The sequence below is a fragment of the Callorhinchus milii genome, unplaced genomic scaffold, assembly GCF_018977255.1.
Source record: "Callorhinchus milii isolate IMCB2004 unplaced genomic scaffold, IMCB_Cmil_1.0 Scaffold5, whole genome shotgun sequence".
Classification (NCBI taxonomy): domain Eukaryota; kingdom Metazoa; phylum Chordata; class Chondrichthyes; order Chimaeriformes; family Callorhinchidae; genus Callorhinchus; species Callorhinchus milii.
In genome coordinates, this window is record NW_024704746.1 from 5,379,756 (window position 1) to 5,491,906 (window position 112,151).

The 112,151-nt window shown below is 47.7% G+C and overlaps 1 protein-coding gene across 2 annotated transcripts; it reads right to left on the reverse strand.

The window, feature by feature from the left end:
• Positions 1-2,138: 2,138 nt before the first annotated feature.
• Positions 2,139-68,311, reverse strand: LOC103184778 (retinoic acid receptor RXR-gamma-B). 2 transcript variants are annotated; one of them, XM_007902961.2, is made up of 10 exons: positions 68,272-68,311; positions 22,506-22,765; positions 15,689-15,836; positions 13,976-14,155; positions 11,690-11,850; positions 6,544-6,673; positions 5,668-5,800; positions 5,160-5,251; positions 4,335-4,440; positions 2,139-3,405 (listed from the first exon to the last, which is right to left on the reverse strand). In XM_007902961.2, the coding sequence occupies exons 2-10, from the start codon at positions 22,734-22,736 to the stop codon at positions 3,258-3,260; spliced, it is 1,329 nt and encodes a 442-aa protein (XP_007901152.1). In that variant the 5' UTR covers positions 22,737-22,765; positions 68,272-68,311; the 3' UTR covers positions 2,139-3,257. The 2 variants fall into 2 exon arrangements, with proteins under 2 accessions (XP_007901152.1, XP_007901150.1); XM_007902959.2 differs by lacking the exon at positions 68,272-68,311 and adding an exon at positions 51,757-51,886.
• Between the last annotated feature and the right edge of the window lie 43,840 nt (positions 68,312-112,151).

The window sequence follows — 112,151 nt, forward strand, 5'->3', positions numbered from 1 at the left end:
AGAGCGTGCGTTGGGGTGACTGCTGTAGTCTAACCAGCTAAAACCGCATAGCTTGCCATTGATTTAACTAGCAGCATAAGGTAATGAGGACTGAAGGAGTCAGAGTGAGATGGAGAGGAAATACTGGGGTGAACCCCCATCTCTTTAAGCAGGAAGGTCTTTTTCTACTGCTCTACTCTGAGCTGTTTGAAAAGCAGCAAGGATTGAATCACACATATATAAACATACATGAGACTCTCCTCAGGTTGCAACTGTGCAACCGTGTGGGGCGAGAATACCATAACAATGTAACGCTCAGCTAACATCGCTGTGTGCAAACTGGCTGCCATGTTTGGCTAACAAATACACAGTCACTACACTTCACAGCAAATTCCGAAAGTGCTTTGAGACCTCCTCCGGAAGTGGAAAGCGCTGTATCAAATGTAGGGATTATTATTATTAATAATATTAATATCTTTTATTTAACAATATTATTCGGTGGGTCTGTTAATAAGATGGGTGAGTTTTCCAAAGGCCAGTCTGGGCATTAGAAGCTGCACTAAGTGGAGTTGGGGATGTTTCTCAGAGGGGGGAAAGAGGAAGGTCTTGAGACGGGATTTGAAGGAGGCGAGGGAGGGGGCGAGGTGGAGGGGCTCTGGGCTGACGTTCCAGAGGGTGGCGGCAGAAAGCCTGACCACCAATGGTAAGGAGGGCAGGGTGGGGGACGTGAAGCAAGCCAGTGCCTGTGGAGGGAGCGACTTAGGCAGGGATTCCACCCTTACAGCATCAACCAAATCTCATCCTACCCTCAACAATGTAAACGCACACAGACACCTTTTGAAGCAGGTTTCACTGAATGATGATCAGAGGCAGGAATTGGTTGTTTTGTCCACTCCCTGGCTCAGGGGCTCTGAGGCCAACGCCACCAGCCCTCCTGTCAGCCAGCTAAGACGAGTACTGATTCTGAGAACGTTCAGGTGTGGATGGCTCAGTTTTATTTCAATCCAGGGGCTCATTCGGAGAGATATAAAGACCTCTGTCCTTTGAAAGTCAATGTCTGCCCCATAGTCATTGAGGTAAAATGTGTCTGAAGCCTCCCTGAGGCTTGAGTGATCCTCATCACATCACTGAGACAGGGTTATGGTGGCCTCTGACCCTGCTGACAAACAGCCCGCACTCCCACTGGGATTCCCAACAGTTTGTGATCTCCTGGGTATGCACTTGTGAGAATTCCTAAAATCAACTCGAATGGTACAATCCCAATGCGTCTGCATCTCTATAACGTCCCAACTGATATGTCTCTGTTCAAGGGTGAAGAGCCCCGGCTTGTCTTTACTATTGCTCACAGCTCATTCCTCTAACACTGAATTTAGCCTCACTACTCTCCTCTGCACAGCCTCTAGAGCCTGGGCAGCCCCCTTATATCACTGTGACCAGAGCTATGTGCAGTACTCAAGCTTTGACCAGAGCACTATACAGCCTGAGTATGGTGTCTGGGGATCTAAACTCAACCAATTTAGCAATCTAGCCCAGCATCCTGTTTGCCTTGTTTATTGCTGCCTCACACTGTTTGACACAGTGAGCGACAAGTCAACTGACACTCCTAGATCTCTCTCAGATTCCCCCTCGGTGCGTTCTATCCCATCCATGGAGGACTTGTGTTTCCTAGTATTGGATCCTATATAATTGAACCTTATTTGCCAGTTATCAACCCATGTACATACCCTATCAAGCTCTCTATGTCGGGCCTTTGCTACCACCTGATTCCAGTTTCCCCAACTTGGCAAATATGACTCTTACACTGGGTCTGCAAATCCAGATCATTAACATATACCAGCCAGGCAGGTATTAAGCGGAAAGCCGCAGGTCATTCATATATATATATATGAAATATCTCCAAAGGCACCCCTCCTGTTCCTTGTATATATTAATGACCCCAGACACCCTGCTTCATGCCTCCCTGGCTTGTCTCCCCAAAATCTTCCATCATCCTCAAACACACAATAGTTTACTTTTGTTCTGATCATTTTACAAACTTTCTGAATTCAGTGTGGAAAGTTATTTAGTGCTGAGGTACAGGCGGTGGGGAACAGCAACTGAGGTACAGGCGGTGGGGAACAGGAACTGAGGTACAGGCGGTGGGGAACGGGAACTGAGGTACAGGCGGTGGGGAACAGGGGCTGAGGTACAGGGGTTGACTCCGGCTGGGGGATGGTTCCCACACTGGGAATTTGCTCAAATTTTGCTTGTAAACCACGCGATGTGGGCGAGAGGGGGGAGAGAGAGAGTCTTTCTATCAGGCACTCATCACTAAAACCACTGCCGCTTTAATACTTGCTTATTAACGAGAATGAAAAGATCCTCCTATTTAGCGACTGTCACATGATTTTTCATCTCTGGCCGGCAAACCAGACGCTGTATCATATGACACTTTCGAGCGGGGTGGGGAGGGAATGGGGGAGGGACACCGGATAGCAAACATGAGCCTGTTTCTCTTTCCGCAGAGCTGACAGTAATGGCCCAGCTTAGTTTGAAACCTGGCACTGCCCTGCTCAGTACGGCCCAGTTCCCTTTGCCTCCTTTCCTCCCTGTCCTCTGGCCATGGCTTTACCTAGTATACCTGCTTATCTGCTCTTTACACCTCTCTTCCCGTCAACGCAAAGGCGACACTCCTAAGTTGAATGGGCAAATGGAGGGAAAGGAAGAAAAATAAGTTGAACAGTCAGAGCGAACAAGGATTTCAACTCCTCAGTGCTGCAATATTCCATTTTCAGGCTGATCTAACGCAGAATTCTCAATCTCACCGCTGTGTCTGGGGTTTGTGAACAAAGGGAGATAACTAAAGACAGAGGAGGTCCCTTTCCTTAACACAGGCTCTCGACACTGAGGGATCCTCAGAGCTACTCGCTTTCACAAGACAAAATGCAACAGTGACCTGTTGTGACGTGAGCAGATGATTGATAAGGATTTTGTGTGAGATCGTTATATATATATATATCTAGTGAATTTATAAACCTGAATTATTCTTCGCTGAATAGAATTTTAATCTAAAACTCTCCCGATAAGTGTTTTGTTTTTTTTTGTTTAAAACTCCCTGTACAGATGCTAAACAAATAAGCTTGCTTGCTTGTGCTTGTTCGAGATACAAAATATGTGTAGTTTACAAGTTAGAGACGGGGGTGACATTATATCAATTCTATTCACACAATCGGCAAAAAAGTATTTACAGATTGACATTTGGAGCCGGGGTGAGCGAGTGGGTGCTCGCTGAGGGCCCATCACGTCATTTGATGAGGAGCCTCGAGCATCTCCATCAGGAAGGTGTCAATGGGCGTGTCGCCGATCAGCTTGAAGAAGAAAAGGTGCTCCAGGCATTTGAGTCCAATTGATCGCAGTGCCGGCAGGCGCAGGAGCAGCTTAGCGAACCTGGAGAGAGAGAGAGAGAGAGAGAGAGGAGAGTGCCGCGGAGATCAGCGTTTCACAAGGTCACAACATGGAACAGGGTGTAGCAACTCCAGCGCCTGTGGGCAGGGCTAGCACTCGCCAGAAACACTTGCTCCGCCCCAAAGGACACACCAAGTGCCGATCCCCAATTCCCATCCAAAGTAATTCAAGTCTGTTCCGCAAAGGACACCAATCCAGAGAGAATCATTCGCTGCCAACTTTAGAAAATTGAAACATTGAACATCGAAACGTAGGGATGTGTAGCGCAGAAGGAAGCCATTCGGCCCATCGAGTTCTGCACCGAGCAAGGAGATGACTTCAATCCCACCGCCCCATCTTATTCCCAAACTGCTTCAAGCCAACTGTGGACCACTCTCTGGGGGTAAAAATTCATTCCCAACGTAGAGAATCCCAATGGACCAACTCCCCTTCTCTAACTTCTTTGCTGCTGGTCTATTACACTGGAATAACATGCAGCAAAGGATCCATCAGGTCTTGTTCAAATGCGGTCAAATGGTGATATATTGGAACTAAAACCAAGGTGTGGAGTGGCATTGACAGGGAGCGTCCTATAGAACAGGGAGGGGCGGAGGGAAAATTAATCATTCCATCACTCTGGCTCTCTCCAGACCCCCAGTGTGCACAGCAGTGAGAGAGGGAGATGACAGATGATTTGCTTAGTAATTGAATACATTTAATGTTATGGTTATGATGTTGAGAATGTCTCGAAGAGCTTCACACAAGATACTTTGAAGCGATGTGACTGCATTAATGGGGGCAGGTACATTAACTAATCTACATGAAGAGCACTGAGACGGATGACTGATTATTATTGATTTGCTTTGGAGGGTGAGTGCACAGCCGTGCACAGCTACAAACAGAAACAGACACAAACTGTCCGCAGTCCTTACCGGCCGGGCTGTTCGGGGTACTTGTGTTTTGTGTAGGCTTCTAGCGACGCGTAGACCTTTTCCCTCAGAGATTCCACCTCTCCTGGGTTTGTCAATCCTTTAGCATCTGAAGAATGAGTTAAAATATTAACATTCAATGGATCAAAACCTTAAACCCTTCCCATTCACTCCCATTGTAGAGAATCCTGGCCAACAATCCCCCAAATAAAATTGGTCGCACTTTCCATGGCTGTTTGTGGGACATTGCTGTGCGCAAATGTGCTGCTGTGTTTGCCTACAAAATGAGCAATCACCCCGTTTCACAGTAATTCCTATGAAGTGCTTTGAGACATCCTTCCGACGTGATAAAATGCTATACCAAATGTTCCATTGGGATTATATATATATATAATCCCAATGGAACAAACCCCCTCCCATTCATTCCTGTTGCAAAGAAACCCAATGCACCAAACTCCTTGCTATTACATACAATCCTAATAATAATACTCCTTGCATTTGACATAGTGCCTTATCATGGCATTCAGATGTCTCAAAGAGCTTCACAGAATGTATTGTAAAGTGAATTGACTATATATTCTGGGAGAAACACAGCAGCCAATTACGTACAGCAGTGTCTCAATCCTGATCCAGCAATAAAGTATCTCCAGAATTACCCAGGGTTATTGCTGCTCTACAAACCTCAATCAATTTGCAGGTAAGAATGGACTTGGTGCTCCTGTCACTGATCTGCTCATATTAATGGTTAGTTATTAACAACTTCCCAAACCTTCCCATGGGCTGGCCAGAGTGGTGAGCCCGTGCTGGTGGGTATAACAGAGCACTCACCGGGATTGAAGAGAACGATGGCTCTCAGGCAGCCCAGCTCAGTCTTGTCCATCTGCATGTCCTTCATCTTGGAAACCAACTCTGTCAGAACTCTGCCCGGAAACAGAAGGAGGCAGTGACTCGCGATCACCTACACAGGCAGCCGAGGGGCTGAGTAACACAGTGAGCAACTGAATGGCTGGTCATTGGCGGGCTGAAGCCAAAAATAATCCACAAGGGACTTTCGTTAGACCCTGACACCATGTTGGGGAGAGTCCAGGGACCTTTACACTATATATAACCTGTAGCTGATCTGGGAGTGTGGACAAACAGTGTAGAGAGAGCTTTACTATGTCTGTAACCTGTGCTGTGGCTGACCCAGGAGTGTGGACGGACAGCGTAGAAGGAGCTTTACTCTGTCTCTGACCCTTTAGTGGCTGACCCGGGAGTGGGGACAGGACACTGGATTCCAAAAATTGAAAAGTTGACTGGGAGTGGCAGCTGAGGCTGAGGGGATGTGGAGCTGTACCTGTCAAATATGGAGCCCACGCCTGCACTGTGGGCGCTACTGCGGTGGACGTGGAGACCTGTGGCCAGGAGGATACCGTCCTTCACTGAGATAGACCGATGGGAGAACGAGGCGATCAGCAGTTCGTTCCAACCTACAGAGAGAATCCAGTCAATCACTCTGTCCCTGTGTCCCTCCCCGCCCCACACCCCAACCCCTGCCACTGCCCATTAAACCCCAATGGCCGAAACCACCTCCCAATTATTATAATAATAATCATAATAATCCTTGCATTTGATATAGCACCTTATCACATCATTGAGAAGTCTCCCAGCGCTTCACAGAACATACTGTAAAGTGTAGTCACTGTGTATTTTGTGGGCGAAACATGGCAGCCAATTGCGCACAGCAATGTCCCCAAACAATCGTGGATTGAGTGACATTATTATTATTATTATTATTTTAGATGGATTATTACCCCCGGAAAGTGATCAGGCAAACAACTAACAACCGGCTTACTGCAAGGTAAGGGGTGTGAAGTAAGGAAATTGGCCTAGGGTTTTGCCCTGCTTGGGAATCGAACCTGGGTCACCTTGCTTGTGAGGCAAGCGCCCTAACCACTACGCTACTCGACTCCACAAAATAGAGTCAAGAGAGAACCATTGTTGCAGTCAGTGATCTAAATGGAGCTAATTGTTGACAGGGAAGGACTTTTGGTTGGAAGAGTTGTATTAAGAGCGAATACACTGTGCTGCTGGGCTGCTGGAATGGGCCCAGCAGAGTGCTGAGGCTGCTGGAACGTTTTAAAGCACAGGTCCACATGAGATTTTTGTTTTTAGAGTAAATTACCAACATGTTTTCCCCCGAGTTTGCTGATGCTGTGGAACGCTGGCTTACCCGCCCGTAGGAGAATGACCTGGTCGTCCAGTGGGAGGTCGGAGAAGTGCGGGATCCTCTTGGCCCACTCCACCAGCGTGAACAGCTGCTTGTCAGCCGCCTGGCAGATGTTGGTCACGGGATCGTTCGACTTCACAGGATGAAATGAGAGAGAGAGAGATAGAGTGTTGCTCATCACAGATCCAATACGCCCACCGGAATCCGGTAACCGGTAAGACTGTAACACCAAAACATCTCCCATAATAATATTAATAATCCTTGTATTTGATATAGCGCCTTATCATGGCTGCCGCGTTTACAGTCAATTCACTTTACAGTATATTCTGTGCAGGACTTTGAAATGTCTCAATGACGGGATAAGGCACTGTATCAAATGCAACTATTATTATTATTTGGGACCTTGGTGCACATGAGCCTACAGTAGCCGCTATCGTCACTAGATGGCGTCCCAGGCTGGCATGCTCAGTGACTACGTAAGATGGCAGGGCGAAACCTTGGGCAAGTTTCCTTACTCCACACAGAGCCTAATAATAATCCCTCCAAAACCAAAACAATAATAAAATTGGTCATTTTTAATCTACGACTGTTTGTGGGACATTGCTGTGCGCAATTGGCTGCCGCGTTCGCCCACAAATATACAGTCAATTCACTTTACAGTGTGTTCTGTGAAGCGCTTTGGGACGTCCTCCCGACGTGAAAAGCGCTATATCAAATGCAAGGATTATTATAAGGATTATTATTATTAAGATGAAGTAATCAATAACCTTATCCTGATTTTCCAATGCCAGATACAAGCACATTGTTTGGGCGTGATGATTTTAAATGGCTCCAATTCAGTGTAAGATTCCTGCCCAGCTTACTGCCACTTTCGCTCTCCCTGGACACTTGGCCATGTAGAAAAGTGTCTTGCCTTGCGATTTCCTTCCACAATGACACAAGTACCCAGTGCCCATCCCCACTCTGCTCACCTCACTCATTCTCACTTCCCTTACTCCAGTTACTTTGGCCCACCCCACCATCGGCAGTCGGGCTTTCAGCCTTTCTGCCCTACATTCCCCTCGCCTTGCACCCCCCCACCCCTTGCCAACTTCAACGCCCGTGTCAGGACATTCATCTTAGTGCCTTTGGTCACCCTCCTACCCCTATCCTCCCTGCCCTCCACCCCTACTGATCCCAACCTCAGCTCGTGTCCAAATCCTTGACTGACCAACGCCTTGGGACGTCCTCCCGACGTGAAAGGATGCAGTATGAATGTAATTTGTTGAAGGCAGAAAACTTCTGCTAATGTCTCCTATCGTTTGTGGTGTTCAGTCATTCCTGTGTGCCATTTCACTCTCTGCGAATGTTATGACATGCTCACACATTCACTACAGACAGTATGATGCATTCGCTGCAGTGTGGGTAAAATTTCACCCGGGGTTGAGATCAACTCGATTAACATAACATTTCTTAGACCAGGGTTTGGCAAAGTGATTCCAGGCTTCACTTTGAAGTGGGTTTTCTCTTGATAACTTACAGAAAAAGGGTTCAAAATGAAGGCTGCATTGACTGCATTTGCCAAATTCTGGAACCTTTAAAATGCTTCGGGTAAATGTAGACCTGGGTGCACTCTTTGCCCACAGGGGGCAGACAGACACTATGCTGAGGTTACTTATCTCACTGCTCGCAACTGCTGTCCTTTATCCAGTGATCCTTGCTGGAGAGTGTATGTGTGTACCCCAGGGTGGGGGAGACTTGACTTTAAACAAACAAGACCCTACGTCATATAATACTACTACTACTAATAATAATAACAATAATCCTTGTATTTGATAAAGCGCCTTATCATGGCATTAAGCTTCACTGCCTCAAAGAGCTTCACAGAGTATATTGTAAAGTGAATTGACTGTCGATTTTGTTGGAGAAACGTGGCAGCTAATTGCACACAACAATGTCCCACAAACAAATGTGGGCTGATTGACCCAATTTTCTTTGGAGGGAGCATTACCCCTGGAAAGAGACAAACCAATCGACTAACAACCAGGTTCCTACTTATTGCTAGGTAAACAGAAGTTTGTGGAGTAAGGAAACTTGCCTTAGGTTTCTCCCTGCCCATGAATATCCGGATAGCACCCACTAGCTTGGGTCAGACATGAAGGTTAGTCAGAGCCATGTGATTCTTGGGCTCATGACTATCCTTCTTTGGGCGAGGGTAAGCTTTTTTGAGCTGAACTGGTGCCAAGGTGTCATGTTTGACAACGAAATGTCGGAATCGAGCCAGCTCTCAATGACGGTCTCCAGTCCGGTTCCTGAACCAGGTGGGTCCGCAGTTCTCCTGGGCACTGCTGATGATAGCACAGCCCAGCCTGGCTCATTGGCAGGCATTTGAAGGGCAGACCAGTCACTGGGGGCAGGGAGTCATCTCACTCAGCTCTTGTTAACCCTGTAAACCAAAGTCCGAACGGGTAGGGTGTTCCTAGCAGCCCAAAAGCTTGCTAGACAATGACATCTATGGCAAGCTGTGCAGTCTTAGCTGGTTAGACTCCAGCAGTTACCCCAACACACACACTGGAGTCCCCAAGTCTTGGCTCTTGAGGGGTTCCTGTGTGTGTCAGACACCCGGCTGAGAAAACGAAAAGTTTGTGTGTGTGTGTGTGTGGGGAGAATGAACATGTGCAGGTCTGTAGAGCGGGATTAGATGGCTTGCCTGGCAAGTCATGTTGCCCTGGCAACCCAAGGCCGTTAAAGGAACGGTAAACAGGATAAATGTCAGCGCCGTGGTCTCACTGAGCAGACTGGCTGGCTTCCACTGCCCGGGGAGCGAGGAGACGAGCAGGCATTTAATCCACTTTGGATCATCTGTCAAAACGCTTTTTCGTCAGCGGCACTCACCTGTTCACAGCTAATTGAAGACATTGATTGCTGATCAGCGACTGTCCATAAAACAGGCACAATCGATGTCTTCAATTAGCTGTGAAGCCCTGGAGTGGGCAGCCTGTGGGGTGTGGGCAGACCCCAGCCGCAGACTACTACTACTAATAAAAATCCTTGCATTTGATATGATACCTTATCATGTCGTTGAGACGTCTCAAAGTGCTTTACAGAATTACTGTGTATTTTGTGGGTGAAACGCGGCAGCCGATTGCACGCAGTAGTGTCCTACAAACTATTTTGGATTGAGCGACCATGTTATTATTATTATTTTTTTTGAAGGGATTATTCCTCCATGGAAAGCGATCCGCCAAGCGACTAACAACCCGGTTCCTATTTACTGCTAGGTAAACAGAGGCACGTGGAGTAAGGAAACTTGCCTAAGGTTTCGCCCCATCTGGAAATCGAACCCGGGTCGATTTCCAGATGGGGCGAAACCTTAGGCAAGAATACCAAATGCAAGGATTATTATTACCGTTATTATCATTTTGTTAAAGCACTTCACAGGATTTTACTCTAAAGTGTAGTGACTGCATACTTTATCGGTGAACACAGCAGCCAATTTGCTCACAGCAACAACCCACAACAAAAGTCATTTTATCTGGGGCTTGTTGGCCAGGACATCATGAGAGAGAAACTCACTGCTCTTTTCAAATAGCTCTATGGGATCTCTAACGTCCACCTGATCAGGCAGACGGCACCTCCGACAATGCTGCGCAGCCCCCAGAACTGCACTGGAGTGTCAGCCTGGACTATGAGCTCAATGTCCTGATGTGGGGCTTACAACCTTCTGACCCAGGTGACAAGAGAGATACCCACTGAGCCAGGCTGACATCAGGCTCAGACGTTGAGGAACAAATGACGGAAACAGTGACGTTACATCCTCTGTCTCTGTCCTAAACTCAAGTGGAATCAAGCCGACACATGCCATCTATGTGGAAAAAACGGGTGAGCGGGCGAGAGAATGTTCTCGGTTGCCACGGCAACCCCAGGCCCATATTTTCACGCTCCAGCAGCCTTGCTTTAGTTTATCCTGGGCCGATGAGCCATTCCCTATCCTTCAGGTTAAAGATGCGGAGAAAAATCTACTCGCGAGCCAGTGAACCAGTGAAAGCAGCTCTGTGCGGACGGAGTGGGATTGAGCTGAGCTGTGAAATGATTTCACCATGAAATGATTGCTGAAATGGAGCGGTGTGGACAATCGCCGTGAGCGAAGGAACTCGTACATGAGCTTATTACCTAGCACAGCGGGAACACACAAACCTGCCGTTAACTGGTTTTACGTGTAAAACTGAGCCAAGTGTATAATAATAATAGTAATCCTTTCAGAGACGGAGAGGAATAACCCCCTTATTTCCCCTTCAGGTGGGAATTATGGGGGTTATTCCCCCCACAGAACGGGTCAGTAACTGACGGATCGCTTTCCGGGGTAACAATTCCTCCACAAAAAAATGTGATCGCTCAATCCGCAACTGTTTGTGGGACACTGCTGTTCCCAATTTGCTTTTGCGTTTCGTCCACAAAATACACAGTCACTCCACTTTACAACACGCTCTATCAAGAGCTTTGAGACGTCTCCACGACTTGGTAAGGCGCTATATCAAATGCAAGGATTATTATTATTATTTTCATGTGGAATCCACAGACAGATAAAGAGGGGGCGAAGCGGAGCGATTGAGACGGAAAGTTCCAGAACTTCCTGATTAAGAAAGTTTCCAAATGAAAACCATATTTCGGAGCGTTTCACAATTATGCATGGTCTTCCGTTTTAACACAAAGGTCTCCAAGGCAAGAACAGGAGAAACTGTGTTTTGTGGGGAGGGTTTCAGCACAGAGTACACTGTCACTGTGCAATGGACACTGAGGCACAAAGTGTTAGGTTACACAGCAACGACATCTCTCACAACTTCCCAAAAACATAAACAGAGCAATCTTATCGTTCTCTTTTATACAATCTCATCACATTACCCTGAGCTGGTGTCTTTGATGAGAGCTGGAGTGGCTCATTCTCTGAGATCCTTTGGGAGTTGTGGTTGGGGTGGGGGCGAGTGAGTGGGCAGGTCCCACGGGGCGGGGGGCGCGGGGGGGGGGGGAGAGGGTGCAGGGAAACAAGAGCGAACTCGGAATGATGTCCACACCGAGGGAGTAGAGAGAGGAAAAGCGAATTGTAAAAAGTCAAATGAATACTGTTTCTTACTGTAATGAGAAATAGAGGTGGAAGGGAATCTCTACACACCGAATTGCCTAGACTGGCTTCCACGTAGGCCTCTGTCTTTGGTTCCACCGCCAATTCCGCGTCTAGAATCTTCTCCACTGGCATGTCGTCGTTGACGCTGCTGGTGGACTCCACCTCGTTGTCAAGCCTTTCCTTCCCCCGCTGCCGCTCCTCCTGAACAGCTGAAAGACACGCAGTCCGTTACCAATCACCCCTCAAACCTGCTCCACACGCAAGTATAATAACCCTTGTCTTTGATATCGCGCCTTATCACATCATCGAGATGTCTCAAATCGCTTTGCAGGATATACTGTAAAGTGAATTGACTGTATTTTGTGTGTGAAATGGCGCAGCCAATTGTGCACAGCAGTGTCCCGCAAACCAGTGGCCCTCTGGCCTCAACATTGATTTTAACCTCTTCAGACCTTAAACACAGCTCCTATCTTCTCTCAGCCTTGCCTCCCGCATCTCTCTCTTCTATAACCATTCACACATCCACTTGGTTCTCAGACACCTCTTTTCTTTCTCTCATCTCCCACTATTGTCTTCTTTTATCTTGCACCATCAACAGCTCTGTGATCTCATCTTCTTCTGTCCTCCACCTAATTTTTTCCTTTGTTTTTCTTTCCCCGCCCCCTCCTCTGTTAGTCCTTATAAACTCCCTTCCAACATTCCCCAGTTCTGATAAAAGGTCATCGACCTTTCCTCTCTCCATAGATGTTCCCTGACCTGCTGAGTGTTCCCAGCGACTTCTGTTTTCACTTAAGACTTCCAGCATTTGCAGTCTTTTCCTTTTGTTAAAGCTCCCTCCAACTGCTCATCCACACTCCCAGATCAGGGTTACCGACAGAGTAAAGCTCCCTCTACTCTATCTGACCACACTGCCAGGTCAGTGACAGCACAGGTTAGAAACAGAGTAAAGCTAGCTCTCTTTGCCCAGCATCATGTTGGCAGCCAGTGTCGTTCTCTCTCTACAGCTCGTCCAAACCACCCACTCTAAAAGGTCTCTGTTACTCCCTAGTAAAAAGCAGAAATGAATGATTTATATAGGAGCTGGATAGGAGAGGAGTGATCTGAATATTAAATATCTGCTGTCTGAATTATTCACTGCTTTAAATAAAGGAATTTTTCAGGCTGTATAGAGCCTGTCCTAGTCATTGGTTAGTACTGAGTTCAGCTCTAGATGCTCCATGTTAGGAAAAGTGACTGAAACATGCATGTCTTATGGCTAGCCGAGTGTCCGACACACATAACCATGCTTAAGAGTAGTTGGATGGCATTGAGGGTGACTGTCCTCATGGAGGGGGTCAAAGAGCTGAACTGGCTCCAAAGTGACAAGTTTGGCAACAGATGTTGGAATCAAGCCAGCCCTATGTGATGGTCTCTAGTCCAGTTCCTGAGCCAGGAGGATCCACAGAGCACTGCTGATGACAGCACAGCCCAGCCTGGCTCACCAGCAGGACCTGGAAGAGCAGACCAGTCACTGGGGGCAGGGAATCCTTCAACTTACTAGGTGGATGGCAGGTACAAGGAACTCCCTTGCGAGCTTCCTCGTGGGCAACCGAGTTCAGCATGAAATGTTTGAGGGCATTGCCACCATCTTCCTGGCCACAGCTCAAACATACACGCCTTCCCATTGAGCGATGGTTCCACCAGTTGGAGGTGTGGGGTTTAAGCAGCAGCAAAACAAGGTGGATTCCAGGCGCTGGACGTACGAACGTGTGTCACTAACTCGGACTCCAGGTTAACGCCTTCCAGCAGCTGTCGCCACAAGCCTCAGAGTTTCCTCATCAGCTATCTGGCAGGCATCTGCTTTCAGGATGGTGGGAGGACCTTTACAGGACAGTGGGCTCCCACACATCCCTCACTGTGAGCCGCACAGGCCAGGAATAATGGGCAGCTTCTCACACACTGAGATATTCAGTAAGTGAATTCCTGTGAATGTTCCATTCACTGAGAAGGCAACCCCTCCCCCTCCGGAGATCAGGGAACTAGCAAACGCTCCAGCAGTCATGATATCAGTGCCGGAGTGTAACATACAATAAACACAGGGAAACACGCCAAAGGACACATACCGGAGACGCCCCAGCTCCCCCACCACCTCTCTGCCCACGCCTGAGGCTGTCTGAATGCAGTCACTCACACACACGCTCATACACACGTGCACTCACATACTGAAACTCACACACGCTCACACGTGCACACACTCATACACACACGGTCATACACACTCTCACACATACACACGCTCACACACTCATATACACAGCAGTGAAGAGGGCAGAGTGACTTATGAAGGACATATACCTTCCCTCTTCATGCCGGAGGCTAAGCACTTCTGGTAGCGGCAGTACTGACAGCGGTTCCGCTGGCGCTTGTCGATGGTGCAGTCCTTGCTGTCCCGGCACGTGTAGGTCAGGTCCTTCCTCACCGTCCGCTTAAAGAAACCCTTACACCCCTCACAGCTGTACACTCCATAGTGCTTCCCTGTCATATAGAGAGAGAGTGAGTGAGAGCGAGAGAGTCAGAGAGAGAGAATGAATGAGAGCGAGAGAGTCAGAGAGAGAGTGAGTGAGAGCGAGAGAGTCAGAGAGAGACAGTGAGTGAGACACACTCATGCCTCTCACAGCTGTACACCCCATAGTGCTTCCCTGTCACAGAGAAAGGGCACAAGGGAGAGAGGGAAAGAGAGTGAGTGAGAGAGTGAGTGAGTGAGAGAGCAAAAGGTAATAATACACTTATTATTAATCCTTAAAGCGCTTCACAGGATTTACTATAAAGTGTAGCGACTGACCCACTGACACCACTGAACGAGGCTGAGTGAGTGAGGAGAGAAAAAACGAATAGCTTGCCACTGAGAGCACTGTCTGGCAAGCTTTCCCGTTGCTTCGACCACCCTACCCATTAGGGCTTTGGCCTGCAGGGTTAACAGGATCTGAGTGGGAGGATTCCCTGACCCAGTGGTTGGTGTATGCAGCCCCCACCACTTGGCTAAGCTCAGGGAAAATCACAGTAATTCACTGCCCTATTCCAGTGGCCAGCGGAGAGCAACAAAGACCATTGAATGGAGGCATTTGCATAGCAGAAGCTGACGTCTCTGGCTGCAGGGAAAACCGCTTCGTGTCAAGGGTTATAGCTGGGAACTTGTGTTTAATCTTATATGTAGGTTCATAAAATCCTGCCTGCTCTAATCCTCTAGTGCAGTATGGAAAAGTGTCAGCGAAGGGACTGATGAGAGAGTGCGTCTGAGTCACTTACTCCTTCTACGCTGTAATTAACTGAGATTTCCTCTCTCCCCCCACCCGCCTTCAGAATCCGTTGCATTTTTCTGTTCACTTTCTCCGTGAGTAGGTCAGGGGTGTCTCTATCTCTCTGGATGAAGCAATTTCTGGTCAACCTCCCACCTCCCTCTCCATCCGCCCCAATGAGAATGTTAAACCTCACAATGACCCTTTCTACGCGTTAGAAATCTCGGGGCGCCGTTGGAAAAGAGAAGGGAGTTTCAGCTGTACAGAGCCTTGGTCAGACCCCATCTGGAGTACGGGATTCAGTTTTGGGCACCACCTTCAGGAAAGATATATTGGCCCGGGGTGGGGAGCGGTGAGGGGAGGATGGGATTGTGCAGTAACAATGTGAGTAAACGACAACAACAAAATCACATTTACACAGTGCCTTTCATGTCGGGAAGATATCCCAAGGCCACTGGACAGTGAAGGGTTTGTAACCGAGCTGAGGGTAGGGGCATGGGAGGGTGGCTAAAGGCTCGATCAAAGAGGAAGGTCTTCAAATGAGCCTTGAAGGAGGTAAGGGAGGGGGCTAGGCAGAGAGAGTGTGGGATGGAGTTCTAGAGGGTTAGGGCAGAAAGGTTGAAGGCACCACTGCTGAGAGCAGACAGGGTGGGGGAAGTGGAGTAGGCCAGTGCCTGTAGAGTGGAGGGAGCTGACAGGTTGGTTGGTTGGTAAAGCCCTGATGTGTGGAGGTGAGGAAGGATGTGTGTTGAGAAACGGCCATGACTGGTACCTGAGGAGCGATCACCACAGATGGCACAGATGTGTTTGGCCAGCGAGGCAGAGCTGCATTGGTTGTAGCTATTCATGTTGCCCAGGCCTGACAGGCCCATCGGCGGCTTCACATCCTCCGTGCTGCTCACATTGTTCAGCGCGTTCATCTGCGGGACGAAAAATAATAATAATAATAATATTTGATATAGCGCCTTCTCAAGTCATTACGATATCTCAAAGTGCTTCACAGGATATACTGGAAAACCTGTGTTTTGTGAGCGAAACACGGCAGCCAATTGCGCACAGCAGTGTCCCACAAACAGCCACGGATGAATGACCAATTTTATTTTCAGGGATTGTTGGCTAGGACACTGGGAGAGAGAAACTCCCTTCTCTTTTCCAATAATGCCACAGGATCTTTAACATCCACATGAACAGGCAGACTGGACCTCGTTTTAACATCTCATCTGAAGGATGGCACCTCTGACAATGCAAAACACCCCCAGTGCTGCATTGGAGCATCAGCTTAGACTATGTGAGTTCAAAGAGTTTGAATCCAGAACCTTCTCACTCGGAGACAAGAGTGTTACCAACTAAGAGAGGGTAAGACATGCTTAAGCGTATTCAAATCAGACATGTATGCTAGATTCACATAGAAATTTCCCTGGGCCTGAAACAGAATCCACACTCTCTCCCAGGAGGGACACACCCTGCTTACCTAATACTGCAGGTTGGCAAGACCCCAGACTGTGGTTGGGGAAACAGCTGGAGTCTAGCCATTTAAAACTTGCCATTGATAGCTCAGACAAGCTTTCCTGCTGCTTGTCCAGCTACTGCTACCCTACCTGTTAGGGCTTTGACTTGCAGGTTAACAGGAGCTGAGTGCCTACAGTGACTGGACTAGAGACCGCCACAGAAGATGGGCTCCATTCTGACATTTTCTTGCAAAGAAAGTCACCTTGGAGACAGTTCAGCCCCAAGGAGCCCCAGCTTACCTTTCCCCCCCCTCAAGGAGAATGGCTAACACTCATTCGCAGGTATGTCTGTCTATGTCTACACATTGAGTGTGTATTCAGGAGTGACTAAAGAATGACTGAACACTTCACTCTGAGTATACGGCATTAACATCCAACAATCTCACATTGAACATTTCTGGAGAATTTCAGCTGTCAAAACTTCGCAAATTGTCTTGATTAATAATAAAACTTCAGACTTCAGTTACTGATTTACTTATTCCTGTTTCTAAAATGCAGAAGCAGGAGACTGCAAACCTTCTGCTTGCTCCCACCCGTCCACCCACCCTCCCTCTCTCCCTCCCACCCTCCTTCCCTCCGGACTTAATAATAATAATCCTTGTGTTTGGTATAGCGCCTTATCACGTCGTTGAGATATCTCAAAGCACTTCACAGGATATATTATAGAGTGGATTGACTGTACTTTGTGGGCAAAGCGCAACAGCTAATTGCAGTGCCCCACAAACAGTTGTGGATTGAGTGACCAAATCGCTTTTTTTGGAAAGCGATCTGCCAATCAACTAACAACCGGGTTGGGGACAGACTGGGGAATGAGCTGGGAGACATGGGGACTGAGCTGAGAGACATGGGGAATGAGCTGAGAGACATGGGGAATGAGCTGGGAGAGATGAGGACTGAGCTGGGAGACATGGGGAATGAGCTGGGAGACATGGGGAATGAGCTGAGAGACATGGAGAATGAGCTGGGAGACATGGGGAATGAGCTGCGAGGCCTGGGGAATGAGCTGGGAGACATGGGGAATGAGCTGGGGGACATGGGGAATGAGCTGGGGGACATGGGGAATGAGCTGGGGGACATGGGGAATGAGCTGAGAGACATGGGGAATGAGCTGCGAGGCCTGGGGAATGAGCTGGGAGACATGGGGAATGAGCTGGGGGACATGGGGAATGAGCTGGGGGACATGGGGAATGAGCTGGGGGACATGGGGAATGAGCTGGGGGACATGGGGAATCAGTTGGAGGACATGGGGAACCTGCTGGGAGACATGGGGAATCAGCTGGGGGACTGATGGATTTCTGTTTTGAGTAACAGCACAGAGACTATTCTCAGCACCAGGAGCTGAGGCTGACCTTTAGCAGTGATCAGCGATGGGCCGGGCCAGGTTTATTGGTTAGACCTCCCAGATTCAGCGACCATTTGCTGTGCAACACACCCAACACTGACCAGGCTCTGCAGCTCAGTCTGTCCTGTCTCTCCCAATAATGTACCCTGTGGCAACTATTGTACACTGACCCACAAATACATAGCAATGCCGCTTCTAGACTGCTCAATTCTGTACACATTAGGGCTTTACTACAGCAAGGGTTAGAGACAGAGTAAAGATCCCTCTACATTGACCGTGTGAGTGTGGGGGGAAGTGGGGGGGAGGGAGCGAAGTAGATAAGGCCGGTGTAGTTGGCATTAGGACCTGTTACTGTGTGATTTATGTGTTAGGAGGAGCTCATGAACGCTAAAAGCACACATGTCTTATAGTTGGGGCTGAAATCCTGACCCACGATCCATTAAGCACTGAGCCACTTTTACTTTTTCCCCTGAGTGCTGCCTGTCATGCTCCATTACACACACCTCGCCTCCTCAAACCCGCCTGCCTGCACATCGCTGCCCGTCAACCACACAGCACCTCGACCACTCCGTTTAAAAATAGCAGGTGCTAGGCTCCTTCCCACTGACTCCATCTCCATTCTGTACCAACACCAACCCTGACCCTCAACTATCCTTCCTACCCTCATCCGTAACATGGCCCGCTCTTTCTTTCCCTACCTCCGCAACATCGCCCGGCTCTGCCACTGTCTCACACTGCAGGCTGCCCAGACCCTCATTACGCGTTCATAACATCCAGGCTCGACTACATAAACTGCCTGCTGGTCGTCCTCCCCAACTCCTCCCTCCATAGGCTGCAGATCATCCAGAACTCTGCAGCCCGTGTTCTCTCCACACCAGGCTCCGTGACCCTAACTCCCCCATCCTCGCCCAACTCCACTGGCTTCCCATCACACAGAGGATATAGTTCAAGATCCTGGTCCTCACTTTCAAAGCCCTCCACGGCCTTGCTCCCCACTACCTCTGTAACCCCCTAACCCTCTACCATCCTGCCCGCGCTCTCCGCTCAGCAGGTTCCGGTCTGCTTTATGTCCCCACCTCACCCGCCCCACCATTGGTGGGCGGTCCTTCTGCCACTCTGCCCCCACCCTCTGGAACTCCACCCCGCAGTCCCTCCGCCTTGCCCCCTCCGTTGCCCTCCTTCAAGTCCTGTCTCAAGACCTTCCACTTCGACCATGCCTTTAGTCACCCTCCATTCCCCCGCCCTGCCCTGCACCCTCCCCCAGCTCGGATCCGAAACACTGATCATCCAGCACCTTGGGATATCCTCCCGACGTGAATGGCGCTATAAAAATGTAATTGTTGTTGTTGATGTTGATACTCCTGCCAGGCACTACCCAGCCTGTGACTTTCTCTTCCTCTCTGACCGTGCTTACGGCCACCTCCTCCCTCCCACCGACTCAGCGTCAGGCTCCGATACTGTTAAGCGCTCCAAGATGCTGCCCTGCATGAAGGGTGCTATAAAAATGCAGGTTGTTGTTGCGGATTTGCATCTCTCACCAATTTTTAATGTTCTTTGCTCAGCCGGGTGTCTGACACATGCGGAAACTCATCACCGCGCTTAAAGAGTATCCAACCCACGCTGAGAATTCCATGCATCCCACCTACACATGGAAATCCCAGAGACCAGATTGTTGGAATGACATGCAATCTCTCTCCACGGAGGGACGCAACCTGCTTACCTAATCTCGGAAGGTATTAGGTGAAAGTATTACAGAATACTGTACCCCAAATTTCATTTTCTAAAAGAAATAGATTCCATGAGCTCTTTTATGAGCTGAATGCGCTGGCTTTTACTGCACATCATGAAACTGAAGCCTGTCGCTGCCGTCTATTTGCAGAGTGTGGGCTGGCCCCTGTGTATATCCTCCAGCCAGGAGTTGTGAGCTGCTGGAGGAAGGACTGAAGTCACACAGTGACAGCTGCTGGAGTTAAGGCTCAGCTACACACTGTATGTCCTATCCTGGACGTGTTCACAGGGGAGGTGTTATCAGGGCAGCCCATTCACACTAACCTACCCTCTGCTTCTGATACACAATACTGTGATTTAAACAAACCCGGGCTGTCCAAATGCATAAGGTGTCAGTCCGCCTCAGTTGACCACACTCTGGCTTACAAATTCACAGAGCATGTTGAGGCTTCAGTGCAGCGCTGGGCTTTGTGTTACATATTGTCGTCTTTCAGATGCGACATTAAACCATCCTGTCTGCCTGTTCTGGAGGACGTTAAAGATCCCATAAGGAGCTATTTGAAAAGAGAAGGGAGTTTTGGGGGTTCCCTCTCCAGGTATGCTGGCCAACAATCCCCACAGAGTCATTTATTTCATGTCTGTTTGTGGGACATGGCAGTGTGCAAATTGTCTACTGCATTCGTCCACAAAACAGACAGTCATCACACTTGTCAGAAATTACCTGTGAAGTGCTTTGAGATGTTTCGACAGTAGAATAACTTTCATTTAAACAGCGCTGACTCGGTGTGCTTAACGGTGGCATTGCTTGCTGCCCGAGGTGGTGGGAGTGGAGAGTTGACTGCCATCAAAGTTGAAGAGGAAAATCTTCAGGTGTGATCTGATCTGAAGATGGATGAGGAGGGGCAAGGTGGAGGGATTGAGGCAGGGAGTTCCAGAGGTTAGAAGCACAGTGGCTGAAAACACAGCTGCCAATGATGGAGTGGAGGGGTTGAGGGACAGGCAGAAGGCCCAAGCTGGCTTAGCAAAGGGGATGGATAGGGGAGGTGTGAGCAGGTCGGAGAGATTAGGAGGAGCCAGGGCGTGAAGGTATTTGTTTTTGCTCAGCCGGGTGTGTGACACTTGCGGAAACCCATCACCGTGCTTAAGAGTATCCAAACCAAACTGCCAGTTCCATGCATCCCACTGACACATGGAAATCCCAGAGATAGATTGTTGGAATGAAACGCGTATTTTCTCCCTGGAGGGACACATCCTGCTTAACTAATTCTGGAGAGTATGCAACTCTCCAGAATTAGGTAAGTTGTACAAAAATCATTAGGTGCATTTCCACCTCTCGCTAACAATGACTCTTCCTCTCTCTCTCTAACAGGAGTTACTGTTAAACACTGTTTTGTATGTTATGGAACAAATTTGTACGTGGCAGGAGGGAGGGAGGGAGGGTTGAGCCCCTGATAGTACGCTTATTGGTAGCTCTCTATGCTAAGCCTAAGGCTCTCTCTCTCTTTCTCTTTCTCTCTTTCTCTCTCTCGCTGAGTGTCAATCCCACTAGATTAATGACATCAAACCAACCTAAGGAGGCACATTCCAGACAGGAGAGACGGAGGGCAATTCAGCTCCCACCCACCCTCTGCCCATCTGCTCACACCTCCTGCTCTCTTCCTTCCACATGCCAGCCAGGTTGGCTGAATAATACTAATACTACCAGTAATACTAATAATCCTTGCATTTGTTATCGCGCCTTATTATGTCATTCAGATGTCTCAACGCGATCCACAGAATATACTGCAAAGTGAATTGACTGTGCATTTTGTGGGCGAAACCCGGCAGCCATTTGCGCACAGCAGTGTCCCCCAAAAAGTTGTGACCCAATTTTTTTTTGAGGGATTATTACCCATTGTAAAGTGATCTGCCAAACAACAAGACTGTTGGCCAATCCCACGGATAAAATTGGTCACTCACTCATGCCTGTTTGAGAGATATTGTCTGTCGCGTTTTGCCCACAAATAAACAGTCAATTTACTCTACACTATATTCTTTGGAGTGCTTAGAGAGGTATCGATGACATGATAAGGCGCTATATCAAATGCAAGGAATATTATTATTATTATTATTGTGGCTGTGGTTTGCCCGACTACAGAGAGGACAGCTTTTAACTGTATCTGAATAGCACTGCAATGCCTGGCCAAGTGACTAATCAGACATCAGTGACTGGGATCAGTGCCAGCCTCACAACATCCTGGAGGTGAAGAGCAATTATATAATGTGCCCCCCTCGGCAGGGACACAAAAGGGCAGTAACTCATCTTATTTACTTCAAATAAAGAAACGCTAACGAGGCAAGAGAAGCATTTCTGAACGCCTGGCATAATAACTCATCAATGATCCTGCTCTCTAGCCTTACCACTTCTTATAGGATAGCGTCTTGCAGTTATTCCCTACCTCTCTGACCTATTAAAACTTAGCCAACCTTGCCCGCTCCCTCCACTCGGCAGGCACTGGTGTGCTCCACGTCCCGCCGCTCTGCCCCCTCCACTATTGGCAGTCGGGCCTTCACCTTTCTGCCCCCACTCTCTGGAACTTCAATCCGGAGACCCTCTGCCTTACCTCCTTCATGGCCCATCTCAAGACCTTCCTTTTCAACCATGCCTTCAGTCATCTTCCTTCGGAAGATACCCCTGGAATGAGTGATTGTCGGTCAGGACACAGAGAAGGAAGTTGAATCTCCCTTCTCTTTTCCATTAGTGCCATAGGATCTTTAACATCCACAGACAACAGGCACAAGGGACGTTGGGGTAACGTTTCATCCGAAGGACGGCACCTGACAGGACAACCCCCCCGCACTGCATTGGAATGTTATCTTAGACTGTATGAGTTCAAGTGCCGACGTGTGGTTTGAACCCACAAGCTTCTGACTCAGAGGCGAGAGCGCCAGGCTGAGACACGTCTACACAACGTACACAATACACTTCAGCATTGACAGACAAATGTTTTGCGATAAGTTGGGAGTCTTACCTGTGGGGAGTTGAGCGCTCCGAAGCCGATGCCTGGGGTGGAGGGCACAGAAACGGAGGGCGAGCCTATGGAGGAGGTTATGACAGAGTAGGGGGAGCCCAGGCCGTTCATGGCGGAGTTCAGGCTGCCCATTGAGGAGGTCAGGGATCTGGAGAGGTTGAGCGAGGATCCGATGACTGACGGGTGACCAACCATGGAGTTGAGAGTTGAATGTGGTGGTGGCGAGTTCATAGACGTGGAGTTGATCTGTATGGCGGAGTCTGAAGGCAGAAGAGTGGACACACAGCATTAACACCGCTAGTGTGTATCCAGTTACCCGGCACGGCATAAGACATGGAGACGGACTCGACGTCTGAAGCTTCCCGTCTCCTATTTTAACAGCTGCTTTTAGCTTCTGCTGAAAGGCGGGTTTATAAATACTGTGTTTACAGCCTACACAAGCTTCCAACCTGGTCTGAGTCTGGCCTCGATCCTTCTGTCCACAGAAACACCTGACTTAAATTCCATTTTTTTTATTATGAACGTTTGCACGTTGTGTTGTCACCTTCTCTATTGCTTACTGCCGAACACAGCAGCTTTGTGTATATCTCACAACCAAGGCTGACACTCTGGTGCAGTGCTGGAGGGGAGCTCTGATTGTGGGAGGTGTCGTCCTTCAGATGAGACGTTAAACCAAGGTCTGCCTGTTCAGCTGGACGCCAGACGAAAAGTGAAGGGAGTTTCTCTCTCCCGGTATCCTGGCCAACAATCTCCAAGATAAAATTGGTCACTCACTCCATGGCTGTTTATGGAACGTTGCTATGCTCAAATTAGCTGCCGTATTCGCCAATAAAATACAGTAACTACACTTCACAGTGTAGCGCTTTGAGACGTTTAGACATTAAAAAAAAATGTTTGCATTTGATACTTGCATTTGCCTTTCACATGGTGAGAACGTCTCAAAGCGCTTCGCAGGACTCACTATAAAGTTCAGGGCACTGTATGATGGACATTCATACAGTGCCCTTCAAGCGGGGCAGCGTCTCAGAGCGCTTAACAGTTGCGCACCTGACTCCGAGCCGGGGTGGGGAGGTAGGAGGTGAGCGTAAGCATGGTGGAAGGGAAAGGACACTGACATGTATCTTGTTAACCCAATGCCCCTTTTAGTTTTGACATCTGGCTCTAAAATTAACAGGAAAGTGACACCGGTAAATCCCTGTTACGGAACAGTTTGGGTTCTGGCCAGGATTCCTCGCTTTTGCCAAATCCCCGAGATGGATAGAAGCAGATTCCCAGGCTACAGCCTTGGCCTTAGCCTTTAAGATTGAGCTGTACTTTGCAGATTAAAGCCCAACGCAGGATTTCATACCCATGGTCGTCACACGCCAATACGTCGCCGAGTGAGAGGGGCTTTGCCATGAATCCCGCAGTGGTTAGTGAGAGGACCCAGGTTCGATTCTTGGGCGGAGCAAAACCATAGGCATGTTTCCTTACTCCACACATCTCTGTTTACCTAGCAGTAAGTAGGAACCCGGCTGTTAGTCAATTGGCAGATCGTTTTCCAGGAGTAATAATCCTATCAAAATAATAATAATTTAGTCACTCAATCCACGACTATTTGTGGAACACTGCTGTGCACAATTGTCTTATTTTGTGGGTGAAACCCAGTTGCGCACAGCAGTATCCCACAAACAGCATTGGAGTGCGAGACCAATTTTATTTGGGGGATTGTTGGGCAGGACACTGGGAGAGAGAAACTCCCTTTCTCTTCCCCTCAAGGTGGAACCAGCGGCAGAAGGTTTGTGAGCCCCGATCAACCAGTCCCATTGTTGCTGCTGTCACCTCTTGTCGCGGGTCTGTGAGTGCGGAGGGCTTCACTGTGTCTGGGGAAGGAGGAGACGGGACACTACCCTGGACAGTGAACTTGACAAGTGTCCAGCTTCAGCAGTTATCCCAAAACACCCACCCCAAATCTTGGTTCTTGCCAACCTGCAACTAAGCAATATCTCCAGGGAGAGATATTCCATTCCAACAATCTATCTCTGAGATTTCCTGTGTAGGTGAAATGCATATAATTCTCAGTACGGTTTGGATACTCTTAACCATGGTGAAGTGTTTCCAACTGTCAAGACACCTGGCTGCCTCCCCAAAAAAGGGTAGTTTCGAGGAACTAGAGTAGACTTTGAGGACACCTTCATTACTGCAAGGTACAGCTCAATCTTAAAGGCTAAGGCCAGGAACTACAGAACCTCTGGGCGAGTGAGGGGCAAATTTCTGCCAAGGTTCCTTCTCTTGATTTTCCAACAAATACACAATGACTACACGTTTTGACGACGTGATAAGGGGAGGATTAGAATTATTATTATCCAGTGATTTCTGGTTGGGAGTACGAGTGATGTAGGTGTGGGTTTGGGTGAGAACAGGATTGGGCAAAAATAAATCTTGTGAGCACTGATATGAGAGACACTGAATGCCTGGGTACAAGCAACATCAAGCTTTGGGAGTGCACTAGAGAGACTATAAACCACAATCTGATCCAGCTCTCACTGTACACTCTGTTCCTAACTTAGATGTGCTTTGAAGCTACTTTGCAAACCCGCCGGGTTGGATGAGAGTTATTTTTCTCATGGAAAACAGCCTGCCATATTTATTTAATGTGTCTTTCATACGACCTACTTGTCAGTTTAAGGTCAATTTGCTCCGCTCAAACCCAGCCAACCAGCATGCTCCGAGCACTGAGCTAATATACAGCAAGCTGCGCCCAGCGGCTCTGAGCAAGGCTCCTGCAGTAATGTTGCTATGTAATGAGTAATGATGGTGTCTTCAAAGTCCTGGTATGTTTTTATCTACAGTGCACTGACCAACAACTGAAGCACGTGGAAGAATGATAATAATTGTATTTAGAAGTACTTAACAGTATTCAGTATAAGTGTTTAAGTGTATTTAGACGTCTAGAGGATTGGTAGATGTGAGCGCCATCATTTTCATGGCATCCACTAACCCTGAAACTATCCTAGATTCCAGTGGGGGAGCGAGCACCAGCACAGACACAATAGGGAGAGAGCAGGGAATGGGATGAGAGTAGAAAGCCCCAGTGAGGAGTGAGCACCAGCACAGATTTGATGGGGAGAGAACAGGGAAGGGGATTAGAGTAGAGAGCTCCGGTGGGGGAGTGAGCACCAGCAGTGTTTGGCCTCTAGTGTTGGACAACTTAAGGTCTAATCTTTGGGCTCAGACAGGAGTGACCTACAGCTGTGTCCAGGCTGGGTGATCTCCCCATCACCTTCAGCACGCACACACCTCAGTACACTCCCTGACGTTCATTGAGTGTAACACGCCTGCCACCCCAATTCAGTGAGAAGCCTGCCAGATTCAGCCTAATACTTTTTGTCATGTCCCTTTAAACTTCTGTTTCTCCTGCCCAGTCACCTCCAACCTCTACTGCCATGCAGTACTATCTATGGTGGGGTGGGGGTGCTGTGGGGGCAGCCTGGCTCCTATACGCAGCTCATTAGTGCTGTGGGGATGTGAATGATGAACTGACCATTGGGTCACACGTACTGATGGTCACACGTACTGATAAAGGCAAAAGGCAAGGGCGGGGGAGCTTTTATTTGGTCGGATGGTTGTCTGACACATGTGGAAACCCATCACCATGCTTAGAGAGTATCCAACCCAAACTGAGAATTCCAGAGAACCCAAAAGAGAATGGGTGGGGGGCGCGAGGGAATGAGAAAAGCGAATGTGTGAGGGAGGTGAGCGATCGAGGGAGTGAGGCATTGAAGGACGCGAGGATGGGAACGCAGACTGTGCTAATTTTAGCGGCTGTCAGCCTGAAGCCTGACATGCCATGACATTCAGGCCTGAGAATTTACCAGAAATACATCCACAGCAATTCTGTCCTCACTGAGGGAGGGGGGCAGCCAGGCTCCCGGGCGGGGCTGCAGGCATGACCCTCCCCATCAATCATCCCCCACCGCAAGAGGTTAAACATTCCAACTCTCCCTTTCCAATGAAAGTCACTCCTCACTTAACAGTGTTGTGGAGATCCCGCTCCCACCTCTCCCCTCCTTCTCCCTCCCCCCCCACCTACTCTCAGCTCTCAAACTGGAATCACACTGACCGTCCTGGTGGGCTTCACTCTGTACAGACATTTATTCATTACTCACAGAGACCTGTGCTCCCCTCTTGCTCTCCAGGGGGGCTGACACGTGCTACTTCATCTGTGCTCTCTCTGTCTCCCCTTCACCCTCCCGCACTCTCCCCCCCCCGCACACACACACTGCTACAGACTCATCAGACACACCCTGCACTTACAGACCCTTTTACGTAAGACATCATCTCACAGGGTTTCACAAGAGACGTGGGGGAGGGAAATGGTGTCACTGTCAGGGACCCCCAGTTTAGAGGGTTTGACATGATGGGACCCAGTTTAGAGTCTCACATATGTGATTCCCTTATAGAGGGTCTCGCTCGTTCCCTCACTCCCACAGGCAGCTAGCTCCAAGATACATGTAAAAGACTTTTATCTGCAAACACCTGTGTATTGCTCAGAGAGAAACAGAACAGCGGAGCATGGGCTGGGGACGGGGACAGAGAGCGGTTGGGGGGGGTGGGGTGGGAACGGCTGCTGACAGTGGCAGGAATCAGGTGTTCAGGGGAAAGCCACTGGAGAATTGAGCTGACACTCCGCTGGGCTGGGGTTAAGTCTCCAGACACACTTTGACCTGGGACAGTGCTTGTTGTATATATCAACTATTAACCCTGATGAGCCCGAGGCAGACAGGATTCCTGTGGGGAAAACACAAACACTGATAAATGGCCTCTGAAATTAAGAGTAAAATATGGTTTCTGACCCACACCCAGGCTGTCAGGCTGTGTGCTGGAGCGGGCGAGAGCAAGTAGGGAAAGGGCCTGAGAGTATAGTTTAACAGCAACACACACCCTCACTGACTGACGGCCCAAAGCTTATCCCAATCTCAACACATTCCTGTCTATATTATGTGGTGTGTTACTGTATATTGTATCACATTCCAGTGGATGCATTATACATTATATAACACTGTTTATTGCTGGGTATAATAACACACTATGTGTTACTGGCTATAACACTGTATATTATATAATAACCAGTGTGTTACTGGCTATTACACTGTATATTATATAATAAAACACTGTGTGTTATTGGCTATAACACTCCTGTAATACAGTATTATATTTTACAATAACAATTACTGAGTAAAGTTCACCCTGCACTGTTTATCAGCCTCCAAGTTCAGCCACAGGACGGGCTAGATACAAGGTAAAGCTCTGTCTACACACTGGCTAATCGCGTTACAGACAGGAAAAGATGGTTATTGTGAAGGATCGCCAGGTGCTGCTCACAGATTCCATTAAAGCCCGGGCAAAACAGCCAAGTGATTACCCAGTGAGTGCTGAGTGTGCAGCCCAGCGTCTGTCACAGCAGTCAGACACCTGAGCAGCCACGAATTACAAGGCGTACAGTCAAATTACTGTTATTGCTGGGGATTTATGGTGTGATTACCGTGTAGTTATTGGGTAATTAGACAGCCCTGCTCCTCAGTACAATAAACCCTGACCCCTTTCTGTGCCTCGGTTATTGTGGGCCTACAAAGCTTGTTAACATTCAGCCTTTCTCCTTTGCTTCACTGGAGTGCCTGCCTCTGCTTGTGTGAGCGCAACATCCCCCCCAGGACAGCATTAACCTATATTGTGGATTTCTCTCTAGTCCCTTCCCACCCACCCTCCCTCCCTCCCGTCCTCCCTCCTTTCTCTCTCTCTCTCCACAACGGTAATAAAACGTGACATTGTATGGTACATCGCACGCAAACTCTCGGTATTCAAGATGCATGTTTCAGCTGATGCTTCGGAATTCACAATTCTTGAGATTAACAAATTGCCTCCATCCCACACAGCCCATCGGGTCCAATTTTTATTTAATCCCTGTTACCCCTTTGATTCGAGCTTGGGCTAATTTCTTTCCCTGAACCTCAAGACTGCAGTCACTGGGGGCAGGGAGTCATCCCACTCAGCTCCTGCAGGGTACCCCAGGGCTCCATCCTTGGATCTCTTCTTTTTGTTATCTATATACTCCCTCTGGGCGATGTCATCCGCAGACACGGGGTAAACCTCCACATGTATGAGGATGACACACAAATCTACTTTGCCTCCTCCAGTACCAACTCCAGGTCCACTGATGTTCTATCAGCTTGTCTGGCAGACATCAAGGCCTGGGTGAGTGTAAACTTCATGCAGCTGAATATGGACAAGATGGAAGCCATACTCCTTGGCTCCCATCAACGCCTTCACTCCTGTGGATCTAAACTCCTTAACCTCCCTGGGCTCTCCCCCAGACTCACCAAACCAGTGCGCAACCTAGGGTCCGGTTCGACCCCCAGCTGTCCTTCCTCCCCCACATCCGGTCCCCGGCGAGGACCGCCTTCCTCCACCTCCGCCATATTGGCTTCCTCCAACCGTACCTTACCCCAAATGCAGCCAAAAATCCTTGTGAATGCGTTTGTTGATGGGTTTCTGCACGTGTCAGACACCCGGCTGACCAAAAAAACACCCGAGCCACTACACTTTACAGTGAATTATCCCAACGTGAAAAGCTCTGTGTAAATTGTTCTTGTTGTTGACCGATGTGTGTAAAGAAAATTAGGGGAATTGAGAAGCATGGAGAAACGGGACGGTGGGAGGAACAGTCTTAAAATTCGAGTCAGTGACATCAGGAAACGTTTCTTCACCCAGACGGTGCTCACGGCCTCAGGAGCATCAATTGGGACATTGTAATAATAAACTCTGCATTTGATAAAAGGCCTTATCACATCGTCGAGACGTCTCAAAGCGCTTCACGGAATATACTGTGATGTGAATTCAGTGTGTATTTTTGTGGGTGAAACATGGCAGTCAATTCGCACAGCTCAGACGCAGAAAGAGTTGAAGGCAGAGAGAGGCAGAGACGATGGAGAGAGCAGAGAGAGAGAGGCAGAGTTTGAGAAAAAGAGTGCGAAAGGGAGAGGCAGAGTGAGAGAGAATGGGTGGGAGGAGAGAGAGAGAGAGAGAGAGAAAGAGAGCGAGTGAGATAGAGGCAGAATGAGGGAGAGATGATAGGCTCCATTCACTGGGTGACAGAATTAGCCGCGTATCCCGAATGTTTTGCGGGGGCTGTAATATCTCTAAACAAAGCCTGCTCTGTGCCATATTTATCTGAGAGCTTGAGAGGAGACGAGTCTGACAAGAGTTGGTGGAGTTAACATATGTTGATCTGCCGTTGTGGAGCGCACCAAATACTTCATAATCAAATCAATTAAACGTGATTTATGGCTCCAATTAGACACATTACCAGGCAATTTGTTTAACACTTCCAAGGGTTGTCTGGAGAAATTATTCATTCTGTGCTTACAACACAGGCAAGAAAAGCTCTTTCGTAGGTTTTGATAAGTGACTGTGGCAGAATAGCAAGAGGCTTCTCATTGAGGGGAGAAGGGAGGAAAGAGAGACTTTAACAAGGTCAGGGACACCCTGTTGATAAACCTTGCCTTCCACATCAGGAGCACATCTCAAAGAGCTTCACAGGATACACTGTAAAATGGAGTAACTGTGTGTTTTTTAGGCAAACGCAGCAGTTAATTTGCACACAGCAATGTCTCACAAACAGCCTGAAGTGAGCAACTAATTGTATCTGGAGGATTGTTGGCCAGGACAGGAGAGAGAAACTCCCATCTCTTTTTGAGTAGTGACTCGGGATCTTTAACGTCCACCTGAACAGGTACAGACAGGATCTCAGTTTAATGCCTCATTTGAAGGACAGCACCTCCAACAATCCAGCGTTCCCCCAGCGCTCTCTCCCCAAACGCTTTTGTTTCTTCCCTGTCTGAAGGCAGGCTCAGCTACTGATGGAGGGGCAGAGCGTGTGTGCATGCAAGCATCTGTATGGTGTGTGTGGAGAATGTTTGCTCTGGTCCCTATAACATTGTGTGTGAGACCACGCACCTAATTCAAGTCCTCTCCTAATGCGTCACTACGTAAGGTTTTTACTTATTTTTACCTCCACAACAGCAGCTTGCTCGCCCTCCCCTGCTGCTCGTGAGCACTCAGCAGCAGTAAAGCCCACACTGACGGAGATTGCCTTTGACAGACAGACAGATGTTCCCTTCCATCCGCCCGTACACACCATCCTCTGAATTAAGCACCGCGGTAGGTCTGTGCGTAAAAGGGCCGTCACTCCACCCCCCCCTCCCCCGGCCCAGCTCACAGCCCAGCACAGATGTTCATAATAATAATAATAATCATAATCCTTGAGTGCCTTATAACATTGCCGAGACAGTGTGCAGCTTTCCTTTAATCCGAACAGTCAAAATTGATCAAAATTTGCTTTCGCTCCCGCTATCTTTTTGGAAATGTTTAACATTAAATCATCCACACGAGTTTCTCCAAACTAAATATACATTCCAGCTCGTTACCCCTTCATTACACCCAGCCCCAGCCTCAGCCCCCACAACCGCTCCCATCTGTGTAAAATGCAGAGCCCTATATCCCTGGCATTTTGCCCCCTAATACTCAGTCAATTCGCTTGAATGAGATCCAGGCGAGATCTGGGGGAACCTAGAATGAGATGCAGATCGAGATCTGGAGGGCAAGTTAGGGCGAGACTGGGAGTGAGATCTGGGTCAAGATCTGGAGTGACATCCAGAGTAGGAATTGGAGTAAGATCTGGAGCCGGATTCGAAACGTGAGGGCGAGGGAGCTTGGCGACCGTCGCAGGATAACGCATGTGTCGGATGCCACAGGCAAGCTATGGCATTCCAGAGGCTGCATAAAACTATACAGGAGAGCGCTGGGAATTGGTATCTAATAGCATTATTATCAAAGCCTGCTGTGTATCTCCCAGCTCTGGTTAATGAACACCCTGTCGTCTTATTCCAGCAACTCACAATGTAACCGGAAAAGCCATTAGCATCATAGTAATTCACCACTAAAGGGAATCACAGGGCATCACAGGCTCACTCCTCCACACCATCACTTGCCTAATAGCAACTCGCTCACTACAAACCTCCGCTCCTCTCCCTCTGCTGATTATTCACAACTCAGTAAGAGCTGAGCTGCTGCACCGTCTCTGAGAGAACACAGCAAACAAACCCAGCAATTTGCTATTCCTTTACTTTGAGTCAACCGTCCCCACTCCCAGGTCAGCCACAGCACAGGTTAGAGACAGAGTAAAGCTCCCTCGACGCGATCTGTCCACAACAACAACAAAATTATATTTGTATAGCTCCTTTCACGTCCCAAGGCGCTGGACTATCAGTGTTTCAGACCCAATCTGGGGTCGGGATCGGGGAGGGCAGGGGGGATGGAGGGTAACCAAAGGCAGTTGAAGGGTCTTGAGACAGATCTTGAACGAGGAAAAGGAGGGAGCGAGGCGGAGGGACTATAGCATGGAATTTCAGAGGGTGGGGGCAGAGTGGCTGAAGGACTGCCCGCCAATGGTGGGGCAGGCGAGGTGGGGGGACGTGAAGCAGGCCAGAGCCTGCTGAGCGGAGGGAGCGGGCAGGTTGGTATGGAGCTCACAGAGGTAGGGGGGGAGCAAGGCCATGGAGGGCTTTGAAAGTGAAGACCAGGATCTTGAACTGTATCCTCTGTGATGGGAAGCCAGTGGAGCTGGGCGAGGATGGGGATGATAGGGTCGCGGAGCCTGGTGCAGGACAGGGCATGTCTGGATGAATTGCAACCGATAGAGGGCGGAGCTGGGGAGGCCGACAAGCAGCGAGTTTGTGTAGTCGAGCCTGGAGATTATGAATGCGTGTATGAGGGTTTCGGTGGCCTGCGGTGTGAGACAGTGGTGGAGCCAGGCGATGTTGCGGAGGTTGGGGAAGGCAGAGCAGATCACAGCACAGATGTGGTGTAGAAAGGACATCTGAGGGTCAAACAAGAAGCCAAGGTTCCGGACTGGCTCAGTGAGGTCAACAACATCACAGGTTAGAGACAAAGGCTCCCTCTGCATCGTGTGTCCACACTCCCCAGGTCAGTGGCAGCACTGGTTAGAGATAGAGTGTAACATTGATATATGACTGAAACACGACATTCAAGTCTGATCGTTTCCCCAACCTTTGGTCTCTCACATCAAAACACAATCCACCATGTAAGACACTTTCACTGGACAGCAGATGTGGAATTTCACTATCCTGTTAAACTTTAACAAGGTAAACACTGTTCTCACAAACAGGCTGTGTTGTTTTGAATCTAAAGTGACTTGAGTATTGATGTCCATCCACCCGAGGGATCAAACCATCCTTTGCGATCGAAGCATCCGAAATGATAATAATAATCCTTGCGTTTGATACAGCGCCTTATCTTGTCTTTGTAATGTCTCAAAGAACTCCACAGAATATACTGTAATTAACTATATTTTGTGGGCAAAACACGGCAGCCAATTGCACATAGCGGTGTGCCACAAATAGTCGTGGATTGAATGCCCAAATTATTATTATTTTTTGAAGTGGGTCCCTTAACAAGTTTCTTAGGCAGATAGATCTTAAATTAGCGAGGAAAAAGGTCAATGATCTGCAAATAAACAAACTTGTTTTTCATGTAGAATGTTAGATAAGCGCACATGACGGGACGAGGAATAAGATTTATTTTAATTTCTTTTAAGGTGAATTTGCATCTGGCAGAAACATCAGTACTGTATTGGTTAAAGGCCTCGCCTCACAAGCTAGAGGATTCGGGTTCAATTCCTGGGCAGGGTGAAACGTTAGGTAAGTTTTCTTACTCAACGTGCCTCTGTTTACCTAGCAGTAAATAGGAACCAGGTTGTTGGTCAACTGGTGGATCCCTTCAAAAAAGAGTTCTCTTCAAAAAATAAATAAATTTAAAAAAATAATTTGGTCACTCAATCCACAACTGTTTGTGGGACACCGCTGTTCGCAATTGGCTGCCGCCTTTCGCCCACAGAATATACAGTCAATTCACTTCACAGTATATTCTGTGAAGCGCTTTGAGACGTCTCGAAGATGTGATAAAGCGCAATATCAAATGCAAGGATTATTATCATCTGCCAGGATAACACACAGTAACTAGGGAGTGACTGAGATGCTGAGGGCTGTGACATGCGTTGGTCAATCAATACACAGTATAAAGATGTAGAGTGTCTTCGATTTCTATGAAGATAAACAATGAAGTACGTGAAAAATCATCACGACTCCGCTAAGATCTACAGAGCACATCGTGGTGGGAGGAGGGAGAACCTCTGTGATTTCACTCACTGTTTACTTCCCTGGTCCAGATGGTCCATGAATATTAAATAGCACTCAGTGTAATTAACATCTGCAACAGAGGGCAGCAACACGCAGTTTGCATAATGAATGGAGTCCTGTAGCTCAGTGGTTAGAGCACTCGCTTTGCAAGCGAGAGACCTGAGTTCAATTCCAGGTAGGGCGAAACCTTGGGCAAGTTTCCTTACTCCACGCGCCTAATAATAATCCCTCCAAAAAACAAAAACAATAATAAATTGGTCATTTTCAATCTACGACTGTTTGTGGGACATTGCTGTGCGCAATTGGCTGCCGCGTTCGCCCACAAATATACAGTCAATTCACTTTACAGTGTGTTCTGTGAAGCGCTTTGGGACGTCCTCCCGACGTGAAAAGCGCTATATCAAATGCAAGGATTATTATTATTATTATTATAACTAGAGAGAGAGAGCACAGAGGGAGAACGGGCCAGTCATCCCATCAAGCTCCCTCTTCCCGCAGTCACGTGACGCCAACCTGGTACCATTCAGTCAACAGGACAAAATGAGGTCAAAAGGATAGTTGCTGAGAGACAGGAATCTCTCACCTCTGAGTCGGAAAGTTGTGGGTTCAAATCACACGCTGGACATTGAGCTCCCAGTCCTGGCTGACACTCCAATGCAGTGCTGTGGGGGGTGGCTGTTGAAATATCGGAGGTGCCGCCCTTTGGATGAGACTTTAAATCGAGGTCCTGTCTGCCTATTCAGGTGAACGTTTAAAGATGCTGTGGCACTACTCGAAGAGAGAAGGGATTGACCTGGCCAACAACTGTCCAGATTAAAAAAAAATCTGGTCATTCACTCCATGGCTGTTAGTGGGATGTTGCTGTGTGCGAGTTGGCTGCCATATTGACCTATAAATATACAGTCACTACACTGACTGGTTCAGCTGTGAGATGCCTCGATGATGTGATGAGGTGCTATATCAAATGCAATGAATATTATGTTATAATTGTGAGGCAAGCTTCAAATAGGCCCTCAACATGACCTCATAGTTTAGTTAACCTGGAAACCAGAGGCTTGTTAAACAAGGTTATCTCACTACCCTTCAGTGGCTATCTCTGTTCGCAGAACTCCACTGTTACCCTATTCCAAGGTCACATCCATTCTTCTCCCGCTGTGAATAATATATGTCATAACATTACCATACCTTCACCAATCAGGAACAATACTTCAATATGGATCACTCTGTGTCTATTACACCTGATGCATCGAAAAGAGCTCTTTTTGCCTCAGTTGCTTAGAAGGTTGTGGGTTCAAGTCAAAAATTAAATTCACAGCTATCTGAAATTTCAGCCATGCAATAATAATAATAATCCCAGTCTGTAAATGAAAGCTTTCCATCTGCACCATCTGTGCTGACCTGATCTTAAATCGTAAAGCAGAACGGTCTCTCAAATTAAGACTACTACTACTAATAATAATCCTTGCATTTGATATAGCGCCTTATCATGTCATTGAGATGTCTCAAAGTGCTTCATAGAATATACTGTAATGTGGATTGACTGTAAATAATAATAATTCTTGCATTTCATATAATAATAATCCTTGCATTTGATAATCCTTGCGTTTGATATAGCGCTTTTCACGTCGGGAAGACATCCCAAAGCGCTTCACAGAATATACTGTAAAGTGAATTGACTGTACATTTGTGGGCGAACGCAGCAGCCAATTGTGCACAGCAATGTCCCACAAACAGTCGTGGATTGAAAATGACTAATTTGTTATTGTTTTGTTTTTTGGAGGGATTATTATTAGGCTCTGTGTGGAGTAAGGAAACTTGCCCAAGGTTTCGTCTTGGCTGGAATTGAACCCAGGTCTCTCGCTTGCAAGGCGAGTGCTCTAACCACTGAGCTACAGGACTCCACATATATTGTAAAGTGAATTGTCTGTATATTTTATGGGCGAGACACAGTAGCCAATTACGCACAGCAGTGTGCCCAAACAGTCATGGATTGAATAACCAAATTATTCTTTTTTTAAAGCAATTATTAGCCCCGGAAAGCAATCTGCCAATTGACTAACAACTGGGGTCCTACTTACTGCTAGGTAAACAGAGGCGTGTGAAGTAAGGAAACTTGACTTAGGTTTCGCCTTGCCAGGGAATTGAACCCGGGTCCTCTCATTGTCTGCCTGTTTAGGAAGAGGTTAAATATCCTGTGGCACTATTGGAAAAGAGAATGGAGATGTCTTGGTCAACAATCCCCCAGATATATTGGTCAATCACTTTATGGCTGTTCTGGGGACCTTGCTCGCCCCACTCTCTGGAACTTGATCCCAGAGTCACTTCACCTCCATCAAGGTCTGTCTTAAGACCTTCCTCTTTGACTACGCTTTCGGCCATCTTTCCCCACACCTCCCTTCCCCCATCCCACGCAACATCACCCCCATCTCCGATTAAAACCCTGGCCTATCCAGCACCTTGGGATGTCCTTCCGACGTGAAAGGCTGCGCGTAAACTGAAGAGCATAAGAATTGCTGGACGAAAGAAGACCAAGGTCCATCCAGTTCACCTTCCACCATCCTGTCAATTGCAGGCACACTTTGCGTCACAAACTATATACTGTGTGAAGCTTGTATTGCTTTGTAAGCAAATTGGCTGCCTTATTTCCTACAAACATACAGCACTACGAGCAAATACCTGGGAAGCTCTCTGAGATGTTTGGCGATATGCCAAATTTGAGGCTTAATGGAGGAGATCTCAGTCATGTGCTGTGTATTTACCGCTCTCTAGGATGTGTGTGGGTCGTTAGTACTTTTCTGGACTGGGTTAACGTTGCTTAATGTTGGTGGTTTTGACTGGAGGTGATGAAGACATTTCCAGACCACAGGGCTATTGACACAGGCGACAGTTATAATAATCCTTGCGTTTGATATAGTGCCTTATCATGCCGTTGAGACGTCTGAAAGCACTTCATAGAATGTACTGTAAACTGTGTATTTTGTGGGCGAAACATGGCAGCCAATTGCGCACAGCAGTGTCCCACAAACCGTCGTGGATTGAGTGACCAAATTATTATTATTATTTTTTTTTGAAGGGATTATTATCCCCAGAAAGCGATCCGCCAATCGACTAACAACCGTATTCCTACTTATTGCTAGGTAAACAGAGGTGTGTGGAGTAAGGAACCTTGCTTAAGGTTTTGCCCTGTCCGTAATCGAACCTGAATCTTCTCACTTGCAAGGCGATCGCACTAACCACTACGCTACGGGACTCCACGGCTACAGGACACTGTCTCCAGCTGCCCTGACTGACTGACTCCGGGTCTGGCCTTCTTGTCCCCCGAGTCCTCCGCTCCACCCTCGGCGGCCGTGCCTTCAGCCACTACGCCCCGAGGCTCTGGAACTCCCTTCCTCACTCCCTTCGTCTCGTTCCCTCCCTTCCCATTTTCAGGTCTCTGGTGAAGACCTTTCTTTTCAACCTCGCCTTTGGTCACCTTCCCCCCCCTCCCCCTGGCTCGGTCCCGGGATCCGAAACTGTAAAGCCCTCTGAGACACCGTCCAGCGTGGAGGGCGCTATATAAATCCAAGCTGTTGTTGTTGTTGACTGACTGACAGCATCCCCTCCCAAACCAAGAAACCTCTCATGCAAGAGATTTTCCGCACAGATTACGAGAGGGATGGGATCAGGAAACCTATAAACTGTGAATCAACCTGCTCAGTGGCTGGAGCTAAGACATTTATTTAGTAATTTAACCCAAATTATATATGAAGAAAAATACTGAGGGGAAAGTGCATTTTTTGTGTAATAATCTGTGCTGCTGTCACAACTGATCAGTGAGTGACCCTTACTGCTGTGTCGGGAGCTGGGCAGCAGTAACACAGCAGTCAGTTTGCGTACCATACTGTACAATACAAGCTTTCATTGATACAGACCCTTTCATGTTGGGAGGACGCCCAAGTTCATACAGGCAGAAATTCTGCATCCTGACTCCTCACTGAGTCTTCTACTGAGGTAAGGAGTTTTATGAGAGTGGGAAAACTAAGAAAGGGTTTTGTCCATTGAGATTGGGTACAATAATAATCCTTATTTTTGTCAGGAAGCAAACCTCCCACAATTCAAACCCTCCCCCATATTATCTTTGCATTTGATAGAGCATTTGATATTATCACATCGTCGAGATCTCCCAAAGGGCTTCACAGGATATACTGTAAAGTGGATTGATTGTGGACAAGACAAGGCAGCCAGTTTGAAAGGTGAGTGTCTTGCCGTTACCGTTTCTCAGGTTGTGACAATCACCATCACTATCAACAATAACTTGCACTTATACAGAGCTGTTTGCATAGGATAACGTTTCGGAGTGCTGCTCAGCAGCGAGGTGGGTGCCTGGGCCGGTAGGAAAAGGAGTGGGAATGCACGGTTGAAGATGTAGGTTTTAGGCAGGAATTTGAGAGAGGGTCCCACAGTCGTTTCACCTCGTCCCCAACCCTTGCTTCCTTCAAGGGCCATCTCAAGACCCTCCTCTTCAACCGTGCCTTTGGTCACCCTCCTACCCCCACCCTCCCTGCCCTCCATCCCTCCTGATCTCAGCCCCAGCTTGGGTACAAATCCTTGACTCTCCAGCATCTTGGGATATCCTCCTGACGTGAAAGACACTGTACAAAAATTGTTGTTCTGTAATGACTGAAGGCTTGGTCACTGATGGGACATGACCTCACACAGAATAACACAGAGTATTCAGGACACCCTCCATTCACCCTCATTCAGCTCAGCAGCCAGCCTTTTGCACATGCTGTGAGCTGCTGAGATAGCTGATAACAAACAATTCTCCCTGATGTCAATGCTTTCTTCCACAAGGATATTTTATTTACTCCAGCACTTGATAGCAGGAGATAGCCTGCAGTCTTGTAAACCCTTCACTTAGAGTCAGGCTAGCTTTACATGAAGGCGATCATTGCTGAAATCAGCTATTTATTACACGGTATTGGTGCTCACAGCCTGCTCAGGCATCGGCCTCCAGGGCAACAGCAAAGCAGGACGCAGGGTTGCACAGTTGTGGAATGCGTGTCTGAGTGCATGCGGTTTTCATGGCTAGATGCACGTCTGCGTGAGGGTTGTACGTAAGGGCTGCATGGCTGCCTGTTAACGTTTTATGTTGATAATAATACTAACCCTTGCATTTGATACAGCGTTTTATCACGTCGTTGAGAAGTCCCGCTTCACGGGATACCCTGTAAAGTGAATTGACTTTATATTTTGTGCGTGAAACATGGCAGCCAATCGCGAACAGCAATGGCCCACAAATGATCACGTATTGAGTGACCAAATTTTTTGGGGGGATGGATTATTACCCCTGGAAAACAATCCGCCAATCGACTAACAACCTGCCTAGGGTTTCGCCCCAACCGGGAATCAAACCCGGGTCCTCTCGCTTGAGAGGCGAGCATGCTAACTACACTACGGGACTTAAAACATAAAATACTACAAGCAGACCTGCAAATGGACTGGCAGCAGAGAATGCACTGATCCCGTCACTGTGTTCTGTACAACTATAGATCGAGGCAGAAGAGTGGACTTCCCTTTACGTGAGAGAGACTAAGCGTATGATATATATCACAACAGTGCATGCACATGCTGCAGTGAGCAGCGAGTCTCTCCCCAACAAGCTGAGCCCATTAAGTTGACTTGTTCAGTCAGCCCTGGCTCAGCGACAAGAATTTCCACTTATATGGTCTTTCCCAGAGGAGTCAGCGCGGGAGGGAGATCGAGGGGTGTGGAAGGGAGGTGGTCGCAGCAGTGGAAGATATTTTTATGTTTTGATCATTTGAGCATCTCACTGTCACCAAACACCTCGTCTGAGCAAAACACAACAAGAAGAACAACAACTTGCATTTATATAGTGCCCTTCACGAGGGGCAGCGTAACAGTGGCAGAGCCTGACGCCGAGCCGGGTGGAGGCGACCGTAAGCACGGTCGAAGAAGAAGGTTTTCAGGCATGTGAAAATGGGGAAAGGAGGGGGCAAGGGCGAGGGAGAGAGTTCCAAAGGTTCGGGACGTAGTGGCTGTAAGCACAGTCGCCGATGGTGGAGCTGGAGGGCACGAGGGACAAACAGGAGACCAGAGCCAGCCAGGCAGAGGCAGCGGGTAGTGGGTTGGGCAGTAGGTAGGTCTGAGAGATTGAGAGGTGCCAGGGCATGAAAAGATTTGTAAACAAATGTGAGAATCTTGAGGTTGATGTGTTCTGTGATAGGGCGGCAGTGGAGCCTGGCGAGGATTGGGGTGATGGGGGTACGGAGTTTAACGTGGAGTTAAAACACATCATGATGTTCAACCTTTTCCCAATTCCTGCTAATTGATTTCTGAAGATTACTGATGAGGTGACTCAGTTTAAGCTGTGGTTAGGTTACATATTAACCCAATACTGTAGCTCCTGGGTGGAAGTAACCTGTTCAGCATTAAACAACTATCTCCTGATAGTCACACTCAGCCCCCAGTTTGGCACAAGTTAACGTCTGCCCAATTTTCCAGTTCTCTGGAGCCTGGTGCTCTCCGTACATCACCCAGAGCTCAGCTCACACTCACTGTACACTACAGCTCACACTCACTGTACACTACAGGTCACACTCACTATACACTACAGGTCACACTCACTGTCCACTACAGGTCAGCTCACACTCACTGCAATCCTGCTCCCTCATTCCTACATTAATCCTCCTGTTGTTATAAATGCATTAGTAACAATCCATCCGCCTGAAAGGCTTCACTCTGCCTATCCAGGGAGCTCTGTGCTCTGACAAGTCTACAGTAACGGCAGACACTCACTCACAATCACAGACATTCATCCTCACATATACACACACATATATCATTGACAGCCAAACAAACCTACAAATGTTCTCCATTCACAGAAAGCAATCATTGCAGACCAGGCTATACAGATGTGTTTTCTTTGGTCAGCCGGGTACCAAGCGTAAAAGTATCCAAACCAAACTGAGAATTGCATACATCCCACCTACACATGGAAATTCCAGAGACAGATTGTTTGAATGGAATGAGCAGTCTAGTCCTGAAGGGACACCTCCTGCTTACCTACTTCCAGAGAGTATTAGGCACAAGATGGCAAGAGCTTGGGGACCCCAGAGAGTGCATTGGGGTGACTACAGGATTCCGTCCCCAGTGACTGGTCTGCCCTTCCAAGTCCTACCGACGAGCCAGGCAGGCTGTGCGGTCATCAGAAGTGCCCTGTACTGCCTGGCTCAGGAACCGTAACTACCAAGACCACTACAGAGGGGAGAACTTGATTCTGACAAACAAGCCAATTCATCCCCAAGGAGACCTCACTTACCTCCCCACCCCAGGAGGACAGTCACTAGATGGTCATTTGACATCCGACAAGCGCAGGTTTGATCCTCACTAGGTGGATGGTAGGTACTAGGAACTCCCTGCGAGCTTCCCGGTGGCAACACAGCTCAGCATGAAATGCTTCAGAGCATTCATTCCCATTGAGTGATGGTTCCACCAGTTGGAGGTGTAAGATACAGAATTGTACAGGACACAGTGACAGTGAGCGTGTACAGACACGTGTGATGGTGAGCGCTGTACAGGACAGTGCGACAGCGAGTGCTGTGGAAACAGGAGGTGTACAGTACAGTGGAGGCAAACATGCTGGTTTACCCCTCAGATGATTAAACCCACTGCTGTCATCGCTGTGCAGTCCAGGTTGCATCCAGAGCTGGGGAATCCTGAACTGGGCTAACTGTCTGCACGCTCTAACCGCTCGCCAACACACAGCTCAGGGGAGCAGATTATAGCTAAAAGTACTCAATTATCGGGCGTGAGTGAGCCAAACCCTGCAGGCTTCTCTGCCTCTTCCCTCCGTTTGTCAGCACAGTGTGAAAGAGTGTGACGGGGAGGGAGACAGCCACTAACCACTGCCTGTATGTTGTGTGTCCTGGGGGACGGAGAGAGTTGGGAGGGGGGGGGGGGAACACATCGCTTGCGGGAATGTGCGGCAATCGAAATAACATTGAGCAATTGTCAGTAATTTCACGACTGATTTGCAGGACACTGCTGCACGCAACTGGCTGCCGCGTTTCACCCACAAAATCCGCAGTCACTCCACTTTACCGTATATCCCGTGACACGCTTTGTGACGTCTCGAAAACATGATAGGACGCTATATCAAACGCAAGGATTATCATAATTATTATTATTAAAAGGAGAGAAAAGCCAGCTTTCTGAGAGAACGGCCAGGCTGAAAGTTAGTGTTGTCTAGGAGCGCGTGTTAAGACACAGGAGAGAGAGATTGCCAGCGTACTCACTGTTGTAGCTGAGAGGCAGTTTCATGAACTGATGATAATTCCCATACATTTTGCCCGACGTGGCTGGGAGCGTAATCACTCACAACAGCGAAAGCAGGTATTAGAATCACTCGAAGCTCATCCTGTCCGGCAAAGATACACAACTCCGAGCAGAGGGGAAGGAATTTCAGTCCAGTTGCACTGGCTCTCTGCTCCACTGTGATAAATATTTATGCTCTGTGGTGCGCTGCTGAAGGCATGCAGGCAGCATCGCCTCGCTGATAGCCACTAACTTGCCGTTCGGTCAGTGTCCTCTCAGCATCCTGCAGGCAGCATCTGCTAGAGGCGATCAAGCCCTGCTGTTTGATGGAGCCCAGCTTTGGTCCGTCTTACCATGTGTCATTGCCTGTTTGGGAGGCAGACTGACACTGACACACACGTCAGGCCAGGATCATACGCTCACAGCAAAGCAGCACAACTCAACTGAGCTCCAACAGACACACGCTCTTAAAGGCACAGTCCTTGCTGGCTCCTCATACAAAAACCGTGTGTCTGCCCGGGGGTTAACATTTCTTGGGGCCTGGAAAACCCAAATTCACAGACTTTGATCTGTAATTACCTCCACTTACAGCCAATTTCTTTAAGACCTTTGGAGTATTGTATCGAATTCTGGTCTCCACACTACAAGAAGAACAATAATCCTTGCATTTGATATAGCATCTTGTCACATCGTTGAGACGTCTCAAAATGCCTCATAGAATATACTGTATAATGGATTGACTGTATTTTGTGGAGCAAACATGGCAACCAATTGCGAACAATAATATCCCACAAATAGACTTGAATTTGTATTATTACCCCCAAAACTGCACTATAGCAGCAATGGAAAGAGTACAGAGTAGGTTTACAAGATTATCAGGATAGACTGGATATTGGACCGTTTTTTCGCTAGAGACAGGAGTAATTGTACTTGATCAACCGTGCATGTAAGTGGCACGTGCCCCAATGCATGCGTTTGCTCATTTTACGTGGTGACTGCGTATTTTGTAGATGAAACATGGCTGCCAATTTGCGCACAGCAACGTCCCACAAACAAGCACAAAGCAAGAGACCGATTTTATAATAATAATCCTTTCATTTGAGATGTCATTGAGAACTTTCAGCCCGGGAGTTCTCACAGACAGCTGACTTTTCTCTCTAATAATAATAATAATAATCCTTACATTTGATATAGAGTCTTATCACATCTTTGGAATGTCTCAAAGTGCTTTACAGAATATACTATAAAGTGAATTGACTGTATATTTTGTGAGCAGAACATGGCAGTCAATTGCGCACAGAAGTGTCCCACAAACAGATTGTGGATTGAGTGACCAAATTATTTTTATTTATTTTGAAGGAACTATTACCCCGGAAAAGCGATCCGACAATTGACTAACAATTGGATTCCTAATTACTGCTAAGTAAACATAGGCGTGTGGAGTAAGGAAACTTGCCCAATGTTTTGCCCTGCAAATTAGGACTAATATCATTATTATTCGGGAATTGAATCCTGGCCTTCTCGCTTGCGAGGCGAGCACGCTAACCACTATGCTATGGGATCGGGACGGTTGGTGGTCAGAACGTGAGGAGAGAGAAACTCCCTTTCTCCCTAACCTCTGAAGACCTGGCTGAGCCTCCGTGAATAACTACGTTGACATGTATAAATGATAATAATTTGTGACGTTTGAATTTCACAACATCATGTCTCTAAATTAAACCTCATTGACACTTGTTCCTAAACGTACAGGGAAGACTATGATTCTTGGTGAAAGGTTCCTAGCTCACAGCAATCCGTCTGCTAAGTGGAGTGCAGGGAGCAGAGTTATTCACAGGCAATTTCCCGGGATACACTGCCCTTTATCCCTCTGTCCACTGCAGTTCCGGGAGAGGGTGTGTGTGTATGTTGTGTGTGTTGAAGAGTGTTGAGTGTATGTCACAGTGATAGCATGAAGGACGAGAGGCAGAGAGGAGGTGAATGGCAGCTTTTTATGTTTGATTTGAGTTACTTTGGAGAGCGCATTCTAAACATTCAGCTCAGGCTTCAGTGTAAGTCCTGACCCAGACAGTGAGTCTAAAACAGAACCCAGACAGTTTAAACCAAGGTCCTATCTGCTTGTTCAGATGGACATTAAAGATCCCGTAGCACTACTTCACAGCTGTTTGTGGGACATTGCTGTGTGCACCTACAAAATACACAGCCACTCCACTTCACAGTAAATACTGTGAAGCACTATGAGATGTCCTTCTGATGTGAAAGGTGACTTATGTACCAAAAGTGCAAGGATTATTATTATCACCATCCCCCCGCAACCCCCACCCCCCACCCTACCCCCTGCTTGACACCATCATTGAGAGATTAGAGTTAATTGGACAAGCATCATGACAGAGCCGTACCTGCGCTGGAGACAGACACAGACAGTGACTGCAGATCTCAGACTTACTTACACACGGTGGGAAACACCTCCCTCAGCACTTTACTTGCTGTGTGCGACCCCAGTAATTGGGGACAAGCTATCACAGGCAAGTCTGTCTGAGCTCCTGTCAGTGCTCCCAGGCCCAGAGACCAGCAACACAATCGCTGAATCTTTACACTACAGGAGCAGGCCATTCAGCCATAGTGGAGCTCTCCACTCTCATCCCACTTCTTGCTCTCTCCCTATCGTGTCTGTGCTGATGCTCAGATGTTTATGGGTTTCCACTGATGGCACTTTGAGCTCACAATCCAGGCTGACCCTCAGTGCAGTGCTGGGGGGAGCTCTGCATTATCAGAGGTGCTTCCTTTTGGATGAGACTTTAAATCTCGGTCCTGCTGTTTAGGCTGTTAAATCTGGCTGTTCAGTTGGATGTTAAAAAACACATGGCACAACTTGAAAAGAGAAGCGAGTTTCTCTCTCCCGGTGTCCTGGCCAACAATCCCCCAAATAAAATTGGTCACTCAATCCATGGCTGTTTGTGGAATATTGCTGTGTGTGCAAATTGGCTGCTGCACTCGTCTACAAAATACACAGTCAGCACACTTTGATACATCGCGACCACATAAGGAGCTAAAAGAAATGCAAAGATTATTGTTATCAAACTGGAAAGCTTGCCATTACGCTGTCTGGCAAGTTTTCCCACTGCTTGTCCTGCGGGGACCACCCTACCCATTAGGACTTTGGCTTGCAAGGTTAACGGGAGCTGAGTGGGAGGATTCCTTGCCCCCAGTGACTGGCGCCTCACTGACAAAGTATTTACAAATGGCTCGTTCTTCAGTTAAGAATGTCATACCAGCGACTCTATATACATATACTATATATATATATGGGTAGGATTAAGAGGAGAGGAGTGGGATGATTCCCTGCTGCCAAGTCCTGCCGATGAGCCAGGTTGTCTGTGCTGTCATCAGCAGTGCCCTGGAATACCCTGGACCTGCCTGGCTCAGGAACCGGTCAGAGTGTTGACTCGATTCTGACATTCCACTACCAAGCACGTAAATTTAGAGCCAGCTCAACTCCAAGGCGTTTTACCTCCCTCAAGGACGGCACAAAATATTCATAAAGGTTAAGGCCGTTGGAGTTTTGGGATCTTCCACTCACAGCCCTATAAATAAAAGCATAAAACACCATAAGCTTGTGTTTATGCTCTTGTTTACTCCATCTCTTGATTTTCCGATTAGGCTGGGGTACCCAGATACGCAGTGGATCACTGACATGTTGCTGTGAAGGCCAGGCCGAAGAACGCAGTACAATACAGTAATAATATTCATCAGGGAAGCCTGCATCCGGTGTCAGCAAACAGCCTCAATATTCAAATCCCACAAGCAGAGCGGGCAGGCAAAAAATAGACTTGTTGTGCTGAGTAAATGGACGTTTCAAATTGATATTTGTGAGATGGAACACTGAGTTCTGCAGTGGCTGTCAGGACAGCTTAACTCAGCACAGGATGAGCACAGGGTATTTCTACACATCCAGTCTCTCTGTAGCTTTCTCTCTCTCGCTAATGCATATCATACACTGTGCATGTGCCTGAAGCTTCCAAAACTGGCTGCATGTGCGTAATCACATAACAAGAGCATTGGTCTCACAAGAACATAAGAATTTGCGAGATGAAGACGACCAAGGTCCATCCGGTTCGCCTTCCATTATCCTGGCAGTCGCATGCACATGTCATGTCCCTATATACTGTATCCCAAGATGTCCTAAACAAAATCTATCAAGGGAGCCTGTTCCGTATGTTTACGACTCGCTAACTGAAGTAAAGTTTTCGCAGATTTGTTCTGAATTTACCCCCCCTTCAATCGCAGGCCGTGTCCTGTGGTTCTACTGTTCACTACAAGATAAAACAGCTTATCATGATCTAGTCCTTTTAGAATCTTAAAAAACGCAATCATATCGTCCCTCAAGCTTCTCTTACAGAGCCCGCCAAACCAGGGCTTTGTGGGGGGTTCTATATAAAATAACCAGTCCCAGGAGTGCGTTATAGGCTGGAATCTAATCCAGGACTGGATTCCTGTAGCGTATTGCAAGCGAGCGGACCCTGGTTTGATTCCCGGGCAGGGCGAAAAGTTAGGAAGGTTTCTTACTCCACACGCCTCTGTTTACCAAGCAGTAAGTAGGAACCCGGTTGTTAGTCGATTGACGGATAGCTTTCAATAACAATTGTTAAAAAAAAGATAATCATTTGATCACTCAGGTTACGATCATTTGGGGGACACTGCTGTGCGCAATTGGCTGCCGCGTTTCGCCCACAAAATGCAGTCTATTCACAGTATATACTGCGAAGCGATTTGAGACGTCTCTAAGACATGATAAGGTGCCATACCAAATGTAAGGATTATTATTATTATAATCAGGGGGTTGGGGGAGGGGTTATATATAGAATAATTGATCCTGGGAGTGAGCTGCAGGCCTGAATCTAATTCAGAGCTGATGAGTGTGCACAGTGAAACAGTGGTGAAATTAAAATTGACCAATAACATAGGAAACTTCATTTCCTGATGAGCTGCTCCTGAGCCAGTGTTGTGTAATCAGTCCTTTCAAAATCATTGACTTTGATTTGTTTCCAAATTGATTTTTTGGTGACGCTTTTGTTTGATGATTGTCACAGGAAAACAGTGCGGAGAATTACACGCAATGCAGTACACAGTACACACATACATATAGCACACGCGGGACAAAGCATCTCAACAAGTTTCCCACAACAACAACAACTACAACTGCTTGCATTTATATACAGCCCTTCACGCTGGATGGCGTCTCGGAGCGCTTAACAGTGGCGGAGCCCGATGCTGAGTTTAGAGGATCATCTATGATAAATTCGAGATTCACTATTTACAAATCTTATAATTGACAGAATAGATATTGAGAGACTGTTTCCTCTGGCGGGTAGGTCGATATCAGAGGATATAGGTTTAAGATAATTGGCAAAAGAACCAGAGGGGAGACAAGGAGAAATATTTTTACCCAGAGAGTTGTTACGATCTGGAATGCACTGCCAGATGGAGTAGGGACTGAGCAGAGCAGGAGATGGGGGAAGGAGGGAAGAGATGGAAAGCACAGGCAAATAATAATTTAATAAAGAGCCTTATCATGTCAGAAGGATGTCTTAAAGCGCTAGTGACTGTATATTTGTCGGGATATGTGGCAGCCAGTTGCACACAGCAATGTCCTACGAACAGCTGTGGAGTGAGTGCCTAATTTTACCTGAGGCATTGTTGGTCAGGTCAGCGGGAGAGAGAAACTCTTTTTCAATAGTGCCATGGGATCTTTAACATCCACCTGAACAGGTAGACGGGACCTCGGTTTAACGTCTCATCTGAAGGATGACATCTCCGACAATGCAACAAACCCCCTCCCCCAATCCTGAATTAAGACTGTGATTCCAGGTTCTGACATGGGGCTTGAACCCACATCGTTCTGACTCAGAGGCAAGAGAGCTACCATCGCGCCAGGTTGGCAGATGTCAGACAAAGCGACTCAAGATCTGAGGTCGATGGATGTCCGTTAGGTAAGGGTATCAAGGAATAAAGGCGGGTAAATGAATTGAGTTACAGATCGGCCGTGATCTAAAAGAGTGGCGGAGCAGGCTTGAGCAGCTGAATGGCCTCCTTCGGTTCCTATGTTCCTATATTCGATGCATTCCAGGGCCCTGATAAAAGCAGTTTGCAAAGATTATAAGATGAACAGCCAAGGCAGAGCTCTGCAGGTTCAACTGTTGAAGGCCTCTTCATAGTTTCAAGCATTCCAAAGCCACAGGCCAGCCAAAAGGCAAATTCTTCCAATTTACAAAGAAAACTGATTCCAGAACAACCATACTGGAGATCTCTCTCTCACTTTCTAACCCAGAGGAGAATGATAATAATAAGTAATTATTATTTATACTGGTAACTAGTTATTATTACTTGTAATAATAATAAGCTTTGCATTTGCTAAAGTACCTTATCATGTCATTGAGATAGCTCAAAGAGCTTCACAGAATATATTGTAAAGTGAATTTACTGTGTATCTTGTGGCCGAAAGTCAGCAGCCAATTGCGCACAACAGTGTCCCACAAACAGTGGTGGATTGAAAGACCAATTTTTTTTAAGATCTTATTACTCCCCAGAAAGCGATTGGCCAATCGACTAACAACCGGTTTCCTACTTACTGCTAGGTAAACAGAGGCGCGTGGAGTAAGAAAACTTGCTTAAGGTTTTGTCCTGGCCAGGAATTGAAACTAAGTCCTCTCGCTTACGAGGTGTGTGCTCTAACCACTGTGCTATAGAACTCCACGGGACTTGTACTTTGCTTGGCATTTGGTAATGCACCTGCCTCATCGACGTCTCAAAGCGCTTCACAGGATTCACCATAAAGCGTAGTGACCGGGTAATTTGTAGGTGAAGGTGCTCAATAAAAAGTCAAGCAGTATTCCAAGTAACCCATGTTACTTGAAATCCCATTTGGAATCTTACTTACTGTTTCATTTAAAATGAAACCGGTTGTTTGCTTAATGGCTGTTTATGTGCAAATTGGCTGGTTTGAATTTGCCAACAACATACACAGACACTGCATGTTACAGTGAAGCACTTTGAGACGTCCTCCTAATGTAATAGGTGCTGTAATAAATGGAAGGATTATTACTGTTACTATATGGGGTGTCTCTCTGTTAACACAGTTTTGCGATGCTCGAGTTTACGCAGCCATGACCAACCTTCGGTGGCTGCCAAAGCCTCCTCTAGCCTGCCCGACATGAGGGGCCGCCAAACTACACAGCCAAAGGTATCTTTAGCTCATTCTCTCTGGCAGCCACTGTTCTGTACGAGGGAGAGGCAGTGGTGGGGGGGGGGGGGGGGAGGGACAGGTTCCAGGCCAGAGGTGACCCAGACCACTAACTATCTCGCCCCACATCCATCCAAGTTCCAATAATCCTTGTATTTGATCCGGTGTCAAACTATCCCCTTGCACTTCACATTAACTACTGTCAAGTACAGTGACTGAATTTTGTAGGCGAACGTATGTGGCATTCAATCTGTACATAGCAATGTTACAGGATTCACTGTGAACTGTAGTGTGTGTGTATTTGTAGGAGAACGCAGCATCCAATATGTGCAGAGAAACCGACAAACAGATATGAAGTCAACGAACAATTTTGCTTGGGGGCTCATGGCCTGCTTTATGTCCCTGCCTCACCATCGGCAGTCGTTCAGCTTTTCTGTGCAATATATAAATACGTATAATGCAATTTCCTTGTTGTTGATTAGTGCCATGGGATCCTGAGGGAGTGGGACGAAAGCCCTATATATCACTAGATAAGGAGAGTGGTGGTGGTGGTTTTGGGGGAAGGGAGGAGAGATTGTGAGACATTTTTTAATGAATGCGCTTGGCTGTGTTTACCTCCTCAACTCCTCTAAAGTGGAAATTTGTTGGAGGGTATGGGATGAGTTGAGCCATTCATTCACACACACCCTTGTGTTTGGTTTCACTGGGAGCCCAGCTCCCTGCAAACACACCTCATTCCACACCACACACATAATAAGTCTTGCATTTGATATAGTGTCTTATCACATCGCTCATACATCTCAAAGCATATCTGTAAAGTGAACTGAGTGTATTTCATGGGCAAAACGCGGTAGCCAATTGTTCACAGCAGTGTCCCACAAACAGTTGTCGATTAAGTGATAATTTATCGGGTGGGGGGAGGGATTATTACCTCCATAAAGTGATCCACCAATCGAATAACAACCAATTACTGCTAGGTACACAGAGGTGTGTGGAGTAAGGAAACTTAATGGTAATGTTTCGCCCCGCCCAAAAATTGAACCCAGGTCCTCTCACTTATGAGGAGAGTGCACTAACCACTACGCTACTGAACGCCACAATCCTTGTATGGACACAACGTGTACATAATCTACACGGGATTCCACACCTATGCACACCACACTCTCACATCCCAATGCATCGCCATTTGCTGCTTGGTGTAACGCTAACCAGCAAAAAAACAAAAGGTTTTTTCAGTCATGGCGAGGGAGCTATCCAGGAGAGGATAGGGGTCTGTCCAGAGAGGGCACTAATTTATCACTTTGAAGTTGGATAGTCTGCGATTGAGATATTAAGAGGAGTGCCCAGGGTTAGGGTTAACTACGTATCAAAAAAAATTTCACCTACACATGGAAATTCCAGAGAGAGATTGTTGGAATGGAATGCACACTGTCTCCCTGGAGGGTCGCATCTTGGTTACCTAATCCCGGAAAGTATTAATCACAGAATGGAAAGAACCAACGATTGGGGACCCCAGTGTGTACTTTGGAGTAACTGCTGGAGTCTAACCAGCTAAAACAGCATAGCTTGCCATTGCTAACATTGGCAAGCAAACTTTCCTGCTGCTTGTCCAGCTAGGACCACCCTACCTGTTCTAGCTTTGGTTTGCAGGGTTAACAGGAGCTGAGTGGGAGGATTCCCTGCTCCGAGTAACTGGTCTGCCCTTCTAAGTGCTGCCAATGAGCCGGGCTGACAGTGCTGTCATCAGCAGTGACCTGGAGCACTGCGTAACTGCCTGACTCAGGAATAGGACTAGAGACAGTCACAGAAGGCTGGCTCAATTACGATATTTCGTTGACAAACATGTCATCTTGGAGCCAGTTCAGCTCCACTGAGACTATACTTACCTCCACTCCCCCACCTCCCAAGGAGGATAGTCACTATCACATCAATAAACAATCCATCAGTTTTCAATAAACAAGAGCAAGCCTCCCTTTCCACTTGTTCATTGGGGGTTCAACAGAGAGAGTCAGAGGTGCTGACCATCTCGCTGCCCGGTTGAGAATATGTTTCCCTGCAGGATGTTAGTGCCCAGTCAGAACACTGAAGCACCAAGAAAATCCACTCACATCAGCCACCACCAACCACAACAACTTGCGTTCATTCAGTGCCCCTCACACAGGGCAGCGTCCCAGAGCACTTGACAGTGGCAGACCACGTCGTTGAGCTGGGGGAAGGGGGCAGGTGACCGTAGTCACAGTCGAAGAAGAAAGTCTTCGGGTTCGACCTGAAGATGGGGAAGGAGGGCACAAGGTGGAGGGATTGAGGAAGGGTGTTCCAGAGTTTCGGGAAGCAGTGGCTGAAAACGCGGCTACCGATGGTGGAGCGGAGGACATGATGGGACAAGCAGGAGGCCATAGCTAGTCCAGCCTGAAAAGATACAAGTTACTGAGAGAGCTCCTACCATACGTGGGACGCAGGGCCCAGAAGTCATCCATTGCTGCCTGCCAAGTTTTACGGGCCCGACCCTGCCATTTACAGCGCTCAGCTGCTCAGGACAGGCCGGAAGACGGGAGGCCAGCGCTTTGGGATCCGTCAGCGTCGATCAGCAATGAGTGTGGGCAGTGTACACACACACACACACACACACTGACCTCGGCGAGAGCGCAGGCGATTGGATGAGGGGAATTGAGCAACCCGCCCTGCGGCAGGGATCAGAATACAACAGCTCCATAAAAAAAACACCACAAACAACACCGATTTGTGCAATAGCTCAAGGGTCATGGGCGTCTATGGAGAAAATCAGATCCACAAACTCCAAACTCCTCTCCACCTTCCTCTTTCGAGTGGACAGAACAACGACTCTTGACGAAAACCATTGGGTCGATTCACACCCTCACTGCTGGCACTTTCAATTAAATCACTCATTAACACTGTCGCCAGATCGTAGCCATCTGAGACCAGCGTTTAGCCCCAATTTAAACCCTAGTCAATCATTAAACTCCCATGTACTTTGTGTACATAAACAGCCCTGTGCTTTTTTTATACACCCATCTCTGCAGTGCAATTTCACTCTTTCTGCCCCCCCCACTCCGCTCCCCTCCCGAATTAGCCCAGAGCTTCACAAGATCAGGTTCAATGGCGCTATATAAATGCAATGTGTTGTTGTTCAAACTGAGAGAGAGTTTCCCCACCAAGATCCGGTTTATAGTCACCGTCAGTCACTACACTTTACAGAAATAAAATCATAAGTCGTTGGGAAGACTCAGCGTTGGGAGTGTTCCCAGCGACTTCTGTTTTTATTTCAGATTTCCAGCATCTCCAGTATTTTGCCTTTTGTTTACTACACTTTACAGGATATTCTGTGAAGTGCTTTTGAGACTTCTCATTGACATGATAAGCCTTTATATCAAATGCAAAGATTATTATAATTGTTGCTGTGGTGAATGTAAATGTTTCATAAGTTATTTATGGTGATGAACAACGCTCAATGTTGTCTATGTTTAGGAATCAGGAATATCGCTCAAGGGAAACCTTGTAAAAATACAAACGATGGCATTCCTACATGGTTTCCTTCCTCAGGGCTTGCATCCTCTCAGTAGACTGCATGCTCAACCTCTGTGCCTTTCTCTTTGAAACATACCTCTCTCAAGGCAATCTGCCATTCGCTTCACCAACGTGTGGTCACTCATTCATCTGATAACCTGCTAGCTCTGCCACCTCACACAAAGCTTTAAACACTTCGAAAAGGACCCCTTTATTCCATGATCCTCAGTTCCCTGCTGAATAATAATAATAATAATATTCTTTGCATTTGATGTAGCACCTTATCACGTTGGGACTTGGAATCACATAGTCTAAGATGACACTCCAATGCAGTGCTGTCAGAGGTGCCGTCCTTCGGATGAGACGTTTAACCAATTGCAAGCAACATCAAAGCCACCAGCGGAAAGGATGATTTAAAGTTCATTTCAGCCACCTCAACAGTAATGCCACCATGATCTGCAGTCAGTGTTCACCTACGGTAGATGGCACATAGGGGAGAGGGAGAGGAGACATGTCAGCCACTGAGCACTTTATCTCTGCGACCTTTTAAAACATCACCAACTTGTCCGCTCCCTTCGCTCTGTAGGTATTGGCCCGCTCCACGCCCCCCACCCTGCGCGCTTCACCCTCTGAAACTCCATCCCAAAGCCCCTTCAACTCGCCCCTTCCCTTGCCTCCTTCAAGGCCCATCTCACTCCTCTGGCCTCATCCCTCACTCCCCCTCCTCCACTCACTCCCAAATTCGACATTTGAAAGAATCTAAACCTTTAAAAGGCACAAATGAAATTTTGAATGAAAAGACTTAGATGAGGACTGAAGATAATCACAATATATTTAGCTTTCTGTTTATTCAATCCCGTCAGTTTGAAGAAAGCTGTCCACACAGCAAAATCCACCTCCTTTAAAGCCCATTGGAGCATTCATTTACTAACATCTAAATCAGGCTGGAAGTCTAATCGCTTCTGTCACTAAATCCTCTTTTCCTTAGCTAAGTATCTTGAATCGTTTGATCCATTGAAAACCCGACCATCTATAAATGAGAGGCTTGTGTATGGAAAAGGACAGCCTGAAGCGGGCTGGATGGAACAAACTGCAAGCGCCCAGATTAAACCATTGCCCTAATCCTTCACATCAACCAAAAAAAAACAAGCTTTTCCTTAATATTGCCCGGTATCGTGTTGTATACAATGGGCTATTTCTGATCCTGAAATCACACACAGAGCACGCTCCCCCATTTTATTTATTTATAGTGGAAAATGTGTGTGCGCGCGTGTCTCTCAGTCTCCAACTTAAGTGTATATTATTTTTTAATTATTTAATTATTATATAATAATCCTTGCATTTGATATAGCGCCTTATCACATCGTTGAGACGTCTCTAAGTGTTTCACAGGATTTACTAGTGAAGTATTCCACAAACAGCTATGGAGTGAGTGACCAATTTTATTTGGGGGGATTGTTAGCCAGGATGTGTGCATATATCTCTACCTGTTTGTGTAGGTGGTCTCTTCTTGTGTGTCTCTGCCGGTCCTTTTAAGGAGCTGGGCTGAGTTGGTGGAAGGGAGCTGGTGAGTGGGTAGGATGTGAATAAAATAGAAATAATAATCATTGAATTTGATTTAGTGCCTTATCATGTCATTGAGACGTCTCAAAGCGCTTTGCAGAATATATTGTGAAGTGAACTGACTGTACATTTCGTGGGTGAAACACGGCAGCCAGTATCCCGCAAACAATTGTGGATTGAGTGAACAAATTATTGGACGATTTTGTTTTTGAAGGGTTTATTTCTCCCGGAAAGCAATCTGCCAATCGACTAACAATCGGGATCCTTCTTGCTGCTAGGTAAACAGAGTTGTGTATGAAGTAAGGAAACTTGCCTAAGGTTTCACTCCACCCAGGAATCGAACCCAGGTTCCTCTCACTTGCGAGACGAGAGAACTAACCAATATGCTGCAGGACTCCACGAAATGTAATATTGTCAGGTTTTGACGGGGGTTATTGACTGGAGAGGGCCTGAGAGCAGGCTCAGCTGAAGCTGGGGTTTCACTGAGCTCTCCTACGGAATCTGATCAAGACCTTTCCTTCAGTGGTTTCGGTTTGCAACATTTTCCAAAGCAGCAATTTGTGGTTTGGGAGAAACATGACATCCCTCTCCTGCTTTTTGCACCCTCTACTGTCCTGCATCCTGACACCTCATTGACAGTCTAGAGGCAAGGACTCTTCCCACTCAGCTCCTGTTAACCCTGAAAACCAAAGCCCTAAGGGACAAGCAGCAAGAAAGCTTGCTCTCAATGGCGAGCTGTTTGTTTTTAGCTGATTAGACTCCAGCAGTTACCCCCTAACGCACACTCTGGGGTCCTCAGCCTAATACTTTCCAGGGTTAAGTAAGCAAGGGGCATGCCTCCAGGGGAAGAGTGTGCATTCCGTTCCAGATACAGGGAAATTTCCATGCTTAGGTAGTTTGGTACGTAGACCTTGAGCAGTATGACAAGCATCTGGCTGACCAAAATACAGTTATAAAGGAAACACAAACTCAGGATTAACAGTGCGCAATTTTACAAACGATCCTTACTTGTTGCCAAGACAACTGCAGCTCATCTATATTGTATTTAGGAATAAAAGATGTTGTGAATTATTACATGCTTTTCTCTTCTCTAGAAGGTCAGAAACAAGCTCTGAGATGTCTTCTTTTGAGGAGCTTCCCCCTCCCCCCCCCCCCACCCCTCCCTCTCAAAACTCAATGATTTAACAGCACAACAATGAAGCCTTGTAACACAACTGATGGTATTGAAAGCAGGAGAGCCTCGCACAGCATTTAAAAAGCCTGGAGCGGAAAATAAGTTTCACGTCTTTGCAATAGAAGGCATTACACACCCGGCCCACAGCGTTGTGTGAAGCCAAGCTTGCCACAATCAGCCTTTCTGTGAGGCTGCAAGGACTCTAGTCCAAGTGATGCCATTCTGTCTCTGGGTCCTTGTAACAAGTGCAAAAGGTCATTGGAAATAATGTCACTGTGGAGGATGTGGAAAATAGACTCGCACAATGGCTTCTTTGAATGCAAGACGCTGGATGCCAAAATCCCCCAGTGATATCTTGGAAATAAGAGCATCACACAGCGCCAAATACACGACCCTTACATTTACTCAGGATTCCCATCTCGGAACATGCTGGCTCCTGGCAGCGGGAAGCCCTCGTTTAAACGCTGGTACTGGGAGCTGGCACGCCCCGAATTGCCTCCCCTTCCATCAGGTTCACTGCCCGCTCTCCCCCCCCACCCCAGTCTCGAGCCTTGTCAGATCATTTTGTCTTGTAATTTAGGATCGTCTTAAGTGTGTGAAAATCCAACCACAATTTGGTAGCCTGGGTTTCAGAATGGCAGGAACACATCGGAGCATAGGATCAGAAGTAGGCTATTCTGCCCCTCGAGCCGTACCTCAACTTAATTTACCCACCTTTGCTCCATAGATACCCTCACCTAAGAAAAATCTATCCCCTCAGTCTTGAAAATTTGATCGATCCAGTATCCACAGCCTTGTGTGGAATCCTGTAGTGTAGTGGCTGGACACTCGCAAGAGGACCCGGTTTTGATTCCCCAGCAGGGCAAAACCTTAGGCAAGTTTCCTTACACCTCTGTTCACCTAGCAGTAAGTAGGAACCTGGTTGTTAGTCGATTGGTTGATCGCTTTCCAGGAGGAATAATATCTCCCAAAAAAAATTGTGGTCACTCAATCCACGTCTTTTTGTGGGACACTGCTGTGCCCACCCGGCTGCTGAGTTTTGCCTACAAATACACAGTCAATCCACTTTACAATAAAATTCTGTGAAGCACTTTGAGGTGTCTCAAGATGAGATAAGACGCTATATGAAATGCAATATTATTATTATTATTAATAATAAAATGATCCGACAGGCTGAGACGAGGTGGAACATCAAACCTTTTGCACAGACAGAGAGAGAGAGATGCGTTCAGAACAAGACATCACATGCTCAACAGCCAGCCAGGGGCTCTCTTCAAATCCTTTAGCAGCAGCTAACGTACGGGAGACAAGGCTTGCGTTAAGCACGGATATTACCGAGGAACAGTTCGCTGCCCTGGCAGTCAGCTAGTGGAAGGATAACTTGACACTGAATAAATCCTGGCCTGCTATCATGCTAATTAACAACAAATCAAATCAGCCTTTCGTTATTTTTAATATATATGTATATGTATATAATCACTCGATCCCAGGGAGGCTCTTTCAAGATATGCCTTCTGGTTTGTGTGTGGAGATTACTGACGTCTCAGTCGTGCATTAAACCCCGTGCTTCGAGATAGAGGGAGGGCTTGACGCCACAGATGGGGGCTTCCTTTATAAACACTGCTTCCACTTACATAAACTGAGCTGCAGAAGAGCTAATTGTGTTCAAACAGAGGCAGCGAGCAGTGGCCACAGAGAGAGATAAGAAGCTCAAAAAATAACCTGGACCCTTCTCAGGAAAGGAGGTATATGCTTTGCTCACTAAACCCTAGAGCTGGTCAGCAAGAGACAAAACTTGGGGGTGTCCAGAGTGTAAGCTGGGGTACTGCTGGAGTATAACCAGCTAAAACCACATTGAGAGCACTGTCTGTCATTCGTCCTTCCCCGCTGCTTGTCCAGCTAGGACCACCCTGTCCGTTAGGGCTTTGGCCCGCAGGGTTAAAAGGAGCTGAGTGCGAGGATTCCCTGCCACCAGTGACTGGTCTCCCCTTCCAGGTCCTGACAGTTCAGCCCTGAGGAGACCCGTTTACCAACCACTGCCCCCACCCCTGCAACTTCAGGGATGATAGTCACTGTAAACTGACTGGTAACTTTATAAACTAATGACATTAATAACTAAACTTGTTACTTTATAACCCAGTGACATCCTCAATTGAACTAGTAACCTTGTAAACTAGTAACAAAGTGAGGGCTAATCCTAATGATTCAACATCTTTCATGTGAAGGTTTCTAAACTGCTCAACGGCTATTGATAAGACTCCAGTCTGTGGATTCCTACTTGAGGAATCAGTGCTGGCTGCAGTATAAAGACCCTATTATTTTGTAGGCAGCAGTGCTTTAAGTTACTGAATATTTGTCATCACAAGGAGCCATGTGGTGTTTGCTGCTGTTTCTGAGTCAGGTTTTCTCGCTTCTTCTTAATGACAGGCTGCGTAACCCAGGCCAAGCTTATCCCGCTGTTTATACAATCCGGAGCTTTAACTAGAATTCCATCAGAAGCATGTAATGCTCGGGCCTGTGCCTGGGTGTGATAATAATAAATAATAATCCTTGTATTTCACATCTTCGAGAAGTCTCAAAGTGCTTCACAGAATATACTGTAAAGTGACTTGACTGTGTATTTAGTGGGCAAAACATTAACAAGATTTACTGTAAAGTTTAGTGTGTTTTGTTGGCGAACTTGGCAGCCAATTTGCTCACAACAATGTCCAAATAGCCATGAAGTGAGTGACCAATTTTATTTGGGGGATTGTTGGCTAGGACACCAGGAGAAGGAAGCTTCTTTCTCTCTTCGAATAGTGCCATGGGATTTTTAACATCCACTTGGAACAGGCGGACGGGACCTCGGTTTAATGTCTCATCCGAAGGACGGCACCTCCGACAGAGCAGCGCAGTGTAACGACAGGATGGGAATGTGTGGCTGTCAGTGTGCAGGCTGTCTGAGTGAGTGTAGCTAGTGGGGAGAATGCTGGAAGCTTTACAAATTAATTGTATTTAATTTAATTTTTTTTTGCAAACTCAATCCTTTTCAAACCCCCATTCACCCCATCACTTCCCTTGTTAAGGCTTTGTGCAGCACAATGCAGTGAGCAATGCCCAGCGTGTTAAAACAGGCCGCCGCTGGCTGCCAGCGATGGTATAATGAGCCTGTCTATGGTGTTCTCACTGCTGCGAAGGGAACCAGCAGTTCACTACAAGCACCCTGTGAACTGACAAGTTTGTGAATGAAACAGAATTTGTAACAGCTGAAAAACACACACACTCCCGTCAGGATCATCGATAGTTCCTGGTGTAGTGACAGACCGAGGTAAAGCCTAGCCCCCAAAAAATAATTGTACTATACTAATATATTAATTAATGGACAAAAATTGCCTTACGTTGACTGTATCTATTGCCCTCCTCCCCACACTGGCTGCTGCGTTTCACCTACAAAGTACACAGTCAATCAATCCACTTTACAGTATATTGCGTGAAGTGCTTTGAGACGTCTCAACGACGTGAAAAGACACTATGGCCAGTGATAGTTCAGAAATTATCACACAATCAGCTCCTGCTATTTAGCTAAAGTAACATCTACACATCCTATATTGGAAAGCCAGGGAAAACCAAGACCTGCAAACAATTAATCTCATTACTGTAAGAACAGTCAATTCACTTTACAGTATTGTCTGTGTAGCGCTTTGAGACGTCTCAACGATGTGGTAAGGCACTATATCAAATGCAAAGATTATTACTATTATAACAACAAAAACAGCCACTGAATATCACACGCTATAGCAATGTCACTATTAGTATCACACACTATAGCTATTAACATGTTGTCAGGATTAAGAACAGGGAGGACTAGGAGATGTTATTAGCTGGAGTGTAATCCTGGAAACCAGTGAACTGTGTCCCGAATGTATTGGATGAGCTGTGGACAGATGTCGCTCTGTCTCATCACAGACCTTCCATTGCTCGGACCGGAACTTGCACTCTAATCTCCAAACATGTCCATCATCACAAGCAGATGGCAGACCCCTTCCCTTCCCTCCCCTCCCCCACCTCCCACCAGTCCCCTTATAAAGGAACAATACTGACACGGCGGTGAGCTTTAAGATCTCTGCGCTGTGTGGCTGTTAACTACAAACTCAATTGGTGGAGTCCCATAGCATAGCGTAAGCAAGAGCGTGATCAATCGGTATTAAGCTATAAATAGGACATGTCTTCCTCCTCGGAGCTTTCCACAGGCTTTGGTTTAGGATAACATTGCTCACCTCCTTCTATTAATCACCTCATTCTATTTCAGCGCCTTGGGACGTCCTCAGCGCCTTGGGACATCCTTCCAACGTGAAAACAAATGTAATCTTGTTGTTAATAATAATAATTATTATTATTATACGCCTAATAATAATCCCTCCAAAAAATCAAAACAATAATAAATTGGCCATTTTCAATCTACGACTGTTTGTGGGACACTGCTGTACGCAATTGGCTGCCGCGTTTCGCCCACAAATATACGGTCAATTCACTTTACAGTCATTCTGTGAAGCGCTTTGAGACGTCGAGAAGACATGAAAAGCGCTATATCAAATGCAAGGATTATTATTATTATATTATAATGTCTCTCCTAACATGGGGTGCAGCAACAGTCTACAAACACCTTCACCCCAACTTCACAGAGGTACAACTAAACAGTGCAAGTTTCACAGAGAACAAAACTTTATCACCTACTAAGCTTTCCCATCTTATCTTACTCTCTAACCCGTGCTGGGAGTGTGGACGGACAGTGCAGAGGGAGCTTTACTCTGTCTTTAACCCATGCTGTCACTGATTGAGGTTTTTAAAATAAAGGGATTCGATAGGGTAGATACAGATCAATTATAAGGGGAATCCAGAACAACGTTGCATAATCTTAAAATTAGAGCTAGACCATTTGGGAGTGAAATTAGGAGGCAATTTTTCATCCAAATAATGGAGATCTGAAACTCTCTCCCCCAAAAGGCTGTGGATGCTGGAACCATTCACATTTTTAAGATGGAGGTAGATATTTGTTAGGTCAGGGTATTAAGGGATATGGGACAAGGGCGGGTAATTGGACTTGAGGTACAGATCAGCCATGATCTTATAAAATGGCGGAACAGGATCGAGGGGCTGAATAGTCTATTCCTGTTTCTATGACCTGGGAGTGTGGACGCACAGTGTAGAGGGAGCTTTACTTGGTCTCTACCCGGTGCTGTGGTGTAATGTGGGCTGACTGAAGGCCATTGCGATGTGGGAAGCCTGTGAGGTTCCTGGTGGCAGCTGCCTATGGCCCCCTGCAGCCCAGAGAGCGATGCTTCGGGAAACCAGCCAAGGCACAGCGGCTTACACTCACAGCTCATTGATGGAAAAGGAACCCATTAATTTGGCTGCTAATTACTATCATGTATATGTTTTGTGCAACTGCTCCCAGTTAATTGCCTTTTGCAGCAAGAGATTGGGATCTCTTATCTCCAAGTAACTCTTTGTCATTTGGAGCCACTCATTCGCGGCTCCTTCCAAACATCCTCAAGGAAACAAGATAGCGCGCTCACCACCGGCACCGGAAATTAACCCTTTCCGCCACACAGGGCTTAGGATTGATGATAATACGATTTGTTCTAAAACATTTTTTTCTTTAGACTGATTTTTCTATCCTGTTCTTCCTCTCCTCTCTCTTTGCAGGACTCCAGCCCTGCAAAAACCCTGGGTGCAGCTAGATACGTAAATAAACTCTCTGGTCAACATGTTGGTATGGCATCCACCATTGGCGCTCACGTTCCCTACTGGGTCTCACTGCCCTCCCCAACATATACGCCAACATCCCCCCAAATACACGCAAATGCCCAGGTCGGAGAGGTAGGCAGGTGCCTGGGCATGAAGAGATTTGCGTACAAGTGTGAGGATCTTGAAGTTGATCCGTTTGGTGGTAGGAAGCCAGTGGAGCCTGGCGAGGACTGGCGTGATGGGGGTACGGAGTTCAGTGTGGGTGAGAATCCAGGAGGCAGAGATCTGAATTAGTTTGTGGGTAGTGGAGCTGGGGAGACCGGCGAGGAGGACATTCGAATAGTCAAGGCAGGAGGTGACAAAGGCATGGATGAGGCTTTGGATTGTGTTGGGGGTGAGTTACGGACGGAGTCAGGTAATGTGACGGAAGTGGAGGATCGTGGTCCCGGTCAGGGACTGGATGTGGAGGAGGAAGGACAGCTTGGGGGTCAAACCTGACGCCTAAGTTACGTACAGGTTCGGTAAGTCTTAGGGCTGGGGAGATTGAGGAGGTCAGAGCCGCAAGACAGAAGACAATGAAACAGAAGACGCAGAGTATGGCTTCCGACTTATCGACGTTCAGCTGCAGGATGTTTGCGTTCACCCAGGCCTCGATGTCTGACAGACAAGCTGACAGAACATCAGCGGACCTGGAGTCACAGCTGGAGAAGTAGATTTGATGGGCACTGCTCTATGCAATTGGCTGCGTGTTTCACCCACAATATATAGTCAATTCACTTTACGATATACTCTGTGAAGCGCTTTGAGACGTCTCGATGATGTGATAAGGAGTTAGCAAGGATTATTATTAATATATCAAACGTAGGAATTACTGGTATTATTATGAAAGCATCGGTGTGCAGAGAGCCTGCTGGTGCAGGCAGCTCAGAGCAGCTGTCAGCAGGAGTTTCAGACTCCCCTCCACCACCCACGGAGCAGTGAGGCTCCGATTAAACCCGCAGATAAGAGAGAGATACAGTAATTAGTTGCTGTGTCAGCCTGAGGGGGGAAGATGCAGCCAGCAGAGCAACAGAGATCAACGCAGTCACAGTGACAAGCTGTCCACAGGTCACCGGGAGATCTCCATTAAAAGGGAGCCGCTGTGTTAAACTGCAGCACTTCTGTTTTCTCTGAGATTATTCCTGTTCATTTGATGCAGCGATTAACTGCAATTGTCACAACAGTTGATTTCCCAGCGTCACTTCCACAACGTAACTCTAGGTGGTGATATCGCTGCATCCTTTTTCCTGTTTGATACCGTTCGGACACAATCCTTGCATTTGATATAGCGCCTTATCACATCGTTGACACGTCTCAAAGCGCTTCACAGGGTATTCTGTAAAGTGGAGTGACTGTGTATTTTGTGGGCGAAATGCAGCAGAAAATTGCAGCAACGTCTCACAAACAGCCGTAGAGTGAGTGGCCAATTTTATTTGGGGGTATGTTAATAATAATAATAATAATCCTTGCATTTGATATAGCGTTTTTCACAACCTCTAGACATCTCAATGCGCTTCACAAAATATACTGTAACGTGAATTGACTGTATGTTGGCCGGGACACTGGGAGAGAAACTTTAACATCCACCTGAACAGGCAGGCGGGATCTCAGTTTAACATCTAATCACTTCCAACAAGTGTCATCTTAGACTATGTGACTCTAAGTCTTGAGAAAGCACTGCTTGCAATTTTGATAGCACCTTGTCACCCCCAAATCATTTCAGGAGTCACACGTCAAGTGTAGTGACTGTTTTTAATAGGGGAATGCAGCAGTCATTTTGCCCACCAAACAGCCATGACGTAAATGACCAATTTTATTTGGGGGATTGTTGGCCAGGACACCAGGAGAGAGAAACTCCCTTCTTGTTTCCCAACAGCACTGTGTGATCTAACGTCCACCTGAGAAAATTATTTCTCATTAGAGTTACTACATTACACTGTATATCCTGTGAAACGCTTTGAGACGATCAATGATGTGAAAGGTGCTATATCAAATGTAAGGATTATTATTATTAGTAGTGTATTATTATTCTCTCAGGCCAAAAGTCCGAGCAAGAGGCAACAGTCTCCAAGAGGAAAGTGAAGAGGAAGTGAGAGCAGATTAATGAGGGAAATGCAGTGTTTGTTAGGACGCACCACTTAAGCACTTAGAAGCAGCAGATTTATGAAGTGCGAGTGACAGAGCTGGAGTGTCACAGAAAATACAATACTGACCCAGTGCCCCCCCCCCACCTCTCCAATCCTCCCACTTTATCTACCTCCTCCCCACAGCCCAGTAAAACCTAAAGAGATTGAATTGCAGTGATAACTGGTGCCACATGAGCCAGCATTAGAGCTCCACTGGAGGTTTCTTAATGGCATCTCCTCTAAACAGGAGATTGATGACTGAAGAAGCATTTACTTATGTGACCAATCTAACACACCACTGTACACAGCATTTTATAGACACAAGAGACAGGGCGGTTTGGAAGAGGTTCTCTGGGAAGTTAATTAAAATGATTGAATTGCCCACACTGGACACATTAAAATGCTTTAAGTGGGTAAAAGCCTTGTCGCTAATTAAAGAGGAATTACTGAGAACATTAGTGATGGCAAATGGATTCAGTTCCGTCGGCCCAGACTCAGCTGCCGCTGCTGGGACGAGAATTTCGCTTAATGGGAATTGGCAGCTTTCCAATATTCACATACACACGTTTAACATGATAATTAATGTGAGCAATACCAGTGGTGGAGACAAAATAAAGCTCCCTCTACACTGTGCGTCCACACTCCCAGGTCAGTGACAGCACAAGTTAGAAACTGAGTAAAGTTCCCTCTGACATCCGAATTTCCTGTTAAGAACCTGGGAATGTCGCAGCAGTGTCCCGCAAACAGTCATACTGTCTGTGGTGCTATCTGCGGGTGCTGGGTCAGGTGTGGCATCACCACGAACCGGATTGTCCCGTTAGGCAAGATACCTCCTTGCTCATTTGAGGGAATGTTTTACTCTGAACCTGCCAGTCAGCCCTGCCTTGCTTGTCAACATAGCATACATCTGTCCTCACCTGGAGAAGGCAGGTCAGTCACTGGGAGCAGGCAATCCACCCACTCAGCTCCTGTTAACCCTGCAAGCCAAAGCCCTAACGGGTAGGGTGGTCCTAGCTGGACAAACAGCGGGAAAGCTCGTCAGACAGTGATCTCAATGGTTGCCCCCAATCCACACCCGACTGAACAAAGAAAGCACATCTGAATAGCCTGGTCTGTGAATGGAGAGCATTTGTAGGTGTGTTTGGCTGACAATTATGCTTATATGTGTGTATGACTGTGTAGAGTATAGTGTGTATGTGTGAGTGTGAGATACACTCATAGGATGTGTCTGTCCTTACCCGTTGCCCACACACACGCACACTATACACTGGTGCCCACACATACTGGCTAATTTCTTCCCCCTACTTATCCCTGGGCCCCACTCCACTGCCCATCCCTTATGCTCAAAGAACAGGGCGCAGGGAGTTCCCAATCCCTGCCTTTGCGACTACCTGTAGAATTTCTCACCTCAATCCCTCCGATTATCTTTGTATCCCACCTTTTCGACCGCACCAGGGGTCACCTCCTCCCTCTTCCTCTCCCTGTGTCCATCCTGACAATGTGCAGCGCCCTGAGACGCTGTTCTACATGAAGGACGTTGTATAAATGCAAGTTGTTGTTGTCATGGCCACAAACAAAAAAAAACTTTTTTGGGTCATTCACTTCCTGGCTGTTTATCTGCTGTTCCGAGTCCTGCCGCTGAGCCAGGCTGGCTGTGCAATCATCAGCAGTGCGCTGGAGTACTGCAGATGCGCGTGGCTCAGGAACTTGACCAGAGATGGTCAAAGAGGATGGATTCGGGTCCTGCATTCCGTTGCCAAACAAACATGGAGCCAGCTCAGCTCGCTCGCACTCCAGCCCCGAACCTTGTGCTTCATCCCCCCACCCAGCCGCTTGCTGCTTACAATAAGCTAGTTTACTCTGTCGTTGATGAACGACCTATTCACCAATTCTGGAAGCTTCCATAAGCTCCGAGCATTCTTGGCCAACAGGAAAATAGATGAACTTCTGATGACCTCCATACTGTTTTTATTTTCTTTCCCCCCCACCTCCCCCTGTCACATCATTCCCCACAGGACATGATACAGAGAGGAGCTGAAGGCAGCCTGGAATCTCCATATCCACTCTGGGACACATAACATATCCCTATGCTGCTCTGTCCTGGAGCTACAAAAGATTCCTTAATAAACAGATTCAGACTTAAGCAAGTTTCCTTACTCCACAAACCTCTGTTTAACTAGCAGTAAGTAGGTACCCGGTTGTTAGTTGATTGGTAGATCGCTTTTCTGGGGGGTAATAATCCCTTCAAAATAAATAAGCAAATAATATGGTCACTCAATCCACCACTGTTTGTGGGACACTGCTGTGCGCAATTGACAGCCGCGTTTCTCCCACAAAATATCCAGTCAATTCACTTTACAGCATATTCTTTGAAGCTCTTTGAGCCGTATCGAAGACATGATAAAGAAGACACTACATCAAATGCAAGGATTATTATTATTATGATCTCAACATTGTGCTTTGTGTGTGGGATCTCAGCCCAGCATACAAGACAACTAAACTGGAGATGACATGTAGAGGGAGCTTTACTCTGTCTCTAACCCATGCTGTCGCTGACCTGGGACTGTGAACAGACAGTGTAGACCTGGGAGTGCTGGATCCTGAAGGTTCAGCCTAAATCCATTTTTTAAATTGTAATACAGTAAAACTCACATAAGTCGTATCAGTCGGGACTATAACGTTCAATATGACTTTACGTGAAGTCCGAGCTGCAGGCAAACCGAGGAGGCCGTAGAAAATCCAATTTAATCAATAATCTACAACGTGCATGCAGAATTTATTACCACTAGTAAGTGCGCGAGTAGTGATGGGTTAAGATTGGTTTCCTGTGATTCAAAGTGTCATTACCGTATGTGCACTTACCAGCCAACGTTGGAATCGCATTGAATGGCGGAAATGCAATTCCTCTGCGCATGTATTGACGGATGAAGACTACATTTCTCGTGATTCACGTAAGTGCACATGCGTCAATGGATCAGGACGTCATTTACCACGATTCAACTCAGCCGGTAAGCGCAGAGAGTAATGGAATGTAGGGCAGCGGCATTACGAGATAGGAGATGATTAATACGAGTTGTGCAAAGAAATCTAAGTGGTTTTGATAGGAAATTGAATGGGACTCAGGTGAATGTACGATTTAGGCATTTATATGATTTACGACTTATGCGAGATTTACTGTATTGCTTAAATTCAGTCTTAAAATTTCGGCAATTGTTGTAAAGACTTTCCCACCGACACTGACACTATACTGCACCACCCCGAGAGACACTGAATGTGCAGACTGAGAGCTGTGTGTGAATATTTCTGTCTCCACATGACTGTTATTACAGTTCAGGCTTCTCCAGGTCACTGACCCGAACTCAGCATTGCTGAGGCGGAAATCAGTTCCTGGTGAAGGGGGCTTCCCCACCACTCAGCACATTTACCCTGCGAGGAGCTGAATCATACACATCAGCCAAAAGTCTTCGGTTTGATTCCAGCTCGGCATTCATTTAGCTAATGGCAGGAAGAGCATTGATATTTTACGTAGTCCCGTAGCATAGCGGTTAGCACGGTTCGCCTCGCAAACAAGAGGACCTGGGTTCGATTCCCAGTCAGAGTGAAACCGTGGGCAAGTTTCCTTACTCCACACACCAGTAAGTAGGAACCCAGTTGTTAGCCGATTGGCAGGTCACTTTCCTGGGGTAATAATCCCTCCCCATAATTGTGCTGTGCTGAATTGTCTGCAGCATTCGCCCATACAATACGCACTCAATACACTTCACAATATATTCTGTGAAGCACTTTGAGGCATCTCGACGATGTGATAAGGCGCTATATCAAATGCAAAGATTATTATCGGAATCTTGGGTTGTCCTCCTGAGATGAAAGGCACTATACAAATATAATTTCTTGTTGTTTTTCTGTTTCTCCAGGGTAGGGAATAATTAGCATAATTATTAACCTCTGGTGCCATGACCCTTACAACAACAACAACAGACATTTGTATAGTGCCTTTCAAGTCAGGAGGACGTCCCAGGCACTGTCCCCCGTGAGCTTTACCCCCATGTACAGTGAGTTTCGCTCTTGGTGTTGTGAGTATTACACACGACGGATTCACCGCTGCGTGTCTCAGTGACAGCTCCTGTGTATATAGTACACGCGGACCGCATAACGGGGAATCATTCAGTCCAGTCCTTAGGTTGCAGTGATTAATTTAAGAGGATGTTCTAAGGGAAGTGCCATTTCCTTTGGACATTGGGAACAGCAGCTGATATAAACACTCGGTGTTTGCTTCACTATTTATTTTGTTTTGGTCAGTAGAAGGTCTGACAAACGTGGAAACCCATCACCATGCTTAAGAGTGTCCAAACCAAACTAAGAATACTACGTATCCCACCAATACATGGAAATCCCAGAGATAGATTGTTGGAATGGAATGCTCTCTCTCTCTCTCTCTCTGGAGGGACACATCCTGCTTACCAGATTCCCCAAAGTATTATAATAATCCTTGCATTTGATATAGAGCCTTATCATGTGGTTGAGGCGTGTCAAAGTGCTTCACAGAATATAGTGTAGAGTACGTGCAGGAGGGCAAGAGCCGAAGCTTGGAGATCCCAGAGTGTGTGTTGGGGTAACTGCTGGAGTTTAACCAGCTAAATACACATTGATATCGCTGGCTGGCAAGCTTTCCCGCTGCTTGTCCAGCTCGGACCACACTACCTGTTAGGGCTTTTGCCCCTAATTACTGGTGACTCGCTATCACAGCTAACAAAGTATTTACACAGTGTTCTTTCCCCAGTTAAGAGTGAAGAGTGAGACTCACATTAGTTCCTGTCCGGCTGGTAGCGTATTGATTAGAGAATTTGCCTTGCAAGCGAAAGGATGATTCCTGGGTGGGGCGAAATCTTTGGCAAGTTTCCTTACTCCATACACCTCTGTTTACCTAGCTGTAAGTAGGAACCTAATTGTTAGTCGATTGGTGGATCGATTTTCCAAGGGTAATAATCCTTTTTAAAAAAATTGGTCACCTAATCCACAACTGTTTGTGGGACACTGCTGTGCACAATTGGCTGCTGCGTTTCACAACAACAACAAAATTACATTTGTATAGCACCTTTTACGTTGGGAGACGTCCCAAGGCGCTGGACAGACAAGAGTTTCAGACCCAAGCTGGGGGTCGGGATCGTGGAGAGTGGGGGGAAGGGAGGAGCAGGGTTATTGAAAGCATGGTTGAAGAGGAGGGTCTTGGTATGGGTCTTGAAGGAGGCAACGGAGGGGGCGAGGCGGAGGGACTGTAGGATGGAATTCCAGAGGGTGGGGACAGAGTGGCAGAAGGCCTGCTGCCAATAGTGGGGCGAGCGAGGCGGGGGACGTGAAGCAGGCCAGAGCTCGCTGAGCAGAGAGAGCGAGCAGAATGGTAGGGAGTTAGGAGGTCACAGAGGTAGGGGGGAGCAAGACCATGGAGGGCTTTGAAACTGAGAACCAGGATCTTGAACTGAAACCTCTGTGCGATGGGAACAACAACAAGATTACATTTGTATAGCGCCTTTCACTGGGAAGCCAGTGGAGTCGGGCGAGGATGTATATATTTATGTATAAATATTATACATATTATATTTATATATGGATGTATATTTCACCCATAAAATATACAATCAATTCACTTTACAGTATATTCTGTGAAGCGCTTTGAGACGTCTAGAAGACGTGATAAGGCACTATATGAAATGCAAAGATTATTAGTATTATCCGGTCCCTGACCACTCTACCACTGGCCTAAATATAACATTCAGCCACAAGGGTGAACAGCAACATCGAATACTGCAGGTCAGGTCAGGTCAGGTCGGACAGCACTGCCCCTTTAACACCCTGAAACACCCTCCCCCCACCCCCGGACCCCCCAAACTACTTTGTCTCTGCTAGAGTCCAACGTAAAAGGGACAAACGCAAACTCGACGAAGAAAGACCAAGGGATCCATCCAGATGGACCTCCTACCATCCTGGGTTGTGACACGCTACAGTTAGTGGAGATGTCGATAGCAATTAATTCAGCACGGATTAGTCTGCAACAGATTGGAACGCTTTGGAAACCTTAGATCCAAAGTTACCGGGTTCTTCCAAGCAAATAAGACTTGTCACAAACACAAAACCACATGGGGTTTGCGAGGTTTTCGTGGCAACAAAACCTCCAAAACCCCTGACCCACAAAACACACCAGGGTTTCAACTCGCATTAAATGGTCTCAAATCGCTTGACAAGAGGGACACACAGAGTGGAGTGAGAGCGCGGATACCGTGGGGAACAGGAACAGAAGAGGGTAAGGAATTCAGTGACCAACCCCGACAGAACCCTGGAGTTACATTAATAATAATAACTATAATGAGGAGGTGCAACACGTCGGGTTATCTTCACAATCCGGGACCCACACTGTACAGAGACACTGTGTAACACACAACTCTCCCCACTCCCTCTACCCTACCCCTCACACCTTCTTCCCGGCCCCTCGCCCTCCAGCCCCCTCTCCCCCACCCCCTCTCCCCCACCCCCTCGCCCTCCAGCCCCCTCTCCCCCACCCCTCGCCCTCCAGCCCCCTCTCCCCACCCCCTCTCCCCACCCCCTCGCCCTCCAGCCCCCTCTCCCCACCCTCGCCCTCCAGCCCCCTCTCCCCCATCCCCTCGCCCTCCAGCCCCCTCTCCCCCACCCTCGCCCTCCAGCCCCCTCTCCCCACCCCCTCTCCCCCACCCCCTCGCCCTCCAGCCCCCTCTCCCCCACCCCTCGCCCTCCAGCCCCCTCTCCCCACCCCCTCGCCCTCCAGCCCCCTCTCCCTCCCCTCCAGCCCCCTCTCCCCCATCCCCTCCCCATCCCCTCGCCCTCCAGCCCCCTCTCCCCTACCCCCTCTCCCCCACCCCCTCCAGCCCCCTCTCCCCCACCCCCTCCAGCCCCCTCCCCCCCCCTCCCCCCACCCTCTCCCCCACCCCCTCCCCTCCAGCCCCCTCTCCCCCATCCCCTCCCCTCCAGCCCCTCTCCCCACCCCCTCCCCTCCAGCCCCTCCCCTCCAGCCCCCTCTCCCCATCCCCTCTCCCCCCCCTCTCCCCTCTCCCCACCCCCTCCCCCCCCCTCCCCTCCAGCCCCTCGCCCTCCAGCCCCTCTCCCCCACCCCTCGCCCTCCAGCCCCTCTCCCCTCCCCTCCAGCCCCCTCTCCCCCATCCCCTCTCCCCCATCCCCTCGCCCCACCCCTCTCCCCCATCCCCCTCTCCCCCATCCCCTCGCCCTCCAGCCCCCTCTCCCCCACCCCCTCCAGCCCCCTCTCCCCCACCCCCTCTCCCCCACCCCCTCCCCTCCAGCCCCCTCTCCCCCAGCCCCCTCTCCCCAGCCCCTCCCCTCCAGCCCCCTCTCCCCCACCCCCTCTCCCCCCCCTCCCCTCCAGCCCCTCTCCCCCAACCCCTCTCCCCCACCCCCTCCCCTCCAGCCCCTCTCCCCTCTCCCCCCTCTCCCCCCTCAGGCCGCAGACAACTCACTCAGCTCCATGAAGCTGTCGCCGTCCATAGCGATGACGGCGGCGGAGGCGGCGGCGGCGGCGGCTCCCGTGTCCCCGACCCCGGACTCCAGCATCACCCAACCCCGAGCCCCCCCACACCCGCCTCCCCGCTCTCCCTCTCTCACCCACTCCCCTCCCCGCGCACAGCAGCCGGGGGCCCGCCAGGGGGGCTCCCCGACACCCGCCGTCTCAGGCCTGGGGCCTGGCAACCCGGGCCGCGGAGCCTCGGCCTCGCGTACTCTCACAGCCCGGGGTGGGGGGGGTGGGGGGGTCAGGCCGCAGCCCCTCACCCCCCCTCTCGGCCGCACAGGGACTGATTACCTGTTGTTGTTGTTGTTGTTCCTCGTTTGGTTGTTTTTTTTAAAAAAAAACCGCATCAAAATGTTAGAATTCGGCCCCAAAATGCATATTTTTGCAGAAATTCCCGTTTCGGGCACAGATTGTAGCAAATCAGATCAGAATATCATTACCACAACAATCTGAACAGATCCACACTCAGCAAATCCCCCCTCACACACACACACACACACAGGTCACACACACACACACACACACAGGTCTCACACACACACACACACAGGTCACACACACACAGGTCTCACACACACACACACACAGGTCACACACACGTGTGTGTGTGTATATATATATTTACACACACACATCCACAATTAGTGCAGTCAGTAAAAGCTGCAAAGCTCCTCATTGCACACACTCACACCCTTACACACTCACTCACTTACACACTCACTCACACACTCACTTACACACTCACTCACTCACTTACACACTCACTCACTTACACACTCACTCACACACTCACTTACACACTCACTCACTCACTTACACACTCACTCACACACTCACTCACTCACTTACACACTCACTCAGTCACACGCACTCACACCCTTACACACTCACTCACTCACTCACACCCTTACACACTCACTCACTCACACCCTTACACACTCACTCACTTACACCCTTACGCACTCACTCACTCACTCACACACACTCATACTCTCACACACTTACATTTCTAAGGCGACCAGATTCTGTGAGAGCCATAATCTCAGGACACACAACACACACACACACACACACAGACAGACAGACACAAACCAGACAGACAGATACATACTGTCCAGACAGACGGTCCCCCGGTCCCGCGGTCCCCGGCGCCGCCAGTAACTGGAGAAGCTGCTCCCGGCGATGGTACTGACTCCCCAGAGCACAGGGACTCTCTCCCTCTCTCCCTCCCTCTCTCTCTCCCTCTCTCCTCCCTCCCTCTCCGGCTCTGACCCCCTCGTCCTCCTGCTTCCCGACTGTATTGTTGTGGCTCCTCGGTTTGTTTGCTGAACTCAACGCAGGGGGTGAAATTTGACCCCCTGGGTGGGGGGGGGGTGATGATGGTGGGGGGTGATGATGGGGTGATGGGGGGTGATGATGGTGGGGGTGATGCTGGGGGGGGTGATGGGGGGGGTGATGCTGGGGGGGATGATGATGGGGTGGGGGTGATGATGGGGGGGGTGATGATGGGGGGGTGATGGGGGGGGGTGATGATGGTGGGGATGATGATGGGGTGGGGGTGATGATGGGGGGGTGATGATGGGGAGGGGGTGATGATGGTGGGGGTGATGATGGGGGTGATGGGGGGGTGATGGTGGGGGGGGTGATGGGGGGGTGATGATGGGGGTGATGGGGGGGTGATGGTGGGGGGGGTGATGGGGGGGTGATGATGGGGGGGGTGATGGGGGGATGATGATGGGGTGGGGTGATGATGGGGGGGGGTGGTGATGGGGGTGATGATGGGGGGGGTGATGGGGGGGGTGATGATGGTGGGGATGATGATGGGGTGGGGGTGATGATGGGGGGGTGACGATGGGGTGGGGGTGATGATGGGGGTGATGATGGGGGGTGATGGTGGTGGGGGTGATGGGCGGGGTGATGATGGGGGGGGTGATGATGGTGGGGGTGATGATGTGGGGGGTGATGATGGTGGGGATGATGATGGGGGGTGACGATGGGTGGGGGTGATGATGGGGGGGTGATGGTGGTGGGGGTGATGGGCGGGGTGATGATGGGGGGGGGGTGATGATGGTGGGGGTGATGATGGGGGGGTGATGATGGGGGGGGTGATGATGATGGGGGTGATGGGGGGGGGTGATGATGGTGGGGATGATGATGGGGTGGGGGTGATGATGGGGGGGTGACGATGGGTGGGGGTGATGATGGGGGTAATGATGGGGGGTGATGGTGGGGGGTGATGGGTGGGGTGATGATGGGGTGGGGGTGATGATGGTGGGGGTGATGATGGGGGGGGGGTGATGATGGTGGGGGTGATGATGTGGGGGGGTGATGATGGTGGGGTCACACACACAATATCACATCCAGGGTGTCTGTCCTGTTTCCTCCCCAAAAAGTCGGGGATGTGTTGTGTTTGTTGTGGGTGTGCGGTCGCTCGCCCTCAGTTGCAGGTTGTCCTCTCACCAGGTCGGTGTGTGGTCCATCCATACAGTCCAGAGGGAACCTCACCAGAGACCGGCACTGGTCTGTACACCAGTACCTGGGTCTCTCTCTCCCTTCTCTAACCCCCTTGAGGCTATCACTGACCTGGGAATTTCGCCCACAAAATCTACAAGTCTACTTCACTCCGCAGCATATTCTGTGAAACGCTTTGCGACGTCTCGAAGACGTGATAAAGCGCGACATCAAATGCAAGGATTGTTATCATTATTATTATTATTGTTGTTATTACTGTCTCTAACCTGCGCTGTCACTGACCTGGGAGTGTGGACGGACAGTGCAGAGGGAGCTATACTCTGTGACCTGCTCCACCTGCCCCTGCAGGGAAGATAGCCCTCTATAGAAAGATCTTTCCGGACGGGTCGAGCTCTCAGCAGAGGCTGTGTTGGATATTGGTACCGGGTTCGTTCTGAGTGGCTCATGTCTACAACAGATCTAATCGTGGAAGCCTTTGCGACCTCGATTCGATGGCCGTCCATCAGTGCCGTCGCTTGGCACTGGGACCTCGAGAAGTTGGGTTTGAGATTGGGGTTCAGGAGAGGCTCGAAGCTTGGTCTCCATGAAGTGCTTCAGGCTGCGGGATGTGAGTGTGAGTCGTCCGGCACCCAGCTGGACGCCGCACTGATCAGATCCTCAACTTGCCTCGACAGACCTCATCTGGAGTGGAAGAACATCTCTTTAAGGCCTGGTCTCTCCTTCACCACCTGGACTGTAATTCCTTGGGAGGAATTCCTTGGTGACATGTTTGGCAACAGAAGGTTGGAATCGAGTCAACCCTTTCTGGTGGTCTCAATAGTCCAGTTCCTTAGCCAGGTGGGTCTGCAGTACTCCAGGGCCAGCCTGGCTCATCAGCAGGACCTGGAAGGGCAGACCAGTCACTTGTAGCAGAGTTTATTTCTACTCAACTCCTGTTAACCCTGCAAACCACAGCCCTAACGGGTAGGGTGGTCCTACATGGACAAACAGCAGCAAACTTGCTAGACAGCTATATCAATGACAAGCTCTGCAGTTTTAGGGGTTAGACTCCTGTACGCCAATGCACACTCTGGGGTCACCAAGCTTTGGCTCTTGCCAACCTGTGTACTTGCCTGGCTCAGTGGTAGCGCTCTCGCCTCTGAATCAGGTTGTGGGTTCAAATCCCACGTTGGAACTTGGGATCACTTAGTCTAAGTTGGCACTCTAATGCAGTACTGGGGGTGTGCGTGTTGCATTGTCACAATTGTCATCTTTCGGATGAGATGTTAAACCAAAATCCCATCTGCCTGTTCAGGTGGATGTTGAAGATTCTATGACACTGTTCGAAAAGAGAAAGAAGTTCTCCTGGTGTCCAACAATCCCCCAAATAAATAAATTTGGACACTCACTCCATGGCTGTTTGTGGGAAATTGCTGTGCGCAATTGCGCTGCTGCCATTTGCCTATAAGCCAAACCCTAACGGAATGTTCATTTCATAGTAATTCCTGTGAAGCGCTTTGTGATGTCCTTCCGACATGATAAGGCACTATACCGAATGCAAGGATTATCATTATTATTAATACTTTGGTAAGCAGAATGCATCCCTCCAGAGAGAGGGAGTCTGCATTCCATTTCAATAAATATCTCTGGAATTTCCGTCTTTAGGTGGGATGCATGGAATTCTCAGTTTTTTGAATACTCTTAAACATGGTGATGGGTTTCTGCATGTGTCAGATTGCTAACAAAAAAACTAACCCATTTTCTTGCTGACCTAGGACTGTGGCCGGACAGTGTAGAGGGAACTTTACTCCCCCGCTCCAAAGTTCAGTTTCATTTCCCGTGCTATGTTGCTTTATCCTTTGCACAATACAATGCTGGTATTGCTGTCTCTGCTGTCGCTGTGTCAGTGCTGGAAAAACAGGAACTTGGAGTGTATTATAGAAGGGATTGCATTAATAATGGTAATTATCTGATAATGTAATACTAAAAATTTGATACAGTGCTTATAACACTGAAAAGCACTTTGCAGGAATCACCGTCTCGTGTGGTGATTGTGTAAATCTGGCAACCAAATTGTGCATAGCAATAAAACAGTCACTCCATATTACAGTATAAGGTATGAAACACTTTGGAAGGTGAGAAAGAGAAAGAGGGTATTTTTCTTCTAATATGAAAGACTCTGTACTTAATGTATAAATAGTCATAAAGTATGAACAGTTTGATTTGGAGGTAAACACCAAAGATACAGTGCCTTTCATGTTAGGAGGATGTCCCAAAGCTCTTTGCCAGATATACTGCAAAATGTAATAGTGTTTTGTGGGTGAATGCTGCAGCAAATTTCTGCACAGCAATGTCCCACAAGCAGCCGTGGGATCTTTAACGTCCACCTGAATAGGCAGACAGGACCTCCGACAATGCAGAATTCCTCCAACACTCTGTTTGAACACACAACCTATTTTCTTTCGGTCAGCCAGGTGTCTGACATCCATCACCATGCTTAAGAGTATCAAAACCAAACTGGGAATTACATGTATCCCACCTACACATGGAAATCACAGAGATAGATTGTTGGAATGGTATGCGCACTCTCTCCCCGGAGGGACGCACTCTGCTTACCTAATTCTAGAAAGTATTAGGCGCAAGTCGACAAGAGCCAAGGTGTGGGGACCCCAGCATTTGTGTTGGGGTAACTGCTGGAGTCTAACCAGCTAAACCCACCGAGCTTGCCATTGAGAGCGCTGTCTGGCAAGCCTTCCCACTACTTGTCCACACAACCTACAGACACGGAGCTGAAAGCATTTTGAGGTGAGACTCTTGTCACACAGGATTAGGCCTGTGAGTTTAAGAAGCTGATTTACCACAAAGACAGTGGCCCTTTTGAAAATAAACCAAATGTAGGATTTACGACTTATCTGGATTAAGTATGTAGAATTTGCTTTGCTTTCCCTGACTATCAATGTCCCCTTCAGCCGGGCAATGGGAGAGTCTTTGTTCTGTGTAAGTGTGCATTGCACAGAACAGGCTCTCACTGACCGTTACAAATGACAACATTTCCAGTCCAGACAGTTTAACGCCTAATAATTCAGCCAGTCTAAACCGTGGGAAGGTCGGATGTTATTGGATCAGAATGATATAATAATCCTTGCATTTGATACAGCACCTTATGTCGTCGAGGCGTCTCAATGTGCTTCACAGAATATACTATAAAGTGGATTGACTCTGTATCTTGTGGGCAAAACACAGCAGCCAATTGTGCACACAAACAGTCATGGATTGAGTGACCAAATGTTTTATTTTGAGGGATTGTTACACCTGCAAAGCGATCCGCCAATCGACTAACAACTGGGTTCCTACTTACTGCTAGGTAAACAAAGCCGTGTAATGTAAAAAAACTTGCCTAAGGTTTTGCCCTTCTGGGAATTGAACCCTGATCTGCTTGCTTTGGAGGGGAACACCCTAACCACTATGCTACGGGACTCCAGAAATGAATAAGAGAAAGGGGGTCTTGTTTGTTTTCGAGAGAGATGACGAGAGAGCGATTCGTGTGGTTTAACTTTGAAGTTAAAATAAGTACACAACTCTCCCTCTCTCTTGCTCTCACTCCTTAATGCATATCTTTGCCAAATAACTGCCAAATTTGTTCCTGAATTTCCTGGCGCGATCAGCCAACATTCACCTTGTTACCCTGCCTCGCCCACTTCAACACTCGTTATGAACTTGCTAAATTTAGTTTTACAGTTTTGGCAATTTTTAACAATTGCACAAACTATTTTTCTGCGTGTAACTTAGATTTAAGCTTTCCGAATGATGACGTTAAATGGAAAAATATTAATGGGGGTGGGGGGTGGAGTTGAGAGAGGGGAAGTTAAAGCCTTAGATTAAGTCAGGCTCCACTAAAACCAATTCTTTACCTAATTAATTCCCGGGGAAGTCTAACGTTTGAGATCGAGGTGGAAATAACAAGCCCCACGTCGAGCTGTGGTTACACACCCTGCGGGGGTAGATGGGTGCTGGCACTTTCACTTACAAAAATACAGTCACTGCACTTTGCAGCAAATCCTATGAAGCGCTTTGTGATGTTTAGACATTTTGGGTTCTGTATCAAGAAGATTCTCATTTTTGATAATAATATGATAATAATGCTTACATTTGATTCAGTGCCTTATCACGACGTCAAAACATCTCAAAGCGCTTCACAGGTTGTACTGCAAAAGTGTGGCGACTGTATTTTGTGGATGAAACACGGCAGCCAATTGTGCACAGCAGTGTCCCACAAACAGCCATGGAGTGAGTGACCAATTTTATTTGAGGCATTGTTGACCAGGACACCGGGAGAGAAACTCCTTTCTCTTTTCCAATAGCGCCAGGGGATCTTTAGCTTCCACCTGAACAGGCAGACGGAACCTCGGTTTAAAGTCTCATCCGTTAGACGGATTATTATTGATTAAAGGCCACGAGAGGAGTAGAGTCTGGCCTGAGAATCGAGCCCGAGGTTAAAGTGGCTAAAGAAGCAGACCAGAAACCACAGGAACGGCTGGGAGAGATGAAGAACGCTCAATACATTTCAGTGGCTCAGCCTTGCTCTGGCCAGCGCACAGTGTGAGGAACTTGTCAGTGAGGTGAATCCCAGTTTACTTGGCATGTTTAGCAATGCAGTCAGTAACTCACGGCAGCCGATCGTACCTCAGGAACCTCCCTTGAACGTCCCTTAATCTTCCCTCGGGGTAAGAGGTCACTGAAGGGTGAATTCTCCCTACCTCAGAAGGTTACTGCAGAGTCATCAGTGCTGGCAAAGTACTCTCAGTGTCTCAGTGTCAGGGGATTACCCCAATCCCTCCTCCTCCCCACCTGCTGTAAACTCTGCAGTGTCGCTCAGCTCCCACCACCCTAACCCCCCCCCCACCGCTTAGTAAAGAGGGTAATGACAAGAATCAACAGTTTCCATTCAGCCCAGTATTTCCCCTTCTATTGCTGCCATGGAGCTAATTCACCCTACTCCAGACCCCATTGAATAATGCAGTGAGAAAAGGACAGGGTTTCAAATAGCAATCTATCATTCCCATTTCCCCTTCTCTACCTACTAACAAAGATGAATGCCCCCTCTCGCACTGTTATTTTTCTCACCCGGCTCCAGCCGCCAATAGTTTGGTTGGAGGCGGCTCTGTTCCTTTCTCACTTACAGCACCATTCTCCATCTCCGTCAACATAGTCCCATAGCGTAGTGGTTAGAGCACTCGCCTCGCAATCGAGAGGACCCGGGTTTGATTACCGGGCAGGGCGACACCTTAGGCAAGTTATCTTACTCCACAAGCCTCTGTTTACCTAACAGTAAGTAGGAACCCAGTTGTTAGTCGATTGGTGGATCACTTTTCTGGGGTAATAATCCCTCCAAATAAAATAACAAATTTGGTCACTCAATCCATGACTGTTGTGGGACACTGCTGTGCGCAATTGGCTACTGCGTTTTGCCCATAAAATACACATTCTTTATGATATATTCTGTGAAGCGATGTGATGAGCTACTGCTTCAAATACAAGGATTATAATCATTATTATTATAAGTACATGAGCTACAGGACTCTTGGAGTCCTGTGGCTCAGTGGTTAGAGCACTAGCCTCGCAAGTGAGAGACCTTGGTTCAATTCCCAGCAGGGCGAAATATTAGGCAACTTTCCTTACCCCACATGCCTCTGTTTACCTAGCAGTAAGTAGGAACCTGGTAGTTAGTCGATTGGTGCATTGTTTTCCGGGGGTAATAATTCCTTCAAAAAAGTAAAATAATAAATTGGTCACTGAAATCCATGACTGTTTGTGGGGCACTGATGTGCGCAATTGGCTGCCGCGTTTCGCCCACAACATATACAGTCAATTCACTTTACAGTATATTTTGTGAAGGGCTTTGAGACTTCTCGAAGACATGATAAGACGCTATATCAAATTATTATATTATTATTATTACATTTGAATATGATGCATCTTTCAACACTGTGCCCCACTGAGGAATAGTTAGCAGTGCTGTAACTATGGATGTGGGATGTCTTGGCAACAGCCTCCTTATCACAGAAAGCTGGTCACGTGCACTTTTTCCTCATTGTGTGTTGGGCTGTAAGGGGGTGGTGGAAAATCAAGAACATTTTTTCATTTGTCTTACCCTTACAGCGTTCAGCACTGACCCCCAGGTCAGGCACAGCACAGAGTAACGCTCCCTCTACACTGTCTGCCCAACACTCCCAGGTCAGTAACAGCACAGGCTAGAGACAGAGTAACACACCCTCTACACAATATAAAATATTGTTCTAGGATCCTTAATATCCACTTGAACAAGCAAACGTGTGACAATGAAATGTGTGATAATGCAACTTCCCCCCAGCACTGCAATGGAATATCAACCTCGACTGTGAGCTCACACTCCTGATCGGAGGCTCAAAGCAACAGTACTTAGAGAGTATGATTTGTTGAACAGTTTTTCCTTGGCAATCAATTGACGAAAACCTCTTCCCATTCACTCCCGCTGTATTGAATTTCTGATGCACAACACAGAACATATTTTGCTGACACAGCCATTCGAGTACATAAACCAGAGTGTGTCAGCATTCGGCAGCCTGGTGTCTACCGTCTGTTGTCTGGGAGATGCTCGAGTGCTGGTTGTGAGTCTGAGCTGCTGACTAATAGTTTTGAGTGTGTTGAGGCAGAGATGGGAACGCTTGCTTGTTCTAGCCAGAGTTCCAATGCTTTGTATCTAATGTAATCCTGATCGACTGCAATGTTTCTCTACAAAGCAGTAATTTGTGCATCTGGACAGATGACATAAAAACAAGATCCAGCTGATCAATGAACCAACTAACGCTTAACCTTTTCAGTGCTGGCAGTCCTTGGCCTGTGTTTAGATAGTACACTTCAGTGGAACTCTCCGGGCATCTTGGGATGTCCTCCGACGTGAAAAACGCTGTATAAATGTAATTCGTTGTTGTTGTTAAGCCACTGATATCTGCATTAACTGGGACCAGTAATGTTGCGGATATTAAAACAGTGTGGAAGATGGGTCTCTGTGTTTCTCTACACTACCATCTGCCTGGCTCTATTTCTCCAACAGTCAATGTTGAAGAAATGCAAGGATTATTATTATTATTGCAAGGATTACAATGCAAGGATTATTATTATATTATGTGTGTTTATTCCTCTCTCTCTCTCTCTCTCTCTCTGGTACTTGCTCTGCCTCTCCAATTTTGTGTGTATATGTGTGTGTGTGTGTCTCTCTGACTCACACTTTCTCTGCTTTGCTAACTATCTGTGTGTCTCTCTCTCAGCATCTCTGACATAACTAGGCAGGAGTCAGCACATCTGGTCCGAGTCTGCATGTCAGACATGAGTCAGCACATCTGGCACGAGCGAGCACAACTCAGCAATGTTTTATCTGGGTATCGAGATAAAGCTGTGGGGAGGATGTGATATGCCTTGAAATAAATCGCTCATGTGTGCAATGTGTATTGTAATTTATTATACAACATAATGGAACACAGTCCACTGCTCACTCACTCTATCCATCTCACTGAACCTCCAGTCACTGCTCTCTGGAACTCTCTCCCCAAATCCCAGTTCCTTTATCTCCCTGCATTCAAAACTCAAGAGTCTAAGATGACACTTCAGTGCAGTGTTGGGGGAGTACTGCACTGTTAGAGGTGCCGTCCTTTGGATGAGATGTTAAACTGAGGTCCCGTCTGCCCGTTCAGGTGGACATTAAAGATCCAATTGGCACTATTCAAAAACAGAAGAGAGTTTAACCTAGTCTCCTGGCCAAATAAAATTGATCATTCATTCCATGGGTGTTTGTGGAACACTGCTGTGTGCAACTGGTTGCCACGTTTCGCCCACAAAATACACAGTCACACCACTTTACAGTATATCCTGTGAAGCATTTTGAGACTTCTCAACGACGTGATAAGGCACTGTATCAAATTCTGTTTGTGGGACATTGCTGTGTACAAATTGGCTGCATCATTCATCTACAAAACACACTGTACAGTAAATCCTGTGAAGCACTTTGAGATGTCCTCCTGACGTAAAAGGTGCATGTGTAAAGATTATTGTTTATTTTTTTCAATACATTCTCCGACCTTGACTTTTGTCAACTTCCTCAAATTCTCCTTCCCCTCTTCACTGTCTGTTCTTCTCTAGTGTTTCTGTTGCCACCATCTTCCTGCCCACAGCTTGGACACATGTGGCGATGGTTCCACCAGTTGGAGGTGTAGAGCTTGAGCAGCAGCATCCTGACACTTTGCAAAGCAATTAAGGTGGATTCCAAATTCTGGATACAATACAAAGTTACATTTGTAACAGCGGCTTTCACATCGGGAGAAAGGGTTGTCGCTGACCTGGGAGTGTGGACGGACAGTGTAGAGGGAGCTTTATTCTGTCTCTAACCCGTGCTGTGGTTGACCTGGGAGTGTAGATGGACAGTTCTCTATTTCCCGGCACAAATGGCCCTGAACTTGGTGACTGCAAAAATGTGAGAAATATCTTTTCCGAAACAATGGAGGAGCCGTGAGCGGAGAAGACCGTGGAAGCTTGAGGGAAGCGAGGGGAGGGTGTAGGTTAGGGAGAGACAGAGTGTGCAGCGTGGAGGGAGTCAGGATGGGGCTGGAGATGAAGCGAGTGGCAGCTGTGAGGAGCAGGGTGGACATGGCCACACAAGCTCTGTGTAATTACGCCGCATATTAGAAGGTTAAAAGTGTAACGCAGCACGAGGTCATGGAAAATACACCGTCGCCGTGGCGACCGCAGGCCTTGTGGACATCCGATCCCCGCTCCCAGATGGTCTTCGGCTTTTATGGGAAACAGTAGAACAGTTTCAGAATTCCTTGTCGTCCAGCCAGTAAGCGCCGGGGGCCAACCTTGTCCCAGTTTACCCAAGTTTACTCCCCCGTGTACCCAGGCCTCCTGTCTCCCAGGGCCAGTCCGACGTTCTGAGACCGGAGTCGTGGAATCAGAAGAGAGAAAACCCAATATCACCTGAGACACTGTAATATCACTGACCAGGGAGTATGGATGGACAGTTTAGACGAGGGAACTCTATCTTTAACCCGTACTGTTGCTGACCTGGGATATGGACAGACAGCGAGTGGCTGGCTTGGGAACATGTTCCGTTTCCCGGCACGAACATCCTGCAGTTACTGAGAACAAAAAATGAACGTCAGGAAGCTGTGGGGAGTGAGTTTGCTGTGAAATGGACGGGTCACAAGTTTCCATTGAGTTCCAACCCATTAGGAGCGAATTGGTTGTTAAGGATTGCTTGGGCCAGTTATTCACTATACATTCTCACATGGGAGCAATAAGCATTGAGCGGTCCAAGTTGGTCACTGCTGGTATGTGGGACATTCTTGAGCGCAAACATTTCGCTCACAAAATACACTTTACAGTATATCTTGTGAAGTGCTGAGACATCCTTCTGATGTGAAAGGCGCAATATCAAATGTACAGATGGTTGTTAAACACAGGTAATATTCAGTCAGCCTTATACCACAGTGCTCGCTCCCCCACTGGAGCTGTCAACTATAATTCCCTTCCCCTTACCTGTTAATAGGATTTAATATAATAATAATAATAATAATATATAACAAGTGAGAGCATGCCATATAAGAGCAGAGAAATGGGATTAGAGCAGACAGTTGCAGGGGGAGGGAGGCTGGCACCCACTCTGCCTGAAATTCCCATCATCCCAGCTGCCAATTGGGAACCTTTATAAATGTCACTGGAGTGGGCTGCCTGCTCCACCCCACCATCAGCAGGCGAATGTTCAGCCATGTTGTCTCTGTAACATCCAAGGGTCGCTTCCCTCCCCACCTTTAAAGCCCGCCTGAATAGCTATCTATTTGACAGCACATTCGGTCATCTTTCCCACCCCACCCCCCCTAACTATTGTCACCAGTCAATTGTGTGAAGTGCTTGGTGATGTAAGAAAGGTTCTGTATCAAATATAAGGACTATTTAATTCTCTATGAAGCTATATCTTCAGGTATAGCCAACTCTACCTCTCTGCCTCCACCCTTGACTCCAGGACCACTGCTGTCCTGACGGAATGTCTGTCAGACATCAAGTCCTGGACGAGAGCTAATTTTCTACAGTTGAACGTCAACAAGACCGAGGACCTTCTGATTGGCTCCCATCAGTGCCTCCGCACCTCAGGCGCTGACAGCAACACCATCCACGGTTGCACATTCCACCTCACTGAGCCAGTCCAGAACCTTGGGGTCTTGTTTGACCCTCAACTATCCTTTCTACCCCACATCTGGCCATGACCAACTCTGCCTTCCCCCACCTCCACAACATCCCCCAGCTCCGCCACTGTCTCACACCACAGACCACTGAGACCCTCATACACGCATTCCTAACATCCGCGCTTGACTATGCAATCTCTGCTTGTCGGCCTCCCCAACTCCTCCCTCCATAGGCTGCAGATCATCCAGAACTCTGCATCCCGTGTCCTCTCCCAAACCAGGCTCCGCGACCTTATCAGCCCCATCCTCAGACGACTCCACTGGCTTCCCATCACACAGAGGATACAGTTCAAGATCCTGGTCCTCATCTTCAAAGCTCTCCATGGCTTTGCTTCCCACTACCTCTACAAAGTCCGAAACCCCTAGCAATCTGCCCGCTCCCTCTGCTCAGTGGGATCCGGCCTGCTTCATGCCCTCTGCCTCGCTCGCCCTACCATTGGCGGGCGGGCCTTCAGCCACTTTGCCCCCACCCTCTGGAACTCCATCCCGCAGTCCCCCCACCTCGCCTCCTCCCTTGCCTCCTTCAAGACCCGTCTCAAGCCCTTCCTCTTTGACCGTGCCTTTGATCACCCTCCTTCCCCCCTTGCTCTCCACCCTCCCCGATCCCAACCTCCAGCTCGGGTCTGAAACACTGATTGTCCAGCGCCTAGGGACGTCCTCCTGACGTGAAAGGCGTTTTACACATGTCATTTTGTTGTTGTTGTTGTTGTTTTACATGAGCTAAGATTATCTTCTTTCCACATACTCTCAGCTTCACCTCATTAATGATCAGTAACGCACAGCATCCGAGCTGTTGTCTTGTGTTGGGTTCCAATGTTGTGTTGTGTTAACATCCTGCTTCGACCCCTAATAGAACAAGGAAAGCCAGCCTCAGTTCTGACCCGTTGTGCCCCCTGCTGACAGAGAAGGTATGTTGACAGCCTCTCCAGGACACACAGAGATCGGAGCAGTGAACCACACTCCAGAGCCAGGTTCATGGGTGGGCACGGAGAGTGGTCGGAGGGAGGGGGAGGGAGGGCTGGCACAGGGCAGTAAGAGGCCCTGATTGACGTGGGTCGTGGCAGAGTCCAAGGAAGATATAAAGCTGTCTGCTCGCCTGAAGCTTCACACTTTGCATTTCACTCCCTGAGGTGTCCGCAGTGTGAGGTCAACAGCAGTGCCAAAAGTTGACTGTGAAAATCCTGCCAGACATGTTTGTGTGAAGCGGGAAAGGCTTCCGTGCTGCTTCACACTGATAATCATAATAAACCTTACGTTTCATACACACCTTTCACATCACCCCACTCCCACCGCTACATCCCCTACTCTCCACCCCTCTTGATTCCAACCCCCAGCTCAGGTGCAAACTCTTTACTTTCCAGCGCCTTGGGATGTCCTTCTGACGTGAAAGGCACTGTATATAAATGTAACTGCTATAAATGTAACTTGTTGTTGTTGTCTCAAACTCCTTCACCAGATACAGTAAAGTGATTATATTATGTAGGTTTGCTCACAAACTGACCCAAACCAAACTCCGTATCCACATCTCACCAGTTCTGGCCCAGGCTCCACTGGCTCCCCGTCACCGAACAGATCGACTTCAAAATCCTGACTCTCGTGTTCAAATCCATTCACTCCCTGGCACCTCCCTATCTCTCTGACCTCCTCACTCCCCAATCCAACACCCTGCACCTCCCCTCGACTGGCACAGGCCTCCTGCTCGTCCTCCGCACCCCCCGCCCCACCATCGGATGTCGCACTTTCAGCCACTGCGCCCCAAAACTCTGGAAGGTTTTCCCTCAATCTCTCCGCCTTGCACCCCCCCCCCCCACCTCTATCAAGTCCCACCTAAAGACTTTACTATTCGACTGTGGTTACGGTCACCTCCCCCCCAGCTCGGAGTCAGGCTCCGCCACTATTAAGCGCTCTGAGATGTTGTTGTAGGTGAACATGGCAACCAATTTGGCCAGAAAAACATCCCACATGAAATGAACATGAAACAAACGGATGACCAATTTTATTTGGGGGATTGTTGGCCAGGACACCAGGAGAGAGTAACTCCCTTCCCTTTTCGATTAGCACTGTGGGACCTTTAACATCCACCGGAACAGACAGACAGGGCCTCAGTTTAACATCTTGTTAGAAGGACAACAACTCCAACAAGAAATCCCCTCCCCCACAGCACTGCATTGTAATGTCAGTCTGGACTGTGAGCGCAAAGTCCCGATGTGGGTCTTGAACCCACAAAATTGTCTCCAAGGTGTGGATCACTCTCTCTGTAAACGGGTGGGTCAGACACCCAGCTGACCAAAAAAAAAGGTTCTGTGTTGTTGTGAGGTGAGCTCACTGAGCGAGCAGTGAAACTAACAGCAGTGCAGATAAAGGCTGAGTGATCTTATAGAAAAAGGCAGTCTTGCCTCTTGGAAAATGTCAGCTCCTAACCTTTCAATACACAAACAGAATCCCTCCCAAAGCACAAGAGTATTGCCCCTCGTCCTCTCTGGGTCAGTGTTCTATTTTGTGGGGTCAGGTAGGTATCTGACACAGGTGGCTCTCAGCCTGGCCCAGTTGCTCGCACTTGCATCTGAGTCAGAACTATGTGACCAGGAGAGAGGGACTGTTACACACCATGTCTGAGCTGTCCCACCGCCTGGCTCAGTCCTGGCCTCTGTCCTGGCTGATGTCAGGAGACCCTGTGACAAGGACAGGCTGAAGGATGTGCTCCAAACTGGGCTGTGGGTTTAGAGACTGGGGAGCAGATTGTGAAGGATTCTCACAGGACAAGTCAGGTTAATCCACACTGTCCCCTGCCCACCCCTGAGCTTAACACAGCCACCTGTTTTACATCTTTACACAACCTGCCTCTACCTTCGATCCGTCCACACTGCCAGGTCAGCCACAGCACCGGTTAGATACAGAGTCCTGTAGCTGAGTGGTTAGAGCATTTGCCTTGTAAGCGAGACACCTGGGTTCAATTCCAGGCAGGGCGCAACCTTGGGCAAGTTTCCTTACTCCACACGCCTAATAATAATCCCTCCAAAACAAAAACAATTATAAATTGGTCATTTCACTGATGTGGGCAATTGGCTGCTGAGTTTCACCCACAAATATACAGTCAATTCACTTGCAGCATATTCTGTGAAGCGCTTTGAGACATCGAGAAGACGTGAAAAGCGCTACATCAAATGCAAGGATTATTATGATTATTATTAGATAACTGCAATAGATAAAGTGTTTTACAGGAGTTACTATAAAGTGTACTCACTGTATATGCCCATGTCTTTGTCTCCTCTCTCACTCTCTCCCCTTCACTCTCCATCATAACAGTTCTCAGTAAAATTATAGGCAATGTGGCAGCCCAGTTGCCAGTGATGTGGTGATGCTCTTCAGTGACTTGAGTGTGTCTGAATATCTGCACAGCTCTCTGGTGCTCCCGGGTGGTCTATTGAGATCAATGAGTGCCCAACAAAATAAACTCTCAGGGACTGGATGAGCTGTTTTAGGATTATAGGAATTGTTAGACGAGAAAAGACCAAGGTCCATCCAGTTTGCCTTCCCACCCTCCTGGCAGGCACATGCACATTTTTCCCGCATAATACAGTCACGACACTTTACATTACATCCTGTGAAGCTCTTTGAGATGTCTCAACGCCGTGATAAGGTGCTATATCAAATGCAAGGATGATTATTATTATTATGTCATGTCCTGAGCTACTCATATTCTGTACCAGGACAGCGTCTGAGATTGGAGGTCAGTGTTGGGTTCGGTGGGAGGTTGGGTGGGTGTCAGTGTCTATGTGCCTTCACCCAACCCACTGTTGACAGATGTGCTTTCAGCCATTCTGCCCGTGTCTCAAACTCCATCCTGGACTCCTCTAACTGCCCTCTCCCTCCCTCCCTCCCTCCCTCCCTACTTCCAAAACCTGCCTCAAGACCCATCAACCTCTCAATGTTGTGAGCATCACATCATCACTGACCCACTGTGATGGTGTGGTTTGCTGCCACCTACTGGCGAATTGCGGGTCCCTGCAGTTTGTGTTGCGGTTGTGGCGCCGCCCCGTGGCAGAATGGGTGTACTGCAGTGGTACAACGGATGAGGATCACATGCTCTTCACTGCTGACAGGCAGGGTCTGGAAGATGTCTTTTGCAGGACAGTGTGGATTCCTGCTGAAATGTTAAGGCGATACAATTTCACTCGTGAATGTCACGGTGCCAGCGATCAGGTCAGTCAGCCAGACATTTCCACTGTCAGCCTTTCACTCCCGTCCTCGCCCGCCCTGGCTCCATTGACTACCCAAGTGGATCGAGTTCAAGATCCTCGTCCTCACATTTAATTCCCTGCACAATCTCCCCCCCCCCCCCCCCGCCCCACCTAATCCCATCCCAACCCTGCCACCCCCTTCACTCGTTTCAATCCGGCCACTCCCTATTCACCCTGTCTTGCCCCCTCGCTGTCTCAAGACTGACTCTTTGACTGTGCTTTTTGACACACTCCGTACCCTCCACCCCTCTTGATTCCAACCCCCAGCAAATCCTTAACTATCCAGTGCCTTGTGCTGCCCAGACTCTAGAGGCCGGTCAGAAAAGAGCAACGAGGATGATCCCCAGTGTTAAGAGAAATGAGCTGTGAGCAACAATTAGGCAAGCCCAGGCCTCGTTTTAATGTCTCATCAGATGAAGGCACCTTGAGAGAAGACCTCTGGAGGACAAATTATATATATAATGCTGTATGGACTTGAGAAATTAAACCCAGAACAATACGTTCAGTTAAATAAATATAAGTGATAACCCTTGCATTTGATAAAGTGCCTTTTACAATGAAAGGACATCTCATTGAGACAGACTAGTCTAATCCCTCTTGTTTAATCCTTCTAATCTACTCTAATGATAGCGACGTCCTCTTCAGTTATATAATAATGCAAATTTGTACAACTGAGCAGCCGAGGCATTGCAAACAGCCCAATTAGGGAAATGATCCTGGTTTTGTGCAGGAGAATTACAATGTAGTAATTCGCGGGATTTTACTTCCACTGGAATTAATCTTCTCGTTAAATGACATGACACTTTATTTGGGGATTGGAGGAAACATTAATTGGCTTCCTCACAACTCGACTCTTGGTGACTTATTGTCAAGAAGAATTGTGCGTCAGCCTGGCACAGTGGTAGCACTCTCGCCTCTCAGTCAGAAGGTTGTGGGTTCAAGCCCCATGTTGGGACTTTGAGCTCACACTCCAATGAGGTGCTGGGGCAGTGCTGTGTTGTTGAAGGTGCCGTCCTTCTGATGAGACATTAAACCGTGGGCCCTTCTGTTAAGGATCCCACAAGATTATTGGAAAGGAGAAGGGAGTTTCTCTCTCTCCTGGTATCCTGGCCAACAATCCCCCAGATAAAATTGACCATTCACTGTTTGTGGGGACTTTGCTGTGCGCAAATTGCCTGCCACGTTCAGCCAGAAACAGTCACTACAATTCATGAACCCTGTGAAGTGCTTTGAGACGTTCTCTTGAAAGGATGTACCAAATACAGGGAATTTTTGTTATATACTGGGATGGGAAGGCTCCACAGTGACAGTCCAAGACAATCTCTAGACTCCGAGAGGGATCAGAATGGGAAACTAGAGATTAAATCTAATGGGCATCAATTGAAGGATTGCCTTTGTTGCCTTTATACTTTACAAACCTCCCAAAGTGGAGAGGCATAATAATAATCAGAATAAACCTTGAATTTGATAGAGCGACTCATCATATCGAGATGTCTCAAAGTGCTTCACAAAATATACTGTGAAGTGCTATCACTGTGTATTTTGTGGGCGAAATGCGTCAGGCAGTCACACACAGCAACGTCCCACAAACAGCCATGGAGTGAGCGACCAATTTTATTTGGGGGATTGTTGACCAGGGCACCGGGAGAGAGAAACTTCCTTCTCTTTTTCCAATAGTTCCGTGGGATTTTTAACTTCCATCTAAACAGGCAGACAGGAGCTCAGTGTAACATTTCATCTGAAGGACGGCACCTCTGACAACACAATACCCCCCTCGGCACTGCATTGGAGTGTCAGCTTAGACTATGTGATTCCAATTCCCGATGTGGGGCTTGAACCCATGACCTTCCAACTCAGAGGTGAGAGTGCTACCACTGAGCCGGGCTGACATACACTGAGCCGGGCTGACACACGCTGAGCCGGGCTGACACACGCCGAGCCGGGCTGACACACGCTGAGCCGGGCTGACACACACTGAGCCGGGCTGACACACGCTGAGCCGGGCTGACACACGCTGAGCCGGGCTGACACACGCTGAGCCGGGCTGACACACGCTGAGCCGGGCTGACACACGCTGAGCCGGGCTGACACACACTGAGCCGGGCTGACACACACTGAGCCGGGCTGACACACACTGAGCCGGGCTGACACACGCCGAGCCGGGCTGACACACGCCGAGCCGGGCTGACACACGCTGAGCCGGGCTGACACACACTGAGCCAAGCTGACACACAAATCCAGTCTCATTAGACTCACTGTAATTACACAGACAGATCGTCATTTTACGTTTCTTGTCACTAGTTCTCGGGAGAGCTGTCAGTCACAAAGGTTTGTGCGTCCCTGACTTCGGCAGAGAGGGGGGGAGGGAGAGGTACAGGACGTGTCACTGTGCTTCACTCACACTCCTGGACGCTCGCTCCCACCTGTCAGTGCAGCTCCCGCTCAAACACACACTTTACAGCATCAAATAAACACATGGGGGTGAGAGAAGGTGATTTGACCAGGGACATGGACCAGCAGAGGCATTGGGCAGTGAGGAGGAAATCACTCTAACTGTAAACTAGAATCACCAGCAGGGGACAATGTTGTCATTCCTCTCTGAGGAGGTGGTAAGTTCATCTCATCTCCCTCTAGTCCTAATAGCTATTATTATGGTTATAATTCTTCTTAAAAACACGGGCTTTATTCCAAGTCTTTCATTTGGTCACCAGCTGAGTGTCAAGACACACGCGGAAACCCATCACCGTGCTCAAGAGCATCCAAACCAAACTGAGGATTCTATATACATATGCCACCTGCACACGGAAATACTCCCATGTCTGGAATGGAATGCCCACTCTCCCCCCAGGACGCACACATCCTGCTTACCTAATCCCGGAGAGTATTAGGCACAGGTTAACAAGAGCCAAGGCTTGGGGACCCCAGAGTGCGCGTTGGGGTAACTGCTGGAGTCTAACCAGCGAAAAGTGCATAGGTTGCCATTGATATCGCTGTCTGGCAAGCTTTCCCCCTGCTTGTCCAGCTAGGACCACCCTACGTGTTAGAGCTTTGGTTTGCAAGGTTAACAGGAGCTGAGTGGGAGGATTTCCTATCCCCAGCGACGAGTCTGCCCTTCCAGGTCTTGCTGCTGAGCCAGGCTGGGCTGGGATGTCATCAGCTATACACACACTGTCAGATACACCCTGGAATACCGTGGACCCACCTGGCTCAGGAACTGAACTAGAGGCTGTCACAGAGGGTGGGCTTGATTCCAACATTACTAAGCTTACGCCCCACCTAGAAGGATAAGTCCTCGTTGATATTGAGGGTCCAGAAGTAGTTTGTCTAATCATTGCTCATAGTTTCTCCAGCATCTCAGTGCTCTTGGCTTGCCTCAATGAGGCTGGTTGTGTTTAACCTCAATGAGGCTGGCCCTCCAGTCTGTCTATGAAACAAACAGGGTATGAACATCTTCACCAAGTCTCTGCCCATCAAAGACCTGGACCATACAACAACAACAACTACAACAAGATTCCATTTATTGAGCGCCTTTCACGTCGGGAGGACGTCCCAAGGCGCTGTACAGTTGGGTCAGGACCCGAGCAGGGGGGAAATGGTCAGGGTGAGGGGAGGGAAGAGAGGGAGCGAGGAGGGGGTAGAGAATCGAGAGGGGAGCTGAAGGCACGGTCAAAGAGAAAGGTCTTGAGACCGGCCGAGAAGGAGGAAAGGGAGGAGGCGGCGAAGGCACTGGGGGATAGAGTTCCAGAGCCTCGGGGCTGAGAGGCTGAAGGCCCGGCCACCGATGGTAGGGCGGTTGGGGCGGGGGATGTGGAGCAGACCAGAGCCAGAGGAACGGAGGGTACGGGCAGGTAGGTAGGGGGATAGTAGGTCGGAGAGGTAGGAGGGAGCAAGGCCGTGAATGGTCTTGTAGGTGAGGATGAGGATCTTGATAGCCTTTATAGCCTTTCTGTCTTGGTTCCTAGTCTGAATAGCTAATTTAGAGAGCCTCGCTTCAGGGCGTATAATCAGAGAATGGAGTTTCTCTTTCCCAGTGTCCTGGCCAACAGTCCCCCAAATAAAATTGGTCACTCACTCTATGGCTGTATGTGGGGCTCTGCGCTTTTGCCCACAAAACACACTTTACAATATATCCTGTGAGACGTCTCAATGACATGATAAAGCACTATATTAAATGCAAGGATTATAATTATTATAATCTAAGTCCCACGTTCAGCACTTTCCTCTCTACATGTCTCCTTTTGTCAGGAAGGTTGATCGCACTATGGGTCCCTGCTAACAGCCAGGAGATGAATATAGTAATAATAATCCTTGCATTCGATACAGCGTCTTATCACGCTGAGCTGTCTCAAAGCACTTTGCAGGATTTTACTGTAAAGTGTAGTGACTGCGTATTTTGTGGGTTTAATGCGGTGCCAGTTGCACACAGCAGTGCGCCATAAACCGCTACCGAGTGAGCAACCAGTTTTATTTGGGGGATTGTTGGCCAGGGACACCGGGAGAGCAAAACTCCCAGCTCTTTTCGAATAGTGAGTGGGGTCTTTAAGGTCCACCTGAACAGGCAGACTGGTCCTCGGTTTAACGTCTCATCTGAAGGACTTCACGTCTGACAATGCATTCCCACACAGTTACATCACTTTACAGTATATCCTATGAGACTGCTTGACGACCCGATAAGACGCTATATCAAATGCAAGTGTTATTATAAAGACTTCGCAGGATATACTATAAAGTGGAGTGATTGTGTTTTTGTGGGTGAAATGCTGCTGAGCTGGAGATGGAGGAAGGATTTAGAGCTGATGTGGTTTCTGAGCGAGCGAGTGAGCGAGTGAGTGCAGAAACACACCACAGTAATCATCCCATCTGACAGTGATTGCTACTCTGCACAACTTAGCCAGATCCTGTTCCCTCATCAGAGAGAATGTAACTGTCAGCCTCGAAACAGCGACCAGGTCCAAGAACAAACCCAGGCAAAATAGCTAGTTAAAATTACTGGAGCTTGAAATGGTATTTTTAAATAAGTCAGAGAGGCCCGAAACACATCGGTACATGGGAATATTGCAACGTCCATCTGAGAGACAGATGGTGAAAGCTAACCACTGCCATCCAGCTGAACATCAGAGACTGAAGTGAAAGGCGGTGGCTTCGCTCATTCCTGTTACAATTCCCGCTCTTCCCAACTATTCCTCACTATCCCATCCAAGTCATACAGATGTCAGAACAGCTGTCCCCTGAGATGGGTGAGAGGCGGTGTGGATGGTGAGCACTGGTTTATTTATACCCTTCAGTTGTGGGGGTGAGTTGTAAGAACCTGGTTGTTAAGCGATCAGGGGATTGCTTTCCAGGGATAATTATCCCTCAAAGAAAAAAGTGGTCACGCAATCCACGACTGTTGTGGGACACTGTTGTGTGCAATTGGCTGCTGCGTTTCACCCACTAATGCGCTAACCACTGCACTATAGGACTCCACGGAGTCTTGTTTACTGTGACGTGAAAAAGCGCTATATCAAATGCAAGGATTATCATATTATTATTATGTTATTATTATATGTTAGCTGTATAAAACCGACTTACACAAGTTTGCCTGTAATTCATATTGAATGTTATAGTCCAGACTGATACAATTGATGCTAGTTTTATTGTACTGTATGTATCTAGGTCAATTTATATACGTACATATACAGGATATAAAGAAAACTTTTCCAAGTCTGGGCTATCACCCCAGTGCAGTGATGGGGGGGGGGGGTGGGGGGGTGGGGCAGGTGGGGGTTGCCCTGCTTTGAAGAGGTGCTTCCCATCAGATGACAGGCTGAACCGAGGTCCATGACCACGTGTAAGGTTTGCTCCCAAGCCAAACAATCTCGTGTTCAGCCACGGTCGGTGGTGAGGGAGGGAGTGACGTGTCGTGCGCCCTTACTGTTTGCAATAAGGAAGCCTAAATTAGATCTGTCATGTACAGGAACGCTGTCTCTTTAACTGGAATCTCATTTCCACTCTCTGGCTGACGGCCTCACAGACTTGGTGAAGAAATGACAAGTCCATCAGCTCCAATAAAGAGCCGAGCTTCCCAGTAAGATCTTCCTTTATTTTAGGAAGCGATCATCAATCATTGTGCTGCCCGGCGCTGCCGAGCAGCCACTCGTGAACGCAGACTCACACAAAGTTCCCTACTGAGCGTATCACTGACAGACACCACGCCGCCTCCATACCCTGCGCAGCCAGGCTTAACACTCGCTTAACTCCCAGGGGTTCTGTAGTGTAGTGGGTAGCACTCACCTCGCAAGCGAGAGGACCCGGGTTCGATTCCCGGGCGGGACGAAACCTTAAGCAATGTCCTTACTCCGCACACCTCTGTTTACTCAGGAGTAAGTCGGAATCCGGTTGTCAGTCGATTGGCGGATCAGAACGCTTTTCCAGGGGTAATAATCCCACCAATTTTTTTAAACAAAATGCGGTCTTTCGATCCACGACTGTTTGTGGGGACACTGTTGCTCACAATCGGCTGCCACGTTTCGCCCACAAAACACACGGTCAATTCACTTTACAGTGTATTCTGTGAAGCGCTTTGACACGTTTCTAATACATGATAAGACGCCGTATCAAATACAAGGATTATTATTATTATAACTATTTCAGCACCTTCTTTCCCTATTTAGTTAAGACTTGTAGTACTGCAGCTGACCTGAAAGCGTAGAGGGAGCTTTACTCTGTGGATGGACAGTGTAGAGGAAGCTTGGAATCACGTTGGGTAAGTTGATGGTTCAATGCAGTGCTGTGGGGGGTGTTGCATTGTCAGAGAGTCCTTCAGATGAGGTGTTAAACTGAGGTCCCATCTGCCTGTTCAGGTGGATGTTAAAAATCCCATGGTGCTATTGGGAAAAGAGTAGGGAATTTCTCTCTCCCGGTGTCCTTGCCAACTAAACAAAATTGATCATGTGCGCAAATTTGTTTTTTCCTCGTCTTACCCACAAAATTCACAATGACTGCACTTCCAATATATTCTGTGACGCATGTTGAGACGCCTCGATGACGTAATAAGGCGATATATCAAATGCAAGGATTATTATTATAATTATTATTATCATGTGAAGCGTTTGGGATGTCGTCTCGATGTGAAAGGCGCTACAACAAGTGTAAAGATTATTATTATTAACACCAGAGGATGGCAAACAAAATGATGGAGATGATGTAGGGACTGGACTATGAGGAGCGATTAGGTAAACTGGGCATGTTCACTGGAGAAGAGAAGGTTGCGGTGCGATATAATTACGGTCTTTAAGATTTTAAAGGGACTAGATAATGTAGCCCATGATAAGCTGCATTTTATTGTACTGAAAAGTAGAAACAGAGGACACGATTGAAGTGGGTTAAATCCAAAACAAATTAGTGGGAATACTACTTCAGTGAACATATGGAACAGCCTCCCTAGGTTGATGCTTTCTAGAACAAATTAGATAGATTTCTGTTAGGAAATAATATCTTGGGATACAGTGCATAGTTTGGGACGTGACATGTCATGTGACTCCCAGAATGGTGGAAGGTGAACTGGATGGACCTTGTACTTCTTTTGCCAGCAAATGTTTGTGTTCAGATTGCCTCTGAAGGAATAAACCAGGGACCAGGCTTATTCCCCTACTGGCTGGCAGCCTGGGTCCTATGGATAGCTGCTCAGTGGTGTCTGTGCTCACTGAGCTCCTCTGGCTCACAGCCACTATCAGGTCTAATGTTTACAAATGGATAACGGTTTATGACAGACAGTTAACTTTTAATGGGGAATGTGTTTTGCAATAAGAATTTAATGAGGAATATGATTCAATATCAGTTGGAACATCCAAAAAGTTGAACATCCCAAAAAATGTTGTGGAGTCCTCTAACGTGCTGGTTAGTTCGCTCGCCTCGCAAGCAAGAGGACCCGGGTTCGGTTCTTGGGCAGGGCAAAACCTTAGGCACGTTTCCTTACTTCACACCCCTCTGTTTACCCAGCAGTAAGTAGTAACCTGGTTGTTAGTCGATTGGCGGATCGCTTTCTGGGGGTAATAATCCCTCAAAAGAAAATTTGCTCACTCAATCTGTGACTGTTTGTGGAACACTGCTCTTCGCAACTGTCTGCCGCATTTTGCCCACAAAATATAGTCAATTCACTTTGCAATATATTCTGTGAAACGCTTTTAGATGTCCTGATGATGTGATATCAAATGCAAAGATCATTATTACTATATTACGGTCCATCACTTGACGGTGGGCCGCGTGGTGTGGGGGTGCCAAAGGATTAATAAGAACAAAATGACAGACACACACAGTGTACAATGATCAAAGTAACAACAGCTACACGACACCACATATGCTACAGGGTTGCTTGAGAATAATCTCGAGGGCGTGTCGTTTAGCAATAGGATCTGATACAAGGCCTGAGGGCTGTCACTGGAGCTCCAACTACCAGCCAGAGTTTGTGTGGAAAAGCAGATCGATTCAGTGTGAGGACTTGTTAAGCTGTTGTTAAACCCACTGAAAGCCATGTCCACTAACCGTTCCACAAGTAGCGTTGAAAGGGTAGTTAAGGCACTTTGATTGACGCCTGAGCACAGAGAGTGAAAGAGAGTGACCGTCATCATCATAATAATAATATTAATCCTTGCATTAGTGCAGGAAGGGGGCTGGTTAGGGTAAGACTACATTTACGGAACGTAGGGATTTGATAGGCTGGCTACAGAGAAATTATTTCCTCTGGTGGGGGAATCCAGAACAAGGGGCATAGTCTTAAAATCAGAGCCAGGCCATTTAGGAGCGAAATTATGAAGCATTTTTTCACACAAAGGGTAGTGGAGATCTGGATCTCTCTCCCCCAAGTGGATGTTGGATCTATTCAAATTTTCAAGACTGAGATGGATAGTTGTTAGGTCAGGGTATCAAAGGATATGGGGCAAAGGTGGGTAATTGGAGTTGAGGTACAGATCAGCCATGGAATGGAATGGTGGAACAGGCTCGAGGGGCTGAATGGCCTCCTCCTGTTCCTATGTTCCTATTTGTTGTGCCGCCTTTCACACTAGGACGCCATCTCAAAAGGGAGGGTGGGATGGACAGGGCGGGGGGACACAGCTCGCTAGCACTGAGCATTAAACCCAAGACTTTGTTTGCTTCCGCAGTTCGCTCCTGGCTATCTTACCGTTTCCTCTGGCTGCTTCGTGGTTTGTTCATTACTGACCAGGTAAAAAAAAAAAAAATAATCCTTGCATTTGAGAGAGCGCTTTTCACGTCGGGAGGACGTCCCAAAGCGCTTCACAGAACACACTGTAAAGTGAATTGATTGTATATTTGTGGGCGAACGAGGCAGCCAATTGCGCACAGCAATGTCCCAGAAACAGTCGTAGATTGAAAATGACCAATTTATTATTATTTTTGGTTTTGGAGGGATTATTATTAGGCGAATGGAGTAAGGAAACTTGCCCAAGGTTTCGCCCTCTGCCTGGAATTGAACTCAGGTCTCTCACTTGCAAAGCGAGTGCTCTAACCACTGAGCTACAGGACTCCAAAAAATTGTTTATCTGCAAAATACTACATTTGACAATAATTATTTGATGATTTGTGAAGCACTTTCAGATTGTTGTTTTATTCTTAAGCTTCATGTGACTAATGATATTTGTGTCTCTGTATTTGTGGGTTCAAGCAACACGTCAGGATTTGGATTCATAGTCTCAGCTGAACATCCAATGCAGTGCTGGGGGGATGTTGCATTGTTGGAGGCGCCGTTCTTCGGATGAGATGTTAACACGAGGTTCCATCTGTACCTGTTCAGGTGGACATTAAAATAATAGTATGATAATAATAATTCTTGCACTTGATATAACACCTTATCAATTCATTGAAACGTCTCAAAGCACTTCACAGAATATGCTGTAAAGTGAATTGACTGTATATTTTGTGTTGTGGGCAAAACATAGCAGCTAATTGCACACAGTAGTGTCCCACAATCAGTCGTGGATTGAGTGACCAAATTATTATTTTTTTTTGAAAGGATTATTATCCCCGGAAAGCAATCTACCTATCGACTAACAACCGGGTTCCTACTTACTGCTAGGTAAACAGAGGGTGTGGAGTGAAGAAACGTACTTAAGGTTTTGCCGTGTCCAGGAATCGATCCCGGGTCCTCTCGTTGCGAGGCGAGCGCACTAACCACTACACTACAGGACTCCACAGAATGTGGTGGCCTGTCACAGTGTCACACACAGCACAGTAAGTAAGACACAAACTTGTTTGTTTATATTAAATCTGACTGAAGCCTGGCATGAAACGCCCCCAGATAATTAATTAACCGCTGCAGTTAATGGTGGCGGGGAATTTCACGTGGCCACACCCAGCGCAGCAAGCTGTTTGTGTGATGAGTGTGAGTCCCCGATTTCAGCAGCGGAGGAGATGAGACACTGTGAAACGCCTGCTTTTCCAACCCTCTGAGGAAGCAGTACATTCAGAGATGTGGATGTGCTCAATCTGATATCAAACCCAAAGTTGTTTAATTAAAGCCTGTGATTAAATTCGATCCGACTATCTATTCCGCTGCCTTTGCTGTAAATCACTGTGTGACCTCCTGACCAATAGTGCCTCGCTGGTTACCTGCAGTGTACGTACAGCCGAGTCTGGGAACCAACACGCACACACACACCCCACACACATACACACCCCCCCTCCCACAATCCCCCCCCCCCCCCACACACACACATCCCCCACTCACACACACCTCTCCACACACACACACATCACCCCACACACACACCTCCCCCACACACACAAACCTCCCCACACACACATCCCCCACTCACACGCACCTCCCACACACACACACACACACCACGCCACACACACAAACCTCCCCAAACACACGCACACCCCACACAACACGACCCCACACACATACACCCGCCCCACTCCCACACACCACCCCACACACATACACCTCCCCGCACATACACCTCCCCACGCACATACACCACCCCACGCACACACCCACACACACCACCCCACACACACACCACCCTGCACACACACCACCCCACGCACACACCCACACACACCACCCCACACACACACCACCCTGCACACACCCTCCACACACACACACACAACCCTCCCCCCCACACACACACACGCATCCCCCCCACCCCCCCCCCACACACACACACATTCCCCACACACACACAACTCCCCCTCCCCAACACACGCCACCCCAGAGACCCTCACTGCCCCCTCCACACACACACTCACACACACCATGTCCACACCCGTGTCATACTGTAGTCTGTCAGTGCACTAACTAGTGACTTTCCCCCTCCCCATATTGTACAGCCCATCCTCTACATTTCACTGCTGATATCAAAAGATATCACTGTTACTATATACTCTGATATTAGCACCTCTATATAAAGCTGGGTTTTATTGAGTGTGGAATGCTCCTGGGTACTGGTGTGAATTACACTGAATAACAATAGGATTACATGCAGGCCTGTGTGTCTGATTCCCCTTCAAGCTCAGACACGGTAATAACATGTCATTAAAGCTTCTCTTACATGCATTTGTCACGTGTGAGCAGGAGCTCAGTGTGCAGAGCAACAACCCTGCACCGCCTCCTCTCCACACAGCAAACCACACCTCACACTGGGGTTCACGTTAACATCAACACGCCAATTAATACACGGAGCAAATGGTCAAACTGTGAATCTGATGGGCAATACAATCCTGGGGAGATGCCTCATCAGTCTGCAATACACTCCGAATCATACATAGAGGTATCATTGTTAATATCACTCATGCCCTTTCATGTGCCTCTGTTACTCAGTTCACTCTCTCTTCAAAATCTTTGCCCCACCATCCTCTGGAACTCCATCCCGGAGCCCCTCCGCCTCATCCCCTCTCTCACCTCCTTCAAAGCCTGTCGCAAGACCCTCCTCTTTGACCACACCTTTGGTCACCCTCCTATCCCTCTCCTCCCTGCCCTCCACCCCTTTTAATCCCAAACCCCAGTCAAACCTTGACTGTTCAGTGCCTTGGGATGTCCTCCCGAAATGAAAGGCGCTGTATAAAGCTGTTCACCTTGGCTACGAAAACAGGCAGGTGAATAGGTTAATGGTTGTGCTAGGACTGAGCTGAGAATGAGTGGTTGGAGTGTGATGACAGATGGATGCCTCTGGTGGGAGCATTCTGTGCATAGAGAAGATCAGATCGGGAGCAAGAGATCTGACAACGTTATAAAGCATTCAGCCAAGACGAGCTTCACATACACAGGGCAGAGGGAATAAACATGATCAATATCTCACTATCAACCAAATAAAATGGAACCACAAAAGTATAAACTGCCCGATTGATTATGTTCCAAAAGACAATATAAGATCAGTCTTCACTGTATGGGCAGGAAGCTGTCAGAGGTGCTTTTACTTGGCAGATCAGTATGAATGAATACAGTGGCGCACATCTGCCTCTTTGCCCCACCCTCTTGAACTCCATCCCACAGTCCCTTCGCCCTGTTCCCTTGCCTCTTTCATGGCCGCCTCAAGACTTTTCTCTTCGACCTCGCCTTCAGTCACCGGCCTACCCCTACCCTCCCTGCCCTCCACCCTTCCTGATCCCAATGAAAAGGTAGTTTGCTCACAAACTACAGTCGATCCACTTTACAGTATATCCTTGAACCACTTTGAGATGTCTTTGATATAGCGATAAGGCACTCGGGTGCAAATCCTTGACTGACCTCCGGACAAGGATTTGTTGAATTTGTTGTTGTTTGTGTTGCTGAGTATCTCTCCAGGACTAGCACAGAGTAAAAGGCTAAGGCCCTGCTGGTGGCCAACGGCAGGCATTTCAGCGGAGATCGATAACAATTGAGCAGTGTAGCTGGGAGAGCTGCTGCTATCAGATTAAATAGAGATGTTATTGCTAATATCAAATAATCTACAGGTATCTCTGTTAATATCAAACAATGAAGAGATAGTTCATCCACAAACTACAGTCAATTCACTTTACAGTATATCCTTGAACCACTTTGAGATGTCTTTGATGTAGCCATAAGGCGCTATATCAAATGCAAGGATTATTATTATTATCTCATCTGAAGGACAGCACCTTCAATAGTGCTGTGCTGGGGGAAGCACTGTATTGTCAGAGGTGCCGTCCTTTGGACGAGACGTTAAACCGAAGTTCTATCTGCCTATCTGGAGGGACATGGTGAGGGGCAGACAGACAGCCTGGTATGTAGAGCCGGCCAGAGTTGGCAGAGTGAACAAGGCTGGTTTGGCATCCCTCCCATTCTTTGCCATAAATATCCTGATTAATCTCAGTGCTGAGCAGGTTGTAGACTCAGATGGATTAGCAGTAAATCTGCATTAATTTTTAATTTCTTTACGATGTGATGGTTAATCCTACTTAACAGGAAACCTTTTATAGATCAGATATAGTCGTTTGTGGCCAAGACCTTGTGTAAATATTGCACTGTAGTGCTGCCAATATATTTTTTGGTCAGCCGGGTGTCTGACACATGCAGAAATCCAGCGCCATACTTAAGAGTATCCAACCAAAACTGAGAATTCCATGCATCCCACCTATAAATGGAAATCCCAGAGAAAAACTGTTGGAATGGAATGCGCACTCTCTCCCTGGAGGGAGGAGGAGTGTTTACCTAATTCCGGATAGTATTAGGCACAGATTGGCCAGAGAAATCTCAAAAAATGTTGTGGTTAGCTCACTTGCCTCACAAGTAAGAAGACCTGGGTTCGATTCCCGGATGGGACAAAACCTTAGGCAAGTTTCCTTTATCCACATGCCTCTGCTTACCTAGCAGTAAGTAGGAACCTTGTTGTTATTCGATTGACGGATCTCTTTCTGGGGGCAATATTCCCTCCAAAAAAATAAAATGTGGTCACTCAATCCATGACTGTTCTTGGGACATTGCTGTGTGCAAATAGCTGCCACGTTTCCCCCACAAATACATAAAGTCACATTGTGACTCAGCTTTACAGCCCTCTACCTTTAAAGCTGCTCCCTACCCCTATGACCTATTAAAGCTTCACCAACCTGTCTGCTCCCTCTACTCTGCAGGCATTGCCTGTTCCACACCCCTGCCCCGCCTGCCCCACTATCAGCAGTCGAGACTTCAGTCTTCCTGCCCCCACCCTCTGGAACTCCATCCCAGAGCCCCTCCACTTTGCCTGCTCCCATGCCTCCTTCAAGGCCCGTTTTAAGACCTTCCTCTTCAACCGTGCGTTCGGTCATCTATCCTCCAATATCCCTTGCCCTCCTCCCCTCTCTGATCCCAACCCGCAGCTTGGGTGCAAATCCCTCATTTTCCAGCATCTTGGCACATCCTCCTGATGTGAAAGGTGTTGTGTTAATGCAATTTGTGTTTGTTGTTGATGTTGTTGAAACCAGAAGCACTGTGGGCAGACTACAGAGCTTTGGGGAGAGGCCAGCTCACTCCCAGAGCTTTTAGAGCTGAGCCTGGCCTTGGGGGAGTACATCCAGAGTAGCTCGCTTGTCATCTCCTATAATGGCTTGGGACTTCATCATCACTGCCAGCATCTGTTGGTGAGTGGCTCCATCTCAACTGAGCGATGGCCCTCTGTGTGTGACACAGAATCCTGCACAGTTACCGTGTTGTTTAATAAATTTATACCCTGGAACCGCAGACCTGAGATTGACACACAGAGGAGGGTGGACACTGTGAGGAGGTTGGACACAGTGAGGAGGTTGGACACTGTGAGGAGGTTGGACACTGAGGAGGTTGGACACTGTGAGGAGGGTGGACACTGTGAGGAGGTTGGACACAGTGAGGAGGTTGGATACTGTGAGGAGGTTGGACACTATTTTGTATTGTTAGGATTTGGCATTTGGGAAGGAATGGTGGGTCCATTCTTGCCTGTGAGTGAGCCTCTCCATCAGTCCCAATTCCACAGCGTTTTCTGTCTCACAGGAGACTCCACTCACCCAATTCCCCTTCTCTTCATTTTCACTGACTCAAGGCATTTGTCTGGATCTTCAAAACCCTTTTGCTATCTTGCCCCTACCTCTGCAAACCCTTCCACGCTGCCTGAACCCTCTTTACTTTACTGTACTCCACTTAAAACTCTAGCAATCCACCCAATCGAAATTGTCAATTCTGTTTGCGGGGCCTTGTAGGACCACATTAGCCGACACAGAGTCACTCCACTTTATATCCTGTGAAATGCTTTGGGGTCAAAGTCGCTGTAGCAAATAAGGATTATCATTATTGCTGTTCGTTTCTGACATCCTCCTATGTCACTAACACTCTCAATCTTTCCCTCCTTTCCTCCCTGCTTGATGAGCCACTGTGAAGCTCTTTGGGATCGCTCCAAAAATACACAGTCAATTTACTTTGCAGTATACTCTGTGAAGCGCTTTGAGACGTCTCGAAGACGTGAGATAAGGCGCTATAATCAAATGCAAGGATTATTATTGTTATAACAATCTAGCTCTGGGATTTCCGTGTGCAGGTGGGATGCATAGAATTCTCAGTTTGGTTTAGGTAACCAGCACGGTGATGGGTTTCCGCATGTGTCAGACCAAAGGAAAATATAATATTGGGGTGACTGGGCTGATGGAGGGATACTGTTCCTGATCAGATCTGGAGCTGTCTGTCTGGGACATGTCTGCCAAGTCTCATTTACCCTCAGTCTGGTGCTGTTATTATTTTATAGCATTCTGTTGTGCTGACAAAATACACCTTTGCCTTTGATTTGAAAGAATAACCAGTGTGGAATCCCATCTGTGGAGCCTGCCACCCACACCCTCCTGTGCAAACAGCACATTCTGAAGAATCAATTATACATCGCACCAGATTCCACTTGTTTTATACCATCTGCTGAATGTTGTGGAGTGTGCTGTTCTCCACATCCCTCAATCTGGGTCAGTGCCTCGTTTAGAGACACTCCTTTCCTCTCTATGGGACAAAAGGCGGGTATTTGGAGTTGAGGTACAGATCAACCATGATCTAATAGAATGGCCGAACAGGCTCGCGAGGCTGAATGACCTACTCATGCTCCCAGGTCCCATGTTCCTCTCTCTCTTATTCATTTATCTCTCACTTAACGAATGCTGGTTTTACTCACTGGAACCCTTGCTGACTTCTCAAAGCCTCAAGACTTTCCTCTTTGATTATGCATTCGGCCACCCTCCCAACTTCCCCCCTGCCATCCACCCCTCTTGATTTTAACCCCCAGCTCGGGCGCAAACACTTAACCGTCCAGTGCCTTGGGATGTCCTTCCAACGTGAACTGTATAAATGTAATTCTGTTGTTGTTGTTGACGGCTCAACTCCAGACAGTCTCAGGCTCAGGAACACTACAATGCCCTGTACTCTGGGCCAATGATAAGGTGGTGAATATGGAGTCCTGTAGCTCAGTGGTTAGAGCACTCGCCTCGAGAGCGAGAGGACTTGGTTCGATTTCCGGGCAAGGCGAAACCTTAGCCAAATTTCCTTACTCCACATGCCTCTGTTTATCGAGCGGTATGTAGGAACCTGATCGTTAGTCGTTTGGCAGATCACTTTCTGGGGTAATAATCCCTCCCAAAAAATAAATTTGGTCACTCAGTCCACGACTGTTTGTGGGACACTGCTGTGTGCAACTGGCTGCTGCGTTTAATATACAGTTAATTCACTTTACAGTATATTCCGTGAACCGATTTGAGACATCTCAATGAAGTGATGAGGTGTTATATCAAATGCAAGGATTATTTTTATTATTATTTATATGTAGAATACCAGGCTATTTCAGGAGATTGGGGGTGACCAAAAAGTCATGATATCTACCTTATTATAATAATATAATATAAAATTATCTAAACATTATCTTAAAAAACACAAAAAAATCATAATTTCTTTAATACTTATTAGACACTGTCATGGAATCACGACTTTTTGGTCACCCTGTATATAGAACAACTAATCTCCTGAGTGAGTTGCAGGCTGGAATCTAATCCAGGGGTTGGGGGTTGGGGAGGTTACGTATATGGAATAACTGATCCGGGGAGCTGGAATGTCTGAGAGGCTAGGGATAGCTTCCAATGCTCGGTTTCCTGCCGATCTACTTTGAAGCGCTCTGGGAAGCTACCCCACGTGAATATAAATGCAAGTTGTTGCTGTTGTTGCCTGCGTCTGAGCCGAATGCTGTGTTCATTACTGGTTTTTTAACACTGTAGGATTATTTTTTACCTGTTTAGCGGCTGGTGCTCAGTTCTGACACTCCAGCGCCAGGTTAGCTGTAAACTGCGGCTTTTAATGAGTTTCCCAGGGAATAGGGAGGCAGCAGCAGCAATCTGCACATTTATTCTGCAATCAATAAGCACTCGCTAACACATCGTCCAACTCTGCCCTGGACACAGCAATTTCGTGAGAGGCAATTTATTAAATGGATATTAGTCATATTCATTCAGTCTCCATTCTCTGTGCACGTCTCACCAATTATACTCTGCCCAATGACTGCCCTTCCTCACTTGACGGTTCTGACTGGTACTGGAGTGTGATTCCTAGGAAGTCTCTCTCCCTATTCCTCCGCCTTGCCCCCCTCTTCTCCATTTTCAAGTCGCCCCTGAGACCTTCCTCTTTGACCGTACCTATGGTTACCTCCCTCCTCCACTTCGCTCGGAGTCGTGCTCTGCCACTGTCAAGCACTCTAGGACGCTATCCTGCGAGATGGGTGCTATGTAAATTCAAGTTGTTATCGTTGTTGTTGTACCCTCCAATACCTTGCTCTTGTCCACTGGCTCCCCATCCCCCAGAGGATTGATTTCAAGATCCTCATCCTCACCTACAAGGCCATTCACGGCCTCGCTCCCTCCTACCTCTCCAACCTACTATCCCCCTACCTACCTACCCGTACCCTCCGTTCCTCTGGCTCCGGTCTGCTCCACGTCCCCCGCCCCAATCGCCCTACCATCGGTGGCCGGGCCTTCAGCCTCTCAGCCCCGAGGCTCTGGAACTCTATCCCCCAGTGCCTTCGCCGCCTTCCTCCCTTTCCTCCTTCAAGGCCGGTCTCAAACTTTCTCTTTGACCGTGCCTTCAGCTCCCCTCTCGACTCTCTACCCCCTCCTCGCTCCCTCCCTTCCCTACCCTCACCCTGACCATTTCCCCCCTGCTTGTGGAGTGAGGAAACGTACCTAAGGCTTTGCCCAGTCCTGAGAATTGAACCCGGAACCTCTCGCTTGTGACTCGAGTGCTCTAACCACTACTCTGTTGAGAGTTTCACCCGCCTTGATATCCAAAGCTTGACGCTGATCTTGCAACAATCGCAGTGCCCTCAGGACTTGAGGCTATAAAGGTGTGTTTAGGATCGGAATGTTAAACTCCACTGAGAGCGTTGTGTAAGAGAGGGCTGGTTGAGTGCCATCAGTAATCGAGTCATTTAACGCTCATGATAGAGCGAGAGCGGGACATGAATCTCTAAACTTTAATCCTCAGGGACACGTGAATACAGCGATGCTTCATAATCATCATAATAATTATAATCATAATAATTAATTAACTCCTGCATTTGAACGTGGCTGCCAATTTGCTTGCGGGTGATAATAATAATCCTTCCATTTGCTCTCATGCTTTAGCACGTCAGGATACAGCATCTATAGTACTCTACATACACACAACACATATATACGCCATATACGCGCCACATACACAACACATACATGCCACATACACACCATATATATGCCACATACACACCACATACACACAACACATATGCACACCACATTCACGCACGCTGCATACACAGCATGTACACACCACATACACACACCACATACACAGTTCTGCCACTGTGCAGACTGCCACTCTGCCACTCTGTCACGCTGCTCAGTGCAGAGATTCTCAGGGATTGAAACTTCATATGATCACAGTGGATCTGAGCAGACCACCTATTCCCTATACTCAATCCATAACTGTTTGTGGGACACTGCTGTGCGCAATTGGCTGCCAACGTTTCGTCCACAAAATATACAGTCAATCCACTTTACAGTATATTCTGTGAAGCACTTTGATGATACGGCACTATATCAAATGCAAAGATTATTATTATTATTCCTTGTGTGCGGAGTTGAGCAGAGACCAGATTACGAGAGAGAGAAGGAGAGAGAGAAAGAGACGGACGTGTGTGGACAGGCAGCTGAATATTTATGCAGCTTCTGTTGTTCTCATTCTGTCTGAATCTTGATTCTCGCAGACCTAAATTGGCCTTTGTGGCACATTATATCGTGTCAGCAACCTCGCCTCTGGGTCAGAGAGTCGATCTCCACCCTGTGTTTCAGCTCCTACACTCTCTCATTGCTGCCTGCCTGCGTGGAGAATTTTGGACGCTGTGATATAGGAAATATCTTCCTTCACAGGAGATGCTAAAGCAAGCTCCTGTTCAGGTGGATGTTAATTCTTTTTGATTAGCTGGGTGTCTGACACATACAAGAACCCAGCACGGTGCTTAAGACTATCCAAACCAAACTCAGAATTCCATGTATGCCTCTGATGCATGGATGTTTCCCTGTGTCTAGAATGGAGTGCGCCCTCTCTCCCTGGAGGCATGCATCTTGCTTATCTGTTCCCGGAGAGCATTAGACACAGGTTGGCAAGAGCCAAGGTTTGGGGACAGAGTGCGCGTTGGTGTGGCTGCTGGACTATAACCAACGAAAACCACAGAGCTTGACATTGAGAGCACTCTCTGGCAAGCTTTCCCGTTTGTAACCACTGGGGGCTCTTTCCAATGAGCCAGGCTCATATTATTTAATTTAGTATTATTAATGGATAATCTATTTGATTTTTTATGATAATTTATAATTTACAATAACAATAATAATTATTAAAGGCCTCTCTGACATTATTAAAGTCATTTTTCCACGCACCCTCTGCCATCTCCAATGCCCAGTTAACAGTGTAAAGCGCTTTGAGACGTCCTCCCAATGTGAAAGTGGAGTCCTGTAGCTCAGTGGTTAGAGCACTCGCTTTGCAAGTGAGAGACCTGAGTTCAATTCCAGGCAGAGGGCGAAACCTTGGGCAAGTTTCCTTACTCCACACAGAGCCTAATAATAATCCCTCCAAAACCAAAAACAATAATAAATTGGTCTACGACTGTTTCTGGGACATTGCTGTGCGCAATTGGCTGCCGCGTTCACCCACAAATATACAGTTAATTCACTTTACAGTGTGTTCTGTGAAGCGCTTTGGGACGTCCTCCCGACGTGAAAAGCGCTATATCAAATGCAAAGATGATTATTATTATTATTATTATTACATATGTATGCATTGTGTTGCGTTGGTACCAACTGAGCCAGGCTGAGATGTTAAGGAGAGGAACTGTATATGGGTAAGAGCGTGGGGGAGAGGCGGGGGCGGGAGGAAGAGAGTGAGGAGGGAGAGAGCAGGGTATGGAGGGTGATCTGCTGTGTGTGAATCTCCCCGTATTGCTGTGTGGGCTTGTGATTAATGTCACACAGCGATCGACTGCAGTGAGCAGGAGGTGACAGTGAGAGGCTGGCAATGCCTCGGGGCACTGCTGGCTTCAGTCAGAGAGAAATCCTTAATTACTGCTCTTGTTCTGGGTCAACCTCAGAGCTGAGTGACTGGGCATCTCGAGAGCATTACTGCACTAAGTCAATCTGACCCTAACCTGCACATTCCAAACACAGGGACACCAAACCATGTGAATAGCAGACAGCCAACACCCCATTACAACACAGGCCCTAAAACACACACACACACACACACAGGAGTCACTTCACACAACAACCCAATCCTGGCTTTAATCCTGTTGAATTCCAGCGTGCAGGAATCCATGTTATTAAACAGTTCCCTGTACTCTCTCCGAACTTCCCTGTGATTTGCTGACACGTGATCACAAAATCACAAGATTGGTTTGAATGGTGCGGTTGCCAGTCACAAGAAGAGCGAAAGGAGGGTTGAAGGAGGATTTTTTTCCATTTAGAGAGTTGTTGGGACGTGGAATGCCGTGCTAAGTCAGCTGGTGGAGGCACAGGCCATTGTGGGTTTCAAGATGGAAGTAGACAGATATATAATAAACCAGGGAGCTCCCACCAGATCTGCCGTCACAGCTTTGTGGTGTTACTTTGGCTTATCTCAACTGGGCTACAGTTGGATTCATCGTCCCCTGGGCTAGGGAGTGGATAATTGTGGAGACCTGCAGCCTAGTGGTTAGAGTACTCTCCTCGCAAGCTAGAGGACCCGGGTTCGATTCCTGGGCAGGGCAAAACTTTAGGCAAGTTTCCTTACTCCACAAGCCTCTGTTTACCTAGCAGTAACTAGGAATCCGGTTGTAGTCGATTGGCGGATGGCTTTGCAGGGGAATAAAAAAAATTCAGTCACTGAATCCACAACTGTTTGTGCGACACCACTGTGCGCAATTGGCTGCTGGGTTTTGCTCAGATAACAAACAGTCACTACACTTTATAATATATTCATACCCTCCTACCCCTACCCTCCCCGCCCTCCACCCCTCCTGATCCCAATCACCAGCTCGGGTGTGGATCCCTGACTGTCCAGGGCCTTGGGACGTCCTCCTGACGTGAAAGGCGCTGTATAAATGTAATGTGTTGTTCTCATTCTTCCAGACGCCCCCCCACCCCACTGTGTCTATGACTTTAATTGCCGGCACAGTGTGGTGTTCTGTGATGTCACTGTCTGGGCTGCTCTCGTTATTTTACCCTTCATTTTTTTGAAGAAGATTTAAGGATTTTTTTTGTTTTAACTGGCAGGTTTATTTTCATCTATCTGACGAGTAAAATCTTATCTCTCTCTATATATATATATATAGAATATTTTATTTACATTCCTGCCCTGCTCTGAGTGTCGGTCTGGTCTGGCCTGTGCTCTCCGTGGGTTACGGAGCTGGTGAGGAAAGTGGTTGCTGTCAGATCTAATTAATCCTCCAGATACCTCTGTCATCACGTCAGCCCTGTGCTGGGATCAGAGAGCTCAAAGCCTGCGATCTGCAGACAATTCCGCACATTCCACACATTTCTGTTTAGCCGAGTAATAACATGCTCTGAATCAGAAAGCCAGAACGACCAAAACTTTCCTTGCGTGCAATTGCGAAGCTTCCAATCAAAAATGAACTTTCATCACTACACAATTCCTCAACGCACTTGGAAGCTAATTACTGCAAAGTGGAGTGACTGTTTCTATAGGAAAACAAACAGCAAATAATTTGGACACAGAAAGGTCCCATAGCATAGTTGGGTGACTGATGTATCTGAGGGATTGTTGGCTAGGACACCACACTAACAGGATGTGAATTTGATAATCCATGCATTTGATAGAGCATCTTATTACATTGTTGAGGCGTCTCAAGGTGCTTTGCAGGTAAAGTGGAGTGACCGTGCATTTTGAGGGTGAAACGCAGCAGCCAAGTGCGCACAACAATGTGCCATAAACAACATTTGATACTGTGCCTTTCACATCGAGATGTCTCAAATTGACTGACAACCGGGATCCTACTTACTGCTAAGTAAACAGAGGCGTGTGGAGTAAGGAATTTGCCTGAGGTATCACCCCAGGAAGCGAACCCATGTCCCACCGCTTGTGAGACTAGTGCGCTAACCACTACGCTCCACAAATTTCAAGTAACCTCCCCCCAGGCGCATGCTCTCTTCAGCACCCTGTGAGCTCCCTCAAGCCACGAGGACTCCCAGACTCTGCCCTATGTAAATCTCTCTCTCATGTCAGCCAGATCATTGTTAGCCAGGCCCTGGGTGGAGGCTATCTGTTAGCAATCTGTTAGGAATAGCAAATGTATAATGATGCTTTTGTGCTTATCAGCCATGGATCAGGGTCAGGCTGTCACCCTGGAACCTCCATTGAAAGGTGCAGAGCCATTAATTCCCACATTGGAATGTTTCAAGATGGTTTTGGTTTCTTCATTGTTCCGGTTGTGAAAAAGTTTTCTTACAACCACAAGACGCTCACTGGGATTCTTCACTGCTTACCTGTGTGTGTGTATGTGTGTGCGCATGTGTGTGAGCTTGTGCGCATTCACACAGGTAAAACCAGGTTAAAACAACAACAACAACATGCGTTTAAATAGTGGCCTTCACGTGGGGTAGCGTCCTGGAGCGCCTTAAACCCCAGAGATAACAGAGCTCACATTTGTCACAGTGACAGCTCCTCTGCACCCAGGCTGTCACGGGTTAAACCCGGTCCTAAAATAACTAATAACAGTCCTTACATTTGATGCTGTGCCTTTCACATCGAGATGTTGTTTCAAAACGTTTCACAGGATTTAATAACAACGACAACTTGGATTTATACAGCGCCCTCCACGCCGGACGGCATCTCAGAGCGCTTCACAGTAACGGATCCCGGGGCCCTGCCAGGGGGAGGGGGAGAAAGGTGACCAAAGACGCGGTAGAAAAGAAAGATCTTCAGCCGAGACCTGAAAATAGGAAGAGAGGGTTTACTGTAAAACTTATTTAAAATTTACTGAAAAATAATAAAAAAGATTAACTGTAAAATGCAGTGACTGTGTACTTTGTGGGCGAAACATGGCAGCCAGTTGCGCACAGCAATGTCCCACCAACAGTCATGGAATGACTGACCGATTTTATTTGGGGGATTGTTGGTTAGGACACCAGGAGAGAGAAAGTCCCGTCAAACAAAGGACGGCACTTCCTACAAAGCAGCGCTCCCTCAGCACTACATTGGAGTGTCAGCCTAGACTGTGAGCTCAGAGTGCTGACAAGGCAGCATCAAGTTGGTGTAACATTCGATTGAGTGGCATCATCATCATGACCCTGTGATCTGGCGATGGTGGGACAATTCAGGGAGCGTCCAGGGAGAGGGCAGTATGCAGATAGCAGGGAATGAGATGGGAATCAATGCCTCCCTCATAAAGCTGGCCTGGATACTAACAAGCCGTCAGTGACAAGCTGTGTGAGCATCGTGCGTAATTATTCAAAGGGGATTCGCAACCACTTTATCTGTAAATTAGATTGGCCTTAATGAGATAAAGACACTAATTAATCCCCGATTCATTTTCAAAGCCTCCTTCACGCAGACACGCTCCCATCTACATATATATATATATAAAACCAGGAGAGGCTGCAGGGAACAGCAGAACTGAGAGGCTCTACACCATAATCCTACCTCTCACTCATTGGGTCATTGATACTTTTTTTTCACACA

What these genes read in the sequence shown, in the direction of transcription:
- LOC103184778 (XM_007902959.2), bottom strand. Translation starts at nt 51,790, where the DNA reads ATGGATGACTTCTGGGCCCTGCGTCCCACGTATG. An exon ending in AAGCCAGTCTAGGCAATTCG is followed by an intron (nt 6,674 to 11,689) that starts GTGTGTAGAGAT and finishes CATCCTGTGAAG; the next exon opens with TCGAACGATCCCGTGACCAA. An exon ending in CATCGTTCTCTTCAATCCCG is followed by an intron (nt 4,441 to 5,159) that starts GTGAGTGCTCTG and finishes CTCATTCTTCAG; the next exon opens with ATGCTAAAGGATTGACAAAC.